Raw genomic sequence first — 144,179 nt, forward strand, 5'->3', positions numbered from 1 at the left:
TACTGTGGTAACTGAATAAATGAGAAAATTGTGACTAAGGTTAACTGTGACCGCGTGAGCTGTAATCACTTATACCTCCCAATATTGGAAGCTCAGAGGCTTAAGAATGAGATCCAGGTTGACAATGCAGTACCGGGGAAGAGCTGCGCTGTCAACGATGCCATTGGTTGCATGAGACATTAAGCCAATACCTGGTCCTCCTTTTCAAATGGATCCTCTGGTCAGCTAATGTTCTGGGGACCTGAGTTCGAATCCCACCACAGCAGATGGTGAAATTTGTATTCAGTAAAAAATATCTGGAATAAAGAATCTACTGATAAGTTTGAAAGCATTGTTTCTTTTAAAGTTTATTTATTAGTGTCACAAGTAAGCTTACATTAACACTGCAATGAAGTTAGTGTGAAAATCCCCTAGTTACTATAGTCCGGCACCTTTTGGGTAGAATTTAGCATGGTCAATGCATCTAACCAACTCGTCTTTTGGACTGTGAGAAGAAACCAGAGCACCCAGAGGACATGGGGAGGACATGCAGACTCCGCTCAGACAGTGGACCAAGCTGGGAATCGAACCCGGGTCCCTGCCGCTGTGAGACAACAGTGCTAACCACTGTGCCACTGTGTTGACTGTTGGAAAAGCCCATCTAGTTCACTAATGTTCTTTAGGGAAGGAAATCTGCTGTCCTTACCTGGTCTGGCCTACATGTGACTCCAGAGCCACAGCAATGTGGTTGACTCTCAACTGCCCTCTGAACAAGGGCAACTAGGAATCATAGAATCCCTACAGTACAGAAGGAGGCCATTCGGCCCTTCAAATCTGCAGTGACAACAATCCCACCCAGGCCCTATCCCCCGTAACCCCATGCGTTTAATCTCCTAATCCCCCTGATCATAAGGGCCAACTGAGCATGACCAATGCACAAAACTGAATCACCCAGAGGAAACCCATGCAAACATGGAGAGAACATGCAGACCCTGCACAGACAGTCACCAAGCTGGGAATCAAACCCGGATCTATGACTCTGTGAGGCAGCAGTGCTGACAACTATGCCACCACGCAGCCCCAAGGGTTGGGTAATAAATGTGAGCCAGCCAGCGATGCCCATGTCCCACAAATGAATAAAAACAATAGTTTGGAAAGAGTTGGTAGATCCTCCCGACTAAACTGAGCTAATCCTCAAAATAGACAGCTTAATTGGTCAATATCTCGTAGCTGTTTGTTTGGCCTTCCAGTGTTTGCAAATTAACAATTCCCTAAGTGGCAGGGGGACTTACACTTAGAGAATCATTGAGTGGTTATAGCATGGAAGGAGGCCATTCAGCCCATTGTATCTGTGCTGGCTCTCTGTAAGAGCATCTCACCTAGTTCCACCACCCCATTTTCCCCCCCAAACCTTCCCTCTTCAGATAGAGATCCAATTTCCTTTCAGAGACCTGGTGACTGAATCTGCCAGGGCCACACTCGCAGGCAGCCAGTGCTTTCCAGATCTTGATCACTAGCTGCCTTGAACTAAAAGCTTTTCCTCACATCACTGTTGCTTCTTTTGCCAATTACCTCATTGCTTTGGGTTATCCAGGGGTTGTTGAACTGTGCCACGTGAATGCTGTCTCATTCCCTTTGTTGTACTTGTCTCAAACAGAAGATAAAATATTGCTAAAAAATCCTTATCTAAGGAGAGATATACTGGCATTGGTAAATTGGATCAGCAAATTTGCTGATGATACAAAGATTGGAGGTGCAGTGGACAGTGAGGAAGGTTTTCAAAGCTTGTAGAGGGACTTGGACCAGCTAGAAAAATGGATTGAAAAATGGCAAATGGAATATAACACAGACAAGTGTGAGGTCTTGCACTTTGGAAGGACAAACCAAAGTAGAACATAAGGGTAAATGGTAGGACTCTGAAGAGTGCAGTTGAACAGAGGGATCTGGGAATACAGATACAAAATTCCCTAAAAGTGACGTCACAGGTGGGTAGGGTCATAAAGGGTGCTTTTGGTACATTGGCCTTTATAAATCGGAATATCGAGTATAAAAGTTGGAGTGTTATGGTAAAGTTATATAAGGCATTGGTGAGGCCAAATTTAGAGTATTGTGTACAGTTTTGGTCACCTAGTTACAGGAAGGATGTAAATAAGGTTGAAAGAGTGCAGAGAAGGTTCACAAGGATGTTGCCGGGACTTGAGAAGCTGAGTTACAGAGAGAGATTGAATAGGTTAGGACTTTATTCCCTGGAGCGTAGAAGAATGAGGGGAGATTTGATAGAGGTGTATAAGATTTTGATGGGTATCGATAGAGTGAATGCAAGCAGGCTTTTTCCACTGAGGCTAGGGGAGAAAAAAACCAGAGGGCATGGGTTAAGGGTGAAAGGAGAAAAGTTTAAAGGGAATATTAGGGGGGCATTCTTCAGGCAGAGAGTGGTGGGCGTGTGGAATGAGCTGTCGGATAAAGTGGTAAATGTGGGGTCACTTTTAACATTTAAGAAAAACTTGGACGGGTTCATGGATGAGAGGGGTGTGGAGGGATATGGTTCAAGTGCAGGTCAGTGGGACTAGGCAAAAAATGGTTCGGCACTGACAAGAAGGGCCAAAAGGCCTGTTTCTGAGCTGTAATCTTCTATGGTTCTATGGAGGCAGTCCAGAGAAGGTTCACTAAGTTGATCATGGAATCAGACATTGCAGAAGGAGGCCATTGGGCCCATCAAGCCTGCACCGATCACAAACCCGACCAGGCCCTATGAAATAACCCTATGCATTTACCTTAGCTAACCCCTTGACACCAAGCGACAATTTAGCACGGCCAATCCACCTAACCCGCACGTCTATGGACTGTGAGAGGAAACTGGAGCACCCGGGGGAAACCCATGCAGACACGGGGAGAACGTGCAAACTCCACATAGACAGTGACCCAATCCAGGAATTGAACCCAGGTCCCTGGCGCTGTGAGGCAGAAGTGTTAACCACTGTGCCACGTCCTGATTGTTGAAAAGAACCATCTGGTTCACTATAGCCCTTCAGGGAAGGAAATCTGCCATCTGTACGCGGTCTGGCCTATGTGTGACTCCAGAGCCACAGGAATGTGGTTGACTCTCAGCTGACCTCTGAACAAGGGCAACTAGGAATCATAGAAGCCCTACAGTACAGGAAGAGGCTATTTAGCCCATTGAGTCTGCACCAACAACAATCCCACCCAGGCTCTAACCCCCGTAACCCCATGCATTTAGCCTCTCGAACCCCTGGAGCCTAAGGGCCAATTAAGCACGGCCATTGCATGAAACTGGGTCACCCGAAGGAAACCCATGCAGACATGGGGAGAATGTGCAGGTTCTGCAGAGACAGTGACCCAAGCTGCGGATTTGAACCTGGGACTCTGGCACTGTGAGACAGCAGTGCTAACCACTGTGCCACCCTGCTGCCCCAAGGGATGGGCAATAAATGCTGGCCAGCTGGTGATGCCCATGTCCCACAAATGAATTTTTAAAAAATAGTTTGGAAAGAGTTGGTAGTTTCTCCCTGCTAACCTGAGCTAATTCCTCAAAATAGACAGCTTAACTGGTCAATAGCTCGTACTTTTTTGTGTGATCTTCCTGTGCGTGCGAATTAGCATTTTCCTTAGTCACAATGAGACCTACGCTTAGAGAATCATCGAATGGTTACAGCACGGAAGGAGGCCATTCAGCCCATTGTGTCTGTGCTGGTTCTCTGCAAGAGCATCTCACCTAGTTCCACCACCCCATTTCCCCCCCACCAAACCTTCCCTCTTCAGATAGAGATCCAATTTCCTTTCAGAAACCTAGTGATCTGAATCTGCCAGGGCCACACTCGCAGGCAGCCAGTGCTTTCCAGATCTTGATCACTCACTGCATTGAACTAAAAGATTGTGGGAGGAGACTGGAGGAAACCTGCGCAGGTACGGGGAGAGCATGCAAATTCCACACAGACAGTGACCCAAGGCTGGGAATTGAACCCAGATCCCTGGATCTATGAGGCAGCAGTGCTAACCACTGGGCCATCGTGCTGCAGTGACCTTGCTAACTGTTGCCTCTTTTGCCAATTAGCTCATTGCTTTGGGTTATCCAGGGGTTGCTGAACTGTGCCGCGTGAATGCTGTCTCATTTCCTTTGTTGTACTTGTCTCAAACAGAAGATAAAATATTGCTGACAAATCCTTATCTAAGGAGAGATATACTGGCATTGGAGGCAGTCCAGAGAAGGGGAACGGCACGGTAACACAATGGTTAGCATTGATGCCTCACAGCGCCAGGGACCTGGGTTCGATTCCCAGCTTGGGTCACTGTCTGTGTGGCATTTGCACATTCTTCCCTTGAGTGCGTGGGTTTCCTCTGGGTGCTCTGGTTTCCTCCCACAGTCTGAAAGATGTACTGGTTAGGGTGCATTGACCCAAACAGGCGCCAGGGTGTGGCGACTAGGGGAATTTCACAGTAACTTCACTGCAATGTTGTTCTAAGCCTTTTCTGTGACACTACTAAATAAACTTTACAGTTCACTAGGTTGATCATAGAATCAGAATCATACGGTGCAGAAGGAGGCCATTTGGCCCATCGAGCCTGCACCAACCACAATCCCATAACCTATCCCCACAACCCCATGCATTTACCTTAGCTAGTCCCCCTGACACTAAGGGGCAATTTAGCATGGCCAAACCACCTAAACCGCACATCTTTGGATTGTGGGAGGAGACTGGAGGAAACCCGCACAGATACAGGGAGAATGTGCAAACTCTGCACAGACAGTGACTCAAGGCTGGGAATTGAACCTAGGTTCCTGGATCTGTGAGGCAGCTTTGCTAACCACTGGGCCATTGTACCTCAGTGACCTTGCTGACTGTAAAAGTGAAAGGAAAGTAAAGTTTATTTATTAGTCACAAGTAAGGCTTACATTAACACTGCAATGAGGTTGCTGTGATATTCCCCTAGTTGCCACAGTCCAGCGCCTGTTCGGATCAATGCACCCTAACCAGAACGTCTTTCAGACTGTGGGAGGAAACCACAGCACCCGGACGAAACCCACGCAGACACAGGGAGAATGTGCAAACTCCAGACAAACAGTGACCCAAACTGGGAATCAAACCCGGGTCCCTGGCACCGTGAGGCAGCAGTACTAACCATCGTATCACCGGAACTGCCAGGGTGCCAGTTGGCACTGCCAGAATGGCAGTGTCAGATGGACACGACCAGACATGATCCCAATCACTCAGAGGCTTCAGTGGCCTCTGGGCCCCCTGGCCTGGCCTTCAGGCCTGGTCTCCATTTGTGGAGATCATAGTGATACAGACGGAGTTCCCAAAGGTCAGCGAATCCCGGGAGCTGGGAGAACCTGGCTTCAAACAGCCTGAGCAGATTTAAATGCTAATTTAAAATGTGCCAATCTTGCCCCCACCTTCGTTGGCTGGGAACCAACGACCGGAATTTTACCAGCATGCCAGCCGCAGAACGACATTCTCCGTTGGTCACGGGTGGGATCTTATGAGACTTGGGCAGGCGAGGTGGTGGAATTTCGGCATATGTCTGGGTGCGGGGAGAATCCCAAAGGGAGTTCTCGCTGGCACTAAACATGCGAGAACCCTCCATACGATTCTCCGAACCCGTGCAACCCCAACGCCATCTGTGCTGGGTGCAACACAGCTGAAAAATCGCCCCATGGAATCGTCAGGTAGTTTTGCAGGGTAGATACTGAGAGGCTGTTTCCCCTTGTGGGAGAGTCTAGGCCGAGAAGCAGAATTTCAGTGAGTGGGTCGCTCATTTAAGACGGAGATGGAGGGTGGTGAATCTGTGGCATTCTTTCCCGCAGAGGGCTGTAGAAGTATGTTCAAGGTTGAGATAGACAGATTTTTAATCAGTAGGGGAATCAAGAGTGATGGGGATAAGGCTTGGTGGCACCGTGGTTAGCACTGCTGCCTCACAGTGCCAGGGACCTGGGTTCGATTCCCGACTTGGGCTATTGTCTGTGCGGAGTTTGCACATTCTCTCCACGTCTGCGTGGGCTTCCTCTGGAGGCTCTGGTTTCCTCATGTAGTCCAAAGAAGCGTGGGTTAGTGGATTAGCTGTGGTAAATGTGTGGGGTTACTTGGGCTAGGGTGGGAGAGAACCTGAGCAAGATACTCTGTTGTAAAATCAGTGCAGACCTAATGGGCTGAATGGCCTCTTATGCACTGTAGGGATTCTATGAAAGTGGAGTTGAGGCTTATTGCACTTAAATCAACCATAATTTCATTGAATGGCATGGCAGGCTCAATGGGCTGAATGGCCTCACTCTCCTCCTCTGTTTTATGAGATTGCAATAAAATTTTACATTACAGAAATAAATGGAAACAGGCTCCTTATTTTTACACACTGTTATTCTGTAATGTCGCACAGTATTTAGCACTGCTGCCTCACAGCGTCAGGGACCCGCCTTTGATTCCGGCCTCGGGTCACTGTCTGTGCTGAGCTTGCACGTTCTCCCCGTGTCTGCGTGGGTTTCCTCCAGGTGTTCCGCTTTCCTCCCATAAGATGCGCAAGTTAGGTGGATTGGCTGTGCCAAATTGCCCCTTAGTGTTAGGTGCGGGGAGTGGGGGGGAGGTGCGGGATAACTCAGGTAAATATGTGGGGTTTAGGGGATAGGGTGGGATTGTCCTCGAAGCGGGCTTGATGGGCCAAATGGCCTCTGTGCTACCTCGGTGTACCCGAACAGGTGCCAGAGTGTGTGGCGACTAGGGGATTTTCACAGTAACTTCATTGCAGTGTTAATGTAAGCCGACTTGTGACACCAATAAATAAACTTCAACTTTTCCTGCGCTGTAAATAATCTATGATTGCAGTGTTAATGTAAGCCTAATTGTGATAAATAAATAAACTTTAACTTTTCCTGTACTGTAAAGAATCTATGATTGCAGTGCTAATGTAAGTCTAATTGTGATAAATAAATAAACTTTAACTTTTCCTGCACTGTAGGGAATCTATGATTGCAGTGTTAATGTAAGCCTAATTGTGATAAATAAATAAACTAACTTTTCCTGTACTGTAAAGAATCTATGATTGCAGTGTTAATGTAAGTCTAACTGTGTTAAATAAATAAACTTTAACTTTTCCTGTACTGTAAACAATCTATGATTGCAGTGTTAATGTAAGTCTAATGGTGATAAATAAACTTTAACTTTTCCTGTACTGTAAAGAATCTATGATTGCAGTGTTAATGCAAGTCTAATTGTGATAAATAAATAAACTTTAACTTTTCCTGTACTGTAAAGAATCTATGATTGCAGTGTTAATGTAAGTCTAATTGTGATAAATAAATAAACTTTAACTTTTCCTGTACTGTAAAGAATCTATGATTGCAGTGTTAATGCAAGTCTAATTGTGATAAATAAATAAACTTTAACTTTTCCTGTACTGTAAAGAATCTATGATTGCAGTGTTAATGTAAGTCTAATTGTGATAAATAAATAAACTTTAACTTTTCCTGCACTGTAGGGAATCTATGATTGCAGTGTTAATGTAAGCCTAATTGTGACGCTAATAAACATAAAAATGATTTGCTTTATTCATAAATAGCACAGTGCAAAACAGTTCAAATTCGATGTTACACAAAGCAAAATGTTTGCCAGCGCAGTGCGAGGTGGCTCGCTGCACTTAATTGAGACACAGATTGAGAAAGTACATTCACATTTCATACGGACAGAGAGGTCACCCTCTGACCCATTTAACCAGCTCCCAGTCTCCTGATTTGTCATATGATCCTCGGAGTCAGCTGATCTCGATCAGTGGGGCCTTGCGTGTGGTGAGCTCAGTCGATTGACACCAGCCCCCGACCAATCGCCGTTCCGGCATTGAATCTAGAAGCTTCCCTTTAGCCTGCCCCGGCTGCGTTTACTCAGCAGGAGCAAAGTGAACGGAGGTGGTGTGTGGGGGGGGGGCCTTGGCTGTCTGTGCGTTCCTTGGAGGTGGATTGAAGTGCGTCTTGTCATGGAGTGGGCGCCTGTGCTTTTGTTGTGTAGCCTTTTGGCAACTTCAGATGCCTTAATCAGGTGAGCACGCAGAGAAACAGAGAGAGAGAGAGAGAGAGAGATCATTCCAGTGTCTGCACAGGAGTTTGTTTCAGAATTAGCCTGCAGGGAAACCATACTCAGTAAGAACCCTTTGGCGCTGTAACGGCTGGGCTTCAGAGGGATTTTGGGGGGGTGGGGGTGGTCACGGGGACCCGGGTTCGATTCCCGGCTCGGGTCACCGTCTGTGTGTGGAGTTTGCACCTCCCGCCCGTGGGTTTCCTCCGGCTGCTCTGCTCTGGCTTCCTCCGAGGATGTGCGTGTTAGTAGATTAGCCGCGGTAAGCCTGCGGGGTTACAAGGGACGGGGCGGGGAGAGAGCCTGGGCGAGACACTCTGTCGTAGAATCGGTGCGGACCCAATGGGCCGAACGGCCTCTTTGTGCACTCCAGGGAATTCTGTGGAAGTGGAATTGAGGCTTATCGTGTTTAGGTCATGTGTATCAGGGTGGTGGCGGCACAGTGGTTAGCTCTGCTGCCTCTCCTGTTTTGAATATGTGGGGAGTCTGCACATTCTCTCCATGTCTGCGTGGGTTTCCTCCCACAGTCCAAAAGACGTGCTGGTTAGCTGCATTGGCCATGCTAAATCCTCCCTCAGTGTCCCCGAACAGGCGCAGAGTGTGGCGACTAGGGGATTCTTGCAGTAACTTCATTGCAGTGTTAATGTAAGCCTACTTGTGATAGATAAACTTTAGTCACCAGTTGGACAGTCGCACTTGATTATCTCTCGGGCCAAGAAAATGGCCTCCACGCTAGGTTTTAAGTGTGTCTTGTGGTGAAAACCAGATAAGGCTGGCCTACAAGAGACCGATAGGTCGCACTTGAAGCAATGGCAGCTCGCTGAGGGTTAAGGTTAGTGTGACAGACACTCCTGTAATAACAGTTGTATAGTTGTTGCCAATGATAAGCGCGACAAACCCTGGCGCCTTGTGTGTGTTTAAATCCTTGCAACAAACAGGCTGTGTATTGTTTTACTGACTGCCTGTTGGCTAGCTGTGTTATTATAAGCTGCAGTTCTCAACTTGAATGACAAACTATTGATTCCTTGGTCTGGGTAAAATTGTGATTAATGTGTATCTGGGAGTGAGTAACAGACTGGAATCTAATCGAGGGGTTCGGTGTGATTTATATATAGAATAACAGATAGCCAGGAGTGCATTGTAGACTGGAATCTAATTGAGGGGTTCGGTGTGGTTTATATATAGAATAACAGACACCTGGGCGTGACTTACAGACTGGAATCTAATCGAGAGGTTCCTGGTGGATTATATATAGAATAATAGATACCTGGGAGTGAGTTACAAACTGGAATCTAATTGAGGGGTTTGGGGTGGTTTATATATAGAATAACAGACACCTGGGCGTGACTTACAGACTGGAATCTAATCGAGAGGTTCCTGGTGGATTATATATAGAATAATAGATACCTGGGAGTGAGTTACAAACTGGAATCTAATTGAGGGGTTTGGGGTGGTTTATATATAGAATAACAGACACCTGGGACTGGGTTACAGACTGGAATCAAATTGAACAGTTCAGAGGGTTTTGTATATAGAATAACAGATACCCGGGAGTGAGTTACAGACTGGAATCTAATTGAGGGGTTCAGAGGGGTTTATATATAGAATAACAGATACCCGGGAGTGAGTTACAGACTGGAATCTAATTGAGGGGTTCAGAGGGGTTTATATATAGAATAACAGATGCCGGGAGTGAGTTACAGACTGGAATCTAATCGAGGTGTTCGGGATGGTTTATGTATGGAATAACAGATACCCGGGAGTGAGTTACAGACTGGAATCTAATCGAGGGGTTCGGGGTGGTTTATATATAGAATCACAGATACCCGGGAGTGAGTTACAGACTGGAATCTAATTGAGAGGTTCGGGGTGGTTTATATATAGGATAACAGATACCCAGGAGTGAGATACAGACTGGAATCTAATCGAACATTTCAGGGTGGTTTATATATAGAATAATAGATACCCGGGAGAGAGTTACGGACTGGAATTTAATTGGGACTGAGTTGCATGCTGTGGCGGAATATTTAAGTTCATAACGGTCTTGCAAGGGAATGGTCAACTAAAATAAGTGTGCAAACCTTGATGAGGCATGTATTGCAAAGGTGGAGCATGAAGAAATTGGTTGGATGTTATCTTTAACAAATACTGTTCTGGTTCTAACTGTTCCATTAACCAGACCTACCCAAACTCATTGAAAGATCGAGCCTGTCCTTGATGGCTCAGGTATGACCTTCCTCCATATTCAATGTGTTTATTGGATTCTGAATGCTCTGTACCAATGACAGCACTGTTCCACTTTGGGTAGTTCATCATTGACATAAAGTCCTCCTCCTGACGCTCAAATTCCTCCCCATCTCTTGTTGCCCACTCCAGCCCGACAATCCTCCTCAACTTTCCAGGACCTGTCCCTCTGACCCAATCTCAGCCCCCACTAGTCAGAGAGAAAAAGGAAGCATTTGACAAAGCTAGGAGGCTGGGAACACACAAAGCAAGTGTGGAATACAAGGAAAGTAGAAAGAAACTTCAGCAAGGAGTAAGAAGGGCTAAAAGCAGTCACGAAAAAGCATTGGCCAGCAGAATTAAGGAAAATCCCAAGGCTTTTTATATAAATATAAAGAGCAAGAGGGTAACCAGGGAGAGGGGTGGCCCACTCAAGGACAAGGGAGGGAATCTATGTGCAGAGCCAGAGGAAATGAGTGAGGTATTAAATGTGTCAGTATTCACCAAAGAGAAGGACTTGGTGAGTGATGATTCTGGGAAATGATGTGTAGGTAGTTTGAGTCATGTTGAGATCAAGAAGGAGGAGATATTGGGGTTCTTGAGAAACATTAAGATAGACAAGTCCCCAGGACTTGATGGGATATATTCCAGAATACTGAGAAAGGCAAGGGAGGAAATTGCTGGGGACTTGAGAGAAATCTTTGTATCCTCACTGGCTACAAGGGAGATCCTAGAGGATTGGAGAATAGCCAATGTTGTTCCTTTGTTTAAGAAGGGTAGCAAGAATAATCCAGGTAATTACAGGCCAGTGAGCCTTACAACAGTGGTGAGGAAATTATTGGAGAGGATTCTTCGAGACAGGATTTACTCCCATTTGGAAATAAGTGGACATAGTGAGAGGCAACATGGTTTTGTGAAGGGGCGGTCATGTCTCATGAACTTGATCAAGTTTTTCGAGGAAGTGACGAAGATGATTGATGAGGGTAGGGCAATGGATGTTGTCAACATGGACTTCAGTAAGGCCTTTGACAAGGTCCCTCATGACAGACTGGTGCAGAATGTAAAGTCACATGGGATCAGAGATGAGCTAGCAAGGTGGATACAAAACTGGTTCAGTCAAAGAAGACAGAAGGTAGCAGTGGAAGGGTGTGTTTCTGAATGGTGGGCTGTGGTCAGTACTGGGACCTTTGCTGTTTGTACTATATATAAATGATTTGGAGGAAAATGTAACTGGATTGATGAGTCAGTTTGCAGCCGACACAAATGTTGATGGATTTGTGGATAGTTATGAGGAAAATCAGAGGATACAGCAGGATATAGATCAGCTGGAGACTTGGGTGGAGAGATGGCAGATGGACTTTAATCCGGACAGATGTGAGGTAATGCATTTTGGAAGGTCTAATACAGATAGGAAATAGAAAATGGCAGAACCCTTAAGAGTTTTGATAGGCAAAGGGGTCTGGGTGTACAGGTAGACAGGTCACTGAAAGTGGCAATGCAGGTGGAGAAGGTAGTAAAGAAGGCATACAGCATGCTTGCCTTCATTGGCCAGGGCATTGAGTTTAAAAATTGGCAAGTTATGTTGCAGCTTTATAGAACCTTAGTTAGGCCGCATTTAGAATATAGTGTTCAATTCTGGTCGCCACACTACCAGAAGGATGTGGTGCCTTTAGAGAGGGTGCAGAAAAGATTTACCAGGATGTTGCCTGGTATGGAGGGCATTAGCTATGAGGAGAGGTTGGAGAGACTTGGTTTATTCTCACTGGAGGTTGAGGGGAGACCTAATAGAAGTCTACAAGATTATGAGAGGTATAGACAGAGTGGATAATCAGAAGCTTTTTCCCAGGTTGGAAGAGTCAATTATTAGGGGGATTATGTTTAAGGCGTGAGGGGCAAGGTTTAAGGGAGATGTATGAGGCAGATTTTTTATACAGAGAATAGTGGATGCTTGGAACTCATTGCCGGTGGAGGTAGTGGAAGCGGATACAGTAGTGACTTTTAAGGGCTATCTTGACAAGTACATGAATAGGATGGAAATAGAGGGATATGGTCCCCAGAAGGGTAGGGGGTTTTAGTTGAGCAGCATGATCGGTGCAGGCTTGGAAGGCCGAAGGGTCTGTTCCTGTGCTGTAATTTTCTTTGTTCTTTATTCATTGTTGGTTGTGCCTTCAAGAGTCTAAGCTCTGGCATTCATTGCTGTCTGATTCCACTAGTGAAACACCTTTCGTGTTGAAATAAGTTATCAGGAATTTTGATAACCTGCATGAAAAGATACCACAAAGAGGGGGGAGGCGATGGCCTAGTGGTATTATTGCTAGACTATAAATCCAAATAATGTTCTGGGGACCCAGGTTCGAATCCCACCATGGCAGACGGTGGAATTTGAATTCAATAAAAAATTTCTGGAATTAAGAATGGACTGATGACCATAAAACCATTGTCAATTGTTGGAAAAAGCCATCTGGTTCACACTAATGTACTTTAGGGAAGGAAATCAGCTGTCCTTACCCGCTCTGGCCTACATGTGACTCCAGAGCCACAGCAATGTGGTTGACTCTCAACTGCCCTCCAAGGGCAACTAGTGATGGGCAATAAATGCTACGATGTGGAGATGCCGGCGTTGGACTGGGGTAAACACAGTAAGATGTCTCGCAACACCAGGTTAAAGTCCAACAGCTTTATTTGGTAGCACAAGCCACTAGCTTTGGGAGCCCTGCTCCTTCATAAACGCTGGCCAGCCAGTGATGCCCATGTCCCACGAATGAATGAAAGAAAGAATCAACTCTCACTGGCTGGTCAGTTGGAAACCAGAGGGGACACGTTTAAGATCATTGGCACTGCAGCCATGGAGGGGAGGTTTGGCAGTTGAAGGGGGTGGGGGCGATTGATGAGAAATATTATTTAACGCAATGAGTTGTTGTGATCTGGCACGGTGGTTAGCACTGCTGCCTCATAGCACCAGAAACTCAAGTTGCCTTCCGGCTTTGGGTCGCTGTGTGGAGTTGGCACATTCATCCTGTTCTGAGTGGGTTTCCTTCCACAGTCCAAAGATGTGTAGTTTTGGTGGATTGGCCATGCTAAATTGCCCCTTAGTGTCAGGAGGACTTGCAGAGTAAATACTTGGGTTACGGGGATAGGGCCTGGGTGGGATTGTTGTCATTGCAGACTCGATGGGCCAAATGGCCTCCCGCACTGTCGCGATTCAATGAAGTGTTGGATGGATATACAAATTGACACTTAAGCCTGTTTGACTGGATTATGAAAGTATCTTACCATGAAGCCTTGGGGCGGAACTAAACTCAGAGTTCAGAGGAAGAGATGCTATCCACTTCACCGCAAAACCTTGCCTCGCCTTAGTTAAGGAGACTAAAACTAGACACAATACTCCATGCTAAATTGTCCCTTAGTGTCCAAAGGGGGTGCAGGATTAGCAGGGAAGTACGTGTGGTTACGGGGATAGGGCCTGGGTAAGATACTCTGTCGGAGAGTCAGTGCAGGCTCAATGGGCCAAATGGCCTCCTGTTGCACCATAGGGATCCCCTCTGAAAGGGTGCTCTGAAAGATGCATTAGTAGCTTTCAAAGGGGGATCGGAAAGGATAGGTTTACCAGGCTGCAGGGAAAGAGGGGGGTGGGAGGATAGTTTGGTAAAAGAATCAGTGCAGGCACAATGGGCCGAATGGCCTCCTTTGGTGCGGTATCAGGTGATGAGTGATGGGGAATGATTGATTTGATTTATTATTCACATGTATTAGCACACAGTGAAAAGTATTGTTTCTTACGTGCCATACAGGCAAAGCATACTGTTCATAGAGAAGGAAAGGAGAGAGTGCCAAATGTAGTGTTACAGTCAGAGTTAGGGTGTAGAGAAAGATTAACTTAATGCAGAATAGGTCCATTCAAAGGTCTGACGGCAGCAGGGAAGAAGCTGCTCGAGTTGGTTGGTGCGTGACCTCAGACTTTTGTATCTTTTCCCGACGGAAGAAGGTGAATTCTCCAGCCGTTCACACCAGCGGGATTCTCCAGATCCGCTGGGAAGCGTATCCCCAGCAACGCGTTTCCTGCCAGCGCGGGGTGACATCGACGGGGATTCCCGTCTACAGCAGCGGGACTGGAGAATCCCGCCGCTAGCACCACCCACTGACGGGAAACAAGCCCGTCACCTCTCCAGGTCGGAAGGGAATGTTGGAATTTCCAGTGAAATCCCTGGGAAGGTCAGCGTCCATTGGGAGACCCCGGAGTCTCTCAACCCTTTTAGATTTTAATGGGGAAGAAAGCGGGAATGTGGCATTGAGGTAGAGGATCAGCCATGATCGCGTTGAAGGGGGCAGAACGGGCTCGAAGGATCGAATGGCCTAGACCTGCTTCCAGTTTCCATGCTTCGCACATTGTGACCTCGGTGCGGGGCCTTCCGGAGCCTGGGGCAAACCCCCCAGTTGTTATTTTCTGCTGCACCTTGGCAGCTCTGTCGACAGGAAGCGATCATTTGCAGTTTAACAGCCACAAACCACTGAGCATGTTTGCACAATGCAGGTCCTCGCCTGTGAGCGAGGGGGATTGTGAGATGGTTTGATGGATGTGACACAACAGGGCCCGCAGAGAGTGTGAGGGAGGGGGCTGATGGCCTGCCAACGTCACAGCATTCGTAAACGCAGAGGCCCCAGCTAACCCAGAGTTCAAATCCCACCCCAGTAGGACTTAAAATAGGTTAATAAATGCAGAACATAGAGCTATTTTTTGTTTGTCATGGTGGCTACCACTCATTGTGGCTTAAGAAAAAGAAACCCATCCGGTTTATCGATGTGAACTTTGAGGTGGAAATGCTGGACTGGGGCGGTCGCAGTAAGAAGTGTTTCAACACCAAGTGAAAGGCAAAGGGGAAGAATAAAGAACAAAGAAAATTACAGCACAGGCCCTTCATAAGAACTAGGAGCAGGAATAGGCCGTCCAGCCCCTCGAGCCTGCCCCGCCATTCAATAAGATCATGGCTGATCTGATAGTGGTTTAGTTCCACTTTCCTGCCCGCTCCCCATAACCCTTAATCCCCTTATTGATCAGAAATCTATCTACCTGTGACTTAAGCATATTTAACGAGGTAGCCTCCACTGCCTCAATGGGCAGAGAATTCCAGAGATTCACCACCCTTTGAGAGGAGTAGTTCCTCCTCAACTCTTTGGCCCTCCGAGCCTGCACCGACCATGCTGCCCAACTGAACTGAAACCCCCTACCCTCCCAGAGACTGTATCCCTCTCTTCCCATCCTATTCATGTATTTGTCAAGTCGCCCTTTAAAAGTCATTATTATATCTGCTTCCACTATCTCCTCTGGCAACGAGTTCCAGGCACCCACCACCCTCTGTGTAAAAAACCTTGCTTCGTACATTTCCTTTAAACCTTGCCCCTCGCACCTTAAACCTGTGCCCCCGAGTACTTGACTCTTCCACCCTGGTGAAACAGCTTCTGACTATCCATAAGAACTAGGAGCAGGAGTCGGCCATTTGGCCCCTCGAACCTGCCCCGTCATTCAATAAGATCATGGCTGATCTTTTTGTGGACTCAGCTCCACTTACCCACCCGCTCACCCTTAATTCCTTTACTGTTCAAAAATTTATCTATCCTTACATTAAAAACATTCAATGAGGAAGCCTCAACTGTTTCATTGGGCAGGGAATTCCACAGATTCCTTTGTGTGAAGAACTTTGTCCTCAACTCAGTCTTAAATCTGCTTCACCCTTATTTTGAGGCCATGCCCCCTAGTTCTAGTTTCACCCACAAATGGAAACAGCTTCCCTGCTTCTATCTTGTCTATTCCCTTCATAATCTTATATGTTTCTATAAGATCTCCCCTCATTCTTCTGAATTCCAATGAGTATAGCGCCAGTCCACTCACTGTCTCCTTATAAGCCAACCCTCTCAACCTAGTGAATCTCCTCTGCACCCCCTCCAGTGCCAGTATATCCTTTCTCAAATAAGGAGACCAAAACTGTACACAGTGCTCCAGGTGTAGCCTCACCAGCACCTTATACAGCTGCAACATAACCTCGCTGTTTTAAACTCCATCCCTCTAGCAATGAAGGACAAAATTCCATTTGCCTTCTTCATTACCTGCTGCAAACCAACTCCTTGAGATTCCTGCACAAGGACACCCAGGTCCCTCTGCACAGCAGTATGCTGTAATTTTTTACCATTTAAATAATAGTCCATTTTGCTGTTATTCCTACCAAAATGGATGACCTCACATTTACCAACATTGTACTCCATCTGCCAGACCCTCGCCCACTCACGTATCTACTGTTTGTGCCCCTCATAATCTTGTAGACTTGTAAACCTCCATCGTTCCAACTTTCTCCAACCCCCTCCTCACAGCTAATGCCCTCCATGCCAGGCAACATCCTGGTAAATCTTTTCTGTACCCTCTCCAAAGCCTCCACATCTTTCTGGTAGACCAACAGGTTTATTTGGTATCATGAGCTTTAGGAGTGCTGCTCCTTTGCCAGGTGAATAGAAAGGTCGGTTTCACAAACACAGACACAATTGCAAGATGATGGTTGGAATGCGAGTCTTGACAGGTAATCAAGTCTTTAAAGGTACAGACGGTGTGACTGGAGGGAGAGATAATCACAGGTTAAGGAGGTGTGAATTGTCTGAAGCCAGGACTGTTAGTAGGATTTTGCAAACCCAGGCCAAGTGGTGGGGCTTACACACGGTGTGACATGAAGCTAAGATCACAGTTGAGGGTGTCCTCATGCAAGCAGACCTGTACCCTATTGCCTCTCCATTCACCTAAGGAAGGAGCAGCGCTCTGAAAGCTCGTGATACCAAATAAACCTGTTGGACTTTAACCTGGTGTTGTGAAACTATGACACAAAAGGAAAGGAAAGTAGGATTTGGAAGTGAAAGGTGCCAGTGAACTGGGCTTGTAAAATAGAACACCAGTATTACTGATTTGTTTTTTTTACTGGGGTTTGAAAGATTTGGCAAATGGTATGTTGGCCTTCATAGCGAGAGGATCTGAGTATAGGGTTAGGGATGTTTTGCTGCAATTGTACAGGGCGTTGGTGAGGCCACACCTGAGACATATAAGATGATGAATGGGATGGATAAGATAGAGGTGGAGAGACTCTTCCCGCTCAGAAAGGATAGTAGGACTAGGGGGCACAGCCTCAAGATAAAGGGGGGGCGGTTTAGAACAGAGTTGAGGAGGAACTTCTTCACTCAAAGGGTGGTGAACCTCTGGAATTCTCTGCCTGTTGAAGTGGTGGAGGCTGCCTCGCTAAATATTTTTAAGATGTGGGTTGATGGGTTTTTGATAAGCGAGGGGATTAAGGGTTATGGGGAGAGGGCGGGAATGTGGAACTGAGCCACGACAGATCAGCCATGATCTTATTGAATGGTGGGGCAGGTTCGAAGGGCTAGATGGCCTACTCCTGCTCCTATTTCTTATGTTCTTATTGTGTGCAGTTTTGGTCTCCTTATCTGAGGGAGGATGTCCTTGCTGTAGAACATAAGAAATAGGAGCAGGAGTAGGCCATCTAGCCCTTCGAGCCTGCCCCACCATTCAATAAGATCATGGCTGATCTGTCGTGGCTCAGTTCCACATTCCCGCCCTCTCCCCATAACCCTTAATCCCCTCTCTTATCAAAAACCCATCAACCCGCGTCTTAAAAATATTTAGCGAGAGAGGGAGTGCATTCCTGGGATGGCTGGTCCGTCACGTGAGCAGAGACTAAGTCGGTTCGGATTATATTCACTGGAGTTCAGAAGAGTGAGAGGAAATCTTATAGAAACTTACAAAATTCTAACAGGGTTAGACAGGGTGGATTCAGAAAGAATGTTCCTGAAGGTGGGGGGGAGTCCAGAGCTAGGGGATCCTGGTTTGAGGATAAGGGGTGAACATTTTAGGACTGAGGTGAGGAGAAATTTCTTCACCCAGAGGGTGGTGAATGTGTGGAATTCACTCCCACAGGCCAAAATGTTGTGTGATTTCAAGAAGAAATGAGATATAGCTCTTGGGGCTCGAGGGATATGGGGGGAAGGGGGGATCAGGGTGTTGAATTTGATGATCAGTCATGATCAAAATGAATGCCGGACCAGGCTTGAAGGGCCGAATGGCCTCCTCCTGCAAATGATCTATTACTGTATGTTTCTATGCTTGAACTAGTATCTCCTTTTAAACTCAATAGTGGGGGTGAGGAAGCACGTTAAGAAGATGTGGTGAATTGAGGAAAAGAACGAGACAAGATGGGCTGGCATGGTGGCACAGTGGTTAGCATTGCTGCCCCACAGTGCCAGAGACCTGTGTTCGATTCTGGCCTTGGGGTATCTGTGAGGAGTCAGCACATTCTCCCCATGTCTGTGTGGGTTTACTCCGGGCGCTCTGATTTCCTCCCACAGCCCATAGGTGTGCTGGTTAGGTGCGTTGACCGTGCTAAATTTTCCCTCAGTGTACCCGAACAGGCACTGGAGTGTGGCAACTCGGGGATTTTCACTGCAGTGTTAATGTGACACTAATAAATAAACTTAAAACTTAAGATGCAGCGTAACATGGATAAACACGAAGTTATCCACTTTTGAGGGAGAAACAGAATGGCACAGTATTATTTAAATGGTGATAGATTGGGAAATATTGATGCACAATGTGTGTCTTGGTGAAAGCAAGCATGAAGGTACAGCAAGCAGTTAGAAAGGCAAATGATACTCTGGCCTTCATTGCAAGAGAACTTGAGTACAAGAGCAAGGATGTCTTAACTGCAGTTGTACAGGGCTTGGTGAGACCATACATGGAGAATTGTGTGTAGCTTTGGTCTCCTTTATAGAAAAGATATACTTGCTATAGAGAGAGTCCAGCAAAGGCTCACCAGACCGATTCCCGGGTTGGCAGGATTGCCGCGTGTTTGGAAAACAAAAGTAGTTTTAAGGGATTTATACTTGTTTTGGTAAACATTAGAGAAAAATAAGGTAGGATTAAAGTTTATTTATTAGTGTCACAAGTAGGCTTACATTAACACTGCAATGAAGTTACTGTGAAATTCCCCTAGTCGCCACACTCTGGCACCTGTTCGGGTCAATGCACCTAACCAGCATGTTTTTCAGACCGTGGGAGGAAACCCACTCAGACATGGGGAGAATGTGCAAACTTCACACAAACAGTGACCCAAGCAGGGAATCGAACCTGGGCAGCAGCGCCCAAAAGTTTTAAGTGTGATTAATGTTTCTGTGCCTGGAAGGGTTGGATTCATATTTGACAAAGGTGTTTGTATCTGTGGGGGTTGGTTTCAATTCCAGTTGTGATTCCGTTGTGCTGAGAGAGGGTTACAGCATGAAGAATAAATAGTAGTAGCAGTGGTTGCTTAGCAGCAGGAGGCTCTTGTAAGGTAGGAAAGCTTTCAAGTTTTAGGTAGAGACAGGCACACGGGTGAGTGAACATCTCTCAGCTCTTCCAGAAGAAAGACAGGACAGGAAAACCCCAGGGGAAGGACATGCCTTCCGTGGCTGACTAAGGGAGGTAAACATCATATGAAATTGAAAGTAAAGGTGTACGATCCTGCGGAGATTGGTACATCAGCAGATTGGACGTGATTTAAAAACCTGAAAAGAATGACTGTAAAATATAACAGGGGAGAAATTAGAGTATGAGAGAGAGATAGCTAATGTCAGTGTCGAAGTGGGGGAGTTATTATGTGAAAGAAAGTTAAATATTTCTTTGTTTCAACGTTCAACAGAATTCCGCTGACAAAGTTCCGTCCCATCCGGAGGACTTTGGCCGAATCTGCAGATTCTCTCGAGGAGCTCGTTGCTAGGGGCCAACGAAGAATTGATAAGTACAAGGGGTGGACGGAAAGCGAAACCGAGACTCCCGAAATACTCACTAACTACTTGGACGTGAGTACGACTGACGGTCAAATGCAGACTTTCCGCGTGCTGTCTCTCCTCTTCGCTTGTACTCTCCCTCGCTTGCGCACGCTCTGTTTTTTGTTCCTCTGCTGCCCTGGTTTTGCGAAGGGCGGGTCGGCAAAGTTGCAACTTTAAATGGGATGTCGAGGCGAGGATGTACATGGTGGGGTCCCAGTCGAATGGGTCCCATCTGAGACATTGCCGCTTGACAATGCTGCACTCCTGCCCGCACTGTGTTAAAGCCTGCGCGATGCGCCTGGAAACAGGGGTTCCTGAGTGCTGCCGATCATTGCCGGTGGCACAGTGGTTAGCACTGTTGCCTCACAGTGCCAGTAAGCTGAGTTCAATTCTAGCCTCGCATGATTGTGCAGGCTCCACACACATTCTCCCCGTGTCTGTGTAGGTTTCCTCTGGGTGCTCCAGTTTCCTCCCACAGTCCAAAGATGTGTAGGTTAGGGTGGATTGGCCATGGTAAATTGCCCCTTAGTGTCCAAAGATGTGTAGGTTAGGTGGATTGGCCATGCTAAATTGCCCCTTAGTGTCCAAAGATGCATAGGTTAAGGGGTTTAGTATGTAAAAATATGGGGTTAGGAAGACAGGGTAAGATTCTCTGTCAGACAGTTGGTGCAGACTGGAAGGCTGAATGGTCTCCTGTACTGTAGGGATTCGATTTGATGGTTTCTGTGAGGCGGGGGGGGAGGGGGAGAGGGGGAGAGCATGCAAGTGCACGGAAGCTGAATAAAGGGCAGAATGGGCGTTGGTTACGATGCAGCTCTTGGTCGAATAGCTCATGTGGCTGGCGAATGGGGAAGGGGGCGCTGTTCGGGAAGCTCAGTATCTGGAATGTTACACGCTGCGCAGGTGAGGCTGAGAAATCTGATCGTCTGTCTCGCCAGCTCTCTGTAGCTTGTTTGGTGCTCATGGCTGCTTCTGTCTTTCAGGCTCAGTATTATGGGCAGATTGGCCTTGGCACACCACCACAGATGTTCACTGTGGTCTTTGACACTGGATCGTCCAACCTCTGGGTGCCCTCCTCCCACTGTTCCTTCTTCGACATCGCCTGCTGTGAGTACCAGAAATATTCAATTCATCTTTCTCGTTGTTCATTATTAGGATGTGGCCATGGCAGGGCAGGGTCAGCGTTCACTGCCCACTCCTCACAGCCCTGGAGATGATGGCGGTGAGGTTCCTTCTTGATCCACAGCAGACTCTGTGTACACCCACAGCGCTGCTGGGAGCGAGTTCCGGGAGTGTGCTGAGAATGTCAGGGACAGTGTAGAGGGAGCTTTACTCTGTATCTAACCCCGTGCTGTACCTGTCCTGGGAGTGTTTGATGGGGACAGTGTAGAGGGAGCTTTACTCTGTATCTAACCCAATGCTGTATCTGTCCTGGGAGTGTTTGATGGGGGGACAGTGTAGAGGGAACTTTACTCTGTATCTAACCCCGTGCTGTACCTGTCCTGGGAGTGTTTGATGGGGACAGCGTAGAGGGAGCTTTACTCTGTATCTAATCCCGTGCTGTACCTGTCCTGGGAGTGTTTGATGGGGGACAGTGTAGAGGGAGCTTTACTCTGTATCTAACCCCGTGCTGTACCTGTCCTGGGAGTGTTTGATGGGGGGACAGTGTAGAGGGAACTTTACTCTGTATCTAACCCCGTGCTGTACCTGTCCTGGGAGTGTTTGATGGGGGACAGTGTAGAGGGAGCTTTACTCTGTATCTAACCCCGTGCTGTACCTGTCCTGGGAGTGTTTGATGGGGACAGCGTAGAGGGAGCTTTACTCTGTATCTAATCCCGTGCTGTACCTGTCCTGGGAGTGTTTGATGGGGGACAGTGTAGAGGGAGCTTTACTCTGTACCTAACCCCGTGCTGTACCTGTCCTGGGAGTGTTTGATGGGGGGACAGTGTAGAGGGAACTTTACTCTGTATCTAACCCCGTGCTGTACCTGTCCTGGGAGTGTTTGATGGGGGACAGTGTAGAGGGAGCTTTACTCTGTATCTAACCCCGTGCTGTCCCTGTCCTGTGACTCATCTGTATCATTGTATTCATTGGGCTCAGGGACACAGTGTGTGGGAAAGCTCAGATATTAAGTTTTGAGTATTTGGACTTTCTGTTTCTATCTATTCAGGGATCCACCACAAGTACAAGTCAGCTGATTCAAGCACATATGTGAAAAATGGGACCGCATTTGCTATTCGCTACGGAACCGGGAGCCTATCGGGATACCTCAGTCAGGATACTTTAACAGTAAGTGAACGCAACACTACCAAGTGGAAGCATCAATTCCCGCTCCACCTGCTGAAGTGACACCATCCTTGTGTACAAAGATCTGCTGTGAAGGTGAAGGAGTGATCTAATGGAGGTGTTGAAGGTGATTCAAGCACTTGAAAGGAGGCGATGGCCTAGTGGCATAATCACCAGACGATTAATCCAGAATCTGGGGACCTGGATTCAAATCCTGCCACGGCATATGGTGGAATTTGAATTCGATCAAAAATATCTGGAATTATGAATCTACGGATGACATGAAAGCATTTAAGGGCAGCATAGTGGTTAGCACTGCTGGCTGACAGCGCCAGGGACCTGGGTTCAATTCCGGCCTCGGGTCACTGCCTGTGTGGAGTTTGCACATTCTCCCTGTGTCAGCGTGGGTTTGCTCCAGTTTCCTCCCACAGTCCAAAAGATTCCTGGCTTGGGTCACTGCCTGTCTGGAGTTTGTACATTCTCCCCATGTCTGTGCGGGTTTCCTCCGAGTGCCCCTGTTTTCCTCCCACAGTCCGAAAGATGTGCCAGTTCGGATGCATTGATCTGAACAGACACTGGACTGTGGCGACTAGGGAAATTCCACAGTAACTTCATTGTAGTGTTAATGTAAGCCTTACTTGTGATTAATAAATTAACTTCAGCTGGGATCACTCACGCCCACCGCAGCTGAGCGGTGACTTGGCTGTGCGCCAAACTCTGTCCTCGCTGGCCGTGGGGCGTGAACGGTCAGAGAATTCCGGCCACAGTGAGCGGAAGATTCCACCCAGGACCCCAAGCTCCTGATTGCCATCTAGCACCTCCTGCTGGAGTGTGAGTGAACATCGCCTCTGAGCAGCTACCCGTTGCGTGGACTGCTTCCCCTGCAACTTGTTATCAATGAGACACTTTGGCCTGTGGAGGGGGAGGGCTCTAACCAAACTGTCTGCTTTTGATTTTCTAGATTGGTGACATGGCAACTCCCAAGCAGGTTTTTGGTGAGGCTGTAAAACAACCTGGAGTTGTTTTTGTTGCTGCAAAGTTTGATGGGATCCTTGGCATGGCCTACCCCACCATCTCTATTGATGGGGTTTTACCTGTCTTTGATAACATGATGAAACAGAAACAGCTGGAGAAAAATATCTTCTCCTTCTATCTGAACCGGTAAGCTTTGGAATCAGTTTGACACAGTCTCCTTGATCTGATCCTCATAATATGATCTGATTTATTATTGTCACTTGTATTGGGATACAGTATTGTTTCTTGCACGCTGTACAGACAAAAGCATACTGTTCATAGAATCCCTACAGTGCAGAAGGAGCCCATTGATCTCATAGAGAGGAGAAGTAAAGGACAGTTTATTTATTAATGTTACAAGTAGACTTACATTAACACTGCAATGAAGTTACTGTGAAAATCCCCCACACTCCGGTGCCTGTTCGGGTACACTGAGGGAGAATTTAGCACGGCCAATGCACCCTAACCAGCGCGTCTTTGGGATTGTGGGAGAAAACCGGAGGAAACTCTCACAGACACGGGGAGAATGTGCTGACTCCGCACAGACAGTGACCCAAACAGGAATCGAACCTGGGTCTCTGGCGCTCTGAAGCAGCGGTGCTAACTAACCACTGTGCCACCCAAATGCAGTGCCAGTTGTTAGGGAGCAAAGAAAGCCATGCAAGTGGGCTGATGCCAAAAGCCAGGATTGAACCAGGACCTTTAGATCTTCAGCCTAACACTCTTCCAACTGAGCTATTTTGACTTGTGGAATGTAGTGTTACAGTCACAGCGAGGGTGGAGAGAAAGATCAACTTAATGTGAGGTAGGTCCATTCAAAAGTCTGACAGCAGCAGGGAAGAAGCTGTTCTTGAGTCGGTTGGTACGTGACCTCAGATTTTTGTATCTTTTTCCCAACGGGAGAAGGTGGAAGGAAGTATGTCCTGGGTGCACGTGGTCCTTGATTATGCCGGCTGCTTTCTCGAGGCAGTTGGAAGTATAGATCGAGTCAATGATTTGATTTATTATTATCACATGTATTAACATACAGTGAAAAATATTATTTCTTGCGCGCTTTACCGTTCATAGAGAAGGAAATGAGAGAGTGCAGAATGTAGTGTTACAGTCATAAATAGAGTTTAGAGAAAGATCAACTTAATGCAAAGTAGGTCCCTTCAAAGATCTGATGGCAGCAGGGAAGAAGCTGTTCTTGAGTCGGTTGGTATGTGACCTCAGACTTTTGTACCTTTTTCCCGATGGAAGAAGGTGGGAGAGAGAGTGTCCGGGATCTGTGGGTCCTTGATTATGTTGGCTGCTTTGCTAAGATGGCAGGAAATATAAAAGGAGTCAGTGGAGGGGAGACTGGTTTGTGTGATGGACTGGGCTACATTCACAACCCTTTGTTGTTTCTTGTGGTCTCGGCCAGAGCAGGAACCATACCGAGCTGTGCTTTCCATCTTTCTTCCTTCTCACTCCCTCTCCCCACCTCCTTCCTTCCTTCTGAACGTGACATAGTGGTTAGTGCTGCTGCCTCACAGCTCCAGGGACCCGGATTTGATTCCGGCCTCGGGTAACTGAATGTGCGGAGTCTGCACATTCTCACCGTGTCTGCGTGGGTTTCCTCCCACAGTGTAAAGATATGCGGGATAGGTTGATTGGCCATGAAAGATTGCCCCTTCGTGTCAGAGGGATTTAGCTTGTGGGGTTACAGGGATAGGGCCTGAGTGAGATTGTGGCTGATGCAGACTTGATGGGCCGAATGGCCTCCAACTACACTGTCGTGATTCTATGGTTCCTCTTTCTCTGCCTCTTATGCTTCTCACTCTCAATCTTTCTTCTCTCTCTCTCTCCTCTCCGTTTCTCCCCCCTCACCTTTCTCTCCCCCTCACCTCTTTCTCCCTCCCTCTTCCCTCTGTCTTTTCCCAATTCTCCCTCTTTCTGTTTTGATCTCTTTTGTCTCTTCCACCTCTTTCTCTAACCTCTCTCTTTCTCTCTCTCTCTCTCTCTCTTCTTCCTCTCAAGAGATGTCTACGTGTAACCTCTGAGTCCTGTGAGGCCTGATGTTCACTATCTGTGTCCAAATGAAGCGATTGGAGTCTAAGGTGTTTTGTTTTGTTCTTTCGATTTATTTTGTTGCAGGGATCTGAGCACTCAGCCTGGAGGGGAGCTGCTGCTGGGAGGAGTCGATCCCAAGTATTATTCCGGGGATTTCCACTATGTGAATGTCACTCGCCAGGCCTATTGGCAAATCAAGGCTGATGAGTAAGTTCAGGCCACTTTCCCCTCTTCTCTTGCCCGTTTCTTTAGCAAGTAGTTTTTTTTTTCTACCATACCTCTTCCAGAAGTCTTGTCTTCTGCCATCCTAACAGATGCCCGTCCGTCTCGCTTGAACTCAGTAGTGAAGGCCTGGAGTGTGGAAGCCTCACACTGAATCCAATGTTGATATCGCCTGGAAACATAGAAACAAGAAGCAAGAGTAGACCATTCGGCCTGTCGAGCCTGCTCCACCATTCATTTTGATCATCATATTCAATATCCTAATTCCCTCCTCTTCACACCACTCCGCAAAATATCCTTTGATCCCTTTAGCCCCAAGAGCTATATCTAATTTCTTCTTGAAATCACGCAACGTTTTGGCCTTTCTGTGGGAGTGAATTCCACACATTGACCACCCTCTGGGTGAAACCTCGCCTCAGTCCTAAAAGATTTACCCCTTATCCTCAAATTATGACCCCTAGTTCTGGACTCCCCCCACTGTCAAGAGCACTCTTTCTGAATCTACCCTGTCTAATCCCTGCTAGAATTTTATAAGTTGCTCTGAGATCCCCTCTCACTCTTCTAAACTCCGGGGGAAAATATTCCCAACCAACTTAGTCTCTCCTCGCATGACAGACCTGCCATTCCCAGAATCAGCCTGGCAAGCTTTCGCTGCGCTCCCTCTATAGCAAGGACACCCTTCCTCAGATAAGGAGACCAGAATGCACACAATACTCCTGGTGTGGCCTCACCAATGCTTTGTACAATTGCAGCAAAACATCCCTACCCCTATACTCAAAGGACATATACATATATGTGGTCTCTTGCACTACCCAGGAGGGGTTCATGGGATACCTATTGACCCCCTTTCCAAGGCCTCTCCCCCCCCCCCCCCAAACCAGGATAAAGACCGAGGTTTGGGAATGGGAATCTTCCAACCGCAGAAGGGGACCATGTAACCTGTTGACTCTGTGCTTACCCAAGTTTTGAAAGACCTTTCCTTTGCCCTGCAGTCACAGAGTCATACAGAACCTACATTATGGAAGAAAGCCATTCGGCCCATCAAGCTTGCAGCGACAACAGTCCCACCTGGGCCCTATCCCTGTAACCTTATGCATTTACCTTACTGGTCTCTCTCCCCCCCCCCCCCCCCCCCCCCGAAACTAAGGGTCAATTTAGCATGGTCAATCCACTTAACCCGCACGTCTTGGGTGGCATGGCGGCACAGTGGTTAGCGCTGCTGCCTCACAACGCTGGGGATCCAGGTTCAATTCCCAGCTTGGGTCACTGTTCGTGTGGAGTCTGCACATTCTCCCTGTGTCTTCGTGGGTTTCCTCCAGGTAGCAGGGCCAATGTCTTGTGGAACGGGATCACTTTGTGCTGAGGTTGCAACCATTCTGAAATGGCACTTTGTTTTTTTAACCCCCCCTGTGCTGTCTGTAGGGTGTAGCACAGTTAGACCAGAGGCTGAATCCCTGCCCCAAGCCCAGGAGTGCAGGAATGCTGTTCCCCTCCCAGAAGCTCTGGGCCTTGGTGAGAGGCAGGGCTTTCAGGATTGGCACAGGGGGTCCCACCAATGTGAATCCGGGACGCTTCTTGGGTTTAAGAATCATAGTTTGGAAACTAATATTTTACACCAGAGCCTGAGTGATGTTGTGAAAAGGGTTTGATATCTCTGACCCTGTTATGTTTCTTTTTCTTTCCCTCTCTTTCTTTTTTTTCTCTTTTTCTCTTTCTCTTCCTCACTCTCTTCCTCTCTCTTTCTGTCTTTCTCTTTATTTCTCTTCCTCCCTCTTTTTTGTTCTCTCTCTCTTTCTGTCTTTTTCTCTTTCTCTCCCTCTTTCCTCTCCTCCTCATTCTTTTTTTCTCTATTTCTCTCTTTCTCTCTCCCTCTTTCTGTATCTTCCTCTCTCTTTTGCTCTGTCCCTCTCTCTCTCTATTTTTCTCTCGCTCTGTCTTTTTCTTTCTCCCTCTCTTTCTTTCTCCCTCTTTCTTTCACACTTTGTCTGTTTCCTTCTGTCTTTCCCTCTTTTTTCTCTCCCTCTTTCTCTCTTTCTCACTCTCTTTCTTTCTCTATTTTTCTGTCTTTCACTTTTCCTCTCTTACTCTCCCTTTCTCTCTCTCTCTCTCCCTTTTCCTCTCTTTCTGTCTTTCTCTCTCTTTCTGTCTTTCTCTCTCTTGCTCTCTCTCTTTCTTTCTTCCTGTCTCTTTCTCTGTTTTTCTCTCTCTTACTTTTTTTCTTTTTCTCTCTATCTCTGTCTCCCTTTCTCTTTCTCTCTCTCTCTCTTTCTCTTCCTATCTCTCTCTTTGCCTGCCTGTAGGGTGACTGTAGGAAGTCAGCTGACCCTGTGTAAACGTGGTTGCCAGGCGATAGTGGACACAGGCACATCACTGATTGCTGGGCCGGTGGAGGAGATCCGAGTTCTCCAGAAAGCTATCGGAGCGCTTCCCATCATTCGTGGCGAGGTAAGAATGTTTTAAAAATTCTCTCTCTCACGATCATCCACAATCTGCATTTATATAGCACCTTTAATGAGGTAACATGTCCCAAGGTGCCTCAGATGTAGAATCTTGCCTTGTTGTGCAGTATAGTGGCAGGGGGAGTGTTGTGAAGGCTCCCAATGATGAATTGCTAAATGATTGGATAAATGCATTTCCTTAGACGGATCTTCCAAACCCATGACCACCACCATCTAGAAGGACAAGGGCAGCAGATACGTGGGGACACCACCACCTCCAAGTTACTCACCGTCCTGACTTGGAAATATACTGGCTGTTCCTTCACTGTCGCTGGGTCACAATCCTGAAACTCCCTAACAGCACTGAGGGTGTACTACACCACATAGACTTCAGTGTTTCAAGGTCACCTCTCATTCTTCTAAACTCCAATGCGTATAGGCCCAACCTGTCCTTTCATAGGGTAAGCTCCTTCATTCTCGAAGTCCCTTTGAGCTATATCCAAAACAACTATATCCTTTTTTCACATAAGGAGACCAAAACTCTACACCGTACCAGAAGTAGAGTAAATCTGCTGTCCATCTTAGGTGTGGGCCTGTGTGTGGCTCCAGTCTCACATCAACATCACTCTTTACTCTCATGGAGTCATGGGTGGGCGACCTTATCAAAAAAATTCTTAAAGTACCAAACAAACATGGAAACGGGAGGATTTCCGACCTGTTTATTCAGTGACCAAAAAAAAAATCAAATCTTATGATATTTAGGAAAACAAAATGAGGCAATGTGTGATTCTTGCCAGTAGGGGGAGTGCATGGAGTGTATTCACTCTAGGAAGCCAGCTGCTGACTACTAGAGGGTGCCATTGCGCACGTGCCCTGATCTCTCAGAGCACTATGTCAGGAGTACACAGCGCACTGAGAGATTGTTACTCACCCACCAGACATCGCCCCTACTGCCCCCACCACCCCATTACTGCCCCAATCGCAGCACTTCTGATGGCGCACTCCCCCGCCTCCCCATGATCGCGCGTGCCCAGTTTTTCGCCTCTCCCCTGACCTTACTGGCTTGCCACACCGATCGACGGGCATGATCAGCTGGTAAGATCACCAGCCATAGAGTTTTACACAGAGGTCCTTTGGCTCCTTGTAAAGGGGGGCAGTTACAGAGGAAGGTTCACCACCTTCTCTGGGGGTAGGGTGATGGAGGCTGGAAAAAAGAGATGCATTATTGTCGGTGCTGCCCTTGACACCAACATGCCATCAGAGGGAGGAAATATCTCTGGCTATTTGATAGCACTCTTGTCTGAGTAACTTCAAGTCCCGCTCCAGATATCTGAGCGTGTAGTCTGGGCTGAAAATCCCAGTGAAACACTAAGGGAGTGCTGAGTGTTGGGGGTGAAAACTTTTTATTTACCAGTGTCACAAGTAGGCTTACATTAACACTGCGGTGAAGTTACTAATAAAATCTCCGAGTCACCACTCTCTGGCACCCCTTTGGGTACACTGAGGGAGAATTTAGCATGGCCAATGCACCTGGCCAGCGTATCATTCAGGCTGCGGGAGGGAACTGGGAGCACCCAGATGAAACCCACGCAGACACGGGGAGAACATGCTGCCTCCACACAGACAGTGGCCCAAGCCAGGAATCGAACCCAGGTCCCTGGCGTTGTGAGGCAGCGATGCTAACCACTGTGCCACCGTTCTCCCCTCAGCATCATGGCCAATATTAAACACACAGTTAAAACCTAAACGCATTAACTAGTCCTTTACCTCTGTGTTTGCTGGGATCTTGCTGTGTGCACATTGGTTGCCAACATTACAACCAGTGACTGCACTTCAAAGATATTTAACAAATGAACAAGATATTTAACCAATGGGGCCCTTCGGCTCCCAAAGCCTGTGCCAACACGTAACACCTTTCTAAACTAGAGACCCTCTGCCTCTATGCGGCCCGCATCCCTCGATTCCCCGCATAGCCACGTGTCTGTCAAGATGCCTCTTAAATGTTGCTGTTGTGTCTGCTTCTACCACCTCCTCTGGCAGCTCATCCCTGGCACTTACTGTCCTCTGTAACAAAAAAAAAATTGCCTCTCTTAAACTTTGCCCATTTTATCATAAACCCACATCCCCGAGTAATTGATTTATTTAAATTCATTCGTGGAGCGTGGACGTCACCGGTTGGGGAATAGCGGCCCCCACGTATGTTGCCTCTTATAATTTGGTAAAGTTCTATCAGATCATCCCTCATTGGCTTGCGGATGTCTGGTGGTCATGCCGGGCGCTATAGAACTGCAACCCAGTTTGAGTGCTTACCCAGGTGAACTGACCGTTTTCCGTTCTCCTCTCTCCACACAGTACTGGATCAACTGCGAAAAGATTCCGACACTTCCCACTGTCACCTTCAAGCTTGGGGGCAAGGAGTTCTCCCTGACGGGGGAGCAGTATGTGATGCAGGTGAAGCGTCCTGGCGATTTGAATATCCGGCGCTTTGCGCTTTGATTTTAGTTCTTATTTTTGTGAATTATGCTGATTTAAGGCAAGCAGTGATCACTCTGAGAATTGGCAACAGCCGATCCCAGATCAGTTTGTCAAGAAAGGATATCTGTCTATCAAACAACTCCCTTCTTGACGTTCTTGATATGCGGTGGCCATTTTGTTCAGAGCTAGACCCTACAAGGCAGCAACAGAAGGCACAGTTGGCTGGTGGTGGTGTCACAGTTTGAGCAGGCACCGTCGTTAACGCTGCTGCCTCATAGTGCCAGGGACCTGGGGTTTCGATTCCCCCAGTCGCCACACCTCTGCAACTGCTCGGGTACACCGAGGCAGAGTTTAGCACGGTCAATCCACCTGACCTGCACGTCTTTCAGACTGTGGGAGGAAACTGGAGCGCCCGGAGGAAACCCACGCAGACATAAGAACATAAGAAATAGGAGCAGGAGTAGGCCATCTAGCCCTTCGAGCCTGCCCCGCCATTCAATAAGATTATGGCTGATCTGAAGTGGATCAGTTCCACTTTCCCGCTTTCTCCCCATAACCCTTAATTCCCCTGTCTATCAGAAACCTATCTACCCCGTGACTTAAATATATTTAGCGAGGTAGCCTTCAATGGGCAGAGAATCACCACCCTTTGAGTGAAGAAGTTCCTCCTCAACTCCGATCTAAACTGCACCCCCCTTATCTTGAGGCTGTGCCCTCTAGTCCTGCTATCCTTTCTAAGCGGGAAGAATGTCTCTACCTCTACCTCTACATGGGGAGAATGTGCAAACGCCACACAGACAGTGACCCAAGCCGGGAATCGAACCCGGGCCCCTGGCGACACAACGGCGCAGTGCTAACCACTGTGTTGCCCCAAAGCACGAGATTGGACAATCGCGTCCATAGTTTTGGATCTAAGTGAGCCTGACTGTTTGTCTGTCTGTCATTGTGTGCGCGCGAGGTGGGATGGATCTGTGGTTAATCTCTCTTTTTTATTTTTGACCTTAATCTTTTCCTTGCTATTTTTCTTTCCTTCACCAACACCCCCGTCTCCCCCCCTATTACAGGTTAGCATGTTCGGCAGAACCATATGCCTCAGTGGCTTCCTGGGCATGGACATCCCTCCACCGATGGGACCTCTTTGGATTTTGGGGGACGTCTTTATTGGCCCCTATTACACTGTCTTCGACCGCACCAATAACTGGGTGGGCTTTGCCACCGCCGTGTAGTGATTTCCCTGGGGGAAAAGGGACACCCCCGCCCCTGCCGTATCTCCCCCACCTCCCCCTCCAAAGCCTGAAACCATGTCCCTTTCTCACTCTTTACTTAAACACGCACGAGTCCGATTGGGAACGATATAGAGGGAAGTGAATGAAGCTCGCTTGTTACTGATCCTAATTATATATCGCCCTGCTGCACCTAGCCGAACAAATAGCACCTTGGTGTGTTTGCGGGGAACCCGCCACCCCCCCCACCACACCCCCCCCCCCCCCCCCCCAGTGCTCCCCAAAGTCTTCCAGCCTTCCGGAATTCACCCCTCTGCTCCCATTCCCCTCCCCCATCCCAGTCCATTCGGGATAAGAAACCGGGCTCCATTTTGGATCTTTCTACTTGCACTGATGCCACCCGGAGTTGGCCTCTGTCCAGTGAAGCCTGCAGCCCTGGGTCACACTATCCCATTTGCCCTTCTCTCCCCCCCCCTTTCCCACTTGTTCACAGTTGCGGATTCATCGCCTCTGGCCAGTTGTCACTGGAAATGTTTTATCGTTGTGGCTACTCGCCTAACCCCACACCCCGCTTCCCCTAGCTCAGGGAATGGGGCGGGGGGGGTGGTGTAGTGGTCATTTTATTCTGACACTGTTCCGTTGTATGGGGCCAGACGGAGCTTGCCCTGAGCGCTTGGCCCTGTAGCGTTAAAGGAGCACCTTGGAGATCGGGTTTCCGCCAGAGTTTCAAAAAGCAAAGGGGTATTTTTCCTTTAATTCCAAGCTGCTGTTTAATGGGTTAAAGTTAATAGTTCAATGGATTTGCGTTAAATCCTCTCCAGACACCAACATGTACCCCAATCCGCTTAACACGATAGATCCTCCTCTGTTCATTCAACCGTTTTGTTTTCCAAAGCAAGACCTCAACACATTTAATTCTTAGATCGGTTGTTTGGTTAGACCAGAACTTGGATATTGGGGCAGAGATTTTCTGGTCGCACTTACCCAGGGACTGGAACTTTGCACCCGGGGTCAATGGACCTTTTAATGGTCCATTAAATTGTCTGTCTCGTCTGCTACGATTCCCGGAATGGACAGAACCGGAGCTTTTGGACCATTATTAGAGAGCCATGTTGCCAAAGTTTTCCGTCTTACACTCATCAGGACAAACGCAAGAATATACTACAAGTGAAAAGGGTGCTGATTGGTTGGCATTCTGATTGGTTGGCAAGTTAATATGGTCAACCAATCAGCAGTCCTTTGTCCTGTAGTATAAATTGTTCTCATTGTTTGAAATTTGGTATTCTTGGGTTTGGCCTGATGAGTGCAAGATGAAAAGTTTCGACGTCATGGGTCTCTTTCCAGTAATACTCAATTCCTACTTCCTCCTATAGAATATTTGCTCACCCATCACTTGTCTCACCCTGCCTCGTCAGTCAGCAGTTCATAGTTCACAATATTCAATAGAAAAACATGTGGTAATAAACTCACTATCCAAATAAAAATGACCAGGTTTCTCAAGTTAAAGTACTTCACCAAAAAGTCCAAGGCAAACAAAGCAGTTCTAACAGCGAGACCATCTTCTGTCTCCTGGCCTTGTGGGGCCTCCTGGTTGTCTATGTTTCCTCATCCCTCGACAGAAGGTGATGAAGGAAGAGCGGAGATGTCCTTCCCCGCCCCACCCCCCAACCCCATGGAGCAACTGAGTACCAACCGGCAGACTGTGCCTCCCATTGCCTACATCAGACTGGGGCAACCAAGACTCCCCACATTCAACAAGATGTGTCAAGGGAGGTTTATCCTAACCCTTCTTCCCCACCAGCGAGCGGTAGTCCGAGAATGGGAACAGGAGCAATTCTGTCCGACTACGCGATGTTTGAAAAATCCGGGATGGCCAGAATTTTACCCAAGTTACTTTGTGTAGCGTCAGGACCCTTCTGCACCCCATGCCGAGTTCTCCTTCTGCTTTCCAGCTTTCAGCTTGCTTCTGGGAGGCGCGATGTCTAACGGAACAGCTTCTGGATTGTGAAGTAATGAAGGCGTCTCATGGTGGAAGGTCAGAGGGCAGGAGGTAGAATTAACCTCACCAGAGTGGGGGGGGTCAAACTCAAATGCAGCAATACTCCATCAATGCCACTAGAGGTCACTTTTACAGCAACTCCATTGAACCTTAGGACCTGGTTTTAACTCTGTAACTCCCCCCAGTTTAAGATGGCTGTCAGCGGCGCACACACTCGGCACACGCGCAGAATCCCATCGTCTCACTTGTGGGAGAGACAAACCCACCCTCATCTACGGCAGTCTTCAGAATCCTTTTAATATTGCATCTTATTTCATTGCCCACGTAACCGCAAAACTGATTTATTTCAATATTTCACCTTACAATGAATTTCTGAAAAGACACCAATGTGATATTTCATTTTCAAAGAATTATAGAATCCTTGTGGTGCTGAAGGCGGCCATTTGGCCCATCGAGCCTGCACTAACTCACTCTGACAGTGTCTTACCCAGGCCCTTTCCCCCGAACCCCACACATTTCCCATGGCTATTCCATTTAACCTACACATCTTGGACACTAAGGGGTAATTTAGCACGGCCAATCCACCAAAATTATACTTCCTTGGACACTAAGAGACAATTTAGCATGGACAATCCATCTAACCTACACATCTAACCGACACAGTCTAAAGATGAGTGGGTTAGGTGCATTGGCCATGCTAAATTGCCCCTTAGTGTTCCAGGATGCATAGGTTAGAGCGATTAGCAAAATAAATATGTGGGTTTACTGAGATAAGGCCAAAGGGCGTCTTTCTGCTCTATAGGGATTCTTTGAATCCCTACAGAAGCCAATCTTGGGACACTAAGGGGCAATTTAGCATGACTAAGCTACCTAACCTACACTTCATTGAACACTAAGGGACAATTTAACATGGCCAATCCATCTATTCTACACATCTTTGGACTGTGGGAGGAAGCCAGAGCTGAATTGGGGGTTGGGGCAAGGATGGGTAGGTAGATTGGTCTCTGTTTGCCACTAGCCCTTTGCAGCTCTGTCTGTGACCTTTGGGGTGAGCCGTGGGTGGAGGGAATGGTTAACTTGCTGGGCGCCCAGCGCTGAACTATTTTTAATTCCAGGGCCTAGCATGAGTGCGCCAACGCCCTGCTGCACATTGTCCCCGAGAGTGATGGCGAACCTGGCCCCATTGAATATCCACCCAGTCGCAGAGTTAAAATTGGGCTCTGGAGTCCAGAGTGCTGAAGCGGGCCATTCAGCCCGAGCAGTCCATGAAGGCCCTTATGTGAGTCTCCTCCTCCCTCCGCAACATCATCCAACCCCCCATCAGCAAATCCTTTTATCCCTCGTGTCTAGTTTTTATGCAAGTGCTTCCAGTCTGTACACCTCAAATACTTCTTGTGGTAGCGCGATTCAACTTTGGAGTAAAAGCTTTTCCCCTGAGTTCCCCAGCAGATACATCAGTGGCTATCTACTATTTATGGGTTCTTAGTTTTTAACCTTGACCACCAGTGGAAACAGATTTATCAAACCCTTCCATAACTTTGAAGGCTTCTATTAGTTCCCTGAGTAACATAAAAGTTAACGAATGGAGGACGTCATGATCACACGATTCTGACTGAACTAATACTTTTTTCTGTTGTATTTTAATAATAAATAAAATGATTGGTGTTTGGATTGGTGAATCCCTGGACTGTTTGGAGCTTTGTTGCTGAGAGTTGCGCATGGTATGCGGAAGGTATGCGCCTCTGGAATGTTCCGTGGGATGGCATGGTGGGTACGGCTGTGTTGAATTCCAGAGGGAACTGGACCAGTCCCTGATTGGGCGAGGGAGTAGACCATAGCGGGGCAAACAGAGAGTGGGGAGGTTGGAAATTTTAGCATTAGCAGGAATGTCATTGGACTAGGAATCTGGGCTAATATTCTGGGGACAATAGTTCAAATCCCACTGCTGGAATTTAGATTCAAGTAATAATTCTGGGGGGGGGGGGGGGGGGGAGGATTTCTCCCATCCTGCCTGCTGTGGGAATCGGAGTGGGGGGTGGGAACCATGCAAAGGTCCAATGACTTTGGGTGGGATTTTCTGGTTTTGGAGCATGTTCTCCCCGTGCCTGCGTGGGTATTTTCTGGGTGCTCCAGTTCCCTCCCACCTCCCAAAAACGTGCTTTAAGGCTTATTGGTGTTGATAAATTGTCCCTAAATTGGATCTCCCTTAATCTGGCACACATATAATTCCCTAAATTTGCACCTCCTTTATTGTAGAGTCCACTAGATGTAGACAAAAATCGTAGATAGGAGAAGGATTGGAATGAGGCACTCACTGAGTGTTAAAATGGGCGGTGCAGTCTTGTAGGGCCTGTTTCCTGTGCTGTGCTGTTCTTTGTTCTTTGAGTGAGCGTGAATGGAAAATCCTGCCCATTGAATATAAATCTGGTGGCACAGGGGTTAGCACTGCTGCCTCACATCACCAGGGACCAGGGTTCGATTCCGTCCTCGGGTCACTGTCTGTGTGGAGTCTGCACGTTCTCCCTGTTTCTGTGTGGGTTTCCTCCGGATGCTCTGATTTCCTCCCGCACTCTAAAGATGTGCAGGCTGGATGGATTGGCTGTGCTAAATTGCCCCTTGGTGTCCCACGAGGTTAGGTTAGTTGGGGGGGGGGGGGGGGGGGCGGTGGTGATGAGCGGGTAAACATGTGGGGTGACTGGGACAGGCTTGGGTAAGGTGCCCTGTGGGAGAGTCAGTGCAGACTTGATGGGCTGAATGGCCTCCTTCTGCACAGTAGGCGTTCTAATGATCAAGCTGGCCTCTATAATGGAAGTAGTGTTCTTTGAAACCCACACAGACACGGGGAGAACGTGCAGACTCCACACAGACAGTGATCCGAGGCTGGAATCGAACCCTGGCGCTGTGAGGTTCTCCAGAGGAAACAGTTTTGCTCCTTTTCAAATCCTTTAATCACCTCAATCCCGTCACCCTCTTCAATGTCTATTCTTGAGTAAATACATGGTTCATCGATGCGAAGGGCCTGTTTGCCTTTAAACTCCCAAAGCAACGAACCTCTGACAAGCATCGCATTCCAGGATCCGGATTTGTTGGAAGTTTGGCTAACCCCACAGCTGCTCTGGACGGCACAGCTGTAATGAAACGCTGCCAGTTCCAATGGGAAGGAATCGAGGTGCCTGTCAACATCCACAGTCAAGGAGCGTAGGGGACCGGGGCTGGCTGGGAAATCTCCCATCTGTGCCAAACCTTGACTCCAGAGCTGTCAGTTGTTGACCTGACCCTTTGTTCCGAATGACAGGCTCCCTTGTCCTCATTTAGACCATCACCAGCGTTTCCTCAGCCGTGTCATAAACAAACAGAAGGTTGTGTGTTTCCCACTCCCGCTCCGGGGATTCGAACACTGCTTCTAAGCTGGCCCTGAAGGAGTGCTGCAATGTCAGAGCTTCAAGCTTCTCACACAAAATCCCCATAGTTGCTCTTCTGAAGGATGTTAGGGGGACTTCTCCCCAGTACCCAGCGGGGGGAGGGGAGTTGGGGGGGGGATAGGGAATGGATTTATCCCTAAAAGTCATTTGTAAAAATCCACAAGATCTGGATCTTGTTGTGTCTGGAATCTTGCTGTGCACGAATTAGCTGCCAAATCTCATAGAATCCCTACAGTGCAGAAGGAGGCCATTCGGCCCATCAAGTCTGCGCCGACCACAGTCCCACCCAGGCTCTATCCCCATGTATTTACCCAAGCTGGCCCTCCTGACACTAAGGGGCAATTTAGCATGGCCAATGCAACTAACCCGCACATCTTTGGACTGTGGAATTGAACCACAGCACCTGGAGGAAACCCGCTCAGACACGGGGAGAATGTGCAGACTCCGCACAGACAGTGAAACGAGGATGGAATCGAACCCGGGTCCCTGGCGCTGTGAGGCAGCAGTGCTGACCACTGTGCCACCGTGCCGCACCCAACTTTACAGTAGTGCTAAAGATCAAAGGTATTTGATTGACGGTACAGTTCTTTGAGATGCCCTACTGTTGTAAGCAGTTGCATACTAGCAATATTCAGATAGTCTGCAATCTGGGTCTATCTTTTAAATCTTTCTATCAATTAAGGGCTCTGCATTCTGCAATTAAATGTTGTCATTACTTGGATGCTGGAATGATTACAATTCTGCAACTCTTATTTTATATATTTTTTAATTGCTCTCAAGTGTCATAAATTCCAATTACTTGTTCCGTCTGAATTGTCAAAACAAATCAACACTTACTGTGTGATAATTTCCCAATATTACAATTATCCATTTGCCTGTCTGTCTGTCTGTCCATCCTGCATCTATCTACCTTTTTGTCTGTCTGTCTGTCTATTTATCTATCTATCTATCTATCTGTCTGTTTATGTCCGTATGTATGTATGTATCTATCTGTCTGTCTACCTGTCCTCCCATCCTCCATCCATCTGTCTAACAATCCGTCCGTCTGTCTATCTATCCATCCGTCCATCCCTCCATCCCTCCATCCTTCCATCCATCCCTCTACCCATCCCTCCTTCCCTCCCTCCATCCTTTTATCCATCCCTCCATCCGTCCATCCCTCCATCCATCCCTCTGTCCATCCATCTGTCTATCCGTCCGTCCAACCATCCATCTATCTATCAATCTACCTATCTATCTATCTCGTTCGGTTCACTTGCATTCAGTTTGAGCTCTCGCTGGTTATGTCCAGTTAGCCATTGCCAGTCTAGTCAGTTTTCATTGACTTGCCTTTTATCTGTGATGACCGTTCCTCCGGTTGTGAAAAAATGTGATCCTCAGGAGCAGCTGTTCAGTAATCATTGCCTGTTGGGGAGTTGGTCTGAGGGCTTTGTCACGGGGTTGTCTGTGACTCGGTGGGTTCCACTCTCACTTTGGACTTAACTGATCATGCCCCACTTGAGGGCTTGAGGGGCAAAATCTAAAGTGACTTCCCCAGTTCAATGGGGGAAAGTGCACTGCTGGAGGTGTCACATTGACACTGAGATGTTAAATTGTGGCCCCCGTCTGTTCTCCCAAAGATCCTGTGGCCACTATCTAGAAAGAAGAGTGGGGGGGGGGTGGTTAGTTCAGCGTCTTGGCTAACACCACTGATCTGGCCTGTGTCACACTGTGGGAGCATGTTATCTGTGAATTAGGAAGTGTTGCTTAACTGGATGCCAGCATGGGGCAGCAAGCACAGGGTGATGGGTTAATGGGAATTGACACAAGTTAGAAAGTGGGCAATAGTTTTTTGGATGGAGCTGAAGTGAACAGGGGATCCCTAAACACTTACAATCTCGCTGGCCCAGATTGGCATCCACTGACTGTATTTTAGAATTCCCACCCTGTGTTCAAAGCCACCCACCGCCCCCCCCAAGGCTCCACTGTCTCCCCCCGCCTCCCCCCACACCCAGCACCCCCACCCCTTCCTATTCACTTAGCCTTCTCCAGCCCTACAAATCTCCCAGATTCCCCGAGCTCCTTCAATCCTGGCCTCTTGCGGATCACTGATTTTCAAAATAGTACAACGCGGGTTATATTTAGCAGGGATTTCTGGATAGTCAGACCTTTTTGCTAAAATATTCCGTCGGGTTTCACAGTTTTAATTTTTTTCTCTCAGGAAAACTCGCTGAGTTAATGCAATATTATTGCACTGGGAATTACAACTCTATTATCGAGTTGCTGCTTGAAAATCATTACCATGGTCGCAGGGACCCAGGGCAACAGTTGTTGCACATCCTGTGACTCTGTGTCCACTGGTGGGCTTCACACTGTCCACTTGCTCTGTTGGTGACCCTGATTAAACACCAACTTGTATTTGTTTAGCTCAGTCAACACAACCCAAAAACACCTCACAGGTGCAAATAGCAAAGAGAATTTGGCACGGAGCCAAATATGGAGATTTTTTTTAGGACGATTTGTTCAAAGATATAGGTATGAAGCAGAGTGTGAAAGAAGGAGAGAGATGTAGAGAGATTTAGGGAGCGAATTCCAGACCTCACTCCCGGGTATCTCTTATTCTATATATAAACCACCCTGAACCCCTCGATTAGATTCCAGTCTGTAACTCACTCCCGGGTATCTGTTATTCTATATATAAACCCCCCTGAACCCCTCAATTAGATTCCAGCCTGTAGCTCACTCCTGGGTATCTGTTATTCTATATATAAACCACCCCGAACCCCTCGATTAGATTCCATTCTGTAACTCACTCCTGGGTATCTGTTATTCTATATATAAACCACCCTGAGCCCCTCAATTAGATTCCAGTCTGTAACTCACTCCCCAGATATAGAATATCTGTTATTCTATATATAAACCACCCTGAACCCCTCAATTAGATTCCAGCCTGTAGCTCACTCCTGGGTATCTGTTATTCTATATATAAACCACCCCGAACCCCTCGATTAGATTCCAGACTGTAACTCACTCCCGGGTATCTGTTATTCTATATATATAAACCACCCTGAACCCCTCAATTAGATTCCAGCCTGTAGCTCACTCCCGGGTATCTGTTATTCTATATATAAACCACCCCGAACCCCTCGATTAGATTCCAGTCTGTAACTCACTCCCGGGTATCTGTTATTCTATATATAAACTACCCCGAACTCCTCGATTAGATTCCAGACTGTAACTCACTCCCGGGTATCTGTTATTCTATATATATAAACCACCCTGAACCCCTCGGTTAGATTCCAGTCTGTAACTCACTCCCGGGGTGCCTGTTATTCTATATACAAACTACCCCGAACCCCTCGATTAGATTCCAGACTGTAACTCACTCCCGGGTATCTGTTATTCTATATATAAACCACACCAAACCGATTGATTAGATTCCAGTCTGTAACTCACTCCCAGGTGTCTGTTAGTCTATATATAAACCACCCCAAGCCCCTCGATGATTCCAGTCTATAACTCACTCTTGGATATCTATTATTCTATATATAAACTACCTCGATCTCCTAGAATAGATTCTAGTCTATAACTCACTCCTGGGTGTCTGTAATTCTGTATATAAACCCCTCTGAATCCCTCGATTAGATTCCAGTCTGTAACTCACTCCTGGGTATTTGTCATTCTATGAGGTTGGTCCAGTGGTTATTTCAGCCCACCAGGGTGAGGTAATGCATTTTGGAAAGTCTAATACAGATAGGAAATATATAGTAAATGGCAGAGCCCTTATGAGTTTTGATAGGCAAAGGGATCTGGGTGTATAGGTACACAGGTCACTGAAAATGGCAATGCAGGTGGAGAAGGTAGTCAAGAAGGCATATGGCATGCTTGCCTTCATTGGCCGGGGTACTGAGTTTAAAAATTGGCAAGTCATGTTGCAGCTTTATAGAACCTTAGTTAGGCCGCACTTGGAATATAGTGTTCAATTCTGGTTGTCACACTACCAGAAGGATGTGGAGGCTTTGGAGAGGGTACAGAAAAGATTTACCAGGATGTTGCCTGGTATGGAGGGATTTAGCTATGAGGAGAGGTTGGAGAAACTTGGTTTGTTCTCACTGGAATGACAGAGGTTGAGGGGCGACCTGATAGAAGTCTACAAGATTATGAGAGGCATGGACAGAGTGGATAGTCAGAAGCTTTATCCCAGGGTAGAAGAGTCAATTAGTAGGGAACGTAGGTTTAAGATGCGAGAGGCAAGGTTTAAAGGAGATGTACGAGGCAGATTTTTTATACAGAGAGTAGTGGGTGCCTGGAACTCATTGCCGGGGGAGGTAGTGGAAGCGGATGCGATAGTGACTTTTAAGGGGCATCTTGACAAATGCATGAATAGGATGGGGATAGAGGGATACGGTCCCTGGTAGGGTAGGGGTTTTTGTTCAGTTGGGCAGCATGGTCGGTGCAGGCTTGGAGGGCTGAAGGGCCTGTTCCTGTGCTGGAATTTTCTTTGGATTGTATAAATTCAAGAATTTAAAGCTTTCATACAATATCCAACCCCCCCACCACTATATTTCGGTGTCCAATAATCCCATTCCAGTCTGAAACTAATTGAAATCAGTCCCATGTCAGTTGGTCCCAGGGTGAGCTCTGCCTTGTTTCTCTCAATTGTTCTGTTGTTGACACCCGCTGTGACTGTTTGGGTAACGCTGGAATCGGAGTTATTTGCCCTTCTGGCCTTTGGGAGTAGAACTGACTTGCGAGAGAAGGAAAATTGCTCTGCCCAAAAAAATGAGATTTCAGGACCAAGTTTGACTGATTTGTGCTGAGTCAGGATACGGGAGTTGTGGGAATTCCCAGAAAATCCTACCCGAGGTCAATGGCCCTCTGCAGGGTCCGCTTCCCCCCTCCCCCCACCCGTGGCGGAGGGGGCAGGAAAGTTCAGTCACCAAGGCGGGTCGAGGCTAGGCCATTCAGCCTTCCAGTCCTGTTCTGCCATTCAATTAGGCTGCAGAAATTGAATGCCAGAGCAGAATTGGAAGGGCTGAGTGGCCTTCTCCTGCTATGTTCCTTCATAAACACACTGAGACAGGCCATTCAGGTCAACTGTTCTATGCTACGCTGCGCACAATTCAACTGAGATGAATCTCTCTATAGCATCTCTCCAGTTCACAAGCGGTCATCGAGCCTGCACTAACCACAGTCCCACCCAGGCCCAATCCCCATGCATTTACCCCAGCTAGTTCCCCTGACACTAGGGTCAATTTAGCCTGGCCAATCCACCTAACCCGCACACCTAACTTTGGACTGTGGGAGGAAACCGGAGCACCCGGAGGAAACCCACGCAGACACGGGGAGAACCTGCAAACTCCACACAGACAGGTGACCCGAGCCGGGAATCGAACTTGGGTCTCTGGCGATGTGGTTAGCACTGCTGCCTCACTGTGCCACCGTGCTGCCCTGCTCGCTTTCTTACTAAGTCTACACCCAGTTCACTTTTAAATCTGTCAGTGTTTCAGTCACTCCAGGTATTTTAACGTATGTTCAATTGCAGAGCTGCCAGTGTAATGGATTTGTTTTTTTGGATATCTTTGTATTGTTGTTGAAATGTCTCCACCAGATGTTTTCCCTCCCCCGTTTTGGGATTGCAAGATTGTTTTTCTTACCCACTCCTTTTCCCACAGCAGTCTTGCCGTGACAGCTGCTTGCAGGAGGCAAATTCCTCAATGTGGGAATGTCTTCGGAAAATCCGAGAGATAAAGATAAAGGTGGACTTGAGTTTCCGAAGCACCTAGGGGAGATGATGGCCTAGTGGTATTATCGCTAGACTGTTAATCAGAAACTCAGCAAATATTCTGACCTGGATTCGAATCCCGCCACGGTAGATGGTGGAATTTGAATTCAATAAAAAAAAATTCTGGAATTAAGAATCTACTGAAGACCACGAAACCATTGTCGGAAAAACCCATCTGGCTCACTAATGTCCCTTTAGGGAAGGAAATCTGCCGTCCTTACCCGGTCTGGCCTATGTGTGACTCCAGAGCCACAGCAATGTGGTTGACTCTCAAATGCCCTCTGAAATGGCCTGGCAAGCCACTTAGTTGGCAACTCACCGCCACCTTCTCAAGGGCAACTAGGGGTGGGCAATAAATGCTGGCAGCCAGCGACACCTATTACCGTGCCCCCCCCTCAATGAATAAATAAAAACCTTTTCAGACCTGAATATGATTGATGACCACTGAAATGCCTGTGGAACTGCATTTGAGGAAATGCAGCAGCCAATTTGTGCACAGGAAGATCCCACAAACAGCAGTGATGTGAGATCGCGTTTTTGTATAGAAATGGCGGCTGAGGGAGGAATGTTGGCCCAGGTTACCAGGGGGACCTGTTCTCCCTCAACCTTTACGTCTGGCTGTCAAAATGACAAGGGCATTAAACTTCTACCCTGCCCTCCTCTGAAACTAGTGTAGTGATATTGTGGCATTGTCATTGGGCTAGTAAACCAGATCCCCAGTGTAATGCCCCAGGGATCTGGGTTCGAACCTGGATGGTGAAATGTGAATTTAATTTTAAAAATCTGGACTTAATGTCTAGGTTCCCACCACCCTCTGGGTGAAAAAGCTTTTTTTCCTCAAATCCCCTCTACATCTCCAGCTCCTTACCTCAAATCGGTGCCCCTGGTTATTGACCCTTCTACGAAGGGGGAGAAGTTTCTTCCTATCTATCCTATCCATGTCCCTCTTCATTTTGTACCTCAGACAGGTCCCCTCAGTTCCAAGGAAAACATTGCTAGCGTAACTAGTCTCTCTTTGTAGCTGAAACACTCCAGCCCAGGCAACATCCTGGTGAACCTTATCTGCAGTGCGATCACACCCTTCCTATAGGGCGGCATGGTGACACAGTGGTTAGCACTGCTGCCTCACAGCGCCAGAGACCTGGGTTCGATTACCGGCATGGGTCACTGTGTCTGCGTGAGTTTCCATACACAGACCCGATGTGTGGTTTAAGTTGATTGTCCATGCTAAATTGCCCCTTAATATCCAAAGATGTGCAGGTTAGGGGGATTGTCCATGCTAAATTGCCCCTTAATATCCAAAGATGTGCAGGTTAGGGGGATTGTCCACGCTAAATTGCCCCTTAGTGTCCAAAGATGTGTAGTTTAGATGGATTGTCCATGCTAAATTGCCCCTTAATGTCCAAAGATGTGCAAGTTAGGTGGATTGGCCCTGCTAAATTTTCCTTGGTATTAAGTAGATCAGGAGGGTAAATATGTGGGGTTACAGGGGATAGGGCCTGGGTGGGATTGTTGTCGGTGCAGGCTCAATGGGCCAAATGGCCTCCTTCTGCACTGTAGGAGTTCTATGATTATTGAAGCCTTGGAGTATATTCACCTTTGATGCTGTGATTCACTTTGTAGGTTGCGATGGCCCTTTAAATGGGAGCTGGAGGCACTTAAAGGGCCCCTTGCCAATCCAGTGCAGCAGCCCTCTGCATAATGGTGCTTCCCGGGCGAGCTCTAATCAGTAAGCAAACCTGCATAAAAATCTATAAATCAGGTCAATTTACTCAATTGGAAAATTAAGCTGTTCTCGGTCAGCTCCCTGAGATTCCAGTGACAATAAGCTGAGGTAGCTAGATGGGCCCTTACTCATCTTAAATCTTTAATACAATTCCCACCTCAAACTCATGCCCAGATATCCATCATTCTATTTTTAAACCACACCAAGCCCCCAATTACGTTCTCGCCTACAACCCTCCTCCAGATGATCATTGTGTTTTGTAAAGTATATACACCCACAGGGGTCCCAGTCTGGTTAGATTCACCTTGCAAACAGAGGCCAGGTATCCATTATTTTCCAAATATGTTGTCCGGGGATAACACTCTCACCTCTGGAGTAAGAAGGTCATGCTTCAGGTCCCTCTCCAGGGGGGGACTTGGGCTCATAATTTAACCTGTGACCCCTAAAGGCAAAATACCGCGGGTGCTGGAATCTGAACACAAAAACAGAAGATGCTTGGGAAAATTTCAGCGGGTCTGACAGCAACTGTGGAGAGAGAATTGAGCCAACGTTTAGTGCCTGGGTGACCCTTCGTTGGAGCTCTGACGAAGTGTCATCCAGACTCGAAATGTTGGCTCTGTTCTCTCTCCCTTAGATGTTGTCAGACCCGCTGAGGTTTTCCAGCATTTTGAGTCCGGATCGCCTTTTATCAGAGCTCTGACCTAGGGTCTTCCAGGTTCTGACGAAGGCTCATCCAGACTTGAAACTTTGTCTCAATTCTCTCTCCGTTGATGCTGTCAGACCCGCTGAGGTTTTCCAGCATTTTGAGTCCGGATCGCCTTTCATCAGAGCTCTGACCTAGGGTCTTCCAGGTTCTGACGAAGGCTCATCCAGACTTGAAACTTTGTCTCAATTCTCTCTCCGTAGATGTTGTCAGACCCGCTGAGGTTTTCCAGCATTTTGAGTCCAGATCGCCTTTCATCAGAGCTCTGACCTAGGGTCTTCCAGGTTCTGACGAAGGCTCATCCAGACTTGAAACTTTGGTTCAATTCTCTCTCCATAGATGTTGTCAGACCCGCTGAGGTTTTCCAGCATTTCGAGTCTGGATCACCCTTGGTCATCCCCTCACCCCACCCCCCCAATGTCCCCCAGCCCATGGCTGGATGAGCCATGATTGTCATTTTGCTGTCTGTGGGAGCTTGCTGTGCACAAATTGTTTCCTACGAGTGAACACGCTTCAGGAGTACTTTGGGAGTCTCGAGGTCGAGAAGGGCAGCAAATAAATACCAGTCTTTTCTGCTTTTCAAAACACCAAACCCCTCCTGGATTAGATTCCAAACTCCGACTTGTTTTGAGTGCAGACTCTTTGATACTTGCCATTAGTTCGAGCATAAATCAAACTTGTTCTGCAGGGTTCGGATTGATTTTGAACAGGGAGGATACTTTCTCCTCCAGGCCCCATGGATTTAGCCTCAGGCTTGTTGGCATCTGCTGCTCGGGCCTAGCTCAGGCATGTTCCCTCCTCAGGCTCCTGGGCCCACTCCTGCTCTGCAGAAGGGCAGAAGCGGTGAGTGACGGCAGCAACATTCACATAAACTCTCGCTATGCGGGCGGGGCAGGGCTCAGGGATTGAAACTGCCTCTCAGTGCCTCGGAGCAGAGAAGGTGGAAAAGTAGCCCCAGTCAATATCATTCTGCAATGATAACTGAGAAATCAGCCAGAGCTCTGGCCCCGGTTCACCTGGTGACACCTGTTAGACTCCAAAGCCACAGCAATGTGGTTGACTCTCAACTGCCCTCCAAGGGCAACTAGGGACGGGCAATAAATGTTGCCCGAATAAATAAATACGTTTTTGATTTGATTTATTATTGTCATATCTATTGGTATACAGTGAAAAGCATTGTTTCTTGCACGCTATACAGACAAAGCATACGTTCATAGAATATTGAATTGATTTGATTTGATTTATTATTGTGGCATGTATTAACATACGTTGCAAAGTATTGTTTCTTATGCTACAGACAAAGCAAACCATTCATAGAGAAGGAAATGAGAAAGTGCAGAATGTAGTGTTACAGTCATAGCGAGGGTGTAGAGAAAGATCAGCTTAATGCAAGGTAGGTCCATTCAAAAGTCTGACGGCAGCAGGGAAGAAGCTGTTCTTGAGTTGGTTGGTATGTGACCTCAGACTTTTGTATTCCTTCCCAACGGAAGAGGGTGGAAGAGGGAATGTCCGGGGTGCGTGGGGTCCTTTATTATGCTGGCTGCTTTTCCAAGGCAGTGGGAAGTATAGATAGCGTCAATGGTTGGGAGGCTGGTATTATTGTCAGATGTATTGGTATACAGTGAGAAGTATTATTTCTTGCGCACTATACAGACAAAGCATACTGTTCATAGAGTATTGAATTGATTAATTATTGTCACAAGTATTGGGATACAGTGAAAAGTATTGTTTCTTCTGTGCTATACAGACAAAGCATGCCGTTCATAGAGAAGGAACGGAGAGAATTCAGATAAAAATGAGAAAAGGAGGCTGTTGATCAAGGATAGGTGAGATTGGATAGCGACGTTCCCCAAATCCCAACATTCTTCAGGGGCAGGGACTGGACCCACTCAAACCAAACTTGACACACTCCACATCAGAAAGTGGAGAAGTCCCCTTATCAATTTCCCCAGGGAACACTGCTCCGACAGAGAGACAAGAAGTTGATCCCAGCTAGTCAACACGTCATCAGGGGGGATTGGTGATGCGATAGTATTGTCACTGGACTAGTAATCCAGAGAGCCAGGTTAATGCCCTGGGTTCAAATCCCTCCATGGCAATCAAATTCAACTGATAAATCTTGATGTGAAAGCTAGTCTCCGTAAATAGCAACCATGAAAATATCAGTGTTTGTTGTAAAACCCATCTGGTTCACTAATTTCCTTTAGGGAAGGGAATCTGTTGTAGTTACCTGATCTGGCCTACATGACACTCATAGGAATGTAGGAATCCAGCCCTTCAACCTGCCCCGCCTTTCAATCAGATCATGGCTGATCTCTCCCTGGCCTCAAACCCACCTGTTCCCCTTATCCCTTTTTTATTAGAAATATCTCCTTCTTGAAACCATTCAATGATTCAGACTCCACCGCGCTATGGGACAGCTAGTTCCCCAAATTCACCACCCTCTGTGAGACAAAGTTCTGCCTCATCTCAGCATTAAATCTATCGCCTCTTAACCCATACCTGTGACCTCTTGTTCGAGATTGCCCCACAAGGGGAAACATTTGGTCTACATTTTCTTTATCAATTCGTTTTAGTATTTTATATACCTCGATCAGATCCCCTCTCATCTTTCTAAACTCCAGTGAGTACAAACTCACTCTAGAGTCACAGCAACGTGGTTGACTCTCAATTGCCCTCCAAGGGCGACTAGGAATGGGCAATAAATGCTGGCCAGCGACGCTCACGTCCCATGAATGAATAAAACCAAAACTAAACCCTCCCTCCCTCCCTCTCCTCCCTATCACCATGTTTGTCAGACTCCTTAGACCGATGGGTGCAGCTCCAACAATACTCAAGAAGCTCGGTACAATCCAGGACAAAGCAGCCCCCCACTTGATTGGCACCACATCCACAAACATCCACTCCCTTCACCACCGACACTCAGTAGCAGCAGTGTGTACCATCTACAAGATGCACTGCAGCAACTCACCAAAGATCCTTAGACAGCACCTTCCAAACCCACGACCACTTCCATCTAGAAGGACAAGGGCAGCAGATACATTGGAACATCACCACCCGCAAGTTCCCCTCCAAGCCACTCACCATCCTGAGTTGGAAATATATCGGCCGTTCCTTTGCAGTCGCTGGGTCAAAATCCTGGAATTCCGTTCCTAACGGCATTGGGGGTCAACCCACAGCACACAGACTGCAGCGATTCAAGAAGGCAGCTCACCACCACCTTCTCAAGGGGCAACTCGGGATGGGCAATAAATGCTGGCCAGCCAGCGACACCCACGAATAAAAATATTACAGCAGCTGGGAGCCTCAGTGAAGCCCTATTCTCCCCTCTGTCTCTCCCTCTCATAGAATCATACAGCACAGAAGAGGCTTTTGGGCCCATCGAGTCCACACCGACACTTTAGAAAAACCTGAGCTCCCACCTAATCCCATCTGCCAGCACTTGGCCCATAGCCCTGAATGTTATGATGGGCTAAGTGCTCATCCAGGTACTTTTTAAAGGATGTGAGGCAACCTGCCCCCCCACCCTCCCAGGCAGTGCATTCCAGACCCTCACCACCCCCGTCTGGGTTGAAAAGCTTTTCCTCACATCCCCCCTAAACCTCCTGCCCCTCACCCTGAACCTGTGTCCCCTCATGACTGACCCTTCAACTAAGGGGAACAGCTGCTCCTTATCCACTCTGTTCATGTCCTTCCAGTCTTGTACACCTCGATCAGGTCACCCCTCAGTCTTCTCTGCTCCAGAGAAAACAACCCAAACCAGCCCAAGCTCTCCTTATAACTCCATCACAGGCAACATCCTGGTGAATCTCCTCTGCATCCCCTCCTGTGCAATCACATCCTTCCTATAATATGGTGACCAGAACTGCACATCTCTGTAAATCAGGTACAGAATTAGTTCATCTGAATAAGCTGAGCATTGTCACAGAGGTTTACAACGTGGAAACAGGCCCTTCAGCCCAACTTGTCCATGCTGCCTTTTTTCTTAACCACTAAGCTAGTCCCAATTGCCCGCATTTGGCCCATATCCCTCAAACCCATCTTACTCATGTAACTGTCTAAATGCTTTTTAAAAGACAAAATTGTACCCGCCTCTACTACTGCCTCTGGCAGCTTGTTCCAGACACTCACCACCCTCTATGTGAAAAAATTGCCCCTCTGGACCCTGATGTATCTCCCCCCTCTCACCTTAAACCTATGCCCTCTAGTTTTAGACTCCCCTACCTTTGGGAAAAGATATTGACTATCTAGCTGATCTGTGTCCCTCATTATTTTATAGACTTCTACAAGTGGAGATGATGGCCTAGTGGTATTATCGCTAGACTATTAATGCAGAAACTCAGCTAATGTTCTGGGGACCTGAGTTTGAATCTGCCACGGCAGATGGTGGAATTTGAATTCAATAAAAAATATCTACTGATGACTATGAAACCATTGTCGATCGTTGGGAAAACCCATCGGGTTCAACCCATCTGGAAATCTGCCATCCTTGCTTGGTCTCTCCTGCAAGTAACTCCAGAGCCACAGCAATGTGGTTGACTCTCAACTGCCCTCCAAGGGCAACTAGGGATGGGCAATAAATGCTGGTCCAGCCAGTGACACCCATGTCCCACAAATAAATAAAAAATATCTGGAATTAAGAATCTACTGATGACCACAAAACCATTGACGATTGTCGGAAAAACCCATCTGGTTCATTCTGAAGGGAAGGAAATCTGCCGTTCTTACCTGGTCTGGCCAATATGTGACTCCAGAGCCACAGCAATGTGGTTGACTCTCAACTGCTGTTGGGCAACGAGGGATGGGCAATAAATGCAGGCCCAGCCAGCGACGCCCGCGTCCCACGAATGAATAAAGTAAAGATTACCTCCTAATTCTCCTACGCTCCGGGGGGGAGAAAAAGTCCCAGTCCATCCAGCCTCTCCTTAGAACTCAAAACCATCCAAGTCCAGATAGCATCTTTACTGCACTCTGCAGAATGAGTTAAAATACACAACATGGAAAAAAAAACAGGGGGGAGGGCACCTCCTAGTCTGCAGTTGCTTACCCTACCAGGAGGAGGGAGGGCTGCTCTATTGATAAAACTGGGCAACTCTTGTCTGGAGCAGAAATCTCATCCATTAAATTGGTAACAGCGGCTGAGTTACGTCATGAGCAACTCTTGCCGCAGAATTAGCAGAACTCAGTAGCTGCTCCCAGTATTTGACAGCAGCCAAGTAAATTTCAATTACCAGCAAGCTTCAGGTCCAGTCCCCCTTTCTGAGAGCTAGAGACGGGAGGAGAAAAGTATATTTGAGTGTGTGTGTGTGTGTATAGATTTGTGTGTGGAGGGTGAATCTCTCTCTCTCTCTCTCGCTGTCTACAATATATATATATAAAATCTATTTTATTTTTAAAAAAATAGCAAGGGTTCAAGGGCAAATGTGTGAATGTCAGATGCAAGGAAGGTTTGCAGCTTTCAATGCCAGTGATGTGTCAGTGAGAGTGTGCGTATGTGTGTGTGTGAGAGAGAGGTAGAGTGAGAGAGAGAGAGTGTATGTGTGTGTGTGTGTAAGAGAGAGAGAAAGAGAGAGAGAGAAGCCAGACAGGAAGGAAAATCTTTTTTTGCCACTTTCCAGTGAAGCAGACGATTGCAACAGACCAAAGGAGCATCATTATTTGGGCTGCATTCTTGCAAATCTGAGTGAGTACCTTCTTCTGGGTTTTATTTGTTTTCCAAATATATACATATCGAAGATCCTTTATTTTGTGTGTGTGACATTTTTAAAATTTGGAAATGAGATATTTTGTGATCGGAAGTGAATTCCACCCCCTCCAAAAATAAATGAAAGTGTAATGATCTTAATATATATATTATATATAGGAGCAGGGATTTTTCTGAGGGGCCGGCTGGTTTTCTTTTGCCCCTGTCACTGGGCATGTTTGTTTGGGGGGGGGTGGTATCTGGTCTGTTGATGTTCCGTGCATTCTTGTTTCTACCCATCGATGGATGCTATCTACATCTTGATTTCCTTTCTCAAGATTATAAACAGAAAATTTCACCCCCCCCCCCCTTCCTTTCCCCCCACTGCTCCCTCTCTCCTCCCGGCTGTTCCCCGCTCCCCCCTTCCTCCTTTTTATACATTTGGGGAAATTGAATTTAGATATTGTGTTGTTGGGGACTGATTTCCCAGTCGCTTCATTTCAAGTGTCTTGCCGTGGCTTTGAGAATTGCTGCCACGGACCGTCTCTTTATTTTTAAATTCTGTAAATGTTTTTTTTTATTTTGCAGGCGGTTCAGTGTTTACAAATGCACCGTCTGCAGACCCCCCCCCCCTCTCTGTTAACGTGACCGTCTGTACTCCTTACCCCCTCTGCCTGTCCACATACCCTCCCTGCTCCTCCTCCCAGTCCACCTACCCCCTCTCCCTCCCAGTCAACCCCTTCCCCCTCTCAGTCCATCTTCCTACACCCCTCCCAGACCACTCCCCTTCCAGTCCACCGACCCCTCCCTCCTTCTCAAAGCACTCAACCCCTCCCCTCGGTACACTCCCTCCCCCTTCTAATCCAAACCTCTCCCGCCACCCAGTCCACCCCCCTACACCCTACCCCCTCCCCCTCTCAATCCAGCCCTCTTCCCCATCCCAGTCCACCCAACTCCCAGACCGCCTACCCTCCCTCCTTCCCAATCCACCTACCCCCTCCCTCCCAGACCACCTACCCTCCCTCCTTCCCAATCCACCTACCCCCTCCCTCCCAGACCACCTACCCTCCCTCCTTCCCAATCCACCTACCCCCCTCCCTCCCAGACCACCTACCCTCCCTCCTTCCCAATCCACCTACCCCCCTCCCTCCCAGACCACCTACCCTCCCTCTTTCCCAATCCACCTACCCCCTCCCTCCCAGACCACCTACCCCCTCGCCTTCCCAGTCCATCCCCCTCCCCCCTCGCAGTCCACCTACCTCCCAGTACACCTACCCCCCTCGCAGTCCATCTTCCCCCCAGTCTTCCTAACCTCTCCCTCCCAGTCCACCCTCCTCCTCCCCTCTGTCCATCTACCCCCCTCCCCCCAGTCCACCCCCTCCACCCTCCCCCTCCTGCCCTCTACCTTCCCCACTCCTGCCCTCTACCCTTCCCCCTCCTGCCCTCTCAATCCAACTACCCCCCTCCCCTTCCAGTGCACCTATCCCCTCTCCTCCCAGTCCACCCCTTCTCCCCCTCCCCCTCTCCCCCTCTCCCCCTCCCCCCTCCCAGTCCACCTACCCCCTCCCAGTCAACTTACCCCCTCCCCAACCCAGTCCATTTACCTCCCTCCCAGCCCACCTATCCCCATCCCCCTCCCAGTCCACTTACCTCCCCCCTCCACTAAGTGTCTGCCTGATTTAACCTCTCCCCTCTCTCTCTCTCTCTCTCTGCACCTTTCTCTTTCAGAGGGTGGAGGACAGCACTGCTGTCACTGAAAGGTGTAACTACTGCTTGGCCAGTTTACATACACTTTCCAATACAGATAGATTCCCTATGGCACAGAAGGAGGCCATTCAGTCCATCAAGTCTGCGCCAACACTAATCCCATCCCAGGCCTTATTCCGTAACCCCACGCATTTACCCTGCCAATCCGGCTGACACCAAGGGGCAATTTACCATGGTCAATCCACCTAACCTGCACATCCTTGGACACTACAGGGCAATTTAGTGTGGCCAGTGCATCTAACTTGCACGTGTTTGGAGTGTGGGAGGAAACCGGAGCACCCGGAGGAAACCCACGCAGACACATGAGGAGAACATGCAAACTCCACACAGACAGTGACCCGAGGCTGGAATTGAACTTGGGGCCCTGGCACTGTGAGGCAGCAGTGCTAACCACTGTGCCACTGTGCTGCCCTTAGAGCGCAGAAAGAGGTTATTTGGCTAATTGATCTTGCACCAACATCAATCTCACCCAAGCCCTAACCCCATAACCCAATGTATTTACCCTGCTACTGCCCCTGACAGTAAGGGGTAATTCAGCATGGCCAATCCATCTAACCTGCACGTCTCTGTATTGTGGGAGGAAACCGGAGCACCCGGGGGAAACCCACGCAGACACTGGGAAGAATGTGCAAACTTCAAACATTACAGTCACCTGAGGCCGGAATTGAATCCGAGTCCCTGGCACTGTGAGGCAGCAGCGCCAACCACTGTGCCACCTTGCCATCCAAATGTTTCTGTGTGTCTGCATTCTTCCAGATGCTCTGGTTTCCTCCAACGGTCCAAAGATGTGCTGGTTAGGTTGATTGGCCAAGCTAAATTGACCCTAGTGTCAAGGGGATCAGCAGGATAAATATGTGGGTTTACGGGAATAGGGCCTGGGTGGGATTGTGGTTGGTGCAGACTTGAATGGCCTCCTTCTGCACTGTAGGGATTCTGTAATTTATGTGTGTGTGTGTGTGTGTGTGTGTGGGGTGGGGGGAGGTCTTTCTGTTCCCCATGTCTGCCTATTTGTCTATCCTCCTCTTGTTCTGGCCATTGGTCTTTATCCTTCCTCCTTTCTATTGGTAAATCTCTTTCTCTTCATCTCGCTCTGTAGCTGTCGGTATTTTATTTGTAGAATGGTCTCTGACTCAACACATTAGATATCGGTACATGAAATGCTAGGAATTCCTACAAAAGATTAATCTCAAGAAGGGTTTGAAACAAACCACAAGAGCAAACTTTACTGAGGCATTTTGGGTCATAAAATTCCCAGATAAGGCCCACTATATTCTTGATCCCACTCTTTCTTTAGAATCCACACAGCATAATTAACCGTCAACTCTGCATTTTCAGGACTTAAAGTATGATTGAGCAAGATTTCTTTTAGTTATTGTTCCTGCATATATCCATAACATCTTCAACTATCTTCTGGTTCCTGTCAACTTTCCATTACAAGTTCCTATGTCAGCCTTTTTCATATAAACTGCCTAAATCTGTAAAACTATTACACTCTCCCTTCACAGCACCACCATTGATGGGAGGGTGTAACTGCAGTGTGACGAGTTTACATAGCATTCTGTTATAAATATGGACATGGGGAGTTACAGCAACATAGAAAGAGGTAGAGATAGACACAGAGCCAGACAGACAAACAAATAGATAGATAGAAAGACTGATAGGCAGGTAGACAGATAAATAAGCAGACAGATGGGCAGACAGACAGATAGAATCATAGACACATAGGTAGATAGGTAGACACAAAGACAGACAGAAAGGTGGATAGATAGATACATAGACAGATAGGCAGACAGATGGACAGACAGACAGATAGATACATAGACAGAAATTTAGGCAGACAGATTGTCAGGTGGATAGACAGACAGATACATGGATAGATATGAAGACAGACAGAGCAAGAGACAGATAGACCGAAAAATATTTAGAGGCAGATTGATTGATATAGATAAATAGAGGGATAGCGAGGTAGAGACAGAGAGGGAGATAGAGAGATAAATGGATACAGGAATAGACAGACAGACAGCTAGATAGAAAAGCTCAGAATGTATGCATTTAAAATACAGACTGGATTAGAACGCTAATTCACATTTTTCCCAGGCTTTAGCTCTGCTTAAACTGCAGATCACACCTTGGTCTCAATTCCAGGTGTGTGCAGCACCACAACATCATATATCAGAGTAGCTGCTAAATTCTACTGTAAATTCACGTCTCTTCATTTATGATCAAACAGCCCCATGTAGTCACACCCTCCCACCACCAGAGGTGCCGTTTCCATGATCAGTGTAGACATAGGAATTTACGATTGAAGGTGCGGAAAATAAGGGCAGTCTTTAAACTGGAGACTGAGTTATGATGTTAGGATATCCTGGTCCTCTTGTCTCAGCTTCGCCAGATATGGTCTTGATGCCTGGTCGATCCTCATCTACAGGGTTCCCGATCGCTAGATCTGCCTTCCCCCGGCACCATCTGCAAAGTACAAGAGGTTAAACCTGATCGGATGACACCCAGCATGCAGTGATCTCCCAGGCACACACATTTGGTTATTTCTTGCTTAACCTCACTGAATGGAGAGACACCGTTCCGTCCCTAAGCCAAAACTAGGCAGAAGGAGACAGCCCACACTGTATATGCACATATGTATATGCAAACACACAAATATAAAAACACACACAAAAATACATACACACACACTAAGTTATACACACAGACACACATACCTGGCCTAATATATACACACCACACAGAGCACGCAGGCACACACACATTCATGCAGATGCGTATACACAAACACATAAAAAGCCCTGATATATATACACACAACACACACAAATACACACATTCATACAGATACTTATATCTACACAAATACATCTACACACACATACATACACAAACATGTACACTAATATATACAGACATATGTACATGCCCTGATATATACGCACAGCACACACAAATACACACGTTTATACATATACTAATATATACACACAGATCTATACATACATATATACATACATATATATACACTAATATATACACAGACACACATACATGCACTGATACATATATACAGCACACACAAATACACACATTCATATATATACTAATATATACACACAGATATATACATATATATACAGATTTATGCACTAATATATACACACAGACACATGTACATGTCCTGACACACAGCACACACATATACATACTTTCATAACGAAACTAATGTATACACATAAATATATATACACACATGTATACGCAATACAGGTATGCACTAATATATACGCAAAGGCACATGTACATTCCCTGATACACACAGATGTATGCACAAGAGGTACACACATTGCTGACATACATAGAGACAGTCAGTGTAATATGAACAAAAGTGCGAACACATGTACGGATAGACACACATGCAGAAACAACTGCTCACAATCGCTGACACAAAGATATAGAAAGGGACACGGACACTCACTAATAGATGCTCACTGTCGCACACACACATATATACATATCCAAACATGCATTCACAGGCTCATGCACACGGATTCACATATACACACTCTAAAGCAAACACAGAGGAATACCACACACACACACACACAATAACTGTTCCACTCACTAACAGTCACTCAGAGTCGCACCTTATGTGCCCAACACTGGCAAAGATATCAGCGACCGCAACACGCTCGTTCTTAGTTGCACTTGTACACAACTAAGGGTCCGCACTTGTACACACAGATGCGTACACACGCCTAACACTCATCACACAACATTCAGGCACAACCCACACAGCATCCCGCACTCACACACACACACACAAAAATGACACAGCCGCTTCCCAACATATATTCACTCCAGGACGGGGGAACGCTGACAGTGAATGAGAAAGCGTTGGTACCATTCCTAAAACTGTTTCAAAATTAATATGAAGTGGGTAGCTGGAGGCGGGGGTAGGGGGGGGGGGGGGGCGGGTGACAGGGAGGAGAGGAGGGTGCAAGAAAAAATATTCCCCAATTTGTTCCCCGATGAATGGGCAGAGAGTGTTCTGTAGTCCAATAAATCAGCACCCCAGTATAGGAAAGGCAAATCCGAAGAGATTCTAAAATCTCATCAGTTCCTGTTTAAAATGACCAAATTGTACCTTGCAATGAATGACCTGTCAAAAAAACCACACACACACACACACACACACACACACAGAACCCCCCCCCCCCACCCCCTTTTTCCGTGTACCAAACTCAATGGACCAAACCTATTTTACAAAGAAATCGGTCCACAATTCTGGCTGATGAAGGCAAAAAGAAAATTATACATCTTTATCTCCTATCAGTTCAAAATGATGTAAGAAAAAGATGTTACTGGCCCGGGTAATGGATGTATTTTTTTTAAAAAAGAGAGAGACATATTCCCATGTATTTTAAACTACAATGCGCAACTCTTCACAAAACGCCGCAATAAATCTTAGTAACGCTAAATTGGCAAGGCTAAATGATGGGAAATAATTAAAACAATATTAAAACACTTGACGGGTTTTAAAAATATAAAAATTGCTGCAATGCTGTCCTGTTTGCAGGGTTTGCAGGTTTTAAGAGCTGACGCGGGGATAACCGCAATACTCTTGCTTCCAGTCCTCCAGCTTGGTTATTTCATAAATGCAACCGAAAAAAAATAACAGAGCAAGGACGAAAAAAGAACGCACAAACGGATATCTGGGGGAGGGGGGGGGGCGCAGAGACAAAAACAATCCCCCCCCCGCCGCCAGAAATAAACCCCTTACTCTCTCGCCAATCCCTCAAAAGAAATCAGTTACATTATTTGGAGACTCAAGATTTGGTGATCTTTGCAAAACTTCCAACACAATTTAATGGCACATTCAGTTTATATCCACACACACACATCCAGTCCCAGAAAACAGTTCAATTAATTACTTGGAGACTTCAAGATTTGGAGACCTTAGCCGTCCCATATCACTATTTAGTAATGCGTTCAGTTAATACATACACTGACCTCCAGCCCCCTAAAAATACATTTCAAATAATTACTTAGAGATCTTTGCAATCTCCTCTCTCCCTTTTTAGTTGCACATTCAGTTTCCACACACACACACCCCTCCAGCCCCTAAAAACATGTCAGTTAATTACTTAGAGACTTCTAGATTTGGGGATCTTTGCAATCTATCACAATTTAGTGCTGCATTCGGTGAATACAACACACACCTCCAGTCCCTGAAACATTTCAATGAATAACTTAGAGACTTCTGGATTTGGAGAGCTTTCCAATCTCGTGTCACAGTTTATTGATGTATTCAGTTAATACAAACACACACACACACACACCTCCAAGTCCTTGATAACATTAATCGCTTACTTAGAGACCTTCGTAATCTGCCTTTTTAGTTACATATTCGGTTTACACGAACACACACACACACACACACACAGACACACACAGACAGAGACACACACACACAGACAGACAGAGAGAGACACACACACACAGGCACACACACAGACACAGACAGAGACACACACACAGACACACACACACAGACAGACAGAGAGAGAGACACACACAGAGGCACACACACACAGACACACACACACAGACAGAGAGAGAGAGACACACACAGGCACACACACACACAGACACACACACACACAGACACACACACATATCTCCAATCCCTGAAAACATGTCAATGAATTATTTAGGGAGACTTCAAGATTTAGAGATCTTTGCCATCTCCTCTCTGCCACAGTTTAGTGACACAGTTTATACACTCACGTATATATATATATAAATAGCCAAACCGGTTTTTATTCAGAAAGACCATTCACCCACCACTTTTGTAACAAATGATGTCTCTTACAAATACGACCTCACTTGAAATCCAATTCACCTTTATTCTCCCCTGCTTGCCTTGCAGGTTTTCCAACAGGACGCACGAAGATCCGCATCAAACTTTTGTTCTAAACCTCCCTGGCGTCCAAACCACCGCTTTTAATTTTGACAGTCAACCGTTCTCTCTCTTTCTCTCTCTCTCTCACACTTTCTCCCCTCAAAGCAGGGGATTGAATTCTCTGGCTGGAGAGGTCCTGGGGATTCCTTTCCTCTTCTCTCTCGCTGTCTCTCGACACAAGTAACCTCATCTCAGCGGAGAGTGAGAGTGAGGAGAGGAAAGAGGGAGAGAGAGAGAAAGAGAGAAAAGTGGGGGTGGGTGGGTGGGGGGGAAGAAATATAAAAAAAAGTCAACGACAAAGACCACCTGACTCCATCTGCATCCTGATTCGAAGAGGGAACACGTGCTTTTAGAAGAGAGAAAAAAAACTGTCACCCAGGCAAAAATCTTTCCCATATGATAAGTTCAGTTTGCGTGTCGTCTTTCCGCGGGAGAAAGTCGGGGAACAAACCTCCCTCCAAGTCATGTGTAAAAGGAGATATGGGCAAGAACGAAGACAGCGACAAGATTGTCATCAATGTTGGAGGAATCAGGCATGAGACTTATAGGAGTACACTCAAGACATTACCTGGGACCAGGCTGTCCTGGCTAACTGAGCCAGATGCCTTTAGCAACTTTGACTACGACCCCAAGACGGACGAGTTCTTTTTTGACCGGCACCCCTCGGTTTTTGCCTATGTTTTGAACTATTACAGGACGGGCAAGCTGCACTGCCCGGCGGATGTGTGTGGACCTCTGTTCGAGGAGGAGTTGGCCTTTTGGGGCATCGACGAGACGGACGTGGAGGCATGTTGCTGGATGAATTACAGGCAGCACCGGGACGCCGAGGAGGCGCTGGACAGCTTCGAGACCCCGGAGCCCGACGACGAGGAGGACGGAGACCTCAAGAGACTGTGTCTTCAGGAGGACTCGAACAGGAAACTGGGCTGGTGGAAGAAACTCCAGCCCAAGGTGTGGGCTCTGTTCGAGGACCCCTATTCATCCAAAGCTGCCCGGGTAATGTCACTGAGTCTTTCTGTGTGTGTGTGATACTGTGTGTGTGTGTCTGTATCTCCTGTGTGAGTTACTGTGTGTGTGTGTGTCTCTACCTGTGTGTGTCTTACTGTGTGTGTCTGTTTCTCTGTGTGTGTGTTACTGTGTGTCTCTATTCTTGTGTGTCTTAGTGTGTGCGTCTCTATCTCTGTGTGTCTTACTGAGTGTGTCTGTATCTCTGTGCATTGCTGTGTGTGTCTATATCTGTGTGAGTTACTGTGTGTGTCTGTATCTCTGTGTGTCTGACTGTGTCTGTATCTGTGTGTGAGTTACTGTGTGTGTCTGTATCTCTGTGTGTTGCTGTGTGTATCTATATCTGTGTGTTACTGTGTGTCTGTATCACTGTGTGTTGCTGTGTGTATCTATATCTGTGTGTGTCTGTATCACTGTGTGTGTCTGTATCTCTGTGTGTTGCTGTGTGTATCTATATCTGTGTGTGTCTGTATCATTGTGTGTGTCTGTATCTCTGTGTGAGCATTTCTGTCTATGTTTCTGTGTTACTATGTGTGCATTTCTCTGCATGTGTGTTTGTGTGCCATTGTGTATTTCTGTATATGTGTTTCTCGGTGTATGTGTCACTGTATTTGTGTGTGTGTGTGTGCTACTGTGTATTTGTGTTTGTCTGTGTGTTACTGTGTATATTTCTCTGTGTTACTGTGTGTGTGTGTGTAATTCTGTCACTGTATGCATTTCTGTATATTTGTGTGTTTTCTGTGTATTTATGCCTGCGTCTGTATTTGTGTGTGTATTTCTGTGTCTCTTACTCTGTCTGTATGTGTTTTTGTGTATATTTCTGTATGTATGTGCGTGTGTGTTCCTTTTTTTTATTTTACTCAATTGAATTTAGAGTCCCCCCGCCCCCCACCCTCTGTTGTGTTCCCAGGAACTTGGGTCCCTTCTCCCTCACTTCTGATGAATGGACTGGATTCGACCCCTCCCCCCACCTTACTCTTTTGCTGTGCAGTGGGGTCCTGTGTTTGGGAGGGGGGTGTATGGAGAGTGGATGGAAGAAATAAGAAATAAGCAGAGAAAAATGTGAGACTTAGAGAGAGAGAGAAAAGAGGGTGATCTACTCGTTCTGTGCACTTATTCAGTAGACAGTTTATGACACGGCTGGTTTAAGATTGGACTGCAAGTTTTACCCTTTGGCGAGGAGACGAATTAAAATATGAGTGGAGTAAAGAGGGACTGATTTTATGAACTGAAAGTTAGGTGTATGAAGGCATGGGGGAGGGGATAAGAATGAACTTTAAAAAAAAGCAAAACCAAAAGGAGGGGGTTGAACACAAGATAAACTGGGGGAGGGGACAGAGAGCAAAAATCTGAATGGGGAAAGGATAAAATGGAGGTAGGAAAAAATACGGAAAGCAAAACTAGATCTGCAACTGCAGATGTGGAGATTATTTTAAGGGACTTTAAAAAAAAAGACGCATTTAAATCCAGCCGCTTGTCGGTAGGGGGCAGGACTGCGCTGTTGCAGAACGGGAGGTTGCGGCAGGAATTCAGCAGCGGCCAGCACTTCTGGCTATCAATAATCACAGCGCCAGCAGTTTTGTAGCTGGACTGAGCGAGAGGCAGCAGGAGCACCCCCCCCCCCCCCCACTCTACAAACCAGTAGTGCAGAGAGAGAGAGGAGAGAAAACTGCAACCATCTCCCCACTGCACCAAGAAATTAGGCACCTTATCCATTCAACTGTGTGACTCTCTCCCTCCATCCCCAGTGCAATGCCAACCACTTACTGGTACTGACAGAGGGCTTAATCAACCTTCCCCCCCCCCTCACCCCCAGACCCAGTTAAAAGATGAGACAGGACGAGGGGTAGTGGTAGTGGGGGGGGGTGTCTCTGGTGGATGTCTTTAAAACTGAAAAGGTTGGGACGTGGAGGGTAAATGCTCCAGCTCGTCCCAAGATGTGCAAGTCAAGTGGTCATTGTCCATGCTAAATTGCCCCTTAATGTACCAAGATGTGTAGGTTAAGTGGATTGGCCATGCTAAATTGCCCCTCAGTGTCCAAAGATGTGTAGGTTAGGTGGATTGGCCATGCTAAATTGCCCCTCAGTGTCCAAAGATGTGTAGGTTAGGTGGATTGGCCATGCTAAATTGCCCCTCAGTGTCCAAAGATGTGTAGGTTAAGTGGATTGGCCATGCTAAATTGCCCCTCAGTGTCCAAAGATGTGTAGGTTAGGTGGATTGGCCATGCTAAATTGCCCCTCAGTGTCCAAAGATGTGTAGGTTAGGTGGATTGGCCATGCTAAATTGCCCCTCAGTGTCCAAAGATGTGTAGGTTAGGTGGATTGGCCATGCTAAATTGCCCCTCAGTGTCCAAAGATGTGTAGGTTAGGTGGATTGGCCATGCTAAATTGCCCCTTAGTATCCAAAGATGTGTAGGTTAGGTGGATTGGCCATGCTAAATTGCCCCTTAATGTACCAAGATGTGTAAGTTAAGTGGATTGGCCATGCTAAATTGCCCCTTAATGTACCAAGATGTGTAGGTTAAGTGGATTGGCCATGCTAAATTGCCCCTCAGTGTCCAAAGATGTGTAGGTTAGGTGGATTGGCCATGCTAAATTGCCCCTTAGTGTCCAAAGATGTGTAGATTATGTGGATTGGCCATGCTAAATTGCCCCTTAGTATCCAAAGATGTGTAGATTACGTGGATTGGCCATGCTAAATTGCCCCTTAGTGTCCAAAGATGTGTAGATTACGTGGATTGGCCATGCTAAATTGCCCCTTAGTGTCCAAAGATGTGTAGATTATGTGGATTGGCCATGCTAAGTTGCCCCTTAGGGTCCAAAGATGTGTAGGTTAGATGGATTGGCCATGCTAAATTGCCCCTTAATGTACCAAGATGTGTAGGTTAGGTGGATTGGCCATGCTAAATTGCCCCTCAGTATCCAAAGATGTGTAGGTTAGGTGGATTGGCCATGCTAAATTGCCCCTTAGTATCCAAAGATGTGTAGATTACGTGGATTGGCCATGCTAAATTGCCCCTTAGGGCCCAAAGATGTGTGGGTTAGATGGATTGGCCATGCTAAATTGCCCCTTAGTATCCAAAGATGTGTAGATTACGTGGATTGGCCATGCTAAATTGCCCCTTAGGGTCCAAAGATGTGCAGGTTAGGTGGATTGGCCATGCTAAATTGCCCCTTAGGGTCCAAAGATGTGCAGGTTAGGTGGATTGGCCATGCTAAATTGCCCCTTAGTATCCAAAGATGTGTAGATTACGTGGATTGGCCATGCTAAATTGCCCCTTAGGGTCCAAAGATGTGCAGGTTAGGTGGATTGGCCATGCTAAATTGTCCCTTGATGTCCACAAATGATGTACGTTTGGTGGATTAGCTTTGGGAAATGCGTGGGATTAGAGGCATTGTGGGGTGCGGCGGGGCAATAATTGATTTGATTTATTATTGTCACATGTATTGGGATGCAGTGAGAAGTAGTGTTTCTTGTGCACCATGCAGACAGAGCATACTGGTCATAGAGTACATAAGGAGGAAGGAAAGGACAGGGTGCAGAATATAGTGTTGCATATACTCTGTCAGAGTGTCAGTGCAGACTCAATGGACCGAATGGCCTCTTCTGCACTGTAGGGATTCTATGATTCTATTCCAGGTGTATAGCCATTGCCGCAATGGAGGAAATGCACAGCAAGATCCCACAGACAACAATGTTATAATTGTCCAAAGTATCTGCTTTCTGGAGATGCTGGTGGCTGGGATGGGGTGGGGGGAGGATTGGCTGTGACCCCAGGGGATAACTCCCCTATGCTTCAGTACAGAAGGAGGCCATTCGGCCCATTGAATCTGCACCAACTCTCTGACAGAACATCTTACCCTGTCTCCCTCCCATCCCCAAATTCCAGTGCCATTTACCATGGTCGATCCACCCAAACTGCACATCTTTGGACTTCCTTCTTGAATATTTTACATCCACCTGATAGGACAGCTGAGGGTGGGAGAGGCAGGGGAGGCCTCAGCTTGGTGTTTCCTTTGAGAGACAGCATCTCCCTCAGCACCGAGGCGCCAGCTTAGATCGCAGGTTTGAGGGCCTCGAGTGATTCTTGCACCACCAACCTTCTCACCCTCAGGAGGGACAGTGTTGGAATTTAGTCCTGGGTGAGAATGATGGCTCCCCTTCATAAAAATGAATATCTAACATCAGAGCTAAGCTCAGCGAGTTTCTCTCCTTTATTCGGGAACGAAGTGTCACATTAACAATTGTATCTAATGCCAACAATGTAACGGTGCTGGTTTAGAGAGTGGCCTTCTCCTCAGTGTGACGGCCAATGCACACAAAAGTCGCCATAGTCCCAGATGACCATAAGCCGAGCTCCCACAGAAACCATACAGTGCAGAAGGAAGCCATTCAGCCCATCGAGTCTGCACCGACAACAATCCCACCCAGGCCCTATTCCCCTAATTCCACATATCCAACCTACTAATCCCTCTAACCTACGCATCCCGGAACACTAAGGGGCAATTTATCATGGCCAATCAACCTAACCTGCACATGTTTGGAGAGGCGGAGAGTTGACTGGTGGTGATTTAACCTGAGGGTGGTCACACCCCAGCGAGGGGCAAGGTTGAGAAGCTGGGGCCTTCATTAATCCCTCAACCAATTAAAAAAAATTAACTGGTTATTATAACTTTATTATTCTTTGTTAGATCTAGCTCTCGGAGCTAAAGGGACCAAGGGATATGGGGGGGCGGGAAGAGGGGAATCGGGATATTAAATTTGATGATTAGCCATGACCATAATGAATGGCGGAGCAGGCTGGAAGGACTATGCGTATGGGGATAGGGATGTTTTGCTGCAGTTGTATAGCGGGTTGATGAGGCCACACCTGGAGTATTGGGTGCAGTTTTGGTGTCTTTATCTGAGGAAGGATGTCCTTGCTATAGAGGGAGTACAGTGAAGGTTTACCAGGCTGATTCCTGGGACGGCAGGTCTGTCGTACGAGGAGAGAGTAAGTCGGTTAGGATTATATTCACTGGAGTTTAGAAGAGTGAGGGGGGATCTCATAGAAACTTATAAAATTCTAACAGGCTTAGACAGGTTGGATTCAGAAAGAATGTTTCTGATGGTGGGGCAGTCTAGAATAGTCTAGAAACAGTCATAGTTTGAGGATCAGCAGACTGAGGTGTGAAGAAATTTCAGAGGGTAGTGGATGTGTGGAATTCATGCACAGAAAGTAGTGAGTGATTTCAAGAAGAAATTAGATATCGCTCTTGGGGCTATTACTTACGTGGCGAAAAACTGCAGCAGGCGACGGTGCAGAGGGACCTCGGGGTCCTTGTGCATGAGTCGCAAAAACCCAGCTTGCAGGTGCAGCAGGTGGTCAGGAAGGAGAATGGGATGCTGGCCTTCATAGCGAGGGGGATTGAATATAAAAGTAGGGAGGTCTTGCTGCAGCTGTATAGGGCATTGGTGAGGCCGCAGCTGGAGTACTGTGTGCAGTTTTGGGCGTCGCACCTGCGCAAAGATATTTTGGCCTTGGAGGGAGTGCAGAGGAGGTTTACTAGGCTGATACCGGAGTTGAGGGGATTGAGCTATGAGGAGAGGCTGAATAAACTAGGCTTGTACTCGTTAGAGTTTAGAAGAATGAGGGGAGATCTCATTGAGACGTATAAGATGATGAATGGGATGGATAGGATAGAGGTGGAGAGACTCCTCCCGCTCAAAAAAGACAGTATGACTAGGGGGCACAGCCTCAAGATAAAGGGGAGGCGGTTTAGAACGGAGTTGAGGAGGAACTTCTTCACTCAAAGGGTGGTGAATCTCTGGAATTCTCTGCCCGTTGAAGTGGTGGAGGCTGCCTCGCTAAATATTTTTAAGAAGCGGGTTGATGGGTTCTTGATAAGAGAGGGGATTAAGGGTTATGGGGAGAGGGCGGGAAAGTGGAACTGAGCCACGACAGATCAGCCATGATCTTATTGAATGGCGGGGCAGGCTCGAAGGGCTAGATGGCCTACTCCTGCTCCTATTTCTTATGTTCTTATGTTCTTAAAGGGATTGAGGGAGGAAGAGGGGATCAGGATATTGAATTTGATGATCAGCCATGATCAAAATGAATGGCGGAGTAGGCTCGAAGGGCCGAATGGCCCCCTCCTGCCTCTAGTTTCTGTCGTTGTCAGCGGGATCTTGCTGTGTGTGTTTTCAACAGTAATTAATTGGCCTCCAAGTAGGGTATGATGAGGCCAAAGGTGATGCAAACTGTTCTTGAGTGAAACTCTTGAATTGCGCTCCCTCGATTGTCGGTAACTATTGCACTGATCGTTTGAACAGTTCTGAATAGGTTTTTTCTGCTAGGAATCCAGTACAGAAATTCTCTCTCTCTCTTTATCCACCCCTCCTCCTCCTCTGCAAATACAACAGCTTGTAAAAATTACAACAGAGCTGGCCACGTGATTCCCTATCATCGTCCGCCCCCAGCCTCCTCCCTCACTGGGTTCCAGAGCTCCTTTCGAAAAATAAATTATTCAGCTTGTTAATGTGGGGGTGGAAGTTATTCAGGGAACAGAATGCTACTTGGCTTGTGACCCTGTGTGGCAGCATCACTGCTGTCTCGTCCCTGAAATCAGCAGGTGCCCTCGAATGATCACACCTCACTGCTCCAGGATCACAGTAGTGTTGGAATTCAGCCTGCCTTTCCTCCTGTGTACTAGCCCACCCATATAGCAGCCCTTGCATGCACTCCAGCAAGCAACCCCTGTGCATAGCATTGAAATCGTGGAAACACTACAGTGCAGAAGGAGGCCATTCAGCCCATTGGGGTCTGCACCGACAACAATCCCATACAGGCCCTGCCCCCAGCACCTCATATGTTTACCCCACTAATCCCTCTAACCGACGCATCCCAGGACACTAAAGGGCAATTTAGCATGGCCAATCCCATCCAACCTATGCATCTCGGGATAGTAAGTAGCTTCACAACAGGTTTATTTGGTAGTACGAGCTTTTGAAGCCTTGCCCCTGATGAAGGGGAATAGCTGCCCCTGTGTATACTGTGGGGAATAACTGCCCCTGTGTATATTGTGGGGAATAGCTGTCCCTGTATATATTGTGGGGAATAACTGCTCCTGAGAATATTGTGGGGATTGCTATGCCGATGTATTTTGTGGAGAACAGCTGCTTCTGTGTATGTTGCAGAGAATAGCTGATGCTGCGTTTAGTGTGGAGAGCAGGTTCCCCTGTGAATATTTTTGAAAATTGCTGTTTCTGTGTATGTTTTGGGTTTTCACTGCTCATCTGTATATTGCGGGATACAGCTTCCCCGTGTACATTTTTGGGATTATCTAATCCTGTGTATATTGTGGAGAATAGCTGCCCCTCTGTATACCTTCAGGAATAGGTGCTCCTGTGTGTGTTATTCAGAATCACTGCTCCTATGTATATTGTAGGGAATAGCAGCTCACGTGTATATTGTGGAGAACAGATTATCCGGCGTATATTCTGGAGAATATCTGCACCTTTTTAAAGATTATTAATTAGTGTCACAATTGGGCTTGCATTAACACTGCTATGAAATTATTGTGAAAATCCCCTTGTCACCACACTCTGGCGCCTGTTCGGTTACACTGGGGAGAATTTTAGCATGGCCAATGCACCCCACCAACACCAGTCTTTCAGACCTTGGGAGGAAACTGGAGCACCCGGAGGAAACTCACGCAGACACAAGATTCTGTACAGACAGTGACCCAAGCCGGGAATCGAACCCAGGTCCCTGATGCTGTGAGGTAGCAGTGCTAACCATTGCATGAATTACTGTGGGGAACAGCTGTTGCCATGTCTGCTGTGGGAATAGGTGGTCCTGTATAAACTTGGAGCATTGTTGCACTTGCGTACATTGTAGAGAATTGCTGTTCCTGTGCAAATTATGGAGACTACGCGCTCCTGCATATATTGCAGGGACTGGCTGCTATGTGAATATTGTGGCGAATAGCTACTCTTGTGTACATTATGGGGAATCCCTGCTCCTGTGTATATATTGTAGAGAATAGCTGTGCCTGTGTATATTATGCAGAATATCTTCTCCGATGTATGCTGTGGAGATTTGCTCCTCCTCTGTATATTGTGGGCATTAACAACCCTGATGAGTACTGCAGTGAATAGCCAGTCCTGTGTAAATTGTGGAGATGAACTTCTCTGGTGTATATAGAGTTAAATAGTGCAGAAAAGGCTCTTTGGCCCATCGAGTCTGCACCGACAACATCTACCACTAAAGGTGTGCTAATTCCGTTTTCCTGCACTGGCCCCATATCCTGAATGTTATGATATTTCAAGTGCTAATCCAAATAAGATTTCCAGTCTCCACTACCTTCCCAGATCCCTCAACTCAGGTGGACAGCTGTTCCTTACTCACCCTGTCCATACCCTCTTGCGGGGAATGGCTGTCCCTGTGTATATTGTGGGGAATAGCTGTCCCTGTGTATATTGTGGGGAATAGCTGTCCCTGTACGTTAGATCCCTACAGTGCAGAAGGATTCCATTTGACCCATCAAGTCTCCAACAGCAGACACAGGCCCCATCCCTGCAACTCCACATATTTACACTGCCAATCTAATTTACATATCTTTGGAGTGTGGGAGGAAACCCATGCAGACAGGGGAGAATATGCAAACTCCACATTGACAGTCTCCTGAGGTCAGAATTGAACCCGGGTCCCTGGTGCTGAGAGGCAGCAGTTCTAATCCCTGTGCCACCATGCTGCCCGTTTATATTGTGAGTTATAGCTGCTCCTGTATATATTGCAGAGTTGGCAGCACAGTGGCACAGTGTGTGGGACCCGGTTTGATTTTGGCCTTTGGAACACTGTCTGTCTGGAATCTGCACGTTCTCCCCATGTCTGCGTGGGTTCTCTCTGGGTGCTCTGGTTTCCTACCACAGTCCAAAGATACGCGGGTTAGGTTGAATGGCCGTGCTAAATTTCCCTTTAGTGTCCAGAGAAGTGTAGGTTAGGGGCAAATACGTGGAGTTATGGTGGATAGGGTGGGCCCATGTAAGTTGCTCTGTTGGAGAGTCAGTGCTGACCCAATTGGCTCCTTTTACCCTGTGGGGATTCTACGAAGTTATGGTTATAGCTGCACTTGTCTATATTGCAGGGAATTGCTGCTCCTGTATCGATTCGAACCGTAGAATCAAAGACAAGTTATAGCAGAGGAATAGATCATTTGGCCCATCTTATCCATACTAGCCCATGTACCCTTGCTAATTAAAGGTTATGGGGAGCAGGTGGGTAAGTGGAACTGAACCGCTATCAGATCAGCCATGATCTTATTGAATGGCGGGGCAGGCTTGAAGGGCTAGATGGCCTACTCCTGCTCCTATTTCTTATGTTCTTATGGTCTTAATCTCACCCTCCTGCACCTGGCCCATAGCCCTATAGATGACAGTACCTAAGGTGCAGTTCCAGGTATGTTTTATGAGAGTTTGTGGTTTCTGCCTTCACCACCAACTCAGGCAGCGAATTCCAGACACCCAGCACCCTCTGTGTAAAACAAAAGTTCTTCTTCATGTCCCCTCTACACCTACTGCCACTTATCCTGAATGTATGTCCCCTGCGTCTAGAATTCTCCACAAGAGAAATAGTTTTATCTTGTCAACTCTATAGCTTCCTCTCATAATTTTGTGCACCTCTATCAAGTCAACCTTCAGCCTTTTTTGTTCCAGGGAAAATAACCCCAACTTATCCAATCTTTCCTCATGGCTACACTTTTCCAGTCCTGGCAACATCCTTGTGAACCTCCTCCACACTCTCTCCAGAGCAATTATGTTCCTCCTGTAATATGGTGACCAGAACTGCGCACAATACTCCAGTGTAGCCTCATCAGTGTTTTAGATAATTCCAACATGATATCCTTACTTTTATATTCTATAAATCTGCTAATGAAGGACAGCATTCCTTATGCCTTCTTTACAACCTTATCTACATGAACTGCTGTCTTCAGGGACCTGTGCACTTGAACACCAAGATCCCTCACTTCATCTACCATCTTTGTATATTCCCGTTTACCGTGTACTCCCTATAACCTCCCTAAATGCATTACCTCACACTTCTCTGTGTTAAAATCCATCTACCACTTTACCGCCCACTCCACCATCCCATCAATATCATTTTGTAGATTAGAGCTATCCTGTACACTACTCGGGCAATCTTTGTGTCATCTGCAATTTTCCAATCGTGTTCCCCATGTTCATGTCCAAGTCATTAATATATAAATCAAAGAGTAAGGGACCCACTACAGCACCCTGTGGAACACCACTTGAAACAACTTTCCATTCACAAGGGCAGCCAATGACCATTACCCCTTGTTTCCCGTTACTAAGCCAACTTTTTGATCCAGTTTGCCCTTACCCCTGTATCCCACGGGCTTTAACTTCTTTGACCAGTCTGCCATTTGGGACCTTATTAAACACCTTGATAAAACCCATGTACACAACATCCACTGCACTACCCTCATCAACCCTTCTTGGCACTTCCTGAAAGAATTCAATCAAGTTTGTGAGGCAAGACCGTCCTTCAGGGCGGTGCAGTGACACAGTGGTTAGCACTGCTGCCTCACAGTGCCAGGGATCTGGGTTCGATTCCTGGCCTGGGTCACTGTCTGTGTGGAGTCTGCATGTTCTCCTCATGTCTGCATGGGTACCTCTAGGTGCTCTGGTTTCCTCTGAAAGACATGCTGGTTAGGGTGCACTGGCCGTGCTAAATTCTCCCTCAGTGTACCCGAACAGGTGTCAGAGTGTGGCAACTAGGGGATTTTCGCAGTAACTTCATTGCAGTGTTAATGTAAGCTGAATTGTGACACTAATAAATAAACTGTAAAACTTTGGACAGTTGAAGTCTGCTCCCATTATTGCCCTCTTGTTCTTATAGGCAGAAAATTGCCCAAATTTTTGTTTTTCTACCTCCCTTTCACTATTTGGGAGTCTGTAGTATCGCACCTGGGAGGCAACATACCATCTTTGGTTCATGTTTGCCATCACAAAACAGTCTGTCTGCGCCCCTAACCATTGAGTCCCTATCATTATAGCCCAATCCCTCTGTGTATCAACCTAGAATAGCTGTCCCTTTGTATACTGTGGGGAGTAGCTGCCCCTGTGTATATTGTGGGGAATAGCTGTCCCTGTGTAAATTGTGGGGAATAGCTGTCCCTGTGTATATTGCAGGGAGTAGCTGTCCCTGTGTATATTGTGGGGAATAGCTGTCCCTGTGTATATCATGGAGATTGTGTGACTCATATAGAATTGCAGAATAGTTTGAGCGCAGACTATCCGTGCATCATATGTTATTTCTTTGTTGTGTTGAGTGCTCTGTGCTGATTTAGGGCAGTTTGTCGCTGTTGGAATTCTGCTGCAGTGTCTGGGTTTGCTGACGCACACATTTCACACGCTCTGGCATTTCACTGCGATCTCTCCGCTCATTAAAACAGGCAAGCTCTCTCTCTCTCTCTCCCTCTCTCTCTGCTAAATCCCACCTGCAGTGAACATTGCGCTGGGGCGATTTGAGTCAGTTTCTGCATATAGCGGCACGGTTTTCTCGGAGCGTTAGCTGGTCACTGATCAGAAAGCTGAATGGGGATGTGGACTTTGCACATTGTGGCAGCTTAACACTTCCAGCTCCCTGCTGTCCTCTCCCCGCTGAGGTCTGTTACGTTAAAAAACACGCAGACAAAGAAAGACGCACATTGTCTGATCACAACCTCCGACACCCCAAAGCACCTGACAGGCATTGCCATGCTTTCGCATTGCAGCCTCTCTGGGAACAGAGGAAGCACAGTTTGCTCACAGCAAGATCCCACAGCCACTAATATGCTGAGGATCAGATAATATCATTCTCACGATGTTGGATGAGGGATAAATATTGACACTGGATAAAACAGGAGCTCTGGTGCGGGGACGACACGGTGGCACAGTGGTTAGCGCTGCTGCCTCACAGCGCCAGGGATCCCGGTTCAATTCCAGCCTCAGGTCATCCACGTTCTCCCCATGTCTGCGTGGGTTTCCTCCAGGTACTCCGGTTTCCTTCCACAGTCCAAAGATGTTCAGGTTAGGTGGATTGGCCATGCTAAATTACGCCTTAATGTCCCAAAATGTGTAGATTAGGTGGATTGGCCATGCTAAATTGCTCCTTAGTGTCCCAAAATGTGTGGATTAGGTGGATTGGCCATGCTAAATTACCCCTTAATGTCCCAAAATGTGTAGATTAGCTGGATTGGCCATGCTAAATTGCCCCTTAGTGTCCCATGATGTGTAGGTTAGGGTGGATTGGCCATGCTAAATTGCCCCTGAGTGTCCCATGATGTGTAGGTTGGGTGGGTTGGCCATGCTAAATTGCCCCTTAGTGTGCCATGATGTGTAGGTTAGGGGGATTACTGGGATAAATGTGTGGGGTCATGGGGAGCGGGTGGGTAAGGTGCTTAGCTAGAGGATCAGTGCAGACTTGGGTCGAATGGCTTCCTTCTGCACTATGATTCTGTGAGAGGGCAGAGAGACCACTCAGATTAACATCTTATCTGAAAGATGGCAGTTCTGACAGAGCAGACATGCTTGAATACTACATAAGAGTGTGTGTGGAACGGGAATCGAACCCACTTTGTCCGAGAGCAGGACAGGTATCCATTAACTGCAGCTCACACCAGAGAGAAGCCAGCTTCTAACTGGCTTAGGTTCTAATGCATATTTTAAGTCTCAAAATGCAACCAAAGTCAGATGTTATGTCAAGGAGGATGGTAGCATAGAGGTAATATCATTGGCCTAATGAATCCAAAGATCTGAGTTCAAATCCAACTGTGGCAGGAAGTTGACTCTTAACTGCCCCTTGAAATGGCCTATTGAAGCTCTCCATTCAAGGGCGACTAGGGGCGGGCAGCAAGTGCTGGCCCAACCAACGATGCCCGCACTCCATGAAAGAATTTTTAAGAAGCCAGGCTTCCACTGGCTGTGGAAGATCCCCATCTCCCCTCGTCATAAACAAAGTCGCGACTTGGTCGTGCAACCCTCAGAGAACATAAGAACATAAGAAATAGGAGCAGGAGTAGGCCATCTAGCCCTTCGAGCCTGCCCCACCATTCAATAAGATCATGGCTGATCTGTCGCTGCTCAGTTCCACTTTCCCGCTTTCTCCCCATAACCCTTAATCCCCTCGCTTATCAAAAACCTATCAACCCGCGTCTTAAAAATATTTAGCGAGGCAGCCTCCACCACTTCAACGGGCAGAGAATTCCAGAGATTCACCACCCTTTGAGTGAAGAAGTTCCTCCTCAACTCCGTTCTAAACCGTCCCCCTTTTATCTTGAGGCTGTGCCCCCTAGTCCTACTGTCTTTTTTGAGCGGGAAGAGTCTCTCCACCTCTATCCTATCCATCCCATTCATCATCTTATACGTCTCAATGAGATCTCCCCTCATTCTTCTAAACTCTAATGAGTACAAGAAGATGGAGGAATGTTTCAAATCAGTTGGCTTTGGAGTGACAAGAGAAGACTTGGTTAGTTTGTGGAATCATGTCTGCACAAGCATATCAATATTCCCTCTGATTCCGAGATAAAGTTCCAACTGCACAGAAGAGGTATCCTTTCCAATAGCCTCATGGCCACCCAGAGGAGTGAGTGTGTGAGACCGGTCTAACGCACGGGTCGTTACATTGAGACGTTGTTCTATCTCCTTCCTCCAACCTTCCGAGTATCAGCTATTGACTAATTCTAATTTTAATCATACAATCCCCATTGTACAGAAGGAGGCCATTCGGCCCATCGATTCTGTACCAGTCACAATCCCACCCAGGCTCTATTCCCATTATCCCACCTATTTACCCTGCTATTCTCCCGACATTAGGGTCAATTTAGCATGGCCAAACAACCTAATGCCCACACATTTATTGCCCTTCAACTGTGGGAGAAAACCGGAGCACCCGGAGGAAACTCACGCAGACACAAAGAGAACATAAAAACTCCACACAGTCAGTCACCCAAGCTGGGAATCGAACCCAGGTCTCTGGTGTTGTGAGGCAGCAGTGCTAACCACTGTGCCACCGTGCCGCTCACAATCCTTCCTCACTTGACAGCTGTGGCTTCTGCTGCCCAGATGGTAAGCACTGGAAATCCCTCTCTAAACCTCTCTATCTTTATGTAACTCTTCTGATTCCTGGGGTGTGGGCATTGCTGGCTAGGCCAACATTTATTGCCCATCAACTGGGTAACTTTCTCAGCCATTTCAGAGTCAACCACCTCGCTGTGGCTCTGGAGTCACATGTAGGCCAGACCGGGTAAGGACGGCAGATTTCCTTCCCTAAAGGGACATTAGTGAACCAGATGGGTTTTTCCGACAATCGACCATGGTTTTATGGTCATCAACTCATACTGAATTCAGATTTCACCATCTGCCATGGCGGGATTTGAAACCAGATTCACAGAGTCTTACTGTGGCAGCACAGTGGTTACCGCTGCTGCTTCACAGCGCCAGGGACCCGGGCTTGATTCCCGGCTTGGGTCACTGTCTGTGCGGAGTCTGCATGTTCGCCCTGTGTCTGCGTAGGTTTCCTCCGGGTGCTCCGGTTTCCTCCCACAATCCGAAAGACATGCTGGTTCAGGTGCATTGGCTGTGCTAAATTCTCCCTCAGTGTACCCGAACAGGCGCCGGAGTGTGGCGACTAGGGGATTTTCATAGTAACTTCATTGCAGCGTTAATGTAAGCCGACTAATAAATAAACTTAAAAAAAAACAGAGTCATTGAATAGTTTTAAATCAGTGTTAGATAAATCCTTGACCATCAAGAAGGTATTGAGGTAGCAGGAAATTGGGCACAATAGAGGCTTACAGCGTGGAAATAGGCCCTTTGGCCCAACATAAGAACATAAGAAATAGGAGCAGGAGTAGGCCATCTAGCCCCTCGAGCCTGCCCCACCATTCAATAAGATCATGGCTGATCTGAAGTGGATCAGTTCCACTTTGCTGCTTTCTCCCCATAACCCTTAATTCCCTTGTCTGTCAAAAACCTATCTACCCGTGTCTTAAATATATTTAGCGAGGTAGCCTCCACCACTTCAACAGGCAGAGAATTCCAGAGATTCACCACCCTTTGAGTGAAGAAGTTCCTCCTCAACTCCATTCTAAACCGCCCCCCCTTATCTTGAGGCTGTGCCCTGTAGTCCTGCTGTCCTTTCTGAGCGGGAAGAATCTCTCTACCTCTACCCTATCCATCCCTTTCATTATCTTATATGTCTCTATAAGATCCTCCCTCATCCTTCTAAACTCCAACGTGTACAGACCCAGTCTATTCAGCCTCTCTTCATAGTCCAACTTGTCCATGTTGCCCAGTTTTTACCACTAAGCTAGTCCCAATTGCCCACATTTGGCCCCTATCTCTGTATGCCCTTCTTACCCATGTAAATGCTTTTTAAAATTGTACCCGCCTCTCCTACTACCACTGGCAGCTCATTTCCAGACACTCACCACCCTCTGAGTGAGCAGCCATGATCTTATTGAGTGGCGGAGCAGGCTCAAGGGGCTGAATGGCCTACTCCTGCTCCGAATGTGTATGTATAAATGTTACAATGCTCATATAAAACCTGCTCTTTTGACCCAAGTTCCTGGCCCTCTGCCCGCACTTCTTATGTCACCGGGTGTCTAATTTTGCTTTAGAATGCTGCTGTAAAGTGCTCTGAGACATTGTAATGCCCCAAGGTGCTGTATAAATAGAAGCTGCCTCTATCCTCAAGTCAGCACACTATCACAGAGATCTCTAGGTAGAGTTTAGGAAGAGCAGCCCTGGATTTTCCCTTCGGAAGTGCGGTGAATTGGAGGCCAGCTTGGCTGAGATCTGTCGGGGACCAGAGCACAAACTGGATTGGGGTCTCGGAGGCCCTTCTGAGTCTGAGTGACTCAGTAGCTGTGGTTCACTGGGTAGCACTCCTGCCATCGGGTCAGAAGGTTGTGCGTTCAATGAGGACGCGATGGCCTAATGGCATTATGGCTAGACTATTAGTCCAGAAACTCAGCTAAAGTTCTGGGGACCTGGGTTCGAATCCCGCCACGGCAGCTGGTGGAATTTGAATTCAGTAAAGAAATATCTGGAATTAAGAATCTACTGATGATCATGAAACCATCGTCAGAAAAACCCATCTGGTTCACTAATGTCCCTTTAGGGAGGGAAATCTTACCCGGTCTGGCCTACATGTGACTCCGGAGCCACAGCAATGTGGTTGACTCTGAACTGCCCTCCAAGGGCAACTAGGGATGGGCAATAAATATCGGCCTGTCAGCGATGCCCCGAGTGAATAAAGAAAAAAAAAAATCCCCACTCCAAGAGCTTGAGTAGAGAATCTAGGCTGACACTCCAGAGGCTGAGTGCCAGGGGTGTGCCACATTGTCAGAGGTACGATCTTTTAGACAAAACATTAAGCTCATCTGCCCTCTCCGTTGAATGTAGAAGATCCCAAGATGCTGTGCCGATTGTCCCTCAACCGACATTGCTAAGAAAAAGAGATTATGGTGGGATCTTGCTGTTTGGGATCCACAATCTGGTTGTGATGGTGACTACATTTCATTGGCTGTGAAGCATTTTGGGACATCCAAATGTCACGAACAGTGCTGTATAAATGAAAGACCTTCAAAACAGCCATTAGACTCACTTGGGGAGAGAGAGAGAGAGACAACTTCAGGACCAATTTCTTATTGGTTAGCTCCATGAGGTCTGTTGGCGCTCTGGTGTCTCAGTAAGATATTGCGACATCTTAGTGAGGTTTTTGGGGTCAGAGAGAGGAACGTCCCCTATTCCTCCTTGCTCTGCCTCTTTTTGTTTGGCTCATGTCCAACTCTCGTTGCCCCCTTGTGATGCCTTGCCTTCATGTTGTGACCTGTTGTCTTCTTGTCTCCTGGACTCTTTTTTTTGTTTATTACTCATGTTAGTCTTTGGTTCAGATTGTGGATGCACTTTGTACCTTCGGGCGATCATAGAATCCCTACGGTGCAGAAGTAGGCCAGTCGGCCCATCGAGTCTGCACCGACTCTCCCACAAAGCATCCCCAAGCCCCATAACCCCTTGTGTTTGGACTGTGGGAGGAAACTGGAGGGATCTGGAGGAAACCCACGCAGACATGGGGAAAATGTGCACAGACAGCCCTGCCCCCTCCGCCACCACCACAAGGACAGAATTGAACCTGGGTTCCTTGGCACTGTGCTGCCATGCCGTACCTAAGTGTGGCATTGGGGGTCAACGTAGATCTTGGCCATGTCTCCTTGTATTTTCCACAGGCCCTCCTGAAAATCTCCAGGGTATCTACTGATAACTTTGTACAGTCCCCCCCCGTGCCTAGCCTGAAGACCTCCAAGCAGTTGAGCCAACCCTGCATCTACCTGAGTGTTCAACAAGCTTGCCTGAGGTCTAGGTTATGAGGACAGGTAACGTTGAATCTTCCCTTGGGCGGAGGAAGATTGTAGTTTCGTCTGATTTGAGCCCTCCATAGCGTTAAGAGGATTTGATTTACTGAGAAAACCAATGGGTAAATAAGAGAGCATAATTATTAAATAAGAATCAGGCCAGGATTCAGAACTGGCTTGCTCAGAGAAGTCAGAGAGTGGTGATGGAAGGACGCTGGAGGTCTGTGATTCACGGTGTTCCGTAGGAATCCGTACTGGGATCTCTGCTGCAGCCTACCTTTGGGGGTGCCAGAGGAACTGACACGCCTGGTTAAATACAAGGAAAAGATTCTCTGATTGGCCCATCAATTGACCACTTAATCAGGGAGTTGATATTCCAATATACCCACCTCAATGGCCTGATGGAAGCCATTTCCATGTCAAAGGATACAGCGGGATGTAGATATGGGCGGAGAAATGGCAGATGGAGTTTAATCCTGGCATGTGCGAGGTGCTGATCTTTGCGAGATCAAATGCTAAGGGTAAATGTACAGCTAATGGCAGGGCCCAGAACAGCATTTGATGTACAGAAGGATCTTGGGGCTCAAGTCCATACCTCCCTGAAAGTGGCCGCCCAGGTAAAGCAGGCATATGGCACGCTTGCCTTTATCGGTTGGGGCATTGAGTACAAGAGTTCGAATGCCATGTTGCAGTTTTATAAAACTTTGCCTAGGCTGCACTTGGGAGCATTGCATTCAACTGTGGTCGCCGCACTACAGGAAGGATGTGGAGGCTTTGGAGAGGGGTGCAGAAGAGGTTTACCAGGATGCTGCCTGGATTGGAGAGTATGAACTATAAGGAGAGGCTGGACAAACTGGAGTGGCGGAGGCTGAGGGGAGACTTGATAGAAGTCTAGAGAATTATGAGAGACATGGGTAGGGGTGACAGTCAGAATCCTTTTTCCCCCAGAGTTGAAATATCTAATACGCAGACACTGGCAGACTGCACAGAGAGTCACCCGAGTTGGGATTCGAACCCGGATCCCTGGCACTGTGAGGCCGCAGTGCTAACCGCTGTGCCGCCCATGACTCAGACTATGGAACTAATGGAGGCACTGCTTGATGTACCAATATCTCAGCTCGTGCCGTTTACGTGCCAGCTCAGGTGAAGGAAAGTTGGGTGTTTGTGTCGAGTCGAGTTGCGTTGGCTCATCCAGGCTGTTCTTACATTTACTCTGTGCACCCTTGCCTTTTGCGTGGCAAGTGATTACAGACAATTTTGCAAATTCCTGGCCCTCTCTTTTATGTGCGAACGACGAGAAACGAGGAACACAAACACAGATTACACCAGAAAGTGATTAGACTGTTAAAGAGGCTTGGCTGGTGTTGGGTTGGCAGGAAACAGACTGTGTGTCTAATAGGGAGAAATCCAAACAACTTCTGAATTGGCTGGAATTCACAGGCTAGGAGCAGTCAACAGTTTGGTTCCATTTGTGAACTTGGAGCTTGAATCAGTCTGAGACCATTACACTCGATTGGAGGAGGAGGAAACTGAATCTGGAACCATTTCGTATCTTGTTTTTTTCCGTAGGTCTTTTGTGTTTGAGAGAAAGTCCAGCCTATCACAGCCTGTCTAGCGCTCTGTAACTGGTGAGTGCCGTGTAACCTAGATTCAAAAAAATATAGACCTTAATCGGATCTAATTGCTTGACTAAGCTGGTGCAAAGGAATTTGTAACAGTTCACGTGGATGAGAGGCAATTTAACTCACGGGGCTCCAAACCATGAAAGCAATTGAAGTTTATTTGTCCGTGTCGCAAGTAGGCTCACATTAACACTGCAATATACACTGCGGCACGGTGGCGCAGTGGTTAGCACTGCTGCCTCACAGATCCGGGTTCAATTCCGGCCTTGGTCACTGTCTGTGTGGAGTTTGCATGTTCTCCCCATGTCTGTATGGGTTTCCTCTGGGTGCTCTAGTTTCCTCCCACAGTCCAAAGATGTGCGGGTTTGGTTGATTGGCCACGCTAAATTGATCCTAGTGTCAGGGGGATCTCACTAACTGTCCTGTCTGGAGACAATACACATCTTTAACCAGTGCTTAACCCTCTCTCCACTCACATTGCCTGTACCTTTAAGACATGATTACTGGTAAAGACTTGCATTCCAACCATTATCTTGTAAATTGAGCTTGTGTCTTTATATGCCCTGTTTGTGAACACAACTCCCACCTGATGAAGGAACAGCGTTCCGAAAGCTTGTGGCTTCTGCTACCAAATAAGCCTATTGGATTTTAACCTAGCATGGTGGAACCTTTTACTGTGCTTACCCCAGTCCAACGCTGGCATCTCCACTCCAGGGGGATTGCAGGAATAGGGCTTGTGTGGGATTGTGGTTGGTACAGACTCAATGGGCCATCTGTACTGTAAGGATCCTACGAACGAAGTTACTGTGAAAATCCCCTAGTCGCCACACTCCGGCGCCTGTTTGGGTACACCGAGGGAGAATTTACCACGGCCGATGCACCCTAACCAGCATGCCTCTTGGACTGTGGGAGGAAACGGGAGCACCTGGAGGAAACCCATGCTGTCACGGGGAGAACGTGCAGACTCCACACAGACAGTGACCCAAACTGGGAATCGAACCCAGGTTCCTGGTGCTGTGAGGTAGCACTGCTAACCCACTGTGCCGCACATTAAAGAACTAAGAACAGTACAGCACAGGAAACAGGCCCTTTGGCCCGACAAGCCCGCGCCGCCCATTTTAACACTCAGTGAGCGCCTCATTCAAGTCTTTCGTCGATCGTCGACGTCTTTGTCTACCTCTAGTGGACTCCGCAATAAAGGGGGGTGCAAATTTAGGGAATTATATGTGCACCAGAATAAGGGAGATCCAATTCAGGGACAATTTATTGACACCAGTCAGCCTAAAGAGCACGTTTTTGGGTTGTGGGAGGAAACCGGAGCACCCGGAGAAAACCCACGCAAGCACGGGGAGAATGTGCAAACTAGAGTGCAGAACGTGGCGTTACAGTCATAGCTGAGGTGTAGAGAAAGATCAACTTAATGCGAGGTGGGTCCGTTCAAAAGTCTGACGGCAGCAGCGGGGAAGAAGCTGTTCCGGAATTGTTCATAAACATTCTTCGTACCTTTGCAAACTCAACTTCACAACCCCCCGTTGACAAAATGGCTTCCAGCGCAGTTAATGGCTGCCAGGAGACTGGGCCGGGGCAGAATTTGGTGGAAATAAAACGGAAGAACGAATTGTTAGTGGGAGCTGTTTGCAGTGGGAGGGACCCCGTGATGACTCGTGTCTGCTTCAAGATAAAAACTTGGACTTCTGAAGTAAATTTTTCCTCTAACCTTTTTTTTAATTGGCCCTTGGGGAAACCGTGATGTTGTCACATTCGTGCAGAGGGTCAAGAGGTTGTGTAATTATTACTACAGTTTACATCATGCCTCCTTGTTACTAGCGGCAACCGCAGTTTCCAGGAGAGCCAGCGTTCTGCAGATTTACACTCATAATTTCGACAGTCGTGCTGTCTATTTTTTGTTGTAAGTTTCCTTCTCCCTGAATGTAGGAGGCTGCTGGAAGCCAGTTATTTTCTACACTGTGTTTATTCCAATTCCACTGAGGCACTGAACTAAAATACACGAGAAATAGGAGGACGGGTAGGCCGTTTGGCCCATCTAGAATGTATCATAGAATCCTTGCAGAAGGAAGTTGTTCGGCCCATCGAGCCCACACCGACCACAATCCCACCCAGGCCCTATCCCCTTAACCCCATGCATTTACCCTACTAATCTCCCTGACACTAAGGGCCGATCTAGCATTGCCAATCCACCTAACCTACACATTTTTGGACATTAAGGGGCAATGTAGCATCATCAATCCACCTAACCTACACATTTTTGGACATTAAGGGGCAATATAGCATCATCAATCCACCTAACCTACACATTTTTGGACATTAAGGGGCAATGTAGCATCATCAATCCACCTAACCTACACATTTTTGGACATTAAGGGGCAATATAGCATCATCAATCCACCTAACCTACACATTTTTGGGACACTGAGGGACAACTTAAAGTTAAAACTTATTTATCAGTCATAAGTAAGGCTTACATTAATGCTGTAAAGAAGTTACTGTGAAATTCCCCTAGTCGCTGCAGTCTGGTGCCTGTTTGGGTCAATGCACTAAACCAATTTACCTAACTTAGCATGGCCAATCCCCCTAACCTGCACATCTTTGGACGCTAAGGAGGAATTTACGATGGCCAATCCACCTAACCTGCACATCTTTGGATACTAAGGGGCAATTTAGCATGGCCAATCCACCTAACCTGCGCATCTTTGGAGTGTGGGAAGAAACCGGAGCACCTGGAGGAAGCCCATGCAGACACAGGGAGAATGTGCAAAGTCCTCACAGATAGTGACCCGAGGCCGAAATCAAACCCGGGTCTCTGGCACGTGAGGCAGCAGTGCTAAGCACTGTGAAACCATGCTTGCCCTCTCTTAGGATCTCTTGTCCTGCCAAGCATCAGTGAGTACATGCTAACATCCAGTTATTAGCCCAAGACTGAGGTGGGGAATCCTATAATTCAAATATTATTTCAATGGGGAGAGACTGCACAATGTGGCTGTACACATATCATTATCATTATTAGCAGGTAATGAAGAAGGCAAATGGAATTTTGCCCTTCATTGCCAGAGGGATGGAGTTTAAAAACAGCGAGGTTACGTTGCAGCTGTATAAGGTGCTGGTGAGGCCACACCTGGAGTACTGTGTACAGTTTTGGTCTCCTTATTTGAGAAAGGATATACTGGCACTGGAGGGGGTGCAGAGGAGATTCACTAGGTTGATTCCGGAGTTGAGAGAGTTGGCTTATGAGGAGAGACTGAGTAGACTGGGGCTATACTCATTGGAATTCAGCAGAATAAGGGGCGATCTTGTAGAAACATATAAGATTATGAAGGGAATAGATAAGATAGAAGCAGGAAAGTTGTTTCCACTGGCGGGTGAAACTAGAACTAGGGGGCATAGCCTCAAAATAAGGGGAAGCAGATTTAGGACTGAGTTGAGGAGGAACTTCTTCACTAAAGGGTTGTGAATCTGTGGAATTCCCTGCCCAGTGAAGCAGTTGAGGCTCCCTCATTGAATATTTTTAAGGCAAGAATAGATAAATTTTTGAACAGTAACGGAATTAAGGGTTATGGGGAGCAGGTGGGTAAGTGGAGCTGAGTCCACAAAAAGATCAGCCATGATCCTATTAGATGGCGGGGCAGGCTCGAAGGGCCAGATGGCCGACTCCTGCTCCTAGTTCTTATGTTCTTATATTGGCTACTGCATTGCCAACATTCCACCAGGGACCTGAATAAACACTCATCCATGTAATCCTTTCTTCTAATTGACTTTGAGATATCTGTAACTTCCCTTGGGCAAGCATTATCTAATATGACAAAAAGTGGACAATAGTGATGGAGGTACTTGAAATTTTGATTTGATTTATTAGTGTCACATGTATTAGCATGCAGTGAAAAGTATTGTTTCATGCGCACTGTACAGACGAAGCATACCATTCATAGAGAAGGAAAGGAGGGAGTGCAGAACGTAGTGTTACAGTCATAGCTAGGGTGTAGAGAAAGATCAACTTAATGCGAGGTAGATCCATTCAAAAGTCTGACAGCAGCAGGGAAGAAGCTGTCCTTGAGTCGGTTGCTACGTGGCCTCAGATTTTTTTCCCTATGGAAGAAGGTGGAAGAGAGAATGTCCGGGGATGGGGGGGGAGCGTGGGAGGGGCCCTAAATTATGTGGCTGCTTTGCTGAGGCAGCGGAAGTGTAGACCAAGTCAATGGATGGGAGGCTGGTTTGCGTGATGATTTGGGCTACGTTCATGACCTTTTGTAGTTCCTTGCAGTCTTGGACAGAGCAGGAACCCATACCAAGCTGTGATACAAATGGAAAGGATGATTTGGCCTTACTTTGGCCTTGTGTTATACAGTAAAAAAGGACAATTCGAAACTTGGAACTTGAGGAGAGAATTCATAGAGGTGCCTAGAAGGGATTTTGACAGAGGGGAGAAACTTTTCACTGGCAGGAGAGTGGTTAAGCAGTAGACACAGGTCAAAGGTAGTTGGCAAAAAAGATGGAGAAGTGAGTTTTATCCTGATGTAACGTGAGTCACTGGGATTGGGACTGCGCTGTCTGTGAGGTAGATGGACGTAGAATCAATTGCGTTCAAGAGGGAGTTGAATATATGTTTAAAAAGGAATGATCCACAGTGCCAGCACAGGAGTAATGGCCCAAATGGCCTCTTTCAGTGCTGTATAAGACTTTGATTCAAGTTTTGGTCCTCTTTTTTGAGGAAAGATGTAGTGACGCTGGAGGCGGTTCAGAGGAGGTTCACTACATTGATTCCAGAGAAAAGGGGTTTGTCATATGAAGAGAGATTGAACAGTTTAGGCCGACACTCTCTGGAACTTAGAACAATGAGGGGAGATCAGATTGAGGTTTACAAGATGATAAAAGGTGTGGATAAAGTGGATGTGGAGCGGATGCTTCCTCTTGTGGGACATTCTAGGACGAGAGGTCAGAGTCTCAGGATAAGGGGCAGCAAATTTAAAACAGAGTCGAGGAGAAACTACTTCTCCCAAAGGGTTGTGAATCTGTGGAATTCGCTGCCCCAAAGTGTGGTGGATGCCGGGACAGGGAGTAAAGTTAAGGAGGAGTTAGACATTTTTAATGGGTCATGGGGTGAAGGGTTATGGGGAGAAGGCAGGAAAATGGGGATGAGGAACGTATCAGCCTTGATCGAATGGCAGAGCAGGCTCGGTGGGCCGAATGGCCTAATTCTGCTTCTATACCTGATATCTCTTTTTGTATAGCGTGGAACTGAATATTGTGAGCTTGTTCTACATCGCTGAGTATCACCGCCTTAATTCATTCTGTTGGCGGCACGGTAGCACCGTGGTTAGCACTGCTGCCTCGCAGCGCCAGGGACCCGGGTTCGATTCCCAGCTTGGGTCACTGTCAGTGCAGAATCTGCACGATCCCCCTGTGTCTGTGTGGGTTTCCTCCAGGTGCTCCGGTTTCCTCCTACAGTCCAAAGGCGTGTAGATTAGGTGGATTGGTCATGCTAAATTGTCTGTTAGTGTCAGGGGGAATTATGAGGGTAAATAGGGTGGGGTTATGGGGTCAGGACTTGTATGGGATTGTTGTTGGCGCAGGCTTGTTGGGCTAAATGGCCTCCTTCCACACTATAAAGCTAAAGGTTATGTATTAGTCATGAGTAGGCAATGAAGTTACTGTGAAAACCCCTAGTGGCCACACTGTGGTGCCTGTTTGGGTACACCGAGGGAGAATTTAGCATGGCCAATGCACCCTAACCAGCACGTCTTTTGGACTGTGGGAGGAAACTGGAGCGCCTGGAGGAAACCCACACAGACACGGGGAGAATGTGCAAACTCTGAGGAAGTCTTATAGAATCCCACAGTGCAGGTGGAGGCCGTTTGGCCCATCAAGCCTGTGCCAGCAACAATCCCACCTAGGCCCAGCCCCAGCAACACCATATAATTACTCTGCCAATCCCCCTGACACTAAGGGGCAATATTCTATGATCAATCCACCTAATCTGCACATCTTTGGACAGTAAGGCACAATTTAGCATGGCCAATCCACATAACCAGCACGTCTTTCAGACTGGGAGGAAACTGAGGAAACCCATGCAGACACAGGGAGAATGTGTAAACTCCACGTGGACAGTGCTCCAAGCTGGGAATCGAACCCAGGTCCCTGGCGCTGTGGGGCAGCAGTGCTAACCACTGTGCCACCGTGCTGCCCAACAGAACGAATTCTGGTGGTGATACTCAGGTCGTCTGTGATCTGGAACAAACTCACAGCACTCAGTTGCCACCTTACCCTTTTCTGCTCGAGTATATGGGAGCAGAATTAGGCCATTCGGCTCATCGAGTCCACTCCTAACCAGCGTGCCTTTCATCCTGTGGGAGCAAACTGGAGCACCTGGAGGAAACCCGTGCAGACACGGGGAGAGTGTGCACCCAGACAGTGACCCAAGCTGGGAATTGAACCTGGATAGATGGTATTGTGAGGCAGCAGTACTAACCGCTTTGCCACCGTGCCGCCCCCTTGCACACCTTGTAATTTTGCATTGACTCTGCACCGCAAACCTGGTTCTATAAATTGTTACTGAGAGGGCTTTGTGTTCACTGTTACCATGGTGATGCATTGGTGATCAGAGTTTTGTGTTTATTTTAACACCTCTCTTTCTTTCTTCACAGTATGTGGCATTTGCATCACTGTTCTTCATCTTGATATCCATCACCACCTTTTGCCTTGAGACGCATGAAGCATTTAACCACCTGGTTAACAAGACGGAGAACATCACCATGGGGAACATTACCAATGTGGTGGAGGACGTGGAGATTGAGACTGAGGCCTTCCTCACCTACGTGGAGGGGATGTGCGTCATCTGGTTCACCTTTGAGTTCCTGATGCGCATTATGTTCTGTCCGGATAAGAAGGAGTTCATCAAGAACACCCTCAACATCATTGACTTTGTGGCCATCCTCCCTTTTTACCTGGAGGTCGGCCTGAGCGGACTCTCGTCCAAGGCCGCCAAGGACGTCCTGGGCTTCCTGCGTGTCGTGCGCTTTGTCCGAATCCTCCGCATCTTCAAGCTCACCCGCCATTTCATTGGGCTGAGAGTGCTGGGTCACACGCTGAGGGCAAGCACCAACGAGTTTCTCCTGCTCATCATCTTCCTGGCCCTGGGAGTCCTGATCTTCGCCACCATGATCTACTACGCGGAGAGGATAGGGGCCGACCCGGAAGACATAACAGGCAGCAAGCATACCACCTTCAAGAACATCCCCATCGGCTTCTGGTGGGCCGTGGTCACCATGACGACCCTGGGCTACGGGGACATGTATCCTGAGACCTGGTCAGGCATGTTGGTGGGCGCTCTCTGTGCTTTGGCTGGCGTGTTGACCATCGCCATGCCCGTACCCGTTATTGTCAATAACTTTGGCATGTACTATTCCTTGGCTATGGCCAAGCAGAAACTACCAAAGAAGAAGAACAAGCACATCCCTCGGGCCCCCCAGCCAGGTTCTCCCAACTACTGCAAGCCTGACATCAAGTCCCCCCAGAGGAGTGCCCAGAGTGATTCCTGCCCATTAGCTCAGGAAGAGGTCATCGAGATCAACAGGGCAGGTAGGCCTCTCGCTGAGCAAAGACCTTAACTCAAGTTGCTCTCAGAGCTCTTGAATAAATAAATAAATAAATAGTGGTATTTAAGGGGTAACTAGACAAATACATGATTAGGATGGGAATGGAAGGGATTGGACTCTGCGCGGTTTTAGTTTAGGCAAGCATCATGATCGGCGCAGGCTTGGAGGGCCGAAGGGCCTGTTCCTGTGCTGTACTTTTCTTTGTACTTTGTATATTGTGAAATTAGCTTAGACCCCAAGGGGTCATAGAAATGGTACAGTGCAGAAGGAGGCCATTTGGCCCATTGAGTCTGCACTGGCAACAATCCCACCCATGCCCTATCCCCATAATCCCATATATTTACCCTGCTAATCCCTCCAACCTACACATCCCGGAACACTAATTTAGCCTGGCCAATCCACCTAACTTGCGCACTTTTGGAGTGTGGGAGGAAACCGGAGCACCCGAAGGAAACCCGGGGAGAATGTGCAGACTCCGCGTAAACAGTGACCCAAGTCGGGAATTGAACCCAGGTCCCTAGAGTTGTGAGGCAGCAGTTTAACCACTGTGCCACTGTACCTCCCTGTGCTCTGTGTTTCTGTGCTCTGAGGGCAGCAGAGACCTGTCACTGCCTCAGCTGCTATCAGCCAGCCTCCATTGCCCAGCCTCCCCCTTCAGATCACCCTCCAGCTGTTTTTGTTTTTGACATTCAGGTGAGCATAAGGTGTTTCATTCCAGGTATGATTCTAGTGACCCACTATGGAGCTTTTATCAAACAAAGTTTATTTGAGAACACAGTTAGAACATAACAAGAAAAAAGCACAATTTTTACCCATTAAAATACTTAAATATGTATAATTCTTACCCTGGAGTCCTGATGCTAAGTAAAAAGTATGGTGCTTAAAAGCTATCCACTTCTATAGTTCCAATGTAAGCAATATCCTCATAGACATAAATCCATCTTCAGAATCAGCATAAATAGGAATGCTCACGTGGGTGCTACGTTCCCAGGCTTTTAACCCCGCTAGACAGAGACAGAAAGATACCTGCTCTCTGACTCTCATACTGCAGCCACAAGAGAAAGATCCACCCCAAACAGCCACAGGGGGTGTCTGCAAGCAGATTGTATATTTTAGAAGAGATAATATGTGGGGTATAAAGATGGGTGGGAGGGAGTGTCTATGGATTTCATCCCTTCAAATGCACTTGATCAAGTGCCTCTTTCTTTAAAAATTAAATTGTGGAACATGGACATCACTGGCTAGGCCAGCATTTATTGCCCATCCCTAGTTGCCCTTGAGAAGCTGGTGGTGAGCTGCCTTCTTGAACAGCCCACATGGGTTGACCCGCAATGCCATTAGGGAGGGGTTTCTAGGATTTTGACCCAGCGACAGTGAAGGAACGGCCGATATATTTCCAAGTTGGGATGGTGAGTGGCTCAGAGGGGAACCTGCAGGCGCTGAGGGCAGTGGCTGGGAGTTTGGAAGGTGCTGTTTAAGGATCTTTGCAGTGCATCTTGTAGATAGCACACACTGCTGCTACTGAGCATCGGTGGTGGAGGGAGTAGGTGTGGATCCAATCTTAAGAGACTGTTAGCTAAAGTTGCACCTTATTTTTTTGTTATTTTTGTTCACGAATTGTGGTTGGGCCAGCATTTATTGCCCATCCCTAATTGCCCACTAACTGAGTGGTTTGCTTGGCCGTTTCAGAGGGGCAGTTAAGAATTAACCATGCTGCTGTGGCTCTGGAGTCACGTGTAGGCCAGACCGGGTAAGGATGGCAGATTTCCTTCCCCTAAAGGGACATTAGTGAACCAGGTGGTTTTTTTTCCAAAAATCAACAATGGTTTCATGGTCATCAGTAGATTCCTAATTCCAGATATTTAAAAAATTGAATTTGAATTCCACCATCTGCCGTAGCAGGATTTGAACCCAAGTCCCCAGAACATTAGCTGAGTTTTCTGGATTAATAGTCTAGTGATAATACCACTAGGCCATCACCTCCCATCAGTGCAGAAAGTAATTGAAAAAGTTTGTGGAATGAATATATTTGGAGGACTCCAATATAACGGAAGTAGATATTATTGCTACAGATTCACAAGGCTTAGATAGGCTGGAGTTAATGTGAGCAGCTCTGGGTAGTACGTCTCAGGGAAAGGACTTAGAGGGAACACAGCGAATGTTTCCCACAATGGGACCAGGACCTGGAGGAGACATTGCCTAGATTTCGCTGAGTTTCCCCCAAATTTAGAAGGTCATGGAGAGATTTGCTCAATGTTTTCAAGAGGGAAAAGATATTGTATAGAGAGAGAACTTGCTTCCACTGGTTGGGGCATCCAGGACAAGGAGGCACTAGTGTACCAATTAGTTCAAAGTTTATTTATTGGTGTCACAAGTAGACTCACATTAACACTGTAATGAAATTACTGCAAAAATCCCTTTGTCGCCACACGCCGGCGCCTGTTTGGATACACTGAGGGAGAATTTAGCATGGCCAATGCACCTTAACCACCACATCTTTGGACACTAAGGGGCAATTTAGCATGGCCAATCCCCCTAACCTGCACATCTTGGACACTAAGGGGCAATTTAGTACGACCAATCCATCTAACCTGCACATCTTTCGGACTGTGGGAGGAAACCAGAGCACCTGGAGGAAACCCACGCAGACACGGGGACATCATGCAGACTCCATACAGACAGTGACCCAAGCTGGGAATCAAATCCTGGTCTCTGATGCTGTGAGACAACAATGTTAACCACTGTGCCAACGCACTGCCCAGTGGTGAGAATTAGAGGCAGATCTCACAGGAGCGAAAGACTTCTACACAAAAAGGGTATCTGAAATTTGGAACTCACTTTGAAAATGGCAGTGGATACAAGATAATTTTTAAATCTGAGACCGATCATTTTTTTGTTAGCTTGGGATATGAGCGAGGCAAATGAAGTTGGTTCACAAGTTATCCATGTATCTTATTAAGTGGAGGAACCAGGCTTGAGGGGCTGAATGGCCTTCTCCTGTTCCGGAAGTTCATGGGCTGGTCGGTGGGATCTACACAAAATGGACAATACACGTTGCTTTATACAGGAAAATGTATGTTGACAGGGTGGCACGGTGGCACACTGGTTAGCACTGCTGCCTCACAGCGCCAGGGACCCGGGTTCCATTCTGCCTCTGGTGACTGTGTGGAGTTTGCATGTTCTCCCCGTATCTGCGTGGGTTTCCTCCGGGTGCTCTGGTTTCCTCCCACACTCCAAAGATGTGTAGGTTAGATGGATTAGTCAGGCTAAAATGCCCCTTAGTGTCCCAAGATTCCCTAGGTTAAATGGATTGGCCATCCTAAATTGCCTCTTAGCGTCCCAAGGTGCATAGGTTAGAGGGATTAGTCATGCTAAATTGTCCCTTAGTGTCCCAAGATTTCTGGGTTAAATGGATTGGCCATCCTAAATTGCCCCCTAGTGGCCCAAAATGTGTAGGTTAGGAGGATTAGTGAGGTAAATACCTGGGGTTACGGGGAACAGGTTTGGGTAGGATTTCCCCTCAGTGTCAGGGGGATTACGTGGAGTTACAAGGATAGGGTTTGGATGAAGATTGTTATTGGTGCACACATGATGGGCTGAATGTCCTCCTGTACTGTAGGGATTCTATTACAGTGTGTTGCACAGCTACGAGGTGTATTTCCTGAACAGTGTGCTACATAGATGTTTGTGAGGACTGGACAAAGTGCTGTCACGCATTGGAGCTGAGTGACAGTGTGTTTGGTGAGGAATGGTAGCATCGAGGTGATGTTATGGGACCAATAATCAAAGCACCCCAGAGACACGAGTTCAAAACCCACCATGGCAGCTGAAGAATTTGAATTCGACTGACCAATCATAGAATCGAATCCCAACAGTGCAGAAGGAGCCATTCAGACCATCGAGTCTTCACTGACTCTCCGACAGAGCACCTTATCCAGGCCCACCTCCCCATAACCCTATGCATTTACCCTGCTAATCCCCCTAACCTGCACATCTTGGGATATTAAGGGGCAATTTAGCATGGCCAATGCCCCTAACCTGCACATCTTTGGGCACTAAGGGGCAACTTAGCATGGCCAATCCACCTAACCTGCACATCTTTGGACATTAAGGGGCAATTTAGCATGGCCAATCACCTTTTGGAATGTAGGAGGAAACTGGAGCACCTAGAGGAAACCCATGCACACATTTGGAGAATGTGCAAACTCCGCACAGCCAGTGACCTGAGGCCGGAATTGGACCCAGGCCCCCGGTGCTGTGAGGCAGCAGTGCTAACCACTGTGCCACTGTGCCACCCCTTATAGATCTGGAATTAAAAAGATTGATAGCTGTGATCTTGGGGTAAATTTCTCAGTCCCTGCGGTGGGTCGGATGGGCCACTTAAAGGTCTGTTGATCTCGGACGGGGATTTCAGGTCTCGGGTGAACACGACTGGACAATCCCACCACTTTAAATGTAGCGGAGACTGTGTGCCGGTCTTACCTGGTCTGGTTTATGTCTGATACCACTGATCCAGAACTGCCCTGTTCGATGATCTGGCAAGTCAAGAAAGTGGCTCACCACCCACCTTCTGAAGGGAAATTACGGTGATGCCCACGTCATGGCACAGTGGTTAGCACTGTGGCCATAGTACCAGGGACCCAGGTTCAATTCTCGGCTTAGGTCACGATCTGTGCGGAGTCTGCACGTTCTCCCCGTGCCTGCGTGGGTTTCCCCCAGGTGCTCCGGTTTCCTCCCACATTCCAGAGATGTGATGGTTAGGTTTATTAACCATGGTAAATTATCCCTTAGTGTCAGGGTAAGTATGATAGGGATAGAGCCTGCGTGGCAATGTTGTTGGTGCAGACGTGATGGGCCAAATGGTCTCCTTCTGCACTGTTGGGATTCTACGATTCTATGAAATCCCCATGGGTATCTGATTAGACAGGACAATGGGTGGTGTATTCAATACAGCACAGAAACTGATTTGATTTATTATTGCCACTTGTATCAATATACAGTAGAAAGTATGGTTTCTTGCGCACTGTACAGACAAAGCATACTGCTCATAGAGAAGGAAAGGAGAGGATGCAGAATGTAGTGTTACAATCATAGTTAGGACGTAGAGAAAGATCAACTTAATATATGATAGAATCTTTCAAAAATCTGATGGCAGCAGGGAAGAAGCTGTTCTTGAGTCAGTCGGTGCGTGATCTCAGACTTTTGTATCTTTTTCCCAATGGAAGAAGGTGGAAGAGAGAATGTCTGGGTCCTTGATAACGCTGGCTGCTTTGCCGAGGCAGCTGCAAGTGTAGACAGAGTCAATGGATGGGAGGCTGGTTTGCCTGTTGGACTGGGCTACGTTCGCGACCCTTTGTAGTTTTTTGCGGTCTTGGTCAGAGCAGGAACCACACCAAGCTGTTACGCTGGAGAAGTGTCTGGACGTGACAAGTATTACCGCAGTGTGTGTATGGAACTGGGTGGTGCAGAGGCCGAGGTACATGGACTGGACAGAAAAGCTAAAGAAAACTTGGAGATCTAAATTAGAAACGGAAAATGCTGGAAGCACTCGGTGGGTCTGGCAATCCCTGTGGAGTGAGAATCAGGAAACATTAGCGTTCTAACAGATTTTGAGCAGGTATGGGGCATGAAAGGATGAAGAAGGCAATATCAAAATTAAATTTCAATTTTACTTTTAGTATACTCATGGGTTAAAATATCCCCTATATAAATGAATATTAGCAATAGCAGAGTGGTCTGACTTTAATCCTATAAGTATTAAAAACCATTCTAATCAGTAAAACACTGAGTCAGTCCCTACCCGGAGTGTATGTTCTCATTCATACACCAGGCTCCTGTTCAGCAACCGGTTTGTCCTGTATTGGAGGGATTGTATCCTCATCCCAGGACCCACCCAACAGTATCACTGAGACGAGGAATGATTCTTATCGTCCATGGTACTCTTCAAAATATTTCGAGAGCACATTTGCCGCGGAAAATCTGCTCACCAAATACCCCTTCCTGGCTCGGAACACAGGCAAAGTAGGCACATTCAGCCCTTCGAGCCTGCTCCGCCATTCATTCAGATCATGGCTGATCTCTCCCTGGTCTCAAATCCGCATGTTCCCCATATCCCCTTATCCCTTTTTCAATATCAGAGATATATCCATCTCCTCCTTGAAACCATTCAATGATTCAGACTCCACCATGCTCTGGGGCAGCGAGTTCCACAAATCCACCCCCCCCCGTGAGAAATAGTTCCCCCTCATCTCAGTTTTAAATCTCTCAACCTATCCCTGTGACCTCTTGTTTGAGATTGCCCCACAAGGGGAAACATTTGGTCTACATTTACTTCATCAACCCCTTTTAAAATGTTATAATCCTCAATCAGATCCCCTCTCGTCCTTTTGAACTGCAGGTTTTTTTAAAGTTCACTTGTGGGATGGGTGGCACATTGACACACTGGTTAGCAGGGCTGCCTCACTGCGCCAGGGACCCGAGTCACTGCCTGTGTGGAGTTTGTGCGTTCCCCCCATGTCAGCATGGGTTTCCTCCGGGTGCTCCAGTTTCCTCCCACAGTGCAAAAGACATGCTGGTTAGGTGGATTGGCCATGCTAAATTCCCCTTAGTGTCCAAGGACGTGTAGGTTAGGGGGGATTGGCCAGGCTAAATTGCCCCTTAGTGTCTAAGGATGTGTTGGTTAGGTGGATTGGCCGTGTTAAATTATCCCCTTAGTGTCCCGAGATGTGCAGCTCTTTCATCCTACCCCTTCTGTTCTTCCATTCACAATCCCCTCCCTCCCTGGCTGCCTTGGGACTTGTTTAAAACTGGCTACATCTCTAACTTTTTCCAGTTCTGATGAAAAAGGGATATCTGGTCCCGTCGTGGGTTCCCCTAGCGGGCGGAGGGTACCAAGATTGGGAAACCCATTGAGAGCAGATGGTCCCATCACCGGGGGCAGGAAGTCCCACACATTAACTCTGTCTCTCTCTCCCCATGGATGCTGTTAGATGTGCTGAGTGTTTTGTGTTCAATATTGTGTACACACTGTGCAACATATTAAATATCAGAGGTATATGAACTGGATAGTTTTGTTGCACAGCGATGTATATGGACTGGGCAGTGTGATACACAGTGTTTTATATACCTCTCTGAATGTGTGTAAAGATCAAGTCACCATATTCCTAGATGATCGTAGGCCACTGTCCCCTTTGAGGGAGAGAGCTGACTGGTAGTGATTTAACTTGAGGATCACCACACCTCAGGCCAGAGGCCTTCACAAATAACCTCAGCTGGTGCAGGAATTGAACCTTTGCTGTTGGTGTCACTCCACATCATAAATCAGTCATCCATCCAACTGAGCTAACTGACCCCTTGTGCGCAAGGGTACGTTTCAGTTAGACAATGTGGGTGCTGAAATGGGTGGACTATTTGCATGTTTGCTGCCAAGGGTGCAAGGATATATTTGAAAGACATTCCTCCAATTGGATTTTTCAGTAACTTTTGTGTATTAATAATCCCCAGTGTTGGATTCTCCCAAATCTGGAACCATTCCTTCCACAAACAACTAGTTCAACCCGTTTTCGTAGTTTGAAAGTTCTTTGATGAGTCAGTTCTCTTTTTTTCCTTAACAAATAAAAGTCAACTTGTTCCATCCTCCCTGACAGCTGTAAGCTCTCACCCTTTGATCCTTATAGATTCCTTGGTATTTCCAGCAAATGAGGCCATTCGGCCCATTCTACCTTTGAAAGAGCAGCCATGCTTGGTTCCAAATAGCCCAGCTATTTGTCTGGACGTCCCTCACACTTGTCCAACTCTCGATCAAAATGAGTAATGGAATCAGCGCCCACCACTTTTTGAGGTTGAACCTTCCAGATCCCAATAACTCTCTGAATGGAAAAGAAATCTCAGCTCCTGACTTGATCTTTTGCCAATGATTTTGAATCTGTCCATCAGGTCATTGACTCAATTACCAGTGTATTTTCTCGTTACTCTTATCATAGAATCACTCCAGTGCAGAAGGAGGCCACTTGGCCCATTGAATCTGTACCAGCAACAACCCATCCAGGCCCTTTCTCCCATGCACTGACCCTCCTAGTCCCCCTGACACTAAGGGCGGGATTTTCTGGCCACAAGGCTGGAAAACCCTGCCCAAGGTCGACAGACCGTTGTATGGTCCGTGTCCAGCCAACTATGATTCCCATGGCAGGCGGGACAGTAAAATTCTGCCCTGAGGGTCAATTTAGCGCAGCCAATCCACCTAACTTGCACACCTTTGGAGCATGCGAGGAAACTGTAGTACCTGGAGGAAACCCGCACAGACACGGGGAGAACGTACAGACTCCACACTGATGGTCACCCAAGGCCGGAATTGAACCCCGGGTCCCTGGAGCTGTGAGGCAGCAGTGCTAACCACCGTGCTGCCCATATCAAAACTTACCATTAAGTTTGTCCCTCTTAAACTTCCTTGATCTGAGGAGAACAGTCCAAACTTTTCCAAATTATCCCATGTCTCTGGTAAAACTCCTGTGGGCCCCTACAGAGGCCTGTGTATCTTTGCTTAAGTGTGGCTCCCACACCACTGCAACAGAGTCCCAATCAGTGCCTTGCGAAGTTCAAAGATCTCTTTGCTTTTATACTATTTATAAACCCAAGTAGCATATATTCTTTTCCAATTACCTTGGAGAGATGGTGGTGTAGTGGTAATGTCACTGGATTAGTAATCCAGAGGCCCGGACTAATATTCAGGGGACCCAGGTTCAAATACCACTAAATTTAAATTCAATTAATAAATCTGAAAAGGTGGTACCGCTAATTTGATTAGTTCAGGTGTTTAAAAAAAAGGCAGCAAGGATAAGATGGACTGAAGGGCCTGTTTCCATGCTGTAAACGTCTATGGCTCTAATGGTAACCATGATTGTCATAAAAATCCAGCTTGTTCACTAATGTCCTTTAGAGAAGGAAATCTGCCATCCTTAACTGGTCTGGCCGATGTGTGACTCCAGACCCACAGCAGCGGGGAGGCTTTGGCCTAGTGGAATTATTGCTCAGAAACTTAGCCAATGTTCTGGGGATCCGGGTTCGAATCCCGCCAAGGCAGATTGTAGAATTTGAATCCAATAAAACATATCTAGGACCGACTGATGGCCATTAAGCCATTGTTGATTGTCGGAAAAACACATCTGATTCAATAATGTCCTTTAGGGAGAGAAATCTGCTGTCCTTACCTGGTCTGGCCTAGATGTGACTTCAGAGCCACAGCAATGTGGTTGACTCTCAACTACCCTTGGGTAACTAGGGATGGGCAATAAATACTGGTCCAGCCAGCGATGCCCATGTCCCACAAATGAATGAAAAAAAAGGTTGACTTGGAGGAATCATCTATTCTTTCATATCATTTATTTTTGGGGAGGTAGGCTGAGATTCATTACCCATCAAGAGTAGTGAGTCACTCTTGGGAGGGTGGGGGAGCAGTTGACATCACCTTCCCTTTTCTTTTGGACTGGGGTCACGTGTAGGCCCAGACCTAGTTCGGGATGGCCAATTCCCTTCCTTAAAGGGGTGGGAGAGTGTACCAAATGTTTTGTTCAGTAAGAAGTCCCACAACACCAAGTTAAAGTCCAACAGGCTTATCTGGTAGCACGAGCTTTCGGAGTGCTGCTCCTTCCTCAGATGAGTGGAGCAGTGCTCCAAAAGCTCGTGATACCAAATAATCCTGCTGGACTTTAACCTGGTGCTGTGAGACTACGTGACTGTGCCTATCCCAGTCCAACACCGGCAACTCCACATCAAATATTTTGTTAATATTTATTGATGGGATGTGGGTGCCATTGGCTGGGCAACTTTCTTCTAAAATGGCCGAGCGATTCACTCACCTCATGGTCAATAAATGTTCCATCCTGTGAAGGAATACATTGTTTTGCCATATTTAAGGGTTTGTACTTGCATTATATGGACACCATTACTGAATGGAAACCTACTCAGCGTCTCCAGTACAATGCTTTGAGGGAATCCGTGTGATTTTTAACGAGTAATCCTTTGTGTGTGTGTGTGTGTGTGTGTTTTCCTTCCTTTCCTTCGGCCTGCAAGATCCCAAGCAAAACGGGGATGCCGCCAACGCTGCCCTGGCCAATGAGGATTGTCCGACCATTGACCAGGCCTTGTCCCCGGAGGAGAACCAGCCGGTCACGCCTGGAGGGAGGGAGAAGTACGCCCGGGACAGAGCTTGCTTCCTGCTGACCACCGGAGACTTTGAGCACTCTCCCGATGGAAGTATCCGCAAAGGTACCACATGAAGCCCCCCAGTCCCAAATGGAACAGGGATACAAGCAGGTCCATAGTCTGAATACAGATCGGTGGGAGGGGAACGGACGGGGAATGCAATGGGATCCTTTGGTTAACCTCCGTGGGGTCCTCCAGCTGATCCACACTGGGATTATTTCTCATTTCTTATTCTCTCAGGATTGTCTCTCAGCGAAGCAGAGTTCTGAAGGTTTGGTGGTTACGTTTACAGATAATCCAGAGAGCGCAAACTCAAAATTCTCCCCGCCCAACTCGAATCGAGTTTCGGACAGAAAAATCCAGCATTTCAAATCTGTAAAGTTTATTTATCAAGTTGGCTAACATTAACACTGCAATGAAGCTACCGTGAAAATCCCCTAGTAGCCATACTCTGGCCCCTGTTCGGGTACACTGAGGGGGAATTTAGCCCGGCCGATGCACCCTAACCAGCACGTCTTTCAGGCTGTGGGAGGAAACCGGAGCGCCCAGAGGATACCCACGCAGACACGGGGAGAATGTGCAGACTCCGCACAGACAGTGACCCAAGTCGGGAACTGAACCCAGGTCCCTGGTGCTGTGAGGCAGCAGTGTGCCACCGTGCCACCCCCCTATGGCAAAGGTAAAGCTGTAGGATTGTCATTAAAGAGCCAACCCAAAATCCAGGGACCCAGGATAATGTTCTGGGGACCGGGTTCGAATCCCACCATGGCAGATGGTGAAATTTAAATTTAATTAAAAAAAAAATCTGGAATTAAGTGTCTAATGATGGCCACGAAACCATTGTTGATTATTGTAAAAACCTATCTGGTTTGCTAATGTCCTCTTTAGGGAAGGAAATCTGCTGTCCTTACCCGGCCTGGCCTATACGTGACTCCAAAGCCACAGCAACGTGGTTGACTCTCAGCTCCCCTCCAAGGGCAAGTAGGGATGGGCAATAAATGCTGGCCCAGCCAGCGATGCCCATGTCCCAGGGATGAATAACAAAATAACCCATCTGGTTCACTAATGTCCTGTAGAGAGGGAAATCTGCCGTCCTTACCCGGCCTGGCCTACATGTGACTCCAGAGGCCATAGGCAATGTGGTTGACTGCCCTCAGGGATGGACGACAAATGCTGGCCCAGCCAGCGATGCACACATCCCGTGAACAAATATAACGAAAAAAGAATGGTTCACTCCCAGCCCTTTAGGGAAGGGAATCAGCCGTCCCAAACTCAGTCTACACGTGACTCCAGCCCCCCCAGAAAAAGGAAGCTGATAGCCTGTTAACATAAGAACATAAGAAATAGGAGCAGGAGTAGGCCATCTAGCCCTTCGAGCCTGCCCCGCCATTCAATAAGATCATGGCTGATCTGAAGCGGATCAGTTCCACTTTCCCGCCCTCTCCCCACAACTGCCCCTCCCATCCTCTGAAGTGACCCACTTCACATCTGGATGGGTAACTCGGGACGGGCAGTGAATCTTGGCCCACCTCACCAGAAATAAGCGAGAGGAAAGGATAGCTGATTCCTGGTCAGCTCTCTGGTTAATCTGCTGAATCTCACCACGAATGCCTAGTGTTATTGAAACCTGAACTCCAGCCCAAACCGTTGGCCACGAGCCACCGTATCACTCAATTTCAGCATCCGAGATCTCTGATCTGTGAAACTCAAGCCACAACTGGCAGTGATGCCAGGCTGAAATTAATACGCAATTTCTTAAAATAAGATTAGCGCAACGTTAGTAGCCAATCGAACCCTCAGAAACTCGCTGGGGGACCTTGTCCAGGGGATAATATAACACTTGGATTTCTCTTTTGAGCGTGCGAGGAAGGATTTGATACTTAACACCAATCGGTAAATGAAACAATACAGGATGTTGTTAAGATGCTTAAAGGTTGGGGGAGGGGTGGTGGGGGGAGGGTGGGGGGGGGGGAACTGGATGGAGGTGCGACGGGGGACCTTCACCCCGGGATCATCGCAGAGGACCCCTGTAACGGAGGTTAAATAACAAAGATGAGCAAGAGAGGTTTAGGCCATCAGCACGTGAGCCAGAATGAAGGCTTTATCCACCCACTTCCCCGACCCCTGTGCATCACATAATCATCCACGGCTTCTTGTTTTCGATGTGTTCGACTTGTCCCATTCCTTGGATTTTGGTGGGGGGGGAGGGGGGGGGGGGGGGGGTGGGGGGGGAGCGGTGGGGGTGGTGGTGGGGAGGGGACAGGGAGAGAGGGAAGTGGAGCGGGGAGAGGGAATGTCTGTTTGAACGGTCACCGGGAAGAAGCTTGATGACTAGAAGAACCAAAATAGTCATGGTCAATTGGCAAACAGCAATGGGTATAACAGCATGTTACTCAGGAGAATTCGGAGATTGAATTAGGTTCCCCCTCGCAGAGCAGATTCCAGAGACCCCTTTAGTACCCTGAGCCGACATTCTGTATTTTTTCTCCCCCCCTCCCCCTCCCCGCTGCTGTTGGATACCAAACCAGAAAGCTTAACTGTCCCCTGGCCCATCACCACCGCAACCCCCCTGCCGCCCCCCCCCCCCCCCCCCCACTCAACTTGGAGTTCCAAACATCTTGGCATCTAAGCTTGACCTTTGCAGAGGGAGGGAGGAACCTCCTGGCCTCTCACTCAACTGGTTACTTTTCGAGCGGCACGCACTGAGTTTCAGTAGGCCACTCAACCACGTAGGGCATCGCGGACATCACAAATATCCTTGCTGTCACCTTTGACCGCAGGGATAATCCCATCTGCACTGCTGCATGCTCCATGGCAACGCCTCTGCCAATCAGAATCTGCTTGCCAACCAATTGGCACTCCCTTCTCAAACGGTATGAAGTGCTGTTGCTTTGACATTTGGTATTCTCGCGAACCGTCCTGATGAGTACAAGATGAAAAGCTTTGACGAAAAGGTCTTTTTTTTTAAATCCCTGTGTTTATCCCGTTGGAACTGTGAGGCCGATGTGTGTCTCCCCAGCAGTTGTAGAAGGTGAGCGTGGATCAGGAGAACGTCCCTTTGAGTTAGTCTGCATTTGGAGAGGCAGGCATTCATCGAGAACAGTCAGTGTGTTTTTGATAAGGTAGGGTCTTGTCTGACCAACTTGATTGAATGTTTCAAAGAGGTGACCAGGTGAGGGTGATGCATTTGACATGACCTCCTTGGACTTGAGCAAGGCTTTTGACAAGGCCCCACGTGGGAAACTGAAGGTAAGAGCCCATGGCATCCAAGGAAATTGGATCCAGAATTGACAGGAAGCAGAGGGTGATGGCCGAGGGGTGTACCTCAGACTGAAAGGATGTGTCCAGTGGGACCCCCCAGTGCTGGGGCCCTTGCTGTTTGTGGTTTTATAAATGACTTACACTTAGGAGGGTTGATCAGTAAGTTTAGGGATGTTATGAAAATTGGTAGGGTGGTAAAGAGTGTAGCCTTAGAATACAGGAGGATCTAGACAGGCTGATCAGATCGGCTAATCATTGACAAATGGCATTCAGTACGGATAAGTGTGGGGTGATGTACTTGGGCAGGATAAGCAAGAGACTACGTGACTTGGGCGGTACGTTAGCACAGTGGTTAGCATCGCTGCTTCACAGCTCCAGGGTCCTGGGTTCGATTCCCGGCTCGGGTCACTGTCTGTGTGGAGTTTGCACATTCTCCTCGTGTCTGTGTGGCTTTCCTCCCACAGTCCAAAGATGTGTGGGTTAGGTTGATTGGCCATGCTAAGAAATTGCCCCTTAGTGTCCAGGGTAGCAGAGGTTAGAGGGATTAGTGGGTATAATATGTAGGGATATGGGGCTAGGGCCTGGGTGGGATTGTGTTCGGTGCAGACTCGATGGGCCAAAGGGCCTCTTTCTGCACTGTAGGGTTCTATGATGAATGGCAGGACCTTGGAAAGCACCAAGGATCAGAGAGACCTTGGTGTGTATGTACACTGGGACCCTTAAGGTAGCAGGAAGGTGGGTAACGTGGTTAAGAAAGCATACGTTATACTTGCATTTATTAGCTGAGGCATACAGATAAAGAGCAGGGAGGTTATGCTGGAACTGTATAAAATGTTGGTTAGGCCACAGCGAGAGAATTGTGTGCAGTTGTCTAATCCACATGATAGGAGGGAGGTGACAGCACTGGGAAGGGTGGAGAGGAGATCTGCCAGGATGTTGCCTGGCTGGAGTGCTTTGATTTATTACTGTCACATGTATTAACACACAGTGAAAAGTATTGTTTCTTGCGTGCTATGCAGACAAAGCATACTGTTCATAGAGAAGGAAAGGAGAGAGTGCAGAATGTAGTGTTACAGTCACAGCGAGGGTGGAGAGAAAGATCAACTTAATGCGAGGGAAGTCCATCCAAAAGTCTGACAGCAGCAGGGGAGAAGCTGTTCTTGAGTCTTTAGTTATGAAGAGAGATTGGGTAGATTGTTTAGAATCATAGAATCCTACACTGCGGAAGGAGGCCATTCGGCCCATTGAGCCTGCACTGACCACAATCCCACCCAGGCCCTGCCTCCATAACCCTATGTGTTTACCCTTGCTGGTCCCCCTGACACTAAGGGGCAATTTAGCTTTATCAGCCCACGTATGTCACACGTCTTTGGACTATGGGGGGAAACCAGAGCTCCCGGGGGAAACCCACGCAGACACGGGGAGAACGTACAGACTCCGCACAGACAGCGAGCCTAGGAGCAGTGGGGGCCTGGGCGGTGATATGTTGGGATGTATAAAATTATGAGGGGCATAGAGGAGACGGGAAGAAACTTTTCTCTTTGGTGGAGGGATCAATGACTAGGGGCATAGTTTTAAGCTAAGGGACAGGAAGTTTGGAGGGGATGTGAGGAAAAGCTTCTTCACCCAGAGGGTGGTGGGAGTTTGGAACTCACTGCCTGAAAGGGTGATGGAGGCAGAGACCCTCACAACATTGAAGAAATATTTAGATGTGCACTTACGATGCCAAGGCTACGGACCAAGTTAATGGGGTTAGAATAATTGGGTGGTTTTTCTTTGATGGGCCGAATGGCCTTTTTTCTGTGCAGTAGACATCTTTGACTCAAAGTTAATATTTCTTTTGTAAATTCTTCTGTAAAAACTTGTGAATTCTAAATTTCAAGGGGGGATGTTGCAGAGGGGAGTGGGGTTGTTGCGAAAGATGTCACACCATCAACGATCCTGTTTCCAATTGGTTCGGTAATGACCAATTAAGATGAATGCCCAGGACCTGTCAAACTGAGGCAAGATCTCATTTAGGAAAAGCAATTAGAACGCAAATTAAAATCTGAATTAATTATTACGACCCATATAAATTGTTAGATGCTATTATCTTCCTGGAAGCTGCAGGGTTGGTATTCTGGGCTGAGGGAGCGGCCAGTCGAGTCTGCAGCGACTCTCCGGCACAACATTCTACCCAGGTCCACCCCTCTACCCCATCCCTGTAACCCCGCACATTTACCATGGCCAACCCACCCAACCTACACAGCCGGGGTCTGTGGGAGGAAACCAGAGCACCTGGAGGAAACCCACCCCACACAGACACAGGGTGAAGGTGCAAACTTCACACAGACAGTTTAATCTCCATGTGACGATGTATCATAATATGAGTCCATGACATCATATTCCATATTTCAGATATGTACTCTGTATCTAACCCCGTGCTGTCCCTGTCCTGGGAGTGTTTGATGGGGGACAGTGTAGAGGGAGCTTTACTCTGTATCTAACCCCGTGCTATACCTGTCCTGGGAGTGTTTGATGGGGACAGTGTAGAGGGAGCTTTACTCTGTATCTAACCCCGTGCTGTACCTGTCCTGGGAGTATTTGATGGGGGACAGTGTAGAGGGAGCTTTACTCTGTATCTAACCCCGTGCTATACCTGTCCTGGGAGTGTTTGATGGGGACAGTGTAGAGGGAGCTTTACTCTGTATCTAACCCCGTGCTGTACCTGTCCTGGGAGTGTTTGATGGGGGACAGTGTAGAGGGAGCTTTACTCTGTATCTAACCCCGTGCTGTACCTGTCCTGGGAGTGTTTGATGGGGACAGTGTAGAGGGAGCTTTACTCTGTATCTAACCCCGTGCTGTCCCTGTCCTGGGAGTGTTTGATGGGGGACAGTGTAGAGGGAGCTTTACTCTGTATCTAACCCCGTGCTGTCCCTGTCCTGGGAGTGTTTGATGGGGGACAGTGTAGAGGGAGCTTTACTCTGTATCTAACCCCGTGCTGTACCTGTCCTGGGAGTGTTTGATGGGGACAGTGTAGAGGGAGCTTTACTCTGTATCTAACCCTGTGCTGTATCTGTCCTGGCAGTGTTTGATGGGGGCAGTGCAGAGGGAGCTTTACTCCGTATCTAACCCTGTGCTATACCTGAGCTGGGAGTGTTTGATGGGGATAGTGTAGAGGGAGCTTTACTCTGTATCTAACCCCGTGCTGTACCTGTCCTGGGAGTGTTTGATGGGGGGACAGTGTAGAGGGAGCTTTACTCTGTATCTAATCCCGTGCTATACCTGTCCTGGGAGTGTTTGATGGGGACAGTGTAGAGGGAGCTTTACTCTCTATCTAACCCTGTGCTGTACCTGTCCTGGAAGTGTTTGATGGGGGACAGTGTAGAGGGAGCTTTACTCTGTATCTAACCCCGTGCTGTACCTGTCCTGGAAGTATTTGATGGGGGACAGTGTAGAGGGAGCTTTACTCTGTATCTAACCCTGTGCTGTACCTGTCCTGGGAGTGTTTGATGGGGAAGTGTAGAGAGAGCTTTACTCTGTATCTAACCCCATGCTGTATCTGTCCTGGGAGTGTTTGATGGGGACAGTGTAGAGGGAGCTTTACTCTGTATCTAACCCTGTGCTGTACCTGTGTTGGGAGTGTTTGATGGGGGACAGTGTAGAGGGAGCTTTACTCTGTATCTAACCCCCTGCTGTACCTGTCCTGGGAGTGTTTGATGGGGACAGTGTAGAGGGAGCTTTACTCTGTATCTAACCCCGTGCTGAGAGACTTCAATTACAGGGATAAATTGGAGAAGTTGGGACAATGTTTCTTGGTGGAGAGGAGTTTTGATAGAGATATTCAAGATGATGTGGGTGTGGCCTGAGTAAATGGAAAATCCTTTCAAACGGTGGGATGATTGAGAATGAGAGGGTACAGAATGAAGATAGTCGGTAAAAGTAGCAGTGAAGAGTAATGTTTTCACACAGTGAATTGTTAGGATCTGGAACGCGCTACCTGAGAGAGTGGTAGAGGCGGATTCAAGAGGAAATTGGATTTTTATCCAAAAAGGAAGAATGTGACGGGTGTGGGGAGGTGATGGGGAGGGGAAGTGGTAGAAGATGCATTGCTTGTTCAGAGGGCTGGCACCCACACGCCAGGCCGAATGGCCTTGCCTTGTGCTGCAGCCATTCCGAGGTGGAACAGGTCAGCCAGATATCAAGTAGCGTTGACTTTTAAGGATAAGAGGATTACATCAGCTGACTCGTGACGAGCTCCAGGCAACCTGGCTTCTTGCTCTCTGCTGTCAGCGCCTACATATCTTGTTCTTTCATGTGACTAAACAGCGCTTCAGATCATCTTGTAAGGCACATCGTCAATGATAATGTTTTGAACCTCAACGAGTCCTTCAGAGACAATGTTATTCACCTTATTCTCCTCAGATAATCTACGAGCCGCAATAATTTAGAGCGATTTCTCTCCTGAAGTAATTTTTTTGGCAGAGCAGTGGTCCAATTAATTACAAACTCTCTTGCTGGAAGTAAGGTTTGTGTCTAATTTTTGCAGCAGAAAATGTCATTAATGGCTCCCTCTGTGAATTGGGAACAGGAGGAGGCCAATCAGCCCTTCCAGCTTGTTCTGCTATTTATTTTTAATCAGATCTTGGGCCAATCTGTACCTCAAATCAAACTCATCCTTTTTCTCATTCAATTTGATTTGATTTATTATTGTCACATGTTAGTACAAAAGTATTGCTTCTTGCACGCTATCCAAAGCATACTGTTCACAGAGAATGGAAAGGAGAGAGTGCAGAATGTAGTCTTACAGTCATAGCTAGGGTGTAGAGAAAGATCAACTTAATGCGAGGTAGGTCCATTCAAAAGTCTGACAGCAGCAGGGAAGAAGCTGTTCTTGAGCCGGTTGGTGTGTGACCTCAGACTTTTGTATCTTTTTCCTGATCGAAGAAGGTGGAAGAGAGAAAGTCCAGGGTGCGTGAGGAATCGTAGACTGCCTACAATGCAGAAAGAGGCCATTCGGCTCATCGAGCACTGACAACAATCCCATCCAGGCCCTATCCCTGTAACCCCACGTACATACCTTGCTACTCCCCTGACACTAAGAGGCAATTTACAATAGCCAATCGACCCAACCTGCACCTCGTTGGACTGTGGGAGGAAACCAGACCAGCCAGAGGAAACCCACGCAGACATGGGGAGAACTCGCAGACAGTGACCCAAGTCCAGAATTGAACCCGGGTCCCTGGTGCTGTGAGGCAGCGGTGCTAACCACTGTGCCACCGTGCCGCCCAATTATACTGGCTGCTTTGCCAAGGCAGCAGGAAGTGTAGACCGAGTCATTCATGGGACAAGGGCGTTGCTGGTTGGCCACATTTGTTGCCCTTCCTTAGTTACCAAAGGGCATTTCAGAGTCAACCACATTGCTGTGGCTCTGGAGTCACATGTAGGCCAGACCAGGTAAGGACGGCAGATTTCCTTCCCTAAAGGACGTTACTGAACCAGATGGGTTTTTCCGACAATCGAGAATGGTTTCATGGTCATCAGTAGATTCTTAATTCCAGATTTTTTGATATTGAATTCAAATTCCACCATCTGCCTTGCTGGGATTCGATCCTGGGTCCCCAGAATATTTAGTTGAGTTTCTGGATTAATAGTCTAGCGATAATACCACTAGGCCATTAAAAGTCTACTGATGACCATGAAACATAGAATCTCTGTAGTGCAGAAGGAGGCCATTCAACCCATTGAGTCTGCAACAACCCAGCATCTTACCCAGGCCCACCCCACCCTCTGCCCTATCCCCATAACCCCATGTATTTACCCACTAATCCCCTGAATCTTTGGACACTAAGGAGCAATTTAGCATGGACAATTCCCCCCGCAATCCGCACATCTTTGGACTGTGGGAGGAAACCAGAGCACCGGAGGAAACCCGCGCAGACACGGGGAGAACATGCGAACTCCACACAGACAGTGACCCAAACTGGGAATTGAACCTGGGTCCCTGGCTCTGTGAGGCAGCAGCGCTAACTCACTGTGCTGCCCAAAATGCCCTCCTGAGAGCAGAGAAAGTTCTGGGAGACAGGCTAGCGACCTGTTCTCAGGAAATTGGAAGCGATACTTTGTCTCCCTCATGCCACTAGATGCTGGAAAACCTCCGAGCTCAATGCCTCTCATTTTAAGAAGTTAAAAAAAAATAGGAATTAGGAGCAGAATGCAGCCTGTCGAACCTGCCCCATCATTCAATCAGATCATGGCTGATCTCTCCCTGATCCACCTCCCCAACTGTTCCCCATATCCCCTTATCCTTTCTTTGTTAGAAATATATCCATCTCCTTCTTGAAACCATTCAATGATTCAGACTCCACCGCGCTATGGGACAGCGAGTTCCACGAATTCACCTCCCTCTGTGAGAAGCAGTTCCCCCTCATCTCAGTTTTAAATCTATCGCCTCTCAATCTATCCCTGTGACCTCTTCTGCGAGATTGCCCCACAAGACAGAATATAATATTAGGGGTAAGACTCTTGGCAGTGTGGAAGATCAGAAGGATCTTGGGGTCTGGGTTCATAGGACTCTCAAAGCAGCTTCGCAGGTAGGGGATGTTGTTAAGAAGGTGTATGGTGTACTGGCCTTCAGCAATTGAAGAATTGAGTTTAGGAGTCAGGAGATAATGCTGCACAGACTATAAGACCCTGGTCAGACCCCACTTGGAGCACTGTGCTCAGTTCTGGTCGCCTCATTACAGGAAGGATGTGGAAGCCATCGAAAGGGTGTAGAGGAGATTTACAAGGATGTTGCCTGGATTGGGTGGCATGCCTTATGAGGATAGGTTGAGAGAGTTCGGTCTTTTCTCCTTAGAGAGACGAAGGATGAGAAGTGACCTGATAGAGGTGTATAAGATGTTGAGAGGTATTGATTGAATGGATTCTCAGAGGCTTTTTCCCAGGGCTGAAATGGCTGCCACAAGAGGACACAGGTTTAGGGTGCTGGGGAGTAGGTACAGAGGAGATATCAGGGGTAAGGTTTTCACTCAGAGGGTGGTGGGTGAGTGGAATCAACTGCTGGCAGTGGTGGTGGAGTTAGATTCAATAAGGTCATTTAAGACACTTGGAACTTGGTAAGATACAGGGTTATAGGTAAGCCTAGAGTAGGTAGGGATATGTTCGGCGCAACTGTGGGCCGAAGGGCCTGTTTGTGCTGTAGTTTTTTTATGTTTTTCTGTGTTCTAAGAGGAAACATTTGATCTACATTTATTTTACCAATCCCTTTTAGTATTTTATATCCCTCAAACAGATTCCCTCTCATCCTAAACTCCAGCGAGTACAAGCCCAAACTGATTAATCTCTCCTCAACCCTTTCATCCCCGGAATCAATCTGGTGAACCTCCTCTGAGCTGCCTCCAATGCCACCACATCCTTCCTCAAATGAGGAGACCAAAACTGGACCCAATACTCCAGATGTGGTCTCACCAACACCCGATACAATTGCAACAACACTTCTCTACTCATATACTCCAGCCCCTTTGCCATAAATGCCAACATCCCAAAGTGCAGGAAGAGGTCAACAATTGGGGATTGAAACTGGTATATCTCAGTTGGGAACTTGTCGCATTTTCATGGGTGGCAAAGGCCCTGTTTTAGGCATACGGTGACTGGGATGTGGTATCCTCACTCTGTTGCTAGCGATACAGTGGTTACAACAGTCACCTGTCTCTACTCGAATTGCCATGGTAGCAGGTGGCATGGAGGGAGATATAAGTGGCTTGAAGTGTTGGAAGGAAGCTGAAAGGGTGCTTTGTATTTGTTCAAAAGCAACACTTAAGAGGAGCTGCATTATCTTGCCTGAATCAAGTGAAGGACCTCTCTTGTTCCACCACACTGGAGTGTGTCACGATGTTTTCCTGCCTGTCTGAATTGAAGAGCTAGACTGAATTCAGATTGTAATTGATATTTTGAAGTGATCTCCCAGCATCGCTGGGCACAGTAAAAAGTTTTTGGTGCTGCTTTGACCCAAGAACTCTCCTGTGCTGGGAGAGAGTAACCCAACACTGGCACACTCCTTACTTGAGAAAGGATTTACTGGCAGGGGGTGGGGGCGGGTGCAGAGGAGATTCACTAGGTTGATTCCGGAGTTGAGAGGGTTGGCTTATGAGGAGAGACTGAGTAGACTGGGGCTATACTCATTGGAACTCAGAAGAATGAGTGGAGATCTTATAAAAACATATAAGATTATGAAGGGAATAGATAAGACAGAAGCAGAGAAGTTGTTTCCACTGGCGGGTGAAACTAGAACTGGGGGGCATGGCCTCAAAATAAGGGGGAACAGATTTAGGACTGAGTTGAGGAGGAACTTCTTCACCCAAAGACTTGTGAATCTGTGGAATTCCCTGCCCGGTGAAGCAGTTGAGGCTACCTCACTGAATGTTTTTAAGGCAAGGATAGATACATTTTTGAACAGTAAAGGAATTAAGGGTTATGGTGAGCAGGGGGGGTGGGGGGGTAAGTGGAGCTGAGTCCACAAAAAGATCAGCTATGATCCTATTGAATGGCGGAGCAGGCTCGAGGGGCCAGATGGCCAAGACCTGCTCCTAGTTCTTATGTTCTTATTACACTGGTTGTTGGAGAGGGAGCTTGCTTGAAAGGTGAACCATATTTTGGAGTCACTTATTGATAATGAAGGAGGAATGCCTCAGCTTTGAGAGGTGACCAGAACTTGCATATTGAAAACTGAAGGAGCAAAACCTTCATAACCTGAAACACGTCAGTTTTGTTAGCCAACTTTAATTGGACACAAGTTTGCTTGTATCCCTGAATATGGCCATTGAATTGTCAAGTTTTGTGTGTGAAATGGTGCCCCATGGTTGTAGCAATCATTACAAATTCTGATAGTTATTAGATAGAGGTGGGGAGGCGATGGCCTAGTGGTATTATCACTAGACTATTAATCCAGAAACTCAGCTAATGTTCTGGGGACCCGGGTTCGAATCTCACCACGGCAGATGGTGGAATTTGAATTCAATAAAATATATCTGGAATTAAGAATCTACTGATGACCATGAATCCATTGTCAATTGTTGGAAAAACCCATCTGGTTCACCAATGTTCCTTTAAGGAAGGAAATCTGCCGTCCTTACCCGGTCTGGCCTACATGTGACTCCGGAGCCGCAGCAATGTGGCTGACTCTCAACTGCCCTCAGACAGCTAGGGATAGGCAATAAATGTTGGCCCAACCAGCGATGCCCATGTCCCATGAATCAATAAAAAAAAGGATTGAAATCCGTATATATTTCAGGGGTGGGATTGTCTGGCCTTCCTGCTGCGTATTTCTCACTGGTGGGAGGTGGCGTGCTGTTTGCGAGTGGTGGGATTCTCTGGGTCGCTGTGTCAATGGGAATTCCTGTTGATGTCACCCCACACTGGTGGGGAAACCCGCAGGTGTGGGATACGCTGCTGGTGGGAATGGAGAATCCCGCCGGCGTAAACGGCCACAGGCATCCGGCCCAGACCTTGACGCATAGAATCATAGAATCTTACAGTGCAGAAGGAGGCCATTCGGCCCATCGAGTCTGCACCGACCACAATCCCACCCAGGCCCTATTCCCATAACCCTATGCATTTACCCTGCTAATCCCCCTGACACTAAGGAACAATTTAGCATGGCCAATCCACCCTAACCTGCGCATCTTTGGACTGTGGGAGGAAACTGGAGCACCCGGAGGAAACCCACGCAGACATGGGGAGAACGTACCAGAATGATAGGGAGTGGGATAGCTTGATCTTGGATTTGGACATAGCTCGGCACAACATTGAGGGCCGAAGGGCCTGCACTGTTCTACGTTTCTATGTAACGTGCAAACCCCACATAGACAGTGACCCAAGCCGGGAATCGATCCCGGGTCCGTGGGGCAAAATTTTCATTCGTTGAATGCAAATTCCTTCAGTTGCTGGGGTGGGATTTGAGCCCTGTCTCTCAGAATTCCACTGAATTGCTAAACCTGTGGCCTTACCTCTACCCCACCAAAACTCGAGAGCTTCGTTCGTTCCGAAGAGTGTAGAGGTTGAAAGTTTCAGACCCGGGACCCAACTGTTAAATCAGTGACGTGTAACCAAAAAGCTAAAAATCTCTAAGAGAAAGCGAATAGAATATTACCGCACATTATCATTTAGATTGGTAGCGCTGCCCAGTGCCTCTCTCCCAAGATGACCTCCAGTCTAAGATGTTAATTCTAACTCTAGCGGCGCCCTAAGACCCAGTCGATTTACATCCCGTCCATCGCAGCCTCCTCGCCAGCGTCCTGGGAACAGTGAGATGTCGAGAAGAACCATTTAACCTTTGTAATTAACGGGTCGTGGTGAGTAGGCTGGTTGTGATGCACAAGGACACTCTCATCTGTTATGGAGGAATTAACCGGTAGTCAAGCACCCATCATTGGAAAGCGTGGTGGCAAGTTGTCCTCAGAATGGGCTGCAGGTTGTGTCCAATGTGACATTTGCTGCTTTGTTTTGTTTGGCTGGTGGGTGTTCTTTGTGATTTATTTATTTGTTTAGAAACATAGAATATCGATGCGGGAATAGGCCATTCAGCCCTTCGAGCATCAGTATCCCACTCCCATTTCTCTCCATGACCCTTTGATCCCTTTAGCCCCAAGGGCCACTTCCAGCTTCCTCTTGAACATACCTAACAAACTGGCCCCAACAGCTTCCTGAATTCCACAACTCTCCGAGTGAAGAAATTCTCAGTCCTGAATGGCTTTTGAATGTATTTTTAAACTGCTGATTTATTATTGTCACATATATTGGGATACAGTGAAAAGTATTGTTTCTTGCGTGCGATACAGATAAAGCATACCATTCATAGAGAGGGAAAGGAAAGAATGCAGAATGTAGTGTTACAGTCATAGCTAGGTTATAGAGAAAGATCAACTTAATGCGAGGTAGGTCCATTCAAAAGTGTAACAGCAGCAGGGAAGAAGCTGCTCTTGAGTCGGTCGGTACGTGACCTCAGACTTTTGTATCTTTTTCCCGACGGAAGATGGTGGAAGAGAGAATGTCCGGGGTGCGTGGGGTCCTTAATTATGCTGGCTGCTTTGCCGAGGCAGTGGGAAGTGTAGACAGAGTCAATGGATGGGAGGCTGGTTTGCGTAATGGATTGGGCTACATTCACGGACTTTTGTAGTTTCTTGTGGGACTTGGGCAGAGCAGGAGCCCATACCAAGCTGTGATACAAGCAGAAAGAATGCTTTCTATGCTGCATCTGTAAAAGTTGATGAGAGTCGTAGCTGACGTGCCGAATTTCCTAAGTTTTCTGGGAAAGTAGAGGCTTTCTTAATTATAGTGTCGGCATGGGGAGTTAGGACAGGTTGTTGGGTGATCCCTAGTTCTGGATTTTTCCAACATTGGGAACATTCTTCCAGCATCCAGCCTGTCCAGTCCCATCAGGATTTTGTATGTTTCTATGAGAGCCCCTCTCATTTCTTCTCAGTTCCAGTGAGTACAAGCCCAGTCGATCCAGTCTCTTCAGTCCTACCATTCACGATTTATTTTGTCACGTGCATTGGCATACAGTGAAAAGTATTGTTTCTTGTGAGCCATAAAGGGTGGCACAGTGGTTAGAACTGCTGCATCCCAGCGCCTGGGACTCGGGTTCGATTCCCGGCTTGGGTCACCGTCTGTGTGGAGTTTGCACATTCTCCCCGTGTCTGCGTGGGTTTCCTCCAGGTACTCTGGTTTCCTCCCACAGTCCAAAGATGTGTGGGTTAGGTTGATTGACCACGCTAAATTGCCCCTTAGAGTCAGGGAAAGTAGCAGGGTAAATAGGTGGGATAGGGATAGGGCCTAGGTGGGATTGTTGTCCGTGTAGGCCCGCTGGGCCTAATGGCCTCTTTCTGCACTGTAGGGATTCTCTGATACTATTATTCGAAACATACCATTCATAGAATACATAGGGGAGAAGGAAAGGACAGGGTGCAGAATATAATGTTACAACCATAGTTACAGCGTAGAGAATGATCAACTTAATGTATGATAGGTCCATTCAGAAGTCTGATGGCAGCAGGGAAGAAGCTGTTCTTGAGTCGGTTGGTACGTGACCTCAGACTTTTGTATCTTTTTCCCGATGGGAGAGGGTGGAAGAGAGAATGTCCGGGGTGCGTGGGGTCCTTAATTATGTTGGCTGCTTTGCCAAGGCAGCGGGAAGTGTGGACAGAGTCAATGGTTGGGAGACTGGTTTGAATGATGGACTGGGCTGCGTTCACGACCCTTTGTAGTTTCTTGTGGTCTTAGTCAGAGCAGGAGTCGTACCAAGCTGTGATACAACTGGAAAGAATGCTTTGTCTGCTGCATCTGTAAAAATTGGTGAGAGTCATAGCTGAATTTCCTTAGCCTCCTGAGAAAGTAGAGGCGTTGGTGGACCCTGTGAGGATTCCCTGCCTTTAGCGCCATCCAGTAAGGATGGCAAAGCGGTTAAGGTTGCAGACTTAGCGGACGGCCTTCAGCGTTGCAGCTCCCTGATTGGTGGAGGCGAGGCTTGCGTTAATTATTCCTCCGCTTTCAGAATTGTCCTCCCCCCCCCACCCCCGCCAAACCACTCTGTCTCGTCAAAGTAATTCCGTTGCATGAACTGCTCTCCTGATGATTCCCGTCATGCACCATTGCCAGCATCTCATCAGCGGCTGACCATTGGCATCACCACCCTCCCCATCTGTGCCACTCCTGGCTGGATGATGCTATTCTCATTATTGTTTTGCCGGTTTTTCTTTTAACTAACTGGGTTCCCACGCGGTACACGAATGGAATCTGTCGCCAGAAACAGGCTGAGGGATTGCCCAGTGGGTTCAGGGTCACAGGTCAATGGCGGGGATGTCTCAGGACCGGGTGTTATAGTTGGTACGCCACCCCTCCCCCCACATCCCCTCCCCCTCCCCCAGAGGTAGGACACCCCGGAGAGGGCTCAGAGGCTTGATGGACAGAGAATGAATCACGTTGAATGGGTTTTTCTTGGGGAAACGCCATGGTGTGGGGGGAGGTCCATCCCGGAGAAATAGTTTCCTACCCTGACTCGAGATACGTCCGTGTCCACGCTTTCTCCTCAGATAACGTTGACTGTTCTCCGTGGGCGGAGGGAACCCTTCAGTCCTCAGATGTCCTGGATGGATGATCAGCCGGGGTGGGGGTGGGGGTGGGGGGGGGGGGGCGAGGGGGAGAGGGGAGTTGTGGGGAGACTGGAGACCACTTTAGCAGAAAAGGATGGGACCGTCTAACTGAGTGGAGGGAACACTAAGAAAATGGAATCACAAGGTGTTTAACACAAAAAAAATGCTTGAGTTTTACCAGAAGTTAGTTGTTCATGTGTCTATGCCTTTTCTGTGTCGGAGGAAACGCAGAGCTGTTATGTAAGCATGCATGCATGGAATGAAGATCATTGATGGTGCTGTGACTCTGACTCTGAGACACCTTAACTCCCTGGTACAAGTCTCCTTCTCCGTTTCGTATCACATCTCAAAAGGAGGCCCCTTTCGGGTCAAAGGCCTGGGGTGGCATCTTCAGTTGCAAGGTTCGGCCAGGGGGGCAGATGGGCCCAGTGAGGGTGACCTCTACTTTTGCCCCTCTGCCAAGACGTGGCCTCGCACGGCCATTGTCGCATGTTCAGCAGGGCGCAGGGCGCCAAGGCGCAGTCCGCCCGAGAGACACAGGGTAGAAACTTACAGGAGGCGTCCACCCTCTCATAGGAGAGATCGTCCCGGAATCAGTATAGGATTCACCTTTCAGATATCTCTCCCAAAGATAGCTCAAACTGAACCAAAAAGAGAAAATGTTGGAAAATCTCAGCAGGGTTGACAGCATCAGTGGAAAGACAGTAGAACCCTATGTCAGAGCTGTTTAGGATTGCAGTGTTATGTTTTATCTTAGCTCAGAGAGAATCTTGATACACGCAAGGATGGATGTGTGTTTTTTCCTGTAGTGGGTGAGATGAGATTATTAGTTGGTACAATCACTGTCCCTTCATTTCAGGATCTGGGCTGAATCCAGCCTGGAGAAATTGGATGAATGATTCACGAATGTTAAGATTGATTGGATTTGGGCCAATCTTGGCTTAGTTTGATTCTGCACAGTTGCCACTAACATTGGGCCTTGCAAAGAGACATTGCAAAGATGGACGAGTACAAGAAGGCATTATAATAACTCGATTGTTGTACCCATAAGACATAGGAGCAGGATTAGGCCACTCGGCCCATTGAGTCTGTTCCACCATTCAATCATAGCTAATACATTTCTCACCCCCATTCTCCTGCCTTTTCCCCTGATCCCCTTATTAATCAAGAACCTCATCTATCTCTGTCTTAAAGACACTCAGTGAACTGACCTCCACAGCCTTCTGTGGCAAAGAGTTGCACAGATTCATCACTCTCTGGCTGAAGAAATTCCTCCTCATCTCTGTTTTAAAGGATCGTCCCTTCAGCCTGACATTGTGCCCTCTGACACAACCCCTCCGATGTTGGAGTTGAGGGACATTTAGTGTCAGTTGTGATAGCGTGAGTTTGACCTTGGAGTGCTCAGTGGGGGTAATGAAAAAGGAACTTTCCCTAACCCACTTAATGTACTTTAAGGGGCAGGCAGAACTTTATCCTGCTTGCCTCCAATCCACAGTGCACCTGACCCGAGAGTGCTTGACAGGGCAGTTGAGATGAAGACTTGCCTTGAATTTAACCAAAGAGTTCTTTGCGATGGAACTGTTTGATGTGGTCGTAACTAAAATAAGTGCAGAATGTTCCGTTCCCCAGAGTTCTCTCACTCTGTTAAAACAAGATCACGAGTGTTTAATTATTTCTGTTAGGAGATACCACCCACTGCATTTATTTTTTGTGTCACCTCAGTGCGCAGACATTGCTGCTCCAGGAATGGTGACCGGGATTCACTTTTGGTTTATCTGGTCTGACTTAAACCAATTTTCTCCCCCTCTCTCTAAAAGCTCTGAAGTTCCATAACACAGTCCTACCAAGATGGCTCGTAGCCTTTAGTTAAAACCCTTGTGAAATATCACCTCAGAGACCGGTGCCATAGAATTCCCTACAGTGTAGAAGGAGGCCATTCGGCCCATTGAGCCTGCACTGACAACAATCCCGCCCAGACTCTGTAACTCCATGTAATTACCCTGCTGAGCCCCACTGACACTAAGAGGTAATTTAACAATGCCAATCATCTTAATCCACACATCTTTGGAGCGTCCCTTCACCAGATTTCCTATGTTTACAAACTCTGTTCCACTCCCAAACTGCATCAGATACAAAGTTGGAATCCGGAATGTCAGTAGCCCTAATATTCCCATATTTAGATGCTGGTGAGACTCCCGTATTGGGCAGGCAACCATTCCCTTAATCAGGGAGCTGTACTCCAATCATTACCTCAATCAGGGAGTTCAAATGCCAATCATTACCTCAGTCAGGGAGCTCATACTCCAAACATTACCTTAATCAGGGAACTCATACTCCAATCGTTACCTCAATCAGGGAGCTCATACGCCAATCATTACCTCAATCAGGGAGCTCATACGCCAATCATTACCTCAATCAGGGAGCTCATACTCCAAGAGACCCATGTCATGGACCTCGTTGAGGTCATTACGCTTTGGACTTCCTAGCATTTGATCCCTACCCCCACAGCCACTCAGCCCAGTGAGGTCAACAACCAGTCTGACTGTTAAGTGGGACTTTCAGTTAATCAGCTGTTTTTAAAGTTGTGTGGTGAGTGGGTGAGTGAGTGAATGGACATTGGTTTCAGGAATGGGCTTTGTACCTGGTTTGGTGGTGAGAATAGGGTTGGATGCCTGCCGATTTGGGGGTAGCAATGGCCTCGTGTTTACAATCAGTTGGAAAGCCAGTAAAGTGGAGACACTTCACCAAAACAGAAGAGAGATGTGTTCTGAAAGCCTCTACCAAGCAGTGAAGGATTGAGGCCTAATGTACACAGAGTTTATTTTGTCTGTGGGACAGAGTTAGAGTTGTCAGCTTTGATTAAATGTATTCGAGGAGGTTTCATCACCTGACTGTCCCCAGTCTCCAGCCATTGGTTGGCCAACCTCGTGACCCATGACCTTCTTCTCCGCCAATTAGAAAGCAGAAGTCTATAGAAAATGATGAGGGGTGTTGGTAGGGTTGACAGTCAGAGTTTTGCCAGAGTTGGAATGTCTAATACTAGGGGGCAGAGCACTTAAGGTGAACGGGGGAAAGTCCAAAGGAGGGTGAGAGGGGCACGTTTTTTTACACAGAGAGTGGTAGGTGTCTGTCAGGGGTGGTGGAGGCAGATACGATAGGGGCGTTTGAGGGACTTTTAGATAAGTGCATGATTGTGCAGGAACTAGAGGGATAGGGAGCAAGGGCAGGTCGAAGGGATTAGTTTAACTTGGTGTCATGTTCGGCACAACATTGTGGGCTTGTGCTGTGCTGTTCTACGTTCGAAAAAGATTAGTTACCCAATTGGCTGATACAATTCTGTCAGCCTGTTTCCACCCCCCGCCCCCCCAATTTTTCAATATTTTAAAATCTGGGAAAGAGAAAAATCAGGAAGCTCACACTCAGACAAAAGAGAAGGGGAAAAAAAAATCTCTTTTTAAGCTCCCGATCATTTTCCCCCAGGGTCTCACACAGCAGCAGCCCGGGGTCTGATCTTCAGTCCTCCCAGGAGAGACCCCAGGCCCACCCCGTGTACCATTGGTGTCCCAGAGAGTTAAGCCTCGTCTCGGAGTCCAGGATCGCTCATTCATTCTCTGGTATATGTGCACACAAAAGAAAAAACTGCCTTCTTCTCTCTTTTTCAAACCCCAAGGTTATGAAAAGTCGAGGAGCCTAAACAACATTACTGGTATGAGTGGGAATGCGCTTCGATTGTCTCCTGCCACCTCACCATTCAACTCGCCATGTCCCCTAAGGCGGCCCCAGTCACCCATTCCATCCATTCTGTAGCTCGGACACAAAAGAGTGGAAAATATTTTTCTATAGAACTATATCTGTGTGCGTGTGCGTGTATGTATCTATATCTATATAGGTATATATAGATATATTTATATATATATATCTAGGACTATTAAAAATCATTTAAAGAAAATACAACAACAAAAAGACCATTGCTTGAATAGGCTGCATAAACCAAATGACTGATAAAGGATCTGCTTTCTTCCAATGGAATGGAACAATGAAGGGTCTAAACTTGTCGGCACATTCGAGGAACAGACCCTACCCTTTGCCAACCCCACCCTCCCCCAACCCCCCCCCCCTCACAGACAGCATGGTGGATTTTCTCCTATATTTTAATCAGATAGATTAATTCCACCCTGTCCCCCTCCAACACCACCACCCCAACCCCAACCCCAAACCCCCCCCCCCAAAAAAAATAAAGTGGGTTGAGAAAATCACAAATAAGACTTCTGAAAGGAGTGACGACTCCGAACCGAAGGGATTCTTTTTTTTTCTTTCTGGACCGCACTGTACTCTTGGTTAAATCGATTAAAGTGTACACTCAGGATATACCGGGGAAAGGGTTGGGGGGTGGGGGGGGGAGAGGAGGTGGGGGGGGAGAGGAGGGTGGGGAAAGAAGTGGGAGTGGGAAATGTCCAGACGCAGAAGGAGACGCACGCAAAGGCGGGGAGAGCAGTGGAATTGACTTTCTGATCCAGATTGGAGTGAGATGTCTCTTTCCCCCCTCCCCACCACCCCACCCTTGCCCTCTCCCTCCCCCTCACCTTCCCCCCCCCCACCCCACCCTCCCTACCCCCCAGCATTCTAATGCATGGAACTCCATTGCAAGCAATAAGCAAATGAATATGTTTGCCTTGGTGCATGTCTAATGATTTAAAAGAAAAAAAATCATAAAAAAAACTGAAACTGTTTTTATATATATATAAAAAAACCAAAAAAAAAGCAGAGGTTCTTTCTGAAGTGGAGTGTTTAGCCTCGCTTGCTGCATGCCTGTTATGCAAGAGCGAGGTGACATCAAAGCTATCCCTGAGCCATTTTTTGCTCTCTTTACTCACAGATAATTATAAGGACAGTCCAGTGATTTCTAGATACATGCAACTGGAGGCCGTCACGGTCAACTAGTGACCCCCCCCCCCCCCCCCGCCACGACCCATTTCTTTCCTTCTGAGATATCTCTTTCCCCCATGTCCTCCACTCCCTCTTCACCCTCCTGCTAGCTCTGCTCCTCCTATCTCTTCGTTCCTCTCACCAACGCCTCTCCTTCGTCCACGGCCCTGTTTGTCTTCCATTGACCTTTCGCCCCCTAGCCCTTCTCCTTCTATATCCCCTCTCCTTCCTCCTGTGCCCTGCTGATTTTCCAATGACCCTTTTCGCTCTAACTCTCCCCCTCCTGTACCTCCTGTCCTTCCTCCTCTGCCTCCCATTGACTTTTTGCCCCACTTCTATATCCCCTCTCCGTCCTCCTGTGCCCTGCTGGTTTTCCATGAACTCTTTGCCCTCTAATTCTTCCCCCCCTATATCTCCTCTCCTTCCTCCTTTGCCCTGTTTGTCATCCATTGACCCTTTTGCCTCTAACCTTTCTCCTGCTATATCCCCTGTCTATCCTCCTGTGCCCTGCTTGTTTTCCATGAACTCTTTGCCCTCTAATTCTTCCCCCCCTATATCTCCTCTCCTTCCTCCTTTGCCCTGTTTGTCATCCATTGACCCTTTTGCCTCTAACCCTTCCCCTTCTATATCCCCTCCCTTTCCTCCTCTAGCATGTCTCCCACTGAACCTTTCGCCTCTAACCCTTGCCCCTCTTCCATCATCGTCCCCTCGCTGCCCTGCCATCTCCCTCCCCCACCTACCCTCCCTCTCTCCCACAAACGTTTCCCACCCCCCCCCCAACCTTCCTGCTGAATTCCACCCCCCCCCCCCGCCCTCCCCTTTCCCCCCTCCTCACCTCGTTCGCTCTCTCTTCACTCTCAAGCAGGGACACTCTTTCGAAAAACAAAAGACAAAAGAGAAACAGACCCCTCCGCCACCACCACCCCACCTCTATCCCCCACCCCCACCCCCCCCAACAAAGCCCCCAACACCACCCCCCCCCCCTCCTCCTCAACAAATTAGACAAAAAAAAACCCTTGCTTGCTGATGGCATCGCCGAAGAAGTAAAAACAAGGTTTGAGGACAGGCATCGAGGAACGTGGAATTTTGTTGTGATGAGGAGACCCCGACTCTGAAACGAAGAGGAAGCGTTGGCGAAAAACTGATGGAATATTGTGGGGGGGGGGGGGGGGGGTGCGGGAAGGTGGGGCCGGTGGGGTGGTGGGGGGGGAAGTATATTTGACTGGAGTCAGAGACATCTCGGAAAAAAAAATTAATAGCCGTGTGCGGGGAAATCGAAGCAAAAGAAAACAGTATTATATATTTAAAAGGTGCATTTTCTCAGCTCAGCATGATTTTGCATGATGTACTGTAAGGATATTTATCGTCATATGCAAAAAAAAAGAATTATATTTTCCTTCCAGTTTGCAGAAGCCAATGAAAATTATGTGAAAAAAAACAAAAAAAAAAGTTTAACCAATCGTATAAAATAGTATTATTGACAGGATGCAGCACTCCTTTTTCTATTTTTTAATCAGAATTAATATTAAAAGGCTTGTATATACGAAAGGTGCCATTTACTCGGTCACATTGACCGTTTTTTTCCCCTGTTTCTCTCTCTCTCTCTCTCTCGCTCTCTTGTCTGTCTTGCTCTCTGCCCCCTCTCTCCTGGCACGCTAATTAAGTAAATGTGGAGATAAGATACGTGTTAAGTGTTACGTTGCAGATCCAGCCTCCCTCCCCATCCACCACCACCCCCCCCTCTCTCCTCTTCCATGATGTTTGACCCCCCCCCCCCCCCCACCCCCACTCCCCGGATAGTTGGCACCCCTCCCCTGGAAGGGTCCTTTCCCCCAGTGGGACCCTTGGTTCCATCCATTGCAGTCAGCCAGGCTTCAGAGGCGCGCTGACAGAAGGGGGACAACCCAGTGGGAGAAACGAACCCCAAGTCCAAGAAATTCTGGACGACCTTCCCTACACCTCGGGAAAGCAAGGGCTAACTGTGCGGTTGCTGAAGTTTCTTTGCACTACCAAAGAATCGATTGCCCAAGTGCGCTTGGGGTTAAGTGTGCCCACTGGCCGTGGGACGGATCGAAAGGTCAGCCTCAAATATCCGAGCAAAAAAAAAACCCTCCCTTGTCTGCATCGAGAAGCCTCGGCTGACTGTATATGGTTCAATGCCACCCGGGGCTGGCCTCCCTGTTCGCGAGCTTGTGTGTAACGTTGGCCCATTCTTTGAGTGGATCAGAACTGTCAGATGTATCTCAGGTCAATAACGTGGCATTTCCTCCCCCTCCCTCACGCCAACCCCTCTTATCTGCCAACTTTGTAACCTTCGATGCCACACTGGGGCTGCAGGATTTCCCAAGTGAGATCTCACACCCTGTGCTGTACACTGCAATAAAGCCTCTATCACTGTGCTTTTGTTCACCTGCGCTTTATAGAGAAGAACTTCCCCGAAACTCACCAGGCAAGATTTTGCAGGCGCGCCACTGTGCTGTGCCCCAGCCAGTGGGTTGGTTCTGAATGACCTCCTCAGAACTGATGGGCATTGAAGGAGAAAGTTGCCTTCCTCCCATGTAGGGAAGGAGGGCACAGTAAGGGGAGGGGAGGGCGCTGGGAGGAGTAGTGCTAATTGCGACGAGTGTCATCCGAATTTGCAGACGCAGGGAATGGGTTTACACCCAACTGTCTCCCCGCGGAGCCTATTCTGAGGCCCCACCGGGGACTAGACCTCCCTTGACCGGGCACTTAGTCCTGTGCCGAGACCCAGTCGATGGAGGAAGCTCAGGGGAATGGATTGTCTTTCGATTGAACGGTTGAGATAAAATTTGCTCCGTGGAGTTGTTTGGGTTAAGAAACTGAAGTGTTGGGAAATGAGGCGACTTGGAAATGGTTCGGTGGTTGAGGTGGGGGGGAGGGGGGTCACTGGGAACTGTTAGCAACATGTCTTTTCAATGCAGATTGTAATGAAAACCCACCTCCTGGAGCAGATGTAGACATATACACTCGTGCACAGACACATACATGCTCTGTATGCACATGCACACCTTATTACATGCATGTGCTCACAAACACACATGGCCAAAAACACGTACACACAAATACAAGTCATACATATATAAAAAGACAAATCTACCAATAAGGACAGATTCAAAAACATCTCTTTTGTCCTTGCTTATGGGAAACAACATCATCGGTCTGGGCAGAATAATGGGTAGTGTAGTTGTATGACATTTGTTTGGTTGCTTTTTTTAACATTAGCGTTACCCTGTTTAGATTACAGGTTGTGTAAGTGGTTTCACATTCCATGTCCTGATTGGCTAGTTCTTGAGAAAACTTTGATATGATTGGCTGCAATGAGTTATGACGTTCATTTGACAGGCAAATGGGAAAGCTGTGACCCTTGATAGGATCAGGAACCCCCTCCCCCTTGACGTAATTACCGGCTTAGGGACTTCCAATAGCCCAGCTGCACATTTCCCCTTGTTCTCTGCCTCGTCAACTCAACCTCAACAGACTATCGCCTGCTCAAACACAACACCTTGGCACTGGAACATCTCACCCCTTTCAATCTTTCTCTCAATCTTCTAGTTTCTAAGTTTGGCATCATCCAGTGATTGCTATCTTCCACTCTTATTAAAACCCCCCCACCTCCCTAGTTGCTCTTCACACAATGCCCTTGTCATTCTGTGCTGTGCTTTCAGTTGTAAATGGTTCAGTCAATCTTTGGCCCACATCTTGTGTTCACTAAACCCAATGAATGGTAGATTGATCCAACCTTCTGCTGTAGGTCTAGAGTGAAAACCAGCTAGTCAACATAGAATGATCTCTGCGAATGTGAGATATCTCAATAGAAGAGTAGAGTTCTTAAAAAAAACAAGGACGAGGGCTTCAAGTGGCAAGTTGTTTGTTTGGTTAAGCAACTGATAGTCCTGAAGAGTTCAAAGAAACAATCATAGTTCTCGATAGACCTAGACAAGGAAGGTTGCTGCAGTACTTAGATCCTGCCAACAGATGCCATCAACTCATTGGAAAAAAGTTGTTCCTCTTAGCACTTACTAGCAACGCCTAGGGTCGGGATGCAATGCTTTGACTTGAAAGTTTGAGTAGATTTATTGTTAAATCTGACTATTTCGCCATCCTCTCTACCAAAGGTCTACGCGATTGGTGTTGGTAGATGTTTCTTTGTGAGTGGTTAGGCCCGTTAGTTGTGAAGGAGTTGGGTAAAATACCAAATGGCGCAGTTCATTCCTCGAGACTCGGATTCAAACCCTGGCGATCCAATAATCCTGAGAGCTCGCAGTGCCCATTGCAAGTTCTGCCTTGGAGCCGCTGTGCTCCACCCAACTTAAAATGTATTTCCAACAGGAAATCTATCCTTGGCCCCCATGAGGTTACTAGAAGAGCAATTTGTCCCGTCAAAAGTCTTCTCAGACATGTGGGCTCAGCACCTTACAGCGCCATTTTGGCCATTTTGTTTTCAAACCTCGCCAATACCCCCACCTGCCAAACTGAGTAGGCCCCATTCCTGTGAAATATTTCCCGCTCCTCTGTTTAATCACCCTCACACTCCACCCCTCGGAGTCAGCCAAACTCTCTGTCGCAAAACTCCTCCCTTTGAGTGACCTGCCCTCCCTTTTGAATGCCTTTTGAGAACATGGGAGAGAGACCACTCGGCCCATCGAGCCATTCGACGCGAACTCGTGGCCGAACTCGGGCTTCCACTCCCGTTTTCCCTGCCCTTAGTTCCCGGAGAGGCCAAAAAAAGTCCGTCAACCCCAGCCCGGGGGCCTGGGCCTCACCTTTTGGCCTCTCCTCTCCTTCCCACCAACCACGGGCCCATTCCTTGTTTTGCCCCGTATCCTGCCGCGTTGGGGGGTGCTCGCTGGCATCAAGGAGCCGGGCTGAAGGGATGCACCCTCCACACCCAGGAGGGCTGTGGGCAGGAGCCTCTCTCGTTGCGTGAGTTACCGTGGTAATTTGCTGCTATAACGATTACACATTGTGAGCACTTGCCCTTGAAGCTGGCAGTTCTGGTTCCCCCTGTAACATTGACACGCATCACCAGCAACGGATCTGCTGTAACACTCAACCAGTTTTGGTCTTGCTGAATTTTACTCTGAAGTATTTATGCATTTTGAACCTTTTTAATCCCTCTTTGAATGTTCTTTCCGTTAAGCATGCCTGTGATTGGTCAGATCCGCCCTGCCCTTTGAACCTACCGAGGTCTAAAAACAAAAGGAAGACAAAAAAAAGATTCAGTTTCAATTGTCTGAAAGTATTTCTGTTCTTTGCCCTTTGGCGCTTTCTTGTGGGAAGCGTTGTAAATGTGTACTGAGGGGGGAGCTGGGCACCAGAGGAACACCAGGCCTTGCCGCTGACCGGGTCACTGGCGCCAATCCGGAGGGGCTAAAAGATAAGGCTGGCAGTGGAGACGAGGTGGGCACCAGCCCATCACCAGGTTCTCCTTAACCTGCCCTGAGGGAGGAGATACAAAGGAACAGACATGTCCTTTTGGTGGTGGGCGGGGAGGGGGAGGTACCGCTTAAAGTTTTCTGGAAACCAGGCCGGAGGGTCAGTGTTTTCCGTCAGGTTCTTGGTGCCACTCGGAAGAATGAGATTTTGAGATCCACCTCCTCCCCCTCCTCCCCACCCTCCTCGCTCCCTCACCCTCCCATTCCGTGGGATTACTCATTTTTGCTGCCCAATTCTGGGGGAGGTAACACTCATTTTTCGCCGCATACTCGAAGTATTGAAGGGTGGAGTTGGAGGCCTTTGGGGTGGAGGGGGTGGTGGGGGGGGGGGGGGGTGTCACTCTCGAAAGTGGGGTGACTCTATGTCACTGACTGGGTGGCACTGCCAGGGACACGGTGGGGGGGGGAGGTGGTTAACTTTCCGATCACCTCAGTGGCAACTGGCAGCTGGGCCGAGGAAGAGAAGAGGAGAGAGGCTGGTCAAGGGGGAGGGGAGGGAAGGGATAGTAGGGGTTAAGCCGAACGATCGTAGAGGCCACCTTTTGAGGCACCCACAAGGTGCCCAAGACCCAACAGCGTTGTTTGGTCATTGAAGGCCTAGTCGCCTCTCTTGCGATGCTTTATTACCGTAGGAGCAGCTCTGAGGAAAATGCCTTGGGAGAGGGGGTGGGGGAGGAAGGTGCTGGAATTGGGTGGGGGGGTGGAGTTGGGTAGCTGAGAGTTGGGGAGGGAAGGGGGGGAGTTAGACATTAGGGATCTCAGAGGGAGATTTTACTCCATCAGTCATTCCTCCGTAGGCTCATAAAACTGAGCAAAAAAACATCTTCCGGCCAGGTGGATTGGAAGAAAGTCCTCTCCCTCCCTTTTCCCACTCCCTTCTCTGCTCCCCTTCCCACAACCCTGCAATCCTGTCCTCCCCCCACCCCGCACACCCTGTCCCATTATCCCCCACTTCGACAAAGCCCTTGCCCCACTCTGCACCCTCCCCCTCCCTCCCTCGCCCCCTCAGTGACTCCCCTTCCCCCCCCCGGTTCACCCTCCCCGCCACTCTCGTTAATTCAGAGGGGTCCACCAGTGGCTTTCTCGCCCGCCACACACAGTGCAAGGCGGCCACCCCACCGAGCACTACCGGCCCTCCATCGGGACCAGTCCAGTAGCCTGTCGACTGGGGTGGGGAAGGTGTGGGGGGGTGGGGTGGGGTGGCGAGAGTGAGCCCCAAGCGTTGAGATCTGGGGGGGGTTCACTGGAGCCCAGCGCCCTCGTTGTTTTGTGTATGTGACTTCAAAATCCACCTTGACTGATACTTATGTGATATCTGTGTTGATAATATTTATGCAAACATTTTTAACGGAAAGGTTATGCGCAATAACGAACTAAAAAAAAATTTACAGGAAAAAGATGTACAAAGTACTTGTGCAATATTTTTGGGTGAAGTTTTATGATACATGAAAATTTAAAAAAAACCAGAGAATATTAGCACGGGATGGATTGGAAGTGTCAGCAACACTTCCCCACAAGGTCTAAAGAAACATTGGTGTTTTTTTTTAAGACACAGGTCAGGTTAAACTTACAATGTACAGAAATCTGTTTGGGAACATCTTCCGAATCTTCGGACTGATCCCAGGTTCGTTGTCACCCGTTCAAACCTCCTGCCTCCCCCACCACCCTCTCGGCAAATATCTCTGGGATGTTGAGGGCTTCAAGAGAGAGGGGAGGTGGGGGACTGGGGAGGGGGAGGGGTGGGGGGATGGTTTATTAGGGAAGAAAGTTCAGCCCCCTCCACCCCGCCCCCCCCCGAGCTCGCAGTATGGAAATCTGCCTCTGGTTTAGAGGGTTGGGAATTCCTCCTGTTCCATGGGTCTGAGTTCACAGGGGTTCGTCAGCTCTCAGTTCAATAAGACATGAGCCCAGAGGCAGTGACAGTTGCAGTGAGGTGAGAGTGGATGGGGAGGTGGGGGTGGATTCATGCCCCCTTCAGGAAGCACGAACAGGCAGCATTGAGGCAGCTCTGTCCCGGATTCAACTCTTATTCCTGGGAGTGGAGGGAGCTTTACTCTGTATCTAACCCCGTGCTGTACCTGTCCTGGGAGTGTTTGATGGGGGACAGTGTAGAGGGAGCTTTACTCTGTATATAACCCTGTGTTGTACCTGTCCTGGGAGTGTTTGATGGGGGACAGTGTAGAGGGAGCTTTACTCTGTATCTAACCCCGTGCTGTACCTGTCCTGGGAGTGTTTGATGGGGGACAGTGTAGAGGGAGCTTTACTCTGTATCTAACCCCGTGCTGTACCTGTCCTGGGAGTGTTTGATGGGGGACAGTGTAGAGGGAGCTTTACTCTGTATCTAACCCCGTGCTGTACCTGGCCTGGGAGTGTTTGATGGGGGACAGTGTAGAGGGAGCTTTACTCTGTATCTAACCCCGTGCTGTACCTGTCCTGGGAGTGTTTGATGGGGGACAGTGTAGAGGGAGCTTTACTCTGTATCTAACCCCGTGCTGTACCTGTCCTGGGAGTGTTTGATGGGGGACAGTGTAGAGGGAGCTTTACTCTGTATCTAACCCCGTGCTGTACCTGTCCTGGGAGTGTTTGATGGGGGACAGTGTAGAGGGAGCTTTACTCTGTATCTAACCCCGTGCTGTACCTGTCCTGGGAGTGTTTGATGGGGGACAGTGTAGAGGGAGCTTTACTCTGTATCTAACCCCGTGCTGTACCTGTCCTGGGAGTGTTTGATGGGGGACAGTGTAGAGGGAGCTTTACTCTGTATCTAACCCCGTGCTGTACCTGTCCTGGGAGTGTTTGATGGGGGACAGTGTAGAGGGAGCTTTACTCTGTATCTAACCCCGTGCTGTACCTGTCCTGGGAGTGTTTGATGGGGACAGTGTAGAGGGAGCTTTACTCTGTATCTAACCCCGTGTTGTACCTGTCCTGGGAGTGTTTGATGGGAGATGGTGTAGAGGGAGCTTTACTCTGTATCTAACCCCGTGCTGTACCTGTCCTGGGAGTGTTTGATGGGGGACAGTGTAGAGGGAGCTTTACTCTGTATCTAACCCCATGCTGACACTGAGTGTGGAGAAATCACCAGGTGATACATTGAAAAGAGGCAGCCTGAGGGGAGGGTGTCCCAGGTCCCTGACATTAAAGGTCTGAGTGGTATAATCATGTCTCTCTGTACAGTGGGGCTGGGAGGAAGGAACAGGTATGTCTGGAGGTGATCAGGGAAATTTAGAAGATGATCTACAACTTCATTTTGTATTAATTTGTTGAGAGATTGTCAGACATCGCGAATCTGATGAATCAAAAACTTGCCAAAAGAAAAACAAAACAAAAAAACACACAGGTATGAATCTTTTGAGTATGGACTGTTAGTAACAGCTCTTAAAATCTGTGCATGCTTTTGATTGTTCAGACAACTGCAGAACAAAACAAAACCAGTACGAATGCCTATAAATCGAGTAGAGTTAGAGAAATGTACAGAATTGTAAAACATTTCTTAATCACACTATTCTCTGAATAAATGGGGAAAAAAAACTCACCTTGTCAAGTCTTTTTTCAATATTTAAGTCGCTCGCATTTAGTTGCGTCTCTTACTGACTCCTTGTCCCATTTTCCAGTTTAATTAGTGTCGCAAGTAGGCTTACATTGACACCACAATGAAGTTGCTGTGAAAATCCCCCGGTTACCACACTCCGGCGCCTGTTCAGGTAATACTGAGCGGGAATTTAGCATGGGCTATCCACCTAACCTGCATGTCTTTCCGACAGTGTTTAAAGTTAAAGTTGATTTATTTGTGTCACAAGTAGGCTCACATTAACACCACAATGAAGTTACTGTGAAAATCCCCGAGTTGCCACACTCTGTTCGGGTCCACTGTGGGAGAATTTGGCACAGCCAATTCTCCTAACCAGCATGTCTTTCGGACAGTGTTTAAAGTTAAAGTTTATTTATTAATGTCACAATTAGGCTTACATTAACACCGCAATGAAGTTGCTATGAAAATCCCCCAGCTGCCACACTCTGGCGCCTGTTCGGGTAACTGAGGGAGAATTTAGCACGGCCAATTCTCCTAACCAGTGTGTCTTTCACATGGTGTTTAAAGATAAAGTTTATTTATTAGTGTCACAAGTAGGCTTACATTAACACTGCAATGAAGTTACTGTGAAAATCCCCTAGTCGCCACACTCCGGTGTCTGTTTGGGTACACTGAGGGAGAATTTAGCACGGCCGATGCACCCTAACCTGCACGTCTTTCGGACTGTGGGAGGAAACCGGAGCACCCGGAGGAAACCCACGCAGACACGGGGAGAACATGCAAACTCCACACAGACAGTGACCCGAGCCGGGAATCGAACCCGTGTCCCTGCTGCTGTGAGGCAGCAGCACTAACCACTGTGCCACCGTGCCACAGGTGTACATGTAAGTACTTCTTCAATATTATGAGGGTCTCTGCCTCCACCTCAGGCAGTGAGTTCCACTCTCCCACCACCTTCTGGGTGAAAAGATTTTTCTTCACATCTCCTCTAAACCTCCTGCCCCTTACCTTCAATCTATGCCCCCTGGACATTGACCCCTCCATGATGTGGAGTTAACCTGGTGTTGTGAGACTTTTTACTGCATTGATCCCTCCACCCAGGGGAATAGTTTCTTCCTGTCTACTCTATCAATGCCCCTCATAAAGTTATACCTCTCAATTATGTTCCCCCTCAGTCTCCTGTGCTCCAAGGAAAACAACCCCAGTCTATCCAAACTCTCGTCACAACTAAAACTCTCCAGCCTCCAGTCACCCAAGCTGGGAATCGAACCTGTGCCCCTGGTGTTGTGAGGCAGCTGTGCCACCCTTATTTGCCATAGTTCCATGCTGCTTTTCATGCGCTGTTCATCACTCTGTCAGGACAGACTGGCTCTTGCCCTCCATCTGGGCATGCCAGGCTGGTCTCCATGGACAGTACCGTGCTGCTGGGTCCATAGACCCTTGCTCGGATCAGTACCCTGCCTGGGGTTGGGTTGGGTGGGGGTGGGGTGGTCTCCATCCCCCTGGTGCCACACACCAGTGTCTATCTGGACAGCACTATGCCGAAGGATGCAGGAGGCTAAGGATCAGGGTCCAAAGTTCAAGACTGGGAGTGTGGCGTGCGAGGTGAGGCAGAGGTGGAATGGGGGGTGGGTGATATAGGGGGCTGGCAAAGAAAAGCAGAAATAATATGGAAGGGAGGCTGTGCAAGGAGTAGTGGGCTGGGAGGTGGAAGGGGGCATGATGACTGGAAGAGGGACAAGCAGATGAAGAAGATGAGGGAGGCACAGTGGCACAGTGGTTAGCACCGCTGCCTTACAGCACCAGGGACCCGGGTTCGATTCCTGGCTCAGGTCACTGTGTGGAGTTTGCACATTCTCCTTGTATCTGCATGGGTTTCATCCGGGTGCTCCAGTTTGTTCCCACAGTCCAAAGTTGTGCGGGTTAGGTGGATTGGCCATGCTAAATTGCCCCTTAGTGTGGGTTAGGTGGATTGGCCATGCTAAATTGCCTTTTAGTGTGGGTTAGGTGGATTGGCCATGCTAAATTGCCCTTTAGTGTGGGTTAGGTGGATTGGCCATGCTAAATTGCCCCTTAGTGTGGGTTAGGTGGATTGGCCATGCTAAATTGCCCTTTAGTGTGGGTTAGGTGGATTGGCCATGCTAAATCGCTCCATCGTGTCAGGGGGACCAGCTAGGGTAAATGCATGGTGATGGGGCCTGGGTGGGATTGTGGTCGGCGCTGACCTGATGGGCTGAATGGCCTCGTTCTGCAGTGTAGGGATTCTATGATTCTGCAAACAATGGAAGGCAGAGGGAAGACCGGGAGAGGGGGCTGGATCTCAACGAGACCACACAGACAGCTCACGAGCAAGGGGGCTGGGGGGAGGGAGGGAGGGGTCTAAGATATCTGTGTCCAGCATCACAATATCAAGATCCAAAATTCATGGAGAAGACTGGAAACTAACAGGTGGCATCTCTACCTGCAGACTGTGAGGCTCCAGGTAAATCAGAGGCACGGTGAGGGAGGGTCGAACCCTATCCTGTAACAGAGGTGTAGAACCACCATCTCGACACAGAGATAAAATGGCGCCTTCCAAAATCATAAGTAAGCTTGGCCCTGTCTGGGAATGGTATGAGGATGTGTGGGAGGACCACTAAGCTGGTCTGTGGAGCTCCTTCTTGGAACAGAAACGCGCTTGTTGGCGCCGCTATAGAGGACAGGGTCCAGGTCAATTACATGGAGGCAGGCCCCATTAACCAGGAAGCGAGAGCAGGCCAAGATTCTAACTTTGCACTTTTAAAGGGATTGGCACAACTCAGTAGCCTCAGCTCAATGTTTAAAAGGTACATGAAGAATACACGGGCAGCATGGTGGCACAGTGGTTAGCGCTGCTGCTTCACAGCGCCAGGGATCCGGGTTCGATTCCCGGCTTGGGTCACTGTCTGTGCGGAGTTTGCACGTTCTCCCTGTGTCTGCGTGGGTTTCCTCCGGGTGCTCCGGTTTCCTCCCGCGTGGCAAAGATGTGCTGGTTAGGTACTAAATTGCCCTTTAGTGGCAGGGGGACTAGTTAGGGTAAATGCATGGGGTTGTGGGGATAGGGCCTGGGTGGGATTCTGGTCGGTGCAGATCCGATGGGCCGAATGGCCTCCTTCTGCACGGTAAGATTCTATGATTATCTACGAGCGCAGCCTTGGAGAGTGATTCTGCGTCGATTCTGACATCCCATCGGTGAAGAGGAGCCACCGGTCAACAAATGGTGCGTTTCACCAACGGCCAAACCCATCCCCTGATGGATTCAACCTTGAGCAAGTTATGTCAGATCACCGTAACATCAAATCAATCAGTGGTGTTGCCTGTGAAATGTTCCGTACAGACTGAGGAATCCTGTGTATGCTGAACCCTGCTTCATTCATGCACCAACTTCACTTTAAGATATTTCTTTCTATGCAATTATCTTTAAAAGGTTAGCATTTAAATGTAACTTGACTACGTTTTAAAACTCGTGCTGGGATTAGCTAGAAAAATTGACTGCATTCTTTGAAATTACTGCGCTCGCAGGAACAGTATTTTTTGTAAGCCAAATAATCATAGCTGTTTACAGCAGGGAAACAGGCCCTTCGGCCCAACTTGTCCATGCCACCTCTTTTTTTAAACCCCGAAGCTAGACCCAGTTGCCTGCATTTGGCCCACATCCCTCTACACCCCATCTTACCCATGTAACTGTCTAAATGCTTTTTAAAAGACAAAATTGTACCTGCCTCTACTACTGCCTCTGGCAGCTTGTTCCAGATGCTCACCACCCTCTGTGTGAAAGAACTGCCCCTCTGGACCCTTTTGTATCTCTCTCCTCTCATCTTAACCCTATATCCTCTAGTTTTAGACTCCCCCACCTTTGGGAAATGATATTGACTACCTAGCTGATCTGTGCTCCTCATTATTTTATAGACCTTTATAAGGTCACCCCTCAGCCTCCTACGCTCCAGAGAAAAAAGTCCCAGTCTATCCAGCCTCTCCTTATAACTCAATCCATCAAGTCCCAGTAGCATCCTAGTGAATCTTTTCTGCGCTCTTTCTAGTTTAATAATATCCTTTCTATAATAGGGTGACCAGAACTATACACAGTATTCCAAGTATGGCCTTAACCAATGTCTTGTACAACTTCAACAAGACGTCCCAACTCCTGTATTCAATGTTCTAACCAATGAAACTAAGCATGCCGAATGCCTCCTTCACCCCTCTGTCCATGTGTGACTCCACTTTCAAGGAGCGATGAACCTGTACCCCTAGATCTCTTTGTTCTGTAACTCTTCCCAATGCCCTACCATTAACTGAGTAAGTCCTGCCCTGGTTTAATCTACCAAAATGCATCACCTCACATTTGTCTAAATTAAACTCCATCTGCCACTCGTCAGCCCACTGGCCCAATTGATCAAGATCCCGTTGCAATCTAGATAACCTTCTTCACTGTCCACTGTGCCACCAATCTTGGTGTCATCTGCAAATTTACTAACCATGCCTCCTATATTCTCATCCAAATCATTAATATAAATGACAAATAACAGTGGACTCAGCACTGATCCCTGAGGCACACTGCTGGTTACAGGCCTCCAGTTTGAAAAACAACTCTCTACAACCACCTTCTGGCTTCTGTCAAGAAGCCAATTTTGCGTACATTTAGCTACCTCATCCTAGATCCCGTGAGATTTAATCTTATGCAACAACCTACCATGCGGTACGTTGTCAAAGGCCACCCTAATGTCCATGTAGACAATATTAACTGCACTGCCCTCATCTACCTTCTTGGTTACCCCTTCAAAAAACTCAATTAAATCTGTGAGATATGATTTTCCACTCACAAAGCCATGCTGACTGTCCCGAATCAGTCCTTGTCTCTCGAAATGCCTGTAGATCCTGTCTCAAAATACCTTCCAACAACGTACCCACCACAGATGTGAGGCTCACTGGCCTGTAGCTCTCAGGCTTTTCCCTGCAGCCCTTTTTAAACAAAGACACAACATTTGCCACCCTCCAATCTTTAGGCACCTCACCTGTGACAATTGATGATTCAAATATCTCTGTTAGGGGACCCGCAATTTCCTCCCTAGCCTCCCACAATGCCCTGGGATACACTTCCACAGGTGCTTCAGTCCTCCTTGTTGCCCAACAAGGGGGCATACACGCGATGGGTCGTATGAGGGCTGCTCTTGGTTGTTTCGAGAGTAGCCTAATACTTCACGTCGTTAGTGTACGCTTAAACTGGACCAGATGCTGGGCAACACGACAGCTCAGTGACTATCACTGTTTGCTGTGCAGATACATGGATTTGGGCTGGTGTCTGTGGGAGTTTGCGCATTCTCCCCGTGCTTGCATGGGTTTTCTCCGGGTGCTCCGGTTTCCTCCCACACCCCAAAGATGTGCTGTTAGGCTGATTGGTGTAACAAATTGTCCCTAAATTAGTCTCCCCTCAATGTGGAATGCCATAAGCATAGACAAGGGTCATGGGTGGAGGGGGGACTCATAATGTTAAAATGGTGGCGTGGGCTCGTTGGGCCAAAGGGCCTGTTTTCCATGCTGTGTTGTTCTTTGTTCTTTGTTCATCAGGTCCCGGGAGTTTATCTATCTTGATGCGCTTTGAGACCCTCAACACCACCTCCTCTGTAAGCCAAAGCAAAGTTTTCATAAACAGCATCTGCAAGGTATTTTGGTAGCCAGAGATAGCATGTACCAAAGAAATGGATAAGAATTAGCTTATATTGTAGTCATAGCTCTAGGTTTAGTTAGTTCAGTCCAGAGTATGTTTTGAATTCTTTGATCAGCACAGGACTGGCCAGTATCTCTTTTTCATTTTCTGTAATGTTCTAATTCTACTCAATAAAATAAATTCAACGTATCAGTGCCGTCTCCATCTATTCTGAGGAATGAATGGACCCTACACACACAGACAATTCCACCAGTTTATAGAACATAGAACAGTACAGCACAGTACAGGCCCTTCAGCCCTCGATATTGTGCTGAGCTTTGTCCAAAACTAAGATCAAGCTATCCCACTCCCTATCATTCTGGTGTGCTCCATGTGCCTATCCAATAACCGCTTGAAAGTTCCTGAAGTGTCCGACTCCACTATCACAGCAGGCAGTGCATTCCACGCCCCAACCACTCTCTGAGTAAAGAACCTACCTCGGACATCCCTCCTATATCTCCCACCATGAGCCTTATAGTTATGCCCTGTAGTAACAGCTACATCCATCCAAGGAAATAGTCTCTGCACGTCCACTCTATCTATTCCCCTCATCATCTTATGAACCTCTATTAAGTTGCCTCTCATCCTCCTTTGCTCCAAAGAGAAAAGCCCCAGCTCCCTCAACCTTTCCTCATAAGACCTCAAAAAACACACTTTTTCACAATTACTCAAAAAACATGCTTACCCGTGTGCTCTTACTTTGTGAGACAGTCAAAGGACTCTGGTTCATACTTCCATTTTATTAAAACACTTGCAACTTAAAGAAACAATTTGTACACAAGAAATTAAGTTAACTTTTTCCCAAACCAGGCTGAAAAGCACATGTACTACCCGCTCTGGTGAAGTCGGTTGGGCTCTTGGATTCAATTCACTGAGCTCAGGTCGACGAACAAACGCAAGGTCTTCTGGATACGAAGGTGGATCCTTGTTGTCGCAGGGTCGCAGCAGGTCGTTCAAGTCCTTCACTGAAGGTCATCTCCAGAAGTCCCTTTTTATCTCCCCCTCTGAGCCTTGTACAATGTCCTCTGACTTTCAGCACAATGAGGTTAAGCCAGGCCAATATTGGTATCCTGGGAGCACATACCCTCCTTCTCAGGATATGGTGAACATCAGGAAGCCTGGCTGAAACTGGGGAACACATATTGGCCGGAATTTTCCAATCCCGCACACCCTGCTGTTGCTGCCTGCGAGAATGGAGAATTTGGCGCTTGGTCAAATCTTTCCATTCACAGCAATGACCCTCCGATCTACACATGAGTGAAAAGCAGTGTAAGCAAACTGCAATTGTACAGAGACCTTATTATCACAGAATCCCTACAGTGCAAAGAAGGCCATTCAGCCCAACAGATCTGCTCTGACTCTCTGACAAAACCACTTTCCCAAGCCATTCCCCCCGTTCTATCACTGTAACCTCACACATTTACTATGGTCAATCCACCTAAACTGTACAACTCTGGACACTTAAGGGGCAATTTAGCATGGCCAATCCACCCAACCTGCACATCTCTGGACACTTAAGGGGCAATTTAGCATGGTCAATCCACCTAAACTGTACAACTCTGGACACTTAAGGGGCAATTTAGCATGGTCAATCCACCCAACCTACAGATCCTTGGACACTAACAGGCACTTTAGCATGGCCAATCCATCTAACCTAATCTACACATCCTTGGACACTCAAGGGACAATTTGCATTACCAATTTATCTAACCTGCACATCTCTGGACATTAAGGGACAATTTAGCATGGCCAATCCACCTAACCTGCACATCTCTGGACAATAAAGGACAATTTAGCATGGCCAATCCATCTAACCTACACATCTTTGGACATTATGGGTGAATGTAGCATGGCCAATCCACCTTACCTGCATAGTTTTGGACACTATGGGGCAATTTAGCAAGGCCAAATTTACACATCTTTAGCCTCTAAAGGGCAATTTAGTATGGCCAATCCACCTAACCCACACATCTTTTCACTGTGGGAGGAAACCAGATCACCCAGAGGGAACCCATGCAGACACAGGGTGAACATGCAAACAGTCACCCAGGTTCTAATTGCTCTTGAACCGATTGTCTTGTTGGCCATTTCAGAGGATAGTTAAGAGTCAACCACATTGTTGTGGCTCTGGAGTCACGTGTAGGCCAGACTAGGTAAAGGTGGCAGATTTTCTTCCCTAAAGGACATTAGTGAACCAGATGGGTTTTTACAACAATTGACAATAGTTAAATGGTCACCATTAGCACAGCCTTGGGTGACTGTCAGTGTGGAGTTTGCACATTCTGCCCGTATCTTTGTGGGTCTCCTCTGGGTGCTCCCACAGTCCAAAGATGTGTAGGTTAGGTGGATTGGCTATGCTAAATTGCCCCTTAATATCCAAAGATGTGTAGGTAATGGGGATTAATGAGGTAAACACATGGGGTTATGGGATAGGGCTTATGCCAAACACTCTGCCAGAGAGTTGGTGCAGACTCAATGGACTAAATGGCCTTCTTCTGCCCTGTAGGATTCTGCGCCATGATAAACATTGGACCTTTAACAACTCCAGATTCTTACTGATTTCAAATTTCACCATCTGCTGTGGTGGGATTCGAACCTCGGTCCCCATTATCCTGGGTCTCTGGGTTTCTAGTCCAGTGACAATACCACAAGGCCATCTAACTCCCCCTTTCCACATAAGACAACCCTATCATCATAGGAATTAGCCCAGTGACCGCCTTCAATGCAAGAATGTTCTACCTTAAACAGGGAGACCAAATGAGTACCCCAGGTGCGGTCTGCTCCAAACCTACCACATTGTGGTAGTACGGGGTCAAAGACAGAAAATGCTGTGAAATCTCAAAGAGTCTGACAGCACCTGTGGAGAGAGAATAGAGCAAACGTTTTGAGTCTGGATGACCCTTCGTCAGTGCTGAAGACGAAGAAAATGAGAGAAAGTTTGTACTGTGCGTGCTGGGCTGTAATTGATAAGAATGGGTAGACAAAAAGACAAAGGAAATGTAGATGCTGATGATAAAGGCTGGGAATGGTGCTAATAGCATCCATTAAAAGATCAGAATGGACAAAGGTGAGCAGGAATGTGGCAGATGACCAAGTGGGTTGGAGGGGTGGGGAAACAAGATGGAAAGTGTTAGATGAGGGAAAATAAAAATAAAAATAAGAATATAAAGTAATAGAAATGGACGAATAAGATGAAAAAATAGAAATGAAATATAATAAACGGAGTGGAGGTAGTGGAGAGAGTTTATGATCTGAAGCTGTTGAAAGTAGAGCCAATATTTCAAATCAGGGTGATCCTTTAAATTTATTCATTAGTGTCATGAGTAGGCTTACATTAACACTGCAATGAAAATCCCCTAGTTGCCATACTCTGGTGCCTGTTCGGGTACACTGAGGGAGAATTCAGCACGGCCAATGCACGCTAACCAGCACGTCTTTTGGACTGTGGGAGGAAACTGAAGCACCCAGAGGAAACTCACACCGACGTGGGGAAAACATGCAGACTCCCGCATGGGAATCGAACCCGGATCCCTGGTGGTGTGAGGCAGCAGTGCTAACCACTGTGCCACCCAATGCTTCCTCAGAGCTGAAGATGAGGAGAGTAATAAAGGGTCCCTACTTTTACACTCTTATTCCCCTTTCAACAAAGGCGGACCTGCCATTTGGGGAAAGAAGTGTCTCTGATCTTCACAGGTGAGGCAGTGGTATTATCACTAGACTATTAATCCAGAAACTCAGCTAATATTCTGGGGACCCGGGTTCGAATCCCGCCACGGCAGATGGTGGAATTTGAATTCAATGAAAGATATCTGGAATTAAGGATCTACTGATGACCATGAAACCATTGTCAATTGTGGAAAAACCCATCTGGGTCACTAATGTCCTTTAGGGAAGGAAATCTGCCGTCCTTACCTGCTGTGGCCTGCATGTGACTCCAGAGCCACAGCAATGTGGTTGACTTTCAATTACCCTCTGAAATTACTTAGCAAGCCACTTAGTTCAAGGGGCAATTAGGATCTTGGATGACTGTGTGGATTTTGCATATTCTCCCTGTGTCAGCATGGGTTTTCTTTGGGTGCTCCAGTTTCCTCCCACAATCCAAATATGGGCAGGTTGAGTGGATTGTCCACGCTAAATTACCTGTTAGTCTCCAGAAATGTGCAGGTTAGGTGGATTGGCCGTGTTAAATTACCCCTTAGTATCCAAAGATGTTCAAGTTGGGATGATTGGCCATGCTAAATTGTCCCTTAGTGTCCAAAGATGTGCAGGTTAGGGGGATTGGCCATGCTAAATTGCCGCATTAGTGTTCAAGAATGTGTAGGTTAGATGGATTGACCATGCTAAATTGTCCCTTATTGTCCAAAGGTATGCAGGGTAGGTAGATTGGCCATGCTAAATTGCCCCATTTGTGTTCAAGGATGTGCAGGTTAGCTGGATTGGCCATGCTAAATTGTCCCTTAGTGTCCAAAAATGTGCAGGTCAAGCCTTCAGTTCAAGGGCAGCTAGGGGTGGGCAATAATTGCTGGCCAGCCAGCGATGCCCATGTCGCATGAATAAATATTCATGGGTGGTGGTTGTGGTGGTGGTGGTAGCCGTGTGGGCAGAGGTGGGGGGTGGTGATAATGTAACATCAACATCTCCCCTTCTATATATTGTGCTCAGGGATCCTTTCAATGTTGTCGCAAGACCAGGGACGATATTTTCAAGAGCAGATCTGTGCTACTGGGAGCCAGGTATCAGTGACTGTAGGCTTGGACAGGGGCCAGGACTAAATGTTGGCGAATCTGAGCTCAGATGTTGAGCTTCCACGCGGGAATGGCAAGCTGGAGCGGAGCCAGGTTTGCGAGATATCGCTGAGCATCAAGGAAGGAAAGTGATTTCGATGACTTGATATTGTTGCTGATTTGACTGAGGGTGGTGGGGGTGTGGGGGGGGGGGGGGGGGGGGGGCGGGAAGGGAGGTGATTTCTATCAGTGAGTCTCTCTCGTCAGGTCACATTCCAATAAGGCATGACGTAGCTAAGGACGCTTTATTCAGGTCGATTAGGTTTGGCTACGGTCCTTCTGTATAACTGAGAGAGGACTCCTAAGGGCAGAAGGAGCAGCCAATCACCAGTGGGGCATGTTTCAGGCCGCTGGAGTCACAAGACCCAGAACGTCGCAGGTTCAATTCTGGAGAAGAATTAATGCAGAACCCAGGGAGAATGGGTATCGTTCAGCGGGCTGCAATGCACACAACACTCGGCAAACACTAAACAGCCATGTGACCATGAATACCTTACATGACCTTCCCAAATTGTGACAATTCCCAAGGTAAAGCTCCCAGAGAGAGTGGATTCAATTGGTTCGATCTTGTGGACCATCCTAACATCCTTTTTATCTGCTCATGTGGATAGCGTGAGTGGGCGATGGAAATTCATAGAACACAGAGCAGTGCAGCACAGGAACAGGCCCTTCGGCCCATAACATTGTGCTGGACATGACTCCATATTAAACTAATCCCTTCTCCCTGCCCTTGGTCTATAACTTTCTCTTAATCATAAAGGTATTTTCTGTTCTCAAGCATTCCTTGTTTGGTGGCACAGTGGTTAGCACTGCTGCCTTGCAACACCCGGGACCCAGGTTCGATTCCCGGCTTCAGGTGGCTATCAGTGTGGAGCCTGCATGTTCTCCCCGTGTCTGCGTGGGTTTCCTCCGGGTGCTCCAGTTTCCTCCCACAGCCCCAAGGCGTGCAGATTAGGTGGATTGGCCATTCTAACTTACCACTTGGTGTCCAAAGACGTGTAGGTTAGGTGGATTGGCCATGCTAAATTGCCCCTTAGGGTCAGGGGGCTTAGCAGGGTAAAAGGTGGAGTTATGAGTGGGATTATTGTTGGTGCAGGATTGATGGGCTGAATGGCCTCCTTCTACATTGTTGGGATTCTATGAATTCAAGTGGACATGTCAATCACACAATGGAATGGTTACGTACTTTGGTGATCGGAAGGTTGGGATCTGTTTCTTCATCAGGTTCCTTCGTCAGGTGAGTGGGAGTTCTGAACTCCCACCCACCTGACGAAGGAACAGCCAGTTCCAAAAGCTAGTGGCATTTGCTACAAATAAATCTGTTGGACTTTAACCCGGTGTTGTGAGGCCACTACCATGACGTCAGGAAGCATACCTCCCCTCCTCCCTAAAATCTCCAGCAAGGTTGGGACCAGTTAAACATTTCACAACTAGATTTTTGTTGGGTAAATGTATTAAGGGTTAAGGTACCAGGTTGGGCAGAGGGATTTAAAACACAGATCCTTAGCAATCCAAGCCAAATGTACGCACAAAACAAGACAAATTGAACCCAGCCAATTACCACCCCAGCAGTCTCTTTTCTATTTATTCATGGGCAGCGCTGGCTGGCCAGCATTTATTGCCCATCCCTAGATGCCCAAGGGCAGTTGGAAGTCATAGAATCATAAAACCTCTGCAGTACAGAAGGAGGCCATTTGGCTCATTGGGCCTGTACTGACCACAATCCCACCCAGGCCCTAGTCCCATAACCCCACACATTCACCCCACTAACCTGCACATCTTGGGACACAAAGTGGCAATTTAGCTCGGACCAATCTACCCTAACCTACGCATCTTTGGACACTAAGGAACAATTTAGCATGGCCAATCCACCTAATCTATGCATCTTTGGACACTAAGGGACAATTTAGCATGGCCAATCCACCTAATCTATGCATCTTTGGACACTAAGGGACAATTTAGCATGGCCAATCCACCTAATCTATGCATCTTTGGACACTAAGGGACAATTTAGCATGGCCAATCCACACTAACCTGTACATCTTTTGATTGTAGGAGGAAACCGGAGCACCCGGAGCAAACCCACATGGACCCCAATTGCCTAAGAGCAGTTGAGAGTCACCTACATTGCCGTAGCTCTGGAGTCACATGTAGGCCAGACCGGGTAAGGATGGCAGATTTCTTTACCTAAAGTACACTAGTGAACCAGATGGGTTTTTCCGACAATCAACAATGGTTTCATGGTCATCAGTAGATTCTTAATTCCAGATATTTTTATTGAACTTAAGTTCCACAGTCTGCCGTGGTGGGATTCGAACCCAGGTCTCCGGAACATTGACTAAGCTTCTGTATTAATCGTCCAGCAATAATACCACTAGGCCATCGCCTCCTTTCAAATCATTCAACCATCTTCAACACCTCTGTTTGATCATTCCTTCATTTTCTGTACTCAATGAATAGATTCCACCCTCCCCATGCAACCTGTCCTCGTATTTTAACCCTTTAAGACTCAGTATCATCGTGGGCATTGCCATTCTGAAACAAAGAACAAAGAAAATTACAGCACAGGAACAGGCCCTTCAGCCCTCCAAGCCTGCACTGACCATGCTGCCCAACTGAACTAAAACCCCCTACCCTTCCGGGGACCATATCCCCCTATTCCCATCCTATTCATGTATTTGTCCAAAAGCCCCTTAAAACACACTATCGTATCTGCTTCCACTACCTCCCCCGGCAACGAGTTCCACCACTCTCTGTGTAAGAGACTTGCCTCATACATCTCCTTTAAACCTTGTCCCTCGCACCTTAAACCTGTGCCCCCTACTAATTGACTCTTCCACCCTGGGGATAAAGCTTCTGACTATCCACTCTGTCCATGCCTCTCATAATTTTGTAGACTTCTATCAGGTCACCCCTCAACCTCCGTCACTCCAATGAGAACAAACCAAGTTTGTCCAACCTCTCCTCATTGTTAATGCCCTCCATACCAGGCAACATCCTGGTAAATCTTTTCTGTACCCTCTCCAAAGCCTCCACATCCTTCTGATAGTGCAGCGACCAGAATTGAACACTATATTCCAAGCGTGGCCTAACTAAGCTGCAACAAGGCTTGCCAATTTTTAAACTCAATGCCCCAGCTGATGAAGGCAAGCCTGCCGTATGCCTTCTTGCCTACCTTCTCCCAGACCAGGCGAGGTATCCAGAATTCAAGGTAGACTTTATTGTGCTCGATGTTCTAGCATTTTGGCTGTTTGCAAAAGAGAGAGACAGCATTCAGGTCATAGATTCTAATCAGGTTGCAGAATAATTAGCCAGTAATAATGTCCTTCTGCTGACAGAGGGTAAAGCCAAATAAATTGGAAATTCATTTTCAAATTTCTTGAAATGAATCATTTTCTGTTTCAGTTTCACCTCGATCAACCAGACAATATTATTAATGTAATTTATCTTCTGTTTAGTTCAATTATTTGCTTACCGCGGCAGTTTTCAGTGTTATTTTTACTCAGTTGGTGCTTGCTGGAATATATATTGAATCATTTCACCTACAGAAGTAGCATTTATCTATCTATATATATACCCGGAACAAACCTTGCCAGTTCTTCAAAAATAAGCAACACCAATATCAACAAAGCACAGTGGTTAGTACTGCTGCCTCACAGCGCCAGGGACCTGGGTTCAATACCCAGCTTGGGTCACTGTGTGAAGTTGGCATAGTTCTCCCTGTGTCTGCGTGGGTTTCCTCTGGGCGCTCCAGTTTCCTCCCACAGTCCAAAGATGTGTGGGTTAGGTGGATTGGCCATGCTAAACTGCCCTTAGTGTAGCTTAGGTGGAGTGACCATGCTAAATTCCTCTTAGTGTTGAAGGATGTGCAGGTTAGGTGGATTGGCCATGCTAAATTGCCCCTTTATGTGCAAAGATGTTCAGGTTTAGGTGGATTGGCCATGCTAAATTGCCCCTTTATGTGCAAAGATGTGCAGGTTAGGTGGATTGGCCATGCTAAATTGCCCCTTTATGACCAAAGATGTGCAGGTTAGGTGGATTGGCCATGCTAAATTGTCCCTTAGTGTCCAAAGATGTGCAGCTCTTTCACCCTACCCCTTCTGTTCTTTCTTCCACACTTCCCCTACTTCTAGAATGGCACGGGGTGACACAGTGGTTAGCACTGCTGCCTCACATTGGCAGGGTCCTGGTTTCAATTCCTGTGCTTGGGTGACTGGCTGTGTGGAGTTTGCATGTTCTTCCCATGACTGCCTGGGCTTTCTCCGGATGCCCCCGTTTCCTCCTACACTCCAACGATGTGCGGGCTAAGGGGATTGGCCATGTTAAGTTGAACCCTTAATATCCAAAGATGTGCAGGTTAGTGAGGTAAATATGTGGGGTTACGGGGTGTGGGGTGGGATAGGGTGAGATACTCAGTTGGAGAGTCAGTGCTGACTCGATGGGCCAAATGGCCTCCTCCTGCACTGTAGAGATTCTATGATTCTCCCCGGCTTTCTGTGGCTAAACAGGCTTTAGTTCCATGTTGTAGTGGGAAATCTCTGGGAATTAAAACCTCACTGGCCCAGCCTCAGTTTTATCCTTCCACCTGACTGGTACCATATGGACATGGGTAATCCATCCATCATTCACCACATCTGCTGCCCACTTCCTCAACCTGGCAGCTGCCATCGATCTGCTCTCCTCTGAGCCTCCTCTGAATAAGTAGAATTGTTGGAGCTGTCAGTGACCTGTCACTCTTACCCAACCCCTGGGAGGAGCCCAGATCTCCGTAGCCCCTCGCAATTATGGACTGAAAAGAACTTCATTTCTCCCCAGTGGCAGCAAGATCAATTCTTGATGTGGAGATGCTGGCGTTGGACTTGGGATGGGATAGCCAAATTCCATGAGGACAGCCTCAACTGGGATCTTGGGTTCATGTCACACTATGTGTATCCGCTACCATTTGGCCTGGGCTTGCAAAATCCCACTAACAGTCCTAGCTTTGAGACAATTCACATCTCTTTAACCAGTGATTATCCCTCTCTCCATTCGCACTGTCTGTATCTATAAAGACTTGATTATCTGTAAAGACTCACATTCCAACCATTATGTTGCAATTGAGTCTCTGTCTATATATGCCGTGTTTGTGAAGCTTATCTCTCCACTCACCTAATGAAGGAGCAGTGCTCTGAAAGCTCGTGATTCCAAAGAAACCTGCTGGACTTTAACCTTGTGTTGTGACCCATCTTACTGAGATCAATTCTTAATCAATTGGGCCAATGGGCTGATGAATGGCAGATGGAGTTTAATTTAGATAAATGCAAGGTGGTGCATTTTGGTAGATCGAACCAGAGCAGGACTTATTCAGTTAATGGTAGGGCGTTGGGGAGAGTTGCAGAACAAAAGGATCTAAGGATACATGTTCATCGCTCCTTGAAAGTGGAGTCACAGGTGGACAGAGTGGTGAAGAAGGCATTCGGCATGCTTGGTTTCATCGGTCAGAACATTGAATACAGGAGTTGGGACGTCTTGTTGGAGTGGTACAAGACATTGGTAAGGCCACACTTGGAATACTGTGTACAGTTCTGGTCACCCTATTATAGAAAGGATATTATTAAACTAGAAAGGGTGCAGAAAAGATTTACTAGGATGCTCCCAGGACTTGATGGTTTGAGTTATAAGGAGAAGCTGGATGGACTGGAACTTCTTTCCCTGGAGTGTAGGAGGCTGAGGGGTGATCGTGTAGAGGTCTATAAAATAATGAGGGTCACAGATCAGCTAGATAGTCAATATCTTTTCTAAAAGATAGAGGAGTCTAAAACTGGAAGGCATAGGTTTAAGGTGAGAGGGGAGGGTTAGAAATGAGTCCAGAATGGCCATGCTAAATTGTCCCTCAGCGTCCAAAGATGCGCATGTGAGGTGGCCTGGACAAGTCTAAATTGCCCTTTAGTGTCCAAAGATGTGCAGGTTAGGCAGATTGGCCGTGCTAAGTTGCCCCTTGGTGTCTTATGATGCACAGGTTAGGTGGATTGGCCATGCTAAATTGTTCCTTAGTGTCAGGGGGATTAACAGGGTAAATATGTAGGGTTACGGGGATAGGGCCTGGGTGGGATTGTTGTCAGTGCATCCTTGTTGGGCCGAATGGCCACCTTCTGGCCTGTAGGAATTCTACGACTTCCTACAAAACAACAGTGACCACACTCGATTGGTTGTGAAATGTTATCGGGTATAGGGATGGGGGTTTGGGGAGCGGGGGGAGCCGGGGGAGAGGGGAACGTCCTGAATTGGGAGAAAAGCATGCCTCAGGTAAGCAAATGATATTTTTGAGTGCTTTAAAACAACCTTGTGGATTCCTTTGCATTTCAATCTCAGATCATCGGAGATCCTTGGGAAGGGATTGAAGACACAGAGAGAGAGCGAGAGAGAGAGAGAGAGGGAAACTAAATGCCACTCACTCAGCAGTTACCTCTCTGATCTGCATCACGTAACCTAAGGATTGAATCATTGCTCAGACAACCTGAATGACACTCACCGGGACTTGGCGGACATTCAGCCAGCCAATCGGTTCGTGCCCCAGGCTGTTGCCACGGTAACTGTCCTCCCCCTCCCCCTCCCCCCCACCACCCCTCCATCTTCCCTCCCAACTTGGCCCTTCAGGAGAGTATGTCTTTAACTCTTGAAGGGGAGAGTGGGAGAGGGAGAGAATTAGAGG

At 47.6% G+C, this 144,179-nt stretch overlaps 2 protein-coding genes and 1 non-coding gene across 4 annotated transcripts; 2 read left to right on the forward strand and 1 right to left on the reverse strand.

Moving 5' to 3' along the window:
• The first annotated feature begins 7,772 nt into the window (after nt 1–7,772).
• Nucleotides 7,773–32,073, forward strand: LOC145361771 (cathepsin D-like). Its single transcript, XM_080217736.1, has 9 exons — nt 7,773–8,018; nt 19,997–20,156; nt 21,110–21,233; nt 22,297–22,415; nt 23,374–23,573; nt 25,545–25,667; nt 27,983–28,127; nt 30,473–30,571; nt 31,660–32,073. The coding sequence occupies exons 1-9, from the start codon at nt 7,957–7,959 to the stop codon at nt 31,819–31,821; spliced, it is 1,194 nt and encodes a 397-aa protein (XP_080073862.1). The 5' UTR covers nt 7,773–7,956; the 3' UTR covers nt 31,822–32,073.
• On the reverse strand, nt 24,100–24,171 carry trnaf-gaa (transfer RNA phenylalanine (anticodon GAA)). Its single transcript has one exon. It is a non-coding gene; the product is annotated as a tRNA-Phe (tRNA).
• A 27,109-nt stretch (nt 32,074–59,182) lies between the features above and the next one.
• On the forward strand, nt 59,183–117,120 carry LOC145361481 (voltage-gated potassium channel KCNC1-like). 2 transcript variants are annotated; one of them, XM_080217290.1, is made up of 4 exons: nt 59,183–59,846; nt 85,533–86,466; nt 96,552–96,746; nt 116,745–117,120. In XM_080217290.1, the coding sequence occupies exons 1-4, from the start codon at nt 59,247–59,249 to the stop codon at nt 116,879–116,881; spliced, it is 1,866 nt and encodes a 621-aa protein (XP_080073416.1). In that variant the 5' UTR covers nt 59,183–59,246; the 3' UTR covers nt 116,882–117,120. The 2 variants fall into 2 exon arrangements, with proteins under 2 accessions (XP_080073416.1, XP_080073417.1); XM_080217291.1 differs by having other exon boundaries at nt 96,552–96,794; nt 116,745–116,778.
• Nucleotides 117,121–144,179: the final 27,059 nt, after the last annotated feature.

The sequence above is a fragment of the Carcharhinus amblyrhynchos genome, chromosome 35 (genome assembly GCF_965287045.1).
Source record: "Carcharhinus amblyrhynchos chromosome 35, sCarAmb.v2.hapA, whole genome shotgun sequence".
In the NCBI taxonomy this organism is placed as follows: domain Eukaryota; kingdom Metazoa; phylum Chordata; class Chondrichthyes; order Carcharhiniformes; family Carcharhinidae; genus Carcharhinus; species Carcharhinus amblyrhynchos.

Excerpts from the sequence above, each read along its gene's own strand:
- LOC145361771 (XM_080217736.1), top strand. The coding sequence starts at position 7,957 with ATGGAGTGGGCGCCTGTGCTTTTGTTGTGTAGCCTTTTGGCAACTTCA. Across the intron at positions 8,019-19,996 it reads ACTTCAGATGCCTTAATCAG|AATTCCGCTGACAAAGTTCC; the intron begins GTGAGCACGCAG and ends AACGTTCAACAG. Across the intron at positions 21,234-22,296 it reads CTTCTTCGACATCGCCTGCT|GGATCCACCACAAGTACAAG; the intron begins GTGAGTACCAGA and ends CTATCTATTCAG.
- LOC145361481 (XM_080217290.1), top strand. The coding sequence starts at position 59,247 with ATGATAAGTTCAGTTTGCGTGTCGTCTTTCCGCGGGAGAAAGTCGGGG. Across the intron at positions 86,467-96,551 it reads CATCGAGATCAACAGGGCAG|ATCCCAAGCAAAACGGGGAT; the intron begins GTAGGCCTCTCG and ends TCGGCCTGCAAG. Across the intron at positions 96,747-116,744 it reads CGATGGAAGTATCCGCAAAG|GTTATGAAAAGTCGAGGAGC; the intron begins GTACCACATGAA and ends TCAAACCCCAAG.